General features: G+C 40.8%; 4 protein-coding genes across 5 annotated transcripts in view; 2 read left to right on the forward strand and 2 right to left on the reverse strand.

The window, feature by feature from the left end:
• Positions 1 to 6036, forward strand: part of cUnh7orf57 (chromosome Un C7orf57 homolog) — a 9991-nt gene extending 3955 nt beyond the window's left edge. For both annotated transcript variants that reach the window (XM_079263769.1, XM_079263768.1), the window contains exons 4-8: positions 1580 to 1667; positions 2051 to 2180; positions 3579 to 3643; positions 3731 to 3828; positions 3901 to 6036. In XM_079263769.1, the coding sequence (XP_079119895.1) occupies positions 1580 to 1667; positions 2051 to 2180; positions 3579 to 3643; positions 3731 to 3828; positions 3901 to 3959 (440 nt within the window). In that variant the 3' untranslated portion in view covers positions 3960 to 6036. The remainder of the gene's footprint in view (positions 1 to 1579; positions 1668 to 2050; positions 2181 to 3578; positions 3644 to 3730; positions 3829 to 3900) is intronic.
• Positions 6037 to 9497: 3461 nt separating this feature from the next.
• Positions 9498 to 84453, forward strand: pkp4 (plakophilin 4; the record flags this gene model as incomplete). Its single annotated transcript, XM_079264022.1, has 21 exons — positions 9498 to 9623; positions 39928 to 40040; positions 41815 to 41849; positions 42395 to 42523; positions 47939 to 48093; positions 52541 to 53006; positions 66050 to 66220; positions 66826 to 67024; positions 69195 to 69327; positions 70183 to 70396; positions 74890 to 75073; positions 75819 to 75936; positions 78492 to 78686; positions 80245 to 80418; positions 80668 to 80818; positions 82332 to 82524; positions 82610 to 82694; positions 82834 to 82951; positions 83049 to 83177; positions 83264 to 83337; positions 84196 to 84453. 21 exons carry the CDS (start codon positions 9498 to 9500, stop codon positions 84451 to 84453), a joined length of 3420 nt encoding a protein of 1139 aa, XP_079120148.1.
• Positions 84454 to 87873: 3420 nt separating this feature from the next.
• Positions 87874 to 112694, reverse strand: LOC306774011 (kinesin heavy chain-like; the record flags this gene model as incomplete). Its single annotated transcript, XM_079263979.1, is given in 27 exon segments — positions 87874 to 88117; positions 88243 to 88347; positions 88494 to 88710; positions 88801 to 88905; positions 88975 to 89046; positions 89870 to 89930; positions 90013 to 90114; positions 90478 to 90587; positions 90681 to 90745; positions 91858 to 91975; positions 92052 to 92234; positions 92326 to 92478; positions 92689 to 92895; positions 92996 to 93064; positions 98859 to 99040; positions 100516 to 100664; positions 103831 to 103979; positions 104069 to 104173; positions 104265 to 104389; positions 104500 to 104587; positions 106956 to 107011; positions 107097 to 107145; positions 108390 to 108494; positions 108951 to 109024; positions 109289 to 109376; positions 112565 to 112570; positions 112572 to 112694. Coding segments are annotated over 26 exon segments (2844 nt in total). The 3' UTR covers positions 87874 to 88117; positions 88243 to 88264.
• A 4088-nt stretch (positions 112695 to 116782) lies between these two features.
• mbd5 (methyl-CpG binding domain protein 5) lies at positions 116783 to 138063 on the reverse strand (the record flags this gene model as incomplete). The annotated part of the gene is made up of 9 exons (XM_079263997.1): positions 116783 to 117339; positions 117431 to 117506; positions 117718 to 117791; positions 118102 to 119229; positions 119318 to 119538; positions 126469 to 128853; positions 130072 to 130243; positions 131914 to 132016; positions 137951 to 138063. 9 exons carry the CDS (start codon positions 138061 to 138063, stop codon positions 117277 to 117279), a joined length of 4335 nt encoding a protein of 1444 aa, XP_079120123.1. The 3' UTR covers positions 116783 to 117276.
• Positions 138064 to 144179: the final 6116 nt, after the last annotated feature.

Genomic DNA, 144179 nt, shown 5'->3' on the forward strand with positions numbered 1-144179 from the left:
TTATGACTTGTTTAGATGGCATTTTCAGAAAGCCAGCGACTGCTTCACGAGCCGCAAGTCAAGACTCGGTGAGCCGCATGCAATGAGGAACACGGCAAAAAAAAGCTGGATCTTTGTTTCAAAACCACATTTATAGTTGTATTTAGGTAAAATGTGCCATATCTAAATAAAACTTGTTGAAATTGTTGGATCTATAATGTTATTATATTTGTATTGGTGCGGTAACTTCAGAAAGGATGTGTTTATGAGTTTATTACAACATAATAAACTCTTAAACAGTTAAAACAGTAGTAATAACCATAGTCACAATAATATTCACATAAACAGATCTGGTATCGGCAGATATTCAAGTTTCAGATATCGGTATCGGATCGGAACTCCCAAAAAGTGTATCGTTGCATCCCTAGTTGTCAGAGAGCAACTTTTGTTGGGTTTCCATTCATTTGTTTCATTTGAATAAAGTATGAATGAGGTTAATATGGATGTTTTAATTCTATCTGGCATGCACATTAAGTTTATCTGACATGAAATGTCTTTTAACGTTGTGTTATGGGTTGCACCAGCAGTTGCGTTTTCCCTGATAACACCTTCAGATCACTGGCATCCCTGAGCGCTATCGCTTAATGTCAACAATTCCTCAGCAACAGTAGTTTGCAGCTCTGGGGGGTAAATTGTGATTCATAGCTTAGCCTTTAATTGAATGAAGGTATTTATGTCCCGTCCAGGAGGTTTACAATCCAGCTGTGAAATTAACGTTTATTTAGACTATAATGAGTCATTATTGATCACATTTTCATAACTAAAAAAAAAAAAAATGCCTTCACTACCACATTTCTCTGTTTTAACCTGCAAATTTGAATGATTATGTCATTTTTTGTCAAACGTTCAACCAGTTATGAAGGTTATTGACAGTAATGTCCAATCAGGAGCAGCCTAAGATCAACAAGTGAAAAGAACTTGGTATGTCTGTCTGAAAATAACAATAATAACGCTCGTCTATGGCTGGAATAAGAACATTTTAGGTGCAAAGTGATGCAAAAATGAGCCGAGGCTTGGTCGCTGCTGCTGTGTTTTTGATCTAATCAAACAATCAGAATAAAAGTCCATCATGTTGAGGTTTTACAAGCATTTCTACATGTCAAAACCAGCTGATCAAGAATGGAAAATTATGGCTTTGGAGTTTTAAGCACTAATAATTGCAGATTATTTTCCAATAAAATTGGTTTTGGCCTCTTGTTTTAACCTAAAGTTGTGTTTAGGTCTCGTCATGTAAAAAGTTCAGTGCTGACTTCCATGATTTTCTCCACATAGATGAGGATTTATTTGTCTTAATTGCAGCTGCAGTAGCCTTGCGGGGAGACTGGCAGGGATTTGGGAAGTAACAGCACAAAAGAGGAACATTATGAGTTGGCAATTAAGCTGCTTTAAAGGGAAAAGTCCAAACTCAGAATGTGTCGGAGTAATTATTTGGCCACTGAGCTGAACGGGCTGCGAATTGAGTGGCGCATTGTGTTTTTAATAACAGTGCAACCACATTGCCTGCAGTGTTTTAGTTTCATTATTGTCTCACCTCCTGCAGGCCTGTTGAGTCATGATGCTGACGATGAGGACATGCCAAGGAAACCATACAACCCGCCCAACTGGTTCGGAGGTGATGAGTCTAAGAGGTAACTAACATAAGAAGTCAAACATGATGAAGACTTTGTGTTTGCATGTTGAAGAGTTTGTGTGCGATTAGAAACTCTTGAGTTAGTCTTCCTACACTTGCCTGCCTCTTTTCAGCCTCAAATCTTATTTTCTGAAGGAATTATCAGTGCAAGGGCCTGAAAATTGATGATCAAAAGGAGAATTTTGCATTAAAAATGGTCATCGGTGGAATACTTCGTCTCTTATCAATAAGATATGACACTGATTGATGGTTGAGGAGCTTCTCGAAGAGCAGATGGAGCCTTCAGCCAGATGTTCAGGCAGCAGCCGATATTTTCCCAGAATGTGAGGAGAGGTGAGCAGTGCTTTGACGTGGCGTGTCACCGTGGTTTTGTGCTTACAGCAGGAGCAAAGCAACGTCTCCTGACAGCCAGATGAAGGCGAGCAGGCAGCCTCTGGCTGCTCCGTTTGGCACTGATAACGGTTCGTCCTGGGAAAGAGAGGCTGATAGCTTTTCCCATGGTAAAGATAAGGTGAATGGAACAAACTAGCCACCCCCCAACATTCACGCCATGTTAACTTCCTCCATCTATTATTGTCATTATTTAAATTTTGCCATCATCTTTCCTTCCGTTTTTCTCCTCGTTTTGGTTTGTTCTTCATTTCCGTCAGGTGGTTTGTGTGTGAGTGATACATTTCTGGAGACACAGGGAAAAGAGATTAGGTCTGAAGCATAGATCGTATATGAAAGATGGACGGAGCTTCCGGCGGTAAAACGTGAAGCCTATGCAGAAGTGCATAAAACTGCAGTTCCTCCTTCATCCGCTAGGGGCTGCAAAACAGAGCAAATCCCCATAGACTCCCATGTTAAAAAGATCAACTTCACAGCAGAAATAAACATGTTTACAGCCTGGTTCAAAAATCCATTTTAGCTTTAATAAGTCAGGTTTACCTTCATGACAACTGTGGGGGGGGTGAATTTTTTTCTTACTCCCCCGTTTAAAAGTAATTTAATCTCATAGTTCGGCATATTTAGGGGCGTGTCCTTTTGATTGACAGGTACCCGATCTTCCGATTCAAATCAGAAGAACATAGAACGATCATGGCTTTTAGCTGGTTAACAGCGTGACTTAGCTTTAGCCTGCTTACCTCCGTTAGCTGGTTAGCTCCTGTTATCTCCGGGTTAGCTCTTAGCTACAGAAAGCTTGGAGTTCACTCGATGTCAATCATCCACCATGACACCCACAGCCCCCCCCTCAGCTCCACCTCTTTGCCCATATTTGTATTTTCAAGGCGAGACAACACACATGCCCCTGCCAAGATGGCGATGGTAGGAACCGCCCACCGAGCTTCAATTCAGCTCTTCAGAAACCTACGGGTGACGTCACGGAGGCTCCGTCCATCTCTTTATATACAGTCTATGGTCTGAAGCTTATAAAGTGTTTTATTACCCAAAGATGTGGTTGCAATCATTTATTCCCAGAGGTTTATGTTCAATAATTATAAGACAGATTGTTTTCTTACTTTGTGCTGAGGAGTACGTATCTGAGGTTCCAGATTAAAACAGCCATCTTTTTTTTTTCTTTAAGGAAAAACATTATTTTTCATGTAGTTTTTCTTTAAATAAAAGTGAATGAACTTCTATTGTTTTCTGTTTTGATTTTCAGCTGATTTAATTCACAGCAACGTCTCGCATCATTTTCCATCGCATGACTAATTTCACCTCAAGTTTCCCCTCCCTCACTTCACCTTTTGCTCTGCTTTCCAGAAACCATTTTCCCCACTAGGTGATTGGTCTGTTAATTTTCTCACAGCGCCATCATTCCTCAGCTTCACGCCACGTTTATATTCCTGTCATAACATCTCGGGTTTTAGATTATTTCAAGTCTTCCCAGATAACCATCAGTGCGGATAACTTTTCCATCCTGCAGATGTCTCCGGATGGCACGGCCGGTCAGATGGAGGGTCTGTCACTAACCAACAAATACAAGAGAACGTAAGAAATTTCAGGGATTTTCTATCATTTATCTTCATGGTTGTAAAGTAAATGAACTTGATGGTAAAACTGTTGACACCTCCTCAGGTCTTATGATAAGAAGGCTCCTCCGGTCAGCATGTCCAAGCTGCTCAGCCATGGCTACGTGGAGGAGAAGAAGTCTCCCAACGATGATGACACCTCAAGTATGAAGTTTTACCATCTGCAGCATCTTTAATGGTTCGATCTGGGAGGAAACGATTGCTTTTGTCTTCCAGGTGTGACCTCGGAACAAACGAGCACCGTGATGACGGAGGATGTGGACGATCTGGAGTAGAGCGCTCAGGTTTCTGTCTGGAGGGAGGTGGTGCTTCTAACACTGGTGTCACAAACCCACCAACTCTTGCCCCCCCCCACCCACCCAGGATACGCTCACATCTATCATACATCCACCCACTAGTTTTGGTTTTGTACTCATGTTTATGCAAAGCTCCCGTCTCTATTTATTTGCGCGCATTTCTCTTAGAAGGACAGACTTGTTTATGAGTAGACGTGTTGGTGCTGGCAGTATTTTTGTTTTAAATTTCCGTTTCCTCGATTTGAAAGACGAGTCATGTGTGAGGCGAAAACCAGCGGCGGATTCATTCCCAGTTCGGCTGCCGCTGGTTTCCCTCCTTGGTTGTATGAAAATCGAGTCGGTGAAGTTTTAAAGTGTTTGTGATCATGAATTGTGATGTGAAATATTTGTTTTGACCAAGGGCTCCCGTCTGAAGGGATGTGAGATTTGTCTGCTTTCGATGCGATCGTCCGTTGAGACAGCGCCCCTGCAGCTTTGATCACATGATAAAGTGAGGTTTGTTTAGTTGAAACGGAGCCAGAAATATTTTATTTGTGAGTTTGCTGTTTTGCAAAAAGGTTGCTCTTTTCTCTGATCCCACCCAGAACTTTTACAAATGACGACATGGCGTTGCTTCATTTTTACTCTGCAAGCTGCAGTAATAAGAGTCAAACAGACAAACCGAGTGAATGTCAGAAATTTTAACAGTGCCAAGCCTGCACCTCCGCGTCACATCGCTGTGGTAGACCTTACGCAAGAGCAGGAAGTGCTTCCTTCTGTAGACCAACAGACCTGAGCCGCTTTCACGCATGAACGTCAGAGATTTCAGGAAGAAGTCCGACCGCTTTGATCGCCTGCTTATGATCTGGGTGAGAAGTCGTCGGCGCCGCTCTGGAACGTCTTCAGAACGTTTCCGTATCCTGGTGCGTGTGTGAACACGGCTTATTTCCCGTCTAATTCCCTTTGAAGACTTGAGGCAGACATGTTTTTTTCTGTTTTATTTGTTTTAAAAAGCGAGTCGCGAACATGCCAACCGGTTTTCTTCTTCGTCCGTGCCGTGTTTTCAGCTTGTAGGAGAAGTCCGTGTTAGTGCACAGCCTAGTTGTCCTTAACTTGTTTATGGTTCTTGCTGCAGCATTTTAGCCAAACCTCTTGTTCAGAAGCCTCCTGCACTTCCTGTCTACAAAAATAAGCAGGTTGAAACGATAAAATGGAAGAAAATGTCTCAAGTTGGAGCAAATTGCTCACAGAGTGGCTCCAAACCACAGCAGATTATCCCGTCTCCTTCCTTCCTCTTCTTTCCGAGCATCTATTTGACTGTCAGGACATCAGGAGGGACTTTTATAGATGTGAGTCATCTGAAAGTTGCAGGTTTGGCCTCCAGGAGTAAAATCCTCTTCCCACTGGGACATTTGTCCAGACAGGGAGTTGTTAAAGTGGGAGGACGGCAGCGATGCTGTAATCTTAATAAATCAAACACATTTATTATGTGTATCTCTGAGATGCTGCAGCAGGAAGAGATTCTTATTCATTTAAAACTTCTGAGACGTTCATCGCAGCCGCGGGGTTGAAGATTTTACCAACGCAGTGTATTTACGATGCATAATTTATCCCTGTGTTGTACCTAAAGGTGTCAGGCGTTCTACAGCCGAGCCAACACTGGGGTTTTTTTTTTTTTTTACTTTGCAGAACCTGAAAAGGTGAATGTATCATCTTTTGATTTTTCTTTTGCTCTGATGAAACGGGTTTATTTTTAATGAACTGTTAAATATTCCAGTCAGCAGTCTCTTCTGTCATGTTCCTTCCTGTGAACTGTGCAAGTCGGTTGTGTTATCAGTTTACATACCAGAGTCGAGAACCTTTAGTGGCTTAACTTTGCAAAGTCCTGTCACTTGTTTTGCTTTTCTTTTAATGGTGTTAATGTGGAATACAAATGTACCAGAAGAGACTGAAGAAGGCAGCTGTTGAACAAAAGATCCCTGAAGCGTTTGTGGTGAGGAGAAACCCACCTGACAACACGCTGTGTAACACCCTGCTTATGTTGACGACTGCTCACAGACTCTTGACATTTAAATAAATGGGCATGTGCATGTACCTGTGTGCTGCTGTCTTTCTTTCTTTTTGATGGTAGAAAGAGGAAATCCAGATCATGCAGAAAGATTAAAAATGTGAAACGGATTAAGCAGTTTTAAACAACTCTGTTTGCTGTCCAGAACTAAATCATCACACAGCTGGAGTCTCTGAAGACCAGGGCCGGATTAAAGGTGAGCAGGGCCCTGGGCTCAGAATGTTTCAGGGGCCCCCTTCCCCACCACAACATTGTGAAAATTGTGACTGAAACACTGTGAAACGACATTTCTAACATCTCTCAGCCAGTGGTACCAGTAGCAGTACACTGGACACTGTGGTGTAACTATCTGGTGTTTGCCCCACATGGGCCCCAGGGGCTATATGCCCATAATGCCCATTGGATAATCCGGCCTTGCCTAAGAGACTATCATTTGTTTTTTACGGTTATTTACTGATATTTCAAAAGATCAAGTGTGGCTTTTTGCTCATTTATATTGCATTACGTCATATTTTGACCTTGGAAGCCAGGATTAGCAAGCACAGGGCAGGAGGCTTGGCCTGAAGGGCCACAGGGCACCCTGACATAAGACGGGCCCCTCGGTGCAACATCAAGAATGGACAAAGTCCAGCAAATATAAACTCCTTCAGTTGGGTTAAATCCAAGTGCAAGTGAATGCAGCATGTGTTGCTCTTCTGTATTTTCTTTTGCATCACCGCTACGATCATAATGTTTACAACATCCTAACGACTGTCTGCATTTGTCCAGGCTGTTGAGATGAAGAGGATGTAAAAGTAATAAAACCACCAGATGGGACCACTGTGCGAAGTGAAATGGCCAAAGATGCCCAGGAAACGCCGATTTGCCTTATTTAAGTTGAAGAAAGTGTCTGTGCAGCGGTGATTAAAGACGTACAATACAGTTTCATCCCAAGTAGAACAACTTGATGACTTTTGTTCTAATAAGTTCCGTATTTCCGATATTTTTGTGCTTTAACCTTTGTTTTAAATGAAAAGGTTTCATTTCCCTGAATCTTAAAGCTAATTTCAGACTGAAATCAATCCGAGCACAGAGGTTTCCACTTTGCCTGGATCATGTGAGGTTTTGATCCTGAGGAGCTGGAGCCATGTCGTTCACATTGCTTCTTCTCTGGAGCTTCAACCTGCATCTGAATTTCAGGGTGAACTAATCCACAGACTGATTTCTGGAAGTCGTCCTGAGTCCATGCAGTGATTTCCAGCAGGAATCATGTCTGCTTTTAATGCAGTGCTGTCTGAAGATGTGAAGATCACAAACAGTCCCTTCAGCGTTGATCCCAGCACACAGAGATTTCTCCTGATTCTCTGAATCGTTCAAATACATGATCCATGTAGATTGTTTACAAAGTCCTTGTCATTTTATGTTCATTTTTATTCCACAGTTCTCCAGACTGTTTAGACTCTATCTGTGCAGACTGATGAACTTCTGCTTATCTTTAAATGTGAAAGTCTGAAATGCTCCTTTTACACCCAGTCATGTTATTGATCTTTTGCCAATTTACCTAATTAGTTGTCAAATGAACAGTAAGTTAGTGCAAAGTCCTCCTGCACACCCATCACTGTCTGCATGGTGCGGCCCCACTGAATTGCTCTCATCCAGCACATCGACTCGGACCTTGTCAGGTCAACAGCACCTTCTTCTTCAATCTTATTCATTAGTATTATTATTACCTTTTATTATTAACCTTTTGTTGCTCCTGTTTCACTTTTTACCGCTATCAAGTTCAAAATGAGCTCATATTTTCCAAGAAATGGTAAAATATCTCAGTTTTAACAGCTTATATTTTGTTTAGGCTCTGTTAGGAATAAAATCTGTTTTTTAGGGGGAGATATTTGCGAACAGTTTTATTTAGTGTTGGTTTACATTTTACAATAGGTCCCCTCTTTTGTGGGTTTGTACAGTGGGGTCTCTACAGTAAATAAATTTAAACCCAACAACAACAAAAAAAAAAAGTAAAAACTGTCACATTAATGATTTGACATAATTATATTTTAATCTTTTCTGTTAAGCTTCAGCAATAATCTGGTCAGAAATGTGTTTCCATAAAAGCAACTTAATTAACTTAAACTGTAAAATGTTCCACTGGGAGCTCCATAAAGACCACTCTGGCCTGCAGCGGTTTGTGTGGAGAGAGCAAATGCGCACACACACACACACACACACACACACACACACACTGGCCGCTGCAGGCTGCAACCTCCCTCTCCCGCGTGCGGTTCGCATGGAGCTGCACGACCTCTGCAGCTGCTGCAACAGCACCGCATGCGGCGGAGCGCATCGGCGCCTGATCGATCGCCTGTATCGGAAAATAATCCATAACCGCATGGTGACGTCACGCCGCTGATCGGCGTGAGCGGCTGGGCGGTTTGGTCGGTGGGTGGCTGGATGCTGCGCGAGCGCCAGAGGTGGAAGGTTGCATTTATAACCCATTCTGGATTAAAGGGGAGGGAGAAATAAGATAGACGGGTGAAGGGGGAAAAAAAAATCTCACGAGGAGCGCGAGGACGTGCACGGGATTGTTTGTTTGTGACGTCGGCGGATGGGACATGTAGCTGTCACAGCTTGCAGGAGGAGGATGGATGCGTAACAGGACAGACTGAGCCAGCTGTGGCCTGCTTCTAACAGCAACATCTGGCCGGTGAGTCGCGCTGACAGCCGCTTGGCAGGCGGGCGTGCGCGCGTCTGGACCCGGCTCCAGAGCAGCCTCGCTCCCCGGTCTCTGGTCCGGTGAGTCGGTGTGACCTCGTCCTTGGCTTGCAGGATGAGAGCTGACTGATTGGTGTGTTTGACAGACAGACTGCATGTGGCAAATGATACAGGTTTGTCTGGGATGGAGGAAGGAAAAAAAAAAAAAAAAAAAAAGGATGAACGTGACGTGCTGGTTGATGCATCTCGTGCTGCGTGCATGCATCTACCAGCACACCTGCAAAAGAAACGCATAACCTTCAAGTAAAAACTATTCCAACTAAATATTTATGGAGATATAAGTCGTTGCATGCATCTTTGTAGGGGTTAATCCCGCTCATAACACCACATGAGATTAAAAAGATGTGCAACATAATCTCATTACTGAACCTCTGATGGATCCTTACAGAGAGTGAAGGTGCACATGAAAAGCACCCTTTGAGCCTTAATGGACGTATTGGGTGAGCATGGTGCTGATACCATGAGGTCAGTGTGAATGCCTGTAGGGATGTGAGAGGTTTTTCTTTTAAACAAACAAACAAAAACACAGAAATGCAGGATTATTACAGCAGACACACACACTTGCACTTCGACCCACCCCTGAGGAGATGTGATGATGAGTTTCCAGTTCATTAAGCCTCCTACTTATCTCCATCCTAACCATCTTGTTGTCGTTATGCAGGGTTAGAGAAGAGGGGGGCTTCAGCAGCCAGCCGGGTCTGGATCATAGTGGAGAGGTGGAGGAGATGGAGGAGGGCGACGCAGAAGGGGACGTGTCCATGGCGGTCAGAGAGGGGCCGAGCGGGCGCAGCAACCCGTCGGACTCCAGCACCCCCACTACAACCAACCTCCTGGCTTCAGTCAAGGAGCAGGTAGGCAGCAGGAGATGCTGCAGTCACACCCTGGCCTGTATTTCCAGCAGGCTTGCTCATTTCCTCCCAGACTCGTGCAGTTTTCCTGTTCGCTGCATTCAGCCTCACATCTCCTCATTCTTTCCTGGAGCTTGCGGCAAGTCTTCTCTGAATGCTTCTGCTCCAGGATTTAAGTCAAAGTCATCAAATGTAGGACAAGAATTGTATGAAGGTCTTGACGCACACATTTGTCCTATAAAAAAATAGTTGATGTTCAGTGGTTTTTACGTGTTTTGCGCGTGTTAGTGTTAACTTTACTTCTATGTGGCCATTTTTCATCCTGTTTAGTTTTTCCTTCTACTTATTTTGCAGAGACATTCTGCATCTGATCCACACTTTAGCTTCTCTTTGAGGTCGTTTTGCATTCCTCTGTGGTCATTTTATTCTCTTTATGACCAAATATGTGTCCCTTTGATGTCCCTTTGATGTCATTTTGTATTTGGTTTTGCTTTTTTGTCTTAATAATTTTTCACTGAGGTCATTTTCCATCCTTTTTATGGTATTTCACTCTTTTTTAGGGAATTGTATTACCCACCTTGGTCATTTTGTTTGTCTCTGTGGACATTAAGTATCAGTTTTAGGTCCTTCTCTGTCACTTTTATGTATTTTTTCTTTTTTTTTTTTTTTTGCTGCTTTCTTCTCTTCAAGGCAGTGTTGCATTACATTTAGCCATTTTGTTACTTGACAGACAGTCACTGAAGATAAATCTGAGGTCATTCTGCTTCATTTTGTGCTTGTTTTGTATCTCCTTATGATAATTTTGGTTTATATTATAAGTAATCTCACCTTTTTAAAAGATTAATCAATAAAGTATTCATAATTATGATTAATCTGACCACATAACTGTTTTCCACTTTGCCTCAGGTTATTTAAATTAGATTTAGGATAATAAGCATCTAACTTTGACCTTTGGCCTTGTCCGCCGGCATACAGAGATTTCTCCTGATTGTCTGAATCTTTTGATGATATTGTACTCTGTACGTGGTCAGAGGTTCAGGCTTTAGAATTTCAAATTAATGAACATTTTTGTACAATTTTTCAACAATTTTTGATACAATTTTCACAGAATTGTGAACTTCTCCCTATGTTTACATCTGAGAGGCTCTACTGCTTTGAAATACCTTTCACACATGATGCTAATTAGCCTAGTTAGCTCTCAAAAGCTCCTCCAGGTTTTATTTTATTCTATTTGGGCCAATTACCTTTTCAGATTTTACTCTTTAAACTTTTTAGAGACATTTTAGACATTGGTCCAACTTTTCAGGAATACTTTAAAGTGTCTGTTATCATTTTGAAGGCCAGAGATGTTCGGCTGAATGTGCATACAATTTGATCTGTTTCTGCACTTATAAGGAGATTTTATGTTATCTGGTTCCACTCTTAACAACCGGAAGTTTGAGAGAGAGAGAGAGGCTGCACAGATGAGCAAGATGATAGTATTTGAAACTAATCAATAATAGTTGCTGTGTTGATGTCAGCGTCACATGTATCTGAGCCCATGTCCACACAGGGATGAATTTATGAGACTTTTGTGAAGTTTTCTTTGTGCTTGTATATTTTATGCACGTTGAACCGCCGTCTCAGGAGATCGCTTTCTTTTAAATTTGTTCCAAAGTAAATTAATCTGAAAATACCACCATATTGGGTATGGTTACATGAATTAATAATTCTGAATTAAACAACTCGGAATTAATGTATTCTCCTACGAGTTTACCTGAAAATATTAATTCTGAATGGAGGTTTACATGAAACACATCCTTACTTAACAGACTTAATGTTAACTTACTTAACTTACTTAATGACGTATACCGAAAATAAACAAAATTCCCTCTCAGCTTCTTGTCTTTTCAGTTGTAACTTGTAAAAACTACATAATTAGTACCAGTTTTGCCGCTATTATTAATAAAAATGTGAATTAGCAGCTCAACAGGAGCATACCACTTCACTTTTTGCAGCAACTGAGAAGGAGAAGAAAGATAGACCACCGAACACGGGAGGCAAAACAACGCACGTCATCGGGACAGGACAAGGTAACGAGCATGCTCAGAACGACCGAAACTAACTTAGAGCGGAATTAAAGTTTAGATGACAGAGGAATTAAATAGTTCGGGATTAAAATGCGAATAAACCAGCCGCTTACACCGGAATTAAGTTTAATTCTGAATAGAAATTTGCATTAGGAATGAAGTGTTTACATGGTTGCTTTTTTTTTTTTTTTTTCATCAGTTTAAAGCAGAATTCATTTTTATTTGGAATTAAACAAGAATCAAAACTACCATGTAAATGTTGCAATTGTTTCCATCTTTAAAACCCACAAACATCTTTCCTGACGTGTAGCCCCATTTTCCCACCAACAGCTACAACAATGTCGAATCATTGTGTTGCATCCGTGTTGCAGAAGCTTCTCAGCTATATGTGGTTATTGCAGCAAAATCCTGAAGGACAAGTGAACAAGGAGAACAGCCTTTTAGCACGCGCCACGTCTTTTCCTTTGCCTCTGAAACCTTTCGGTGTCACTGTTACACCGCCACCTGCAGGCCTGGCATATATACTGCAGTGTTTTCAGCCATTTTACACGTTTTTTTTTTTTTTTTTTTTCCCAATTGATTTCTTTCTTTTTAAAAACTAAATGGATTTGGTCATGGTGTGGATGTAGCCTGACTGTACATACAGTATGTTGAAGTGGTCAGAAAGGACCAAGCAGTCCTTAACCTATAAGCATAGCAAAAAGGATACATAGAGATTCTGAGACATTTGGCATCACTATATGGTACGAATTTCCTGTTGAACACAATGTGACTTTTGTCTTCTGCTCCTTAAAGGAAACCAGAAAGCAGAAGTTTACATTATAAACATTTTTTACATATCACATGGTAATAAATTGTAAATATGCCCAAAATATTTAGGTACTTCTTCATTTTTACATTTTATTAATAAGGACAAATATAGACCTCCTATTAAAGAACTGGACTTTTCCTACCATGTTTTCTTGGTGTTTCATGGTGTTCATGGGTTCAAATGGAAAAAGAAAACTTTCACCAGCATGCAAACGCACCCCTCCCCAGCAGTACTACATAATCTTCCTGTTAAAGAGGAGTTTTTTCCTTCCCACTGTCACCTCGTGCATGCTCAGGATGGGGGATTGGATCAAAGTCATGACTCGATGCAATCAGTTGGTTTCTATTATAGGATATGTATGAATTGGCTTGAAATGATGTGTATGTTGATTTGTGTACGTAAAGTGTCCTGTGACAACATTGTTGTGAAGTGGCACCAGATAAATAAAGCTGAACTGAATTTAAATGAATAATCTGGAGTATTTGGTACCACTTTTGCACTAAGTTTCACCTGCTAATGTTCCAGAGACTGTTGTATTTGTGTTCTCGTGTACGTCTCATTCAGAGTATCTCTAAAATATTTCAGGACTTCAACTGTTAAAGCAGCTTTTGACAACAATTTGCTTCCCTTTGTGGTTGTTTAGTTAGTGTTTATATTCTCTTCGTATCCCCTTTGGTTCATTTCTGGTCGCTGTGCTTGAATCTGGCCATTTTGCATCTCTTTAAGGTCGCTTTAGGATGCCAGTCAGATTTCAGGTGGAGGTCTTTCACTAGCTGTTACCCCTGAGGTCACGCCCCTGCTGACAGGATAAATTAAGCCTCTGAGTCCTCTGAATTTACTGAGCTAATAAAGTGGATTAACCCCAAATGAGAGTGGTATGTGATGGATTTCCACGCCAAGCCCCACAAATTTGCACCCAAATTTCACTCATTTTCTGTCAGTTTCTACATCTTTAGTTTCCTTGTCGTTCTTTTTAATAATGAATCATTATTTAATTTAGCTGATTAAATGGTGTAAAGTCAAATAAATACCTGTTTCCTTGTGAAACATATGAACACAAACTTGTTGTACAGTTGATGTCTCCTAAAAACAGTGAATCTCCAAGAAAAACAAAACAACAGAAACCCATGTGAGCACAGACGCCGTCTGCTTTCCCTCCCTGCTGTTATTTTAATGCTGATTTCTATCCCGACAGCATGCCGGTCTCTCTGTTCTCCTCCTCTTAATTATACCTGGACAGTATCCATATTCTCAACTCAGTCCCTGGGTGTGCTATTCTGAACTAGGCCCCACTGCTATTTAAAGGCTTATGATGTCCAAGAAAAAAGACGCAGCTCTTACTTTTAATCTGCGGTTTCTGTGGAGCTGCAGATTGTGCCGAAATCCCAACTGTTATATGGCTGCCTTGATTATGTTGCTTTGGTTTTCAAAGAACAGCTCTGTCACCACTGAGTCATATTTAGCGCATGAATTGCTTTTTATTGACGCGTGGGATTCCACGACTGCTGCGTTGTTTTTTTCTTCCCCATGCGATGGGGTGCAGCTGCATCGTTCACAGTACTGCAACACCTGCGGGTTTCTGCAGGGACAGGAAGCCCTGAGGGACACATTTTACACAAAATAATGCTTTAACCACTCATGTGTCCAAACTTCGGATGCAAAGGTGACACGGTGTAGTAGCAAAGCCTGTCATTGGGTGTAGTTGTGGGTGTGTTACAGTTGATTCTGGTGAGATAGTGAAATACGATCCATTAAGGCGGATGTGGGTAAATGATCCATGAGCAGAAGGGTTAAGTCAAGGGCAGCTCTGTCAGTTCTGATTGACTGTTGGGGAGACCAAGGGATGTCATCTTGATGGGGTTGTTGACGGATTGAGGTTGTGGTCACATTGCGGTGACGTGAGTTATTCAAGGGGCTTTAGGGTCTAAAAGCAGCTTGAAATGTAGTAAGTTTAAATGGCAGGATCAAGTTTTTGTCCTTTTAATAGCCAGAAAAAACATCTGCTTAATGGTTTTTTTGTGATCAGCATCAAGCAAAATGAAACTTATTACACTGTGATGTTGAACGGTGCCGCCAGGTTTAAAGAAGAAAAAGAAGAGGCCACACTGTAGCAAATGCTGTGCTGTTATATCTGCAAACATGGTGTAGTGGACGAAGATAAAGCAGAGTTTGAGCAAAATATTGTCTGCTGTTTGACACAAGAGGCTTCAGATTTAATCCTTTCTTCCAACAAGTATGAAAACCTTACAGACTTCTTCTGTCATCTAACCTCCAAGAAAAATCAATGAAAAAGACTAAAAGAAGTCTTTTTGTCTGTTTCCTTCCAAAACACTCACCGAACACTTTTTTTTAAAACTGCACCTGTTCAATTAATTGGTTAATCAGCCAATAACATGGCAGTAAGAAATGTGGTCAAGAAGACCTGCTGAAGTTTAAACTGAGCATCAGAATGAAGAATAAATGAAGATTTAAGTGAATTTGAGTATGACATGGTTGTTGGTTTGAGTATATCAGAAACTGATGATCTGCTGGGATCTTTACACACAACCATCTGTAGGGTTTACAGAGAATGGTGTGAAGAAGAGAAAATATCCAGAAACAAGGATGTCTTGTTGATGTCAGAAGTTAGAGGAGAATGAACAGAGTGGTTGGAGATGATAGAAAGGCAACAGGAAGTCATACAAGCACAGATTCAAGCCGAGTAATACAGCATGACATAACTGAACCATAGACTGTATATAAAGAGATGGACGTAGCCTCCGTGACGTCACCCGTAGGTTTCTGAAGAGCTGAATTGAAGCTCTGTGGGCGGTTCCTACCATCGCCATCTTCTCAGCGCGTCATCTCGCCCAGAAAATACAAATAAGGGCAAAGAAGTAGAGCTGAGAGGACAGCCGTGAGCGTCATGGTGGATGATTGACATCGAGCGAACTCCGTGCTTTCTGTAGCTAAGAGCTAACCGAGCTAACCCAGAGATAACAGGAGTTAACCAGCTAATGGAGGTAAGCGGGCTAAAGCTAAGTCACGTTGTTAACCGGCTAAAAACCGCAGTTGTTCTACATTCTTCTCGGGTACCTGTCAATCAAAAGGACACGCCCCTAAATATGCTGAACTTCAAGGTTAAATTACTTTTAAACGGGCGAGGTAGAAAAAAATTCCCTCCCCCCACAGTTGTCATGAAGGTAAACCTGACCTATAAACCGAAAATGGATTTTTGTACCAGGCTGTAAACATGTTTATTTCTGCTGTGAAGTTGGTCTTTTTAACATGGGAGTCTATGGGGATTCGCTCTGTTTTGGAGCCCCTAGCGGATGAAGGGGGAACTGCAGTTTTATGCAGGCTTCACTTTTAACCGCCGGAGGTTGCTGCATGATCTGAACACACCCAAAACGTCCAACCTTGAAGCAGGTGAAACAGCAGCTGAAGACCACACCGGGTGGCACACATGTCAGCTAAGAACAGGAAACTGAGGCTACAATTCAGACAGACTCGCAAAACCTGGACAATAGAAGATGGATAAATGTTGCTGGTCTGATGAGCCTCCAGACCAGGTCCACATGGATCCACCCTCCCTTTTATCAGCGGTTCAGGCTGCTGGTAGTGTGATGATGTGGGGGATAATATCTTTACACACATTGGGCCCTTTAGTCCCAACGCTGCATGATTTACCAACCACAGTCTACCTGAGTGTTGCTGCTGACCATGTCCATCCCTTTATGAGCACAGTGTATCTTCTTCTGATGGAAACTTCCAGCAGGATGATGCACCATGTCACAAAGCTCACATCATCTCCACCATGACGATGAGTTCACTGTCCTCCTACGGCCTCCACAGTCACCAGATCTCCATCCAACAGAGCAGCTTTTAGATGTGGTGAAAGAAGGTCCTTTATAATTGCAGTTTACAGACTGGAAGAGACTAATCTCAGCCTTACTGATTGGGTTGATTGAAAGGTTCAAGCTGATAAGAGAACAGTAAGAAATGGATGATTAACATCTCACAAAGTGAAAAGAATAATGAGACGCCCTGTAACATGCTGCATGGCCACTGTAAACCTGGGAGTTGCCAGGAAGCAAACATTTCATCATGTAACTCGTGGTCATTTAACAGGCTATGACAAGAAAATGCAATCAAATTGTATTACTCCTCTTTGTGTTGGAATGCAGGCAACAGTGCTGCTGAAGTGTCAAATCTACTGCCTGCAGTTTCTCCACAGAAATGTCAAATTAGATGTGCTAAATGGAGCACATCAGTTATTGCCTTTCATTGGGTTCAGGGCATGATGCTTTTCCACTTTGCTCTCATTTAGCCCATTAAAAGTGGAAGAGTGATGGATGGGAGCAAGGAAATACCAAATGTGGCAGCTCGGAAACCCAAAACCCACAAAGTGTCGATGCACAGTTTGTTTTTGTCATTTTCTTCTGCAAACATTGTGAGATTGATTTGATGTTCCAACAACAGCCTGCAGCAAAGTTGCTGCAGAATGAAAGATGAGCTGTGTGTGATGCTGTGTGCACAACTCTGAGAAGGAAGGATGGGAAATGAAATGTGTCCTTCATTCCAGATCTGAAGAGTCAGAATAAACAGCTCTATCGTGGCAAAGCACATGCTGGAATAACTAACCTCCAATTGTCCCCAGTCATACTTATAAATTCTTTCTCAGTAGCTGTGGAAAATGAAAATATATGGCTATTTTCTGATGAAACCGCGGCTTATATAACTTACAGATTCAATGTTTTAAAAGACTGAATAAGTCTATGCTGCAATGTATTGTGGGTAATAGCGATGTAAATTATTTGGCAGCCAGAAAAGCTCCTTTCTCTGGAGGCTACAGTGGGATAAATATGATTTCCTTCTCTCTGGTTTGAATATGCGTGCAGCCAGAGGGGTAAAGACAAAACTGGAGATTACTTAAAATGTACATTAAGATTAAAGAGATCAGAGAGGAAGTTGGCATTGGAGGAAGGGCTTTGGCGTCCATGAAACAGCTGCCTTTCACTGCTAACTGTGTCTGTTTGAGCTGAATGTGTTACAGAAAGCAAAGGAGACCAGATTTCATTCTGATCAGCATTAAACCTGATGAGACTGTTTGGTTTTTTATGTGACTGTGGTTTGATTTTATGGCGTTTAAACTTTGATTGTTGAAAACGGCGTTAAATGTAACACTGGAAAAGTGGCAAAGAGGTAATGTTTAAGGTTACCAGATTTCTAGCCCTCAAATTTTACTTCTTACCACAAAGAATGACAGTAAAATGATGATAAAAGCTTTATTAGACTCCCCTGTCTCTTAACAACAATCAGAAAGTACGACATGACCCGTAGTAATAGTTTCCCATCACTGCCTGTGGCATCATTTCTGTGACTACTGGCTGATAAAGATGTGAGATGGAAAAGGAGGATGTACTAGCAACAGCTGTGTCTTTAGGAAACTGTCTTTGCTCATGTTATCAAGGAAAGTTAGAAGGATTAATAGATTTTAAATAAAAATCACTCATTCATTCATTATCCTAACCGCTTAATCCAGTAAAGGGTTGCGGGGAAGCTGGAGTCTTGAGGTGAAAGGTGAAAGGGGTAAATCCTGGACAGCTCGCCAGTCCATCGCAGTTCAATAAAAATAGTAATGTTGAAATTTACAAATTGCGCTTCAGTCATAATTCCCGTCACCGTTCTTGTGTGACAGTCCTTTAATCATCATATAACAGCTATACTGTGAAGTCATGACACATTCTCAGTCCTCATTATGGACTTATTTTCTATAAATGACTGAAACACAAAGACAAAAAACACAGAAGACATAAAACAGTCTGACTTCTGAATCATCCTGATAATTCTGATAATAAGCCCCGTTTCAACACAACACAATGTGTTGTATGGTTCAGGTGGGCACGTTCTGGCACACTGTTTTGTGTGTTTTCATTATAAAAGACTCCCATACAACTGAACCAATGGCACCATTTCTGGGCCTCCTGGTACAGTTAGGACGGAGTTACTGGCGCCACATGATGCAACCCATTGATTATCGGACAGAAATACATCACTGGCCATGGTAAGGGTAAGAAATAAACAAACACAGTGTTGGTGTTCAGTCCATGGTTCAGTCAACGTTGGAAAGATGGAAAGATGCCTGCAAACAACAGTAAGGTCTGGTCAGCTCTGGAACGACAAATTTTCCAGCTTTGGTTGTTTTTGTTTTTTTCCATTGTTGTTTGTAGGATCTCATTTGTTGCCATTGGTCAAGTATGAACTCTGTAAAGCCCACATGCCCTCTAGCGATTTGACCTGCAGTGGCTGGACCAATCCTAAAACATCCAAACCCCACTGGAATCTAAACTGCTCACTGGAAAGTTCCCAGTATAGCACAGTAGTTACGATCTTTATCTCACCAGGAGAGTTTATTAACTTTTTTTTTTTTTTTTATACTTCTGAGCTTACTTCTCTGTTTGTAGTGTGTTCAGCTGTGCAAACCTCAAAAATAACTTATTTTTATTTGTCATATTGGAATATTGTGTGCAGAATTTGGAGGAATGAGATTAATTTAATACAATTTGGAATAAAGGGTTACATAAGATGTGGAAAAAGTGAATCCTATCTGGATGCACTGAATATGTATATAAATGATATGTATAAAAATTATGTATATATATATATATATATATATATATATATATATGTATATATATATATATATATATATATATGTATATATATATATATATATATATATATATATATATATATATATATATATATATATATATAAACAGAGGCAGTAATGTCAAAGATTAGTTGCAATATTTGCTCGAATAACCACAATTAAATTGTTTTTTTCCTATTTTTCCAAAATTGCCTGACTAGAAACTGTAATCAAATTGAATTTCATTTTTTACAGTCAAATAGAGATTTGAAGAAACCATTTATTATGAAAGATTCCTGGCAGCTGGTTGGAAACATCAGCAGTAATACTGGCTCAGCTTACTGACTGATTATGTTTGGTTTGTTTTGCATCAGTAAAAACTTAAAGAACTTACTGATCCAACTTTAAAACATTTCACTAAATAGTTGTTAGCCGTGTCATCAGCCCCCCTTTGCTTTCAGAACTGTCTTCTTTCTCGGTGTGAGAGATTCAGCAAGGTGTTGGAAACATTCCTCACATGGTTGCTGCAGATGTGTTGGTTGCACAGCTGTGATTTTTAATTCATACTCAATTGGTGAGAAAATACCCCCCCACACACCATTACACCACCAACAGGCCCGATTGTTGATCCAAGGCAGGAGGGAACCATGATTTCATGATACTTACTCCAAATTCTGATCCTACCTTCTCAATGTGGAGCTGATATGGAAACTCATCAAACCAGCAACGTTTTTCCATCTTCTGTTGTCCAGTGTTGGTGGGTCTGAGTGAATTGTAGCCTCTGTTTTCTGTTCTTAGCAAGGTTGGACGTGTTGTATGGTCAAGACGATACTCTGCTTGGTGGGAACCAGTGCTTATTTGTCTTCTTGTTGCCTTTTTGTGATCTCCAACCAGTCTGTCCTCTCCCCCTTGACCTCTGACATGAAGATATGTTTACTCCAGACTCACTGGATATATTCATTTTTTAGACCATTCTCTGTAAATCCTTGTGATTGTTGTGTGTGAAAATCCCAGTAGATCAGAAATGTCTGAAATACTCAAACCAGCAACCCTGCCGCTGGTGCTCAGTCTGAACTTCAGGAAGTTTTCTATTCTACAGTCATTTTCCCAAAGCGACTTACATGCACACTCATAGCCCAATGGGCACACATCGGGGGGGGGGGGGGGGGGGCATCTTAGGGTTCGGTGTCTTGCCCAAGGACACTTCGGCAAGCTGCCTGCTCTTCCTCCTGAGCTACAGGAGACCATGTCTACATGTCTGAATATTGCTGCCATAAAGTGACCAGTGAGTGTCTTGTTAAGCGCTGGCAGTGTGTTGCTACAGGTGTATTATGATGTTTAAGGTTTGTTTTTTTTTCTCTACATTTTCCTCTGATTGGTTTTGCTTATTTCTTGGCAAGATACCATTTCTCACTGACATTTTGCTAAAATGTTTTTCCAGGCAATCTTTCATTAAAGGCTTGACCTTGAGGATACATTTGGAGCCATTTAACAGTAGAGTACACATAAAAAAGATGACATAAAATCATTAACAGGAAAATTAATTGTAGCTCGAAATACTAAGAAAAAAAATGTTTCCTCATCTTTAATAAATAGTGACTTTTTCTAACTCTGTTGTCTCTGAAGTGCTGGACAGAACAGGCGCATTACAGAAACCAACCCTAATCACTAGCGTCCTTTTTTCTGCAAACCACAGTAAGAAAGGTGCCAGACACATCGTCTTTGAGTGATGTCACAAATCAAAATCACGTGTCTGTCTGCACCATCTGCATCTCTAAGGACAGTAGGAGCGTGGAGGACCCGACAGAGGAAAGTCTCAGGTGCTCTCTACAATGAGTGTAAAAATACTCACCAGAGGCTCCACCGCTTCTTTCATTTGACATGCAATTTACTCGTCTTCCTTTAAAGTGTTTTTGTAAATAAAAAGCGTGAAAATAACTCAGCTGAAGTCGAGAGAAATGAAAACCTTTTGAGTTTTCCTTTTGTATCTCACACTGAAACAATTAGTCCTGCTTGACTTTGCAAATCCTTACAAGCCAATGTTTCAGCTATTCTATTCTATTCTATTCTATTCTATTCTATTCTATTCTATTCTATTCTATTCTGTTCTATTTGATTCAGCACAGCCTAATCTGTATAGATCCATGTCACAATAAGGTCTGTTTAGCATATTTACAGACATAATCTAATCAATCTATTCAATGACAATTTAGTTATAATCTGGTTTAATTGCATCCATCATGTGAACCTCATTAGTCTAGTTTGTAATACATGTGTTCATGGAACCAATCTTAAGACACCAACAGGAAGAAAAACCTCCAGTTGAACCACGGCCATTTAAGCCAGGGAGACCTGCTGAAGAAATAAGCTAAACACAATAAATATGTGATATATTTATATATGGAGAGTAAAGAGAGGATCATGGGAGATCCCCCAACAGCATCAGACTACAGCAGCAAAACTAAAAGAATGGCTTGGTGTCACCAAGTCGGCTCTAACTCTAAGTTAAATCCAGAAGGAAGGTTTAAGGCCTAGTCTTACAGGCAGAAGGGATGTCTGCCTCCTGAACCCAAACTGGGAGCTGGTTCCACAGAGAGTGGTCTGAAAACCAAAGGTTCAGCCTCTTGTTCTGCTTTTATCAACCAAAAATAAACCTGCAGTCTGAAAGCAAACTGTTCTGTCGGGACAATGTGGAACTATGAGATCTTTAAGGTCCAATGGATCTTTTACTCCACAGTGTCTTTGAGTGACCTGAAGGGCTCTTTTAAATAAAATGAATTATTATTATTGTTCATGGGGAGCTTTAAATGTGAGAAAAATGTTAAATTCTATCACTGATTTAGCAAGAATATAAAACAGAGAAGTGCTGTTAATTCTTGGAGAACCTTTCGAGTCTTTTTACAGCATTTTTGGGAAAACTAATAATCAGGAATAATCAGTGGTTTCATTCATTCATTTTCCAAACCGCTTATTCCAATTCAGGGTCGTGGGGAAGCTGGAGCCTATCCCAGCTGGCTTTGGGTGACAGGCAGGGTACACCCTGGACAGCTCGCCAGTCCATCGCAGGGCCACACACAGAGAGACGAACAACCACTCATGCTCACACTCATTCCTAGGGGCAATTTAGAGTGACCAATTAACCTATCATGCATGTCTTTGGATGGTGGGAGGAAGCCGGAGTACCCGGAGGGAGTACCCGGAGAGAACCCACGCATACACGGGGAGAACATGCAAACTCCACACAGAATGGCCACTGACCAAACCAGCCAAGGATCGAACCAGTGACCTTCTTGCTGTGAGGCCACAGTGCTAACCACTGCTCCACCGTGCAGCCCATCAGTGGTTTCATGGACAAGATTTTCTGCTTCACTCACATGTTGTTCCTCATTTTAGCAATATTATATAGATGAAGAATTAGGTCCTAGAACCTGTTTTATGTGGAAGTCAAAGGACAATTGGTCCAAAATGACTCCAAAGTTCCTCATCCAGAGTTATTAGCTGGTCAGTGTCTTACTGAGCTAACCAGGTCCAAAGACATTAATCACAGTCTGACTGAATTTAGGAAAAACTCATTTATATTTTGTGCAGCTATCAAATATCCCAAAGTCTCACAAGTAACATCAATGTGTTAAACTATTTTTAGCTTGTTTGATGCGAGCTTATGCGAACAGTTTCTTTTTTTGTTTGACTATGAAAGACTGTCAGAGAAATCGAAAGTGTTTTTCTCATCTTATTTGAGCGACGAGGTTTTGGTTTGAGGCTTCCCCCCTGGCAGACAGACTGTTGCACTGCAGGGCAGCTCCCAGAAGCAAATACAGGATCCCGCTGCATGAATGTGAGGCATGGCACTGCTGAGAGAACATGCATGCTCAGCAAAACCAACCATTAGTTAAGGGGGAGGAGGAGGGCTCAATAAAACAACAACTGAGCTCCGTCACCGCTCTCTCTACGCTTGGCTTGATTTCTGTGATTAGAGCCAAAAAAAAAAGCCCCATGCTTTACGTCACAGCAGATTTATAGCAGCAATACGCAGAATGTGGATAAGCGACTGCAGGTTGACCTCTTATGAATCTGTGGCTTAAACCAGCTTGGTCAATACAGTTATGTCACTGCTCGCCGCCGCCCTGCCCCCAGTGGCAGCTTCCAAGCTGGATCTGAAGGCATGTTCTCTGTCATGTGTCAGGAAAGTGACGGCACACGGACCACAGTGCGATGCTTCTGGTTGAATCTGCAGTGGTGTCGCTTGTGATAAAAGATTTCTCTTGATGATCTATGGAATCTCTATAGCCTCCCCCCCCTTTTGATGCTGCACTTCTTTATATTTCCTGGAGTTATTTACTCTCTTCGTAAATCCCGATCCGCCTCCACCTGCCTCATCCACTTAAAGACTCGTCTCTGCCCTCAGAGAAGGAGCACAACTTGTTGCTTGCAATCAAAGCTGGATGCTGGGCGGATAAAGAAACCGAGCATTTTAATCCATCTATAGGTTACATTTGGAGGCGTGGAGAGCAATGGTGATGGAAAAACAAGCACATATGATGCAAAGCGTTGAGGTCCGTTGAGGCTGCAGCAGCTCAGATTTTTTTTCTTTAACTTGCTTGGTTGTTAATGAAAAATGGAGCCTCTACAAAGCTTGAAAGATTCCCCTTTGTTGAATGTTAAGCTGCCTTTTTAGCAGTTTTTACGATAGCCTGCGATGCGCCGCAGCAGAACTAGGCCGAGCATTTCACGGATATTGCAGATGCAGCGTGGATAAACCGAACTGCTGGGCTATGATTAGACATGGCATGAAGAAGGAGTAGGAAGCAGAGGTCTGCGGGTGGTGTCGCTGCATTAGAGACGCCCGGCGACAAGCTGTGGCGAATGATCCGGCAGCCCCCCCAGCTTGTGTGAGGCGTTGCCTGGCACGGCTTCGCATTGGCTTGGCAGGGCCGAGCGTGCTTCCAGACGTCATGAGGTGATGGGCGGAGGGCACGGATGTGGCTCTGTTTGTCCCTGGAGGTGTCGTGTAATGCAGCAAGGCTTAAACAAGGAGGACTGTGTGTTCCTGTCCTGTCTCTTTGCCTCTCTGGAGTGATGTAAGAAGATGCAGGAGCAGAGGAGGGCAGAGTCAGCAGTGATGCTGTGACAACAAGCACCACTGTATAAATGGCCCTGAGAAATGTTACAGTACAGAATACATCAGGCCTGCAAGGAGTTAGCATCTGTAATACCAACGCGGTGCAAAAGTCCTGAGCCACCCCTCATTAAAGGCCATTCTGCTTGTATTCTCGTTTTCAGTGTAATCCTCAAACCTCGAGGGATGAACCAATGTTTTGTCTGATAAATAACAGGAAAGTTAACAAAGAACCAAAACAAATTTGGTTTTTCTTTTGGCTCTGTGTTAAGAGAAGAATTAGTTCACATTTATTTAGTTGCATTTTTAAAAAGTACCAAATTTAACACAATATTAGATAGAATTTCTTTATTTATTTTGTAGAAACAGGCCGATTCCCAAAGAGCTGTGAGCTGAAAAGATGGCAAAACATTTGAGGAAATGTGACAAAATAAAATGTGTATGGTAAATGCAGCAATTTGCAAAAGATGATCATTATCTGAGAGATGTTCTTAAGAAGCAGGACAAAAGACCTGAACCAGGACCTGAGAGAGGCATTTGGACCTGGAGCTGATCCATCTCTTATTGGTTGAAGCCTCATCAGAAATGGTCTCCATTGCTGTCATGAAGCCGTTTCTAAGGAAGGGAAAGAGGGAGAAGAGGTTGAGGTATGCCAAATACGTAAAAAACTGGGATGAAAAGCAGCAGCAACAGGTTTGACTGAGGAATGAATCCCCCACAGAGCCTTGGTCTCATTGCTTAAGCTACGTAGGATCATCCAGACAGAAAATGGCATAAAAGGCAGATAACATCCAGAGGAGAGCTTTGGGTTTAAAGACTGTTTAAAGACTGTTTAAAGACATGACCAAAAAGCTTGGCCAAGAGACTGTTGAACAGACCAAACATTCATTTCCAATCCATGTAGAAGTGTTTCTGCACCATATGCTGTATTTCTCATTATGTTTGCACGTTTCAATAGATTATTATACAAATTTCCGGTTTTCATGCCACGATCAAGAAATGTGATGTGGCTCAAGACTTTTGCACAGTACTGTGACAACTCGGTCCCGTACAAACGTAGGGTGTATATCTTGTCAAGAACATGGTTCATATTTACAGCAGAACTGACTGATTTCTGGCATCTGTTTGAGTGAAAATAAGTCATGTTTTTATGCAGTCTTGCTGGCAGATAGATGTGTAAGGAACATCTTTGCATGGCTTATTCTAATCTGAGCTCAGATTCCTGTGTATCTGTTTCCAAAAACATGGGATGCAATCATTTTAAAATCATTTAAAATGTACTTTTAATCTACAAGAAAACATGCACATTATGTTTATTAATAAATAAAAGCTCATTTTTAATGTGAAGCCAACAGAATGTATCAAAGAGCCGGAAAAGGAGCGAAACAAGCTTAGGAAAGCTTTGCAAAACAAAATCATTCGGTGAGTAACAGGCAAGAGGTTGGTTACATGGTCATGGTGGATAACGTTTCAGCATTTCTCTGTAGTTTAATGCAGCTAAATAGTTCCAAGTCTGTAACTGGAAGCAGCTGCAGTAGAAGAATAAACACTGTATGATAAACTGTCTTCAGTATCAGTTCAGATTCATGCAGCCTCAGCTCAGTGATGATGTATTGACAGTCCCTTGTCTGAATGCATCTGTCGTCTGACTTGATGCTCTTTGAAAGTGTTTGCATCTTTGACTTTGTTTTGATTAGGAAAACGGAGTCGCTGCTGCTGAAATCAGGGCAGCTTAGCTCTGCTTTTGCCATCAGCTGCAGCAGAATACAAAACTTCTTCCGTTTGTGGTGTTTCGGACCATTTGTGAAATGACTGTACACCGTATGATTAAAGAGCCTGTCAAGGCTCCTGCGTCACATGACCACCGCTGACCCAAGGGATTACAACCCCTGTGACGTTTGACGTATTGTACTAGGAGTGAAATGAAAGAATAGAAGTTTTACTAGTTAAATTGTAATTAGAATATTTGAACATTTTAATTGCTCTTTATCTTATTGCTTGTGTTAAACAATTTGATATCTTTTAAATCTCTGAGCAACAAAAACTCAAACCTTGTGCAGATCGGTTAATTTTGTTTTAAGAAACAGAAGAAAACTCAAAGGCCACGTCTAACTTATTTTTTATTTGACATTAATAATCCACAAACAGTATTCAATAAATAGTTCAGAGTTCAATAAATACATTATCTGCATTTTTTTTCTGTTTCTAAAATACGGATTTGCTTCTGTAGTTATACACAGTGTTTCTGTAGAGCAAAAATATACATTTGGGGCAAAGTTGTGCCCCGTCTTATGTTAATAAAAATGACAGTGTTTATTAATAAATTCAACTGCTAATCATTAACTGAGACATGTAGTAAAAGAATCAGCTATTCTTCTATCTGACATTCGCTGCAAATTTAGTTTTCTTTTTTTTTGTTTAGGCATAAACTAAACCTTAAAAAAGTAAGAAAATCCTTGTTTGGAGGGTTATTTCTTTGCTCCTTTATTGTTTCTTGACAATAAATCTGATACAGTTCGTTACGACCCCCGATGGAGTTTGTCCAGGAGTACAAAGGGGTGGCAACCTTAACAAAAGAAAAACCAGGAAGATGCACAAATGAAGGCTTTATTTAGGACCCACTAGTCCTTAAAAAGCATCAAAAGTCCCAAACCAAATACCAAAACAAACCCAACAACAAAAGCATGAACCAAAGCTGGCACCAACCCAGCTATAAACACAAAAATGTTCAAAACAGCTCAACAACCAAACAGTCAAACTCATTCACTGTCAGTGAACGAATGGCAAGCTGTGGCACCAAGGCTCAACCACACACAGCTGCCTTGAACGAAGGTCGCTTTTATTCTGGTGCTCAGCAGAAGGTCCGGCCAATCACGGGTAGGTGGGTGTATCCACCTACCCGTGTAGGAAGAAAGCCAGGTGTATCCAATTCCCCAGGTGACGATGGTTGGAATGATGATCAGCTAGATGAGTGGCCATGGTCCGTAACAAACCAGCGGTAGGCCACTCCGATCCTCGAGGGCCACAGTCCTGCAAGTGTCAGGAGTTTCTCTGCTGCAGCACATCCTGATACCTACCACCCTGAATCAGCGGACTAGTGCAGAGTTTGATCTGCTAATTACCGGCTGAGTTGAGTCAAGTGTGTTGCAGCAGGAAAACTCTGAATACTCGCAGGGTTGCCCACCTCTGCTTTAAATAGAACCAGTTAAGGAAAATGTTTGTGGGATGAGCAGCAGAGTTGACTATGTGGGTCGCACACTTGAAAACCTTGTTAAATCCTCTCTGCTAGTGCCAAACAGCTCATTATATCATCATCTCCTGTTCTGAGCTTCTTGTAGCCATGACGATCAGAAGCCTGATAGGTTTCTGATAGCAGCATCTTTGTGCATTGAACCAGTTCCACCAGTCAGTTGGAATCGTAGGGTTGACATGTAGAAAAGTCTGATTGCTGTACTGATTGGATAGCATGGTGGAGGCAGTGTGATGGTGTGGGACAGCTTCTCCTGCACTGGTAAAAACTGCTTGTCGTCACCAGAGGTGATCTAAGTACAGAGATAGCTCATGAGCCAGCTGCAATCCCATATCTCCACGGTCTGAGAGCAAACCTTAGCCTTTAAGATGACAACACCCTCCCTCTAAGTGGGGTTCAATTAAAGATTTTAGGAGTGGAGAGGAATGACTTTCAAACACTCTTTTTTTTTTTTTTTTTTTTTGTCTTGTCCAGCATTTAAGCAAGCAGACTGATGTTCTGGATGCTGTGTTCTGCTGAGCAAATTTATTTTGCCAAGGGGAACTTTTGTAGATGTAATGATCCCCTTGTATTTCTTGATTCTTATTTTATTTTTCAATTTGTTTTGGATAATAGCTTGTATTACAGAGTTTATGCTGCTGGACCCGACCGGAAAGGACAGGAAAGGGGCAGAAAGAGAACAGAAAAGAGAACATAAAAAAACAAAAACAAAAAAAAAACCAAAAGAAAGAGATCAATGCATACATGTATATGCACATACATACCCACCTACATATATATGTATATACACTCGCACATACATTATATATATACATATATACATACATACATACACATACACATACATACACATGCATACACACACATGTACACATACATGCATACATAAAGATAGATATACATACATACATATACACATACATACACACACATATATATATATATATATATATATATATATATATATATATATATATACATATATACACATATACATACTCATACATACACATACATATACACATACACATACACACACATACACATACACTCACACATATGCATACATATATACATATCCATACACATACATACATACACATACACATAAGTACACACACATACCCACCCACACACATAAATATATACACCCACACAAGCCAACTCTAGATTCGTGGAGAACAAAACCGTTGACAATCATGAGGACCAGAAACTAGCAAGTTAAGTCAAAAAGACAGAAAGAGAGCTACCTGCTGTTAGTGAATAAACTTGCTGGATGACTCAGTGACTGTGACACATGCAGAACATTCATGCAGAACATTCAGAGTGGAACGTGTTTAGAGAAGAGTGATCATGCCAATGTGACCCCGCCCGCCTACAGCTAGAGGAAGGCCAGGAGAACCCAGAGACCCGGGTAACCGACAGTCACCCCCAGGTACAGATCCCAACCCCCCCACTCCAGAGCCAGCCATGCATCTGCCCAGGAGGTGGCGAAGGAGGTGCCCAACCAGAGTCCCCCGCAGTCAGGGGGAACAGGCCCCAGCAGGCCCAGGCCGGCAAGGGCCGATCCCGCCGGGCACCGGCCACCTAGGGCAGACAGAGCGCAGGCCCCAGGGCCCCAAGAGCCCGTGAGCAGCCCCCCGCCCCCGCAGGCAGAGGGCACAGCCCACACCGACGGAGGACCAGGATCCCCAGACCGCCACCCAGCGGCAGCCAGGTCGCACCCCAGCGCACCAGCCGCGCCCCCGGGTACAGGACACCACCCCCCCACCACCAAACCACACACACATATACATGCATAACCCCCCCCCCCCCCCCCCCCCCCAACACGCACTCCCCTCACACATATACATGCATACCCCCCCCCCCCCCAAACACGCACTCCCCTCTCAACCCCCATCCACACAACCCTCTGCAATCCATGCACATCATCCATAACATATACAACCCCACCCCACCTCTACTCACTCACCCATACCAAGTCACACGAACCCCAATCGCCCCCGCCCCCACACACGCTCACCCCCCCCCACACACGCTCACACCCCGCCACCCCATCCCTCTACTTCTACCCAACCACACATGCCCCACCAAACACCCCTCCACCACCCATAGCCCCCCTCCAAACTTCACCCTCACTCACACATCCCATTCCGCATATACACCCCCCCTACACACACACACACACACACACACACACACACACACACCCTCACTCCTCCAACACAGGCACACCCCAATACAACCCACGCGCCAACATACCCCTCCACACACACATCTACTCATCCTCACACATCCCTATCCCCTACCCACCTATATCCCCAACCCTAATCCCCCCCCCAGCCATCCCACCATCCATCTGTAACCCCATACACCCACTCCCACACATCCTCACCTCACCCCTCCATCATGTCCCATGTGAGATACCTCAGAGGGGGCAGAGGACAGGATGGCCCCGATCAGGGCCCCCATAATTACCGCCCACCACTCCCAGCGTCCCCCCCACCACCCCACAGATGCAGCCGACCCAGCACCCCCCCAGGGCCGGCGACAACCCTCCTACAGCCAGGCCAGCCCAGACTTAGGCCTAATGAACGGCACTCTTCCCCCACCCGTACCCCCCCCCCCAGTAAAGCCCCGAGAGCAGGGGCATGAGAAGACCCTATCGTCCCTGCCTCCCCCCCGCTTATGACTGATTGTGAAGTATGTATTAGTTGCAATTAAAACTGAGGGAAGTGCCACGCGGTGTTGGGAGAGGGACCACCTAAGCAGCCCCGCCCACCATACACCGCATGCTCTTCCCCCTAATCATGTGAGTCGTCAGTGTTTTGGTGTTTGGTGTCTAAGTGTAATTAAAACTGGGAGGTGAGCCGAGGCTGGGTGCAGCGATCAAGACCACCTTGATGGCCTTTCTCACCACCCAGCGCCACGTGCACACCTCCCAATACCCTGCCTGTGTGTGATGGGGAGCGGGGAGGAAGAGGGGTTGAGGGATTTAAGTCTGGAGGAAAGTGAGCTTTCCTCCAGAAGGTGAGCCGCCCGCAGCACTGGGCATGCCCCCTACTCCCAGGGCCCCCCAAGGACCAGGACAAGCCGGGGACAGCCATCCCCGTAACCAGAGCCTTCGGCGACTCTAACCAGAGAGTCATCACCAACACAAGAGGGGACCAACCCACCACATGCAGAAGGGGGGCACGAGGACAAAGAGGAGGCGGGGCGGCAGAAGGGGAATCCCAGACCGATTGTCCACCGCCCCCTCACTCACAGAGGACACCCCCACCTGGGGACATGAAGTCCCCCCTTGTCCACACATTGGCACTTCACACTGTCTCAGCACACACCTACAGCCACACACACACACACACTTCCAGACACATTCAGGTCCACCCAGCCACCCGTTCAGCCCACCCTTAAAACCATCCTCCTGACCCCCACGTCACATCCAAATCTCCCCCACTCCCATCCATCATATCTACACTTATCCACCAACCTACCACACACATGCACCACCCACTCCCCCATACATACACCCCTGCCCCCCCCCCCCCCACACACACACAGACAGCACGCCCCCCCTCCCCCCTCCTCCCCCCCCACACACACACCCGTATACATGCACCACCGCCACTCCCCACATACACGCATCACCCCACTCCCCTACACACACGGCACTACCCCCCCCCACAGACACCACGACACCCCCCCCACACACGCATCATCACACTTCCCCACCCACACACATCCACATACCTATGTACCGCCACCAGTCCTCAATGCACACCCCCTACACACATCCCTCCATACACACTCACATCCCATCCACACTATCAAACACCCCCCACTCAACAAGTCCCAGGGTCGCAACCAGGCACCAGAGCACGTACCTGCCCGCCGCCGCAGCGGCAGGTCCAGGTCAGCCCAGCCCCCCCCCCCGGCACAAGCCGACCCCCCACCCCCAAGAGACAGGGGACAACCCCGGGCACCGGAGCCCGGGACCCCGCCCAGCCCACCCCACGGCGGCACAGGCGCCCGTTACGGAGTCACGCCCGCCAACCCATCCCCCGCCAGCGACCTCGCCCCGCCGCTGCGCGGCAACTCCAGCCGCTGGCCCATCCAGGTCCACCGTAGGGCTAGAAACCTAGCCACTCCAGCAATGGAGCAGTCAAAATCCCCCCCCCCCAGGAGCCCACCACAGACCCACAGCCCCCAGAGAACCCCAACCGGCCACCAACCCCGAGCGCAATAAGGTCACATTCTCCCCCCATACTAAGTGATGGAGCTGATCACAGGGGACCAGAGGGAATAAAGTTCAGCTGACTGATCTCTTGAGGAGGCAGACATCATCTCGACACTGATGTGATCTAATAAGAGATTTCTGAACTGCTGGATACACAGACTTTGTTTGCTTTTCCAGTTTAGAAGGATAGTTTTCTTTGCGATACATAAACTGGTGAGGATTAAGTTTGCAGAATTAAATTCTATGTTAATTTCACCCAAGTAACCCAGTAGGCCCAGTTTAGGGTTTGTAGGGATGTTACATTTGAAGCAATTTGACAGATCTTTACATACCTGAAACCAGAATTCCTGGACAGGTGGGCAAGACCACAAAGCATGGTAGTAGCTGTCAGTCGTGTTGCCAGTGCAGTGTGGACAGATGTTTGATTGTGACAGACCCATCCTGAACATCCTGTGTCCTGTATAATGAGTTCTATGCAGAATTTTAAATTGTATTAGTTGCATGTTTGAATTCTTAGTCATTGTAAATGTATTTGAACAGATTTGTGACCATTCATTTTGGTCAAAGTTACTGGATAAGTCTGCTTCCCATTTAGAAGTTGGGAGACATATGGAATCATCTAGCTTTGATAGTAATCTATATATTTTGGATAACAGTTTCGGGGCATTGAGATTTAAGAATTCTGCAGCCCTGATAGGTAGCTGCAAGTTTAATTGATCAGGGGTGTATTTCTTACCTATAATAGATTTAAGTTGGTGGTATTCTAAGAATTTTGTGCTGCTGATTTCATATCGTGAAGTAATTGTATCAAAAGGGAGAAAGTTCCCATTTTCTATTAAATGTTCTAACTGTTTTATTCCTTTATTCTTCCACTGAGGGAAGTTTATCATTTTCCGGTTTTGCTGGATGTCGGGATTGTTCCAAATAGGTGTAAGTTTGCATGGAATAAGCAAGGATTTGGTTAGTTTAAGAAATTCCCACCAGGCCATTAGTGAGGAGCTGATATTAATGCTTTTAAAGCATTTTTGGCGTTTGACAGCTGTGCTGATAAATGGCAGGTCTGAAATTGCCATATCCTCACACATAGCTTCTTCTATATTAAGCCATGGTTCATCTAGATAGCTAGGTTTAAGCCATTTAGAGATGTATTGTAGTCTATTGCTTATAAAGTAATTTTGGAAATTAGGCAAGTCTAAGCCACCGCTATCTTTAGTCTTCTGGAGTGTTTTTAGACTAATCCGTGGTGGTTTGTCTTTCCAGAGAAATCTAGTAACATTAGAGTCCAGCGATTTAAACCAGGTGGAGGGAGGTTTAATGGGGATCATTGAAAACAGATAATTGATTTTAGGTAGAATCATCATTTTTATAGTTGCAACTCTTCCCATTAGTGATATGGGTAAAGATTTCCACCGTGTGAGATCGTCCTCAACTGTTTTTAGTAGAGGGACATAATTTAGCTTTATAAGGTCTGACAGTCTGGGTGAGATGTTTATTCCCAAGTATCTAATATCTCCTGACTGTAAAGCAGTGTCAGGAGTATTATGGAAGGAACAGTTGATGGGTAGAACGGTGGTTTTAGACCAATTAATGGAATATTCAGAAATTGATGAGAATTTATTGATGAGTGCGATTGTCTGAGAGATGGATGATTGTGAATTTTGAAGGAAAAGTAATACATCATCAGCATAAAGACTGGTCTTATGCTCCATATTTCTACAGTTAATGCCTTTAATGTCTTTGTTTTGTCTAATGCTAGCTGCTAAGGGTTCAATAAAGATTGCAAAAAGTGAGGGGGAGAGTGGACAGCCTTGTCTGGTGCCTCTCTGCAATCTGAAGCTGTGAGAAGTTTGATCATTTGTCCTGACGCATGCATTTGGATTGCTATACAGTATCTTTATCCAGTCGATAAACGATGAGCCAAACCCGAATTTTCTTAATGTTGCAAATAAGAATTTCCAGTTCACCCTGTCAAATGCTTTTTCAGCATCTAGAGAGATTATTGTAGTTTCCAGGTTATGTATGGTGGCATAATCAATTAGATTTATTAGTCTGCGCGTATTAGTGGTGGAATGTCGTCCCTTGATAAATCCTGTTTGATCAGGATGTATGATAAGTGGAGTTATTTTTTCTAGTCTTGTAGCAAGCACTTTACTGATTATTTTAAGATCTACGTTCATTAGTGATATTGGACGATAACTAGATGGGAGTTTGGGGTCTTTTCCTGGTTTTAGTATTACTGTAATACTAGCCAAATTCATGTTTTGAGATATTCGACCTTTTTCCTTAATTTCTGAAGCCATTTTATAAAAAGTGGGTGCTAGTATAGACCAAAATTCTTTATAATATTCAACTGGAAAACCGTCTGGTCCTGGAGCTTTATTGCTGGGCATGTGTTTTAAAGCTTCATGTAGTTCCCCTACTGAAATGGGTGCGTCCAAAACCATTTCCTGATCCTGTTGTAACTTTGGAAGATTGAGGTAGCTGAGAAATTCCTCAATGCTGTTGTCTGATGGATCTGTTTCTGAGGAATATAATGTTTTATAGAAATCCCTAAATGTGTCATTTATTCCATCAAGATCATGGAGGATATTTCCTCTTGAATCTTTAACAGAGGAGATGGTTGTTTTCTCCTTGTTTGCTTTTAATTGATTTGCGAGAAATCTTCCAGATTTGTTGCTATGTTCAAAATTCTCTAAGCGAAGTCTTTGTAGCAAAAACTGGGTTTTTTGGTTAATTATTTCATTCAGCTCTAGTTTAGCCTTTCTTATGTGATTCAGCACTTGCTCTTCTGGAGAAGCCTTGTAGGCATCTTCTAGTGATTTTATTTTAAGCTCTAGTTCAGATATTTTTGAACTCTCCTTCTTTTTCTTATGTGATGAAAATGAAATTATTTTCCCTCTCATTACTGCTTTTCCTGCCTCCCAAAGAACACAAGCTGATGTTCCTGGTATGTCATTGTTTTCTATATACAAAGACCACTCCCGTTTGAAGTAACTGATAAAATCAGGATCTTTAAGTAATGATGTATTAAGTCTCCATTTGCTATAAGATGGTTTAGTTTTCTTATTCATTAGGGTAAATGATACTGGTGCGTGATCACTGATAGTGATGGAATGGATTTTAGTTTCTGAGATACTGTTCATCATAGAGCTGTTAGTGAGGAAGTAGTCTATTCTGGAGTATGAGTGGTGGACAGATGAAAAGTAAGTGTACTCTCTAGCAGTGAGGTGTTGTGAGCGCCAGACATCACAAAGACCAAAATCCTCCATATATTGTTTAACAACTCTTGCTGACTGCCAGACCCTGTGTTTCCCTGCTCTGCCCCCCTTGTCCATCCCAGAGTTTAAGGTCATGTTGAGGTCGCCCCCAATGATAAGTGTATTATCAAGGTGATCATATAGTAAGGAGAAGAAGGAATGAAAAAAGGAGGGGTCATCAGTGTTTGGGCCATAAATATTTGCAATGCATAACTTCATGTTTAGGATAGATAATGTCATTATTATGAATCTTCCACCTGGGTCTAAAATTATATTATTAGCAGTAAAATGAATTTTCCTGTTTATCAGAATGGCTACTCCTCTTTGTCTTGAGTTGAAGCAGGCCGAGTACACGTGAGGGAACTGTGCTGTAGAGAGTACGTTAGCTGTTGTTTTTAATAAATGAGTCTCCTGTAGCAGGACAATGTCTGCCTGTAGATCATTCAATCTGCTAAACACCTTCAACCTCTTCTCCCTGGAACCAGCTCCCCGTATATTCCACGTAACAAACCTCAAGGTGGTCATGCTCAAGCTACTGAAGTGTTTCTATAAAAGTATGTGTGTGTTAGTGTGTGTGCAAGCCCACATTAATGCATGCATGCTGCGTGTAGATTGTGTGCGTATATAAATTCATCTGTGTGTACAATGTTCCTATATGTCTGTCCACATGCTTAGAGTGTGTGTGAGAGTTGGGGGTGAGTGTTGATGTGATTAAACGTGCTCTGTGTTGTAGGTGTGTTATGTGCATGACATTTAGTGTCTGTGTCATGTGGATGTACGTGCGTACCCTACCTATTATTGTTGGTATGGCATAATAGAATGAAAGAGCAGCTAGAAAGGAAAGGAGTGAGAAAAGCAAACAACTACAACTACACATAAAAAGAAATAGCACAAACAAAAGAGCAAAAACAAAAGCCCTAAAGGGGGGGGGGGGGGGGGGGGGGGGGGGGGGGGGGGAGGAAAAAAAAGGCCAAAAAACAAAAACAGAACAAAACGAAAGCAACAACAACAGCAAATTTACAAAGACTGGCAGTAAATGTACAGTTCTGAATTACCATAATTAATGTGCTTATAGCAGATTAACATGTAAATTTAACAATAATTAGCTGTATGAGTGATAGATATTACCTGAGGTTAGTAGAGCCAGGGGGTGGTATTTTTGTCACGGTAAAGCTGTCCATTGACGAACAATTTGTCCACCGCGATGACTGCACGGGATCCTTCGTCTCTGAGCTTCTTCCGGATGGGAAACAGGACCCTGCGTCTCTCCAGAATCTCTTTGGGAAACTGATTATTTACACTAAAATCGGTCCCGCGGAGTTCCGGACCTCGATCCCTCACCTGCTCTTTCTGCTTGTAGCTCACGAACTTGGCTACAATCGGTCTGGGTCTGCGGCTGTCCGGTCTTTTCCCACCTAAGCGATGAACTCGGTGAAATGAGATGTTCCTCACCGCGTCTTCGGGTAGCTTCAGCTTGGTTTGGATAAAGGATCTGATTGTTTGCTCTGGATCCTCTTCTTGTTGCTCCGGGATTCCTGCGAAGACCAGGTTGTCCCTCATGCTGCGCGCCTGGAGATCGATCACAGTTTCCTTTATATTTTTATTTTCCTCTGTGAGTCGAGTCATTCCCTCGTTGAGAGAAGTCACCGTCTCCCTGAGGCTGGCGTTCTCTGCGGCCAGAGACTCCACCTGCTTTTGGCTGAATTCCAGCGACTCCCGCAGCGACTGAAACTCCCGGTGGAGAACTTCCAACAGGCCCAGACGAGCGTCGAAGCTGGCGAGATTTTTGTCAATGGACATCAGGATGTCCGAGGTGTCGTCCCCGTTAGAGGACGTCGCTCCGGGTGAGTCTTCTTTCCGGCTTCTCTTGGAGGTTGAAGCGGATCTGGGCGCAGACGGAGTCGGTGTTTGGCTTGGCTTGCCCATGACGATGCGGATGAAACACTCGTCAATAAACTCCGACAAGCTGGTGAGATCCTCCTCGCTTTGCTCCAGAGTTTACCTTGAATAAGACTTTTTAATTATTTTCTTCCAGAAACAGTTTTAAGATTATATTGGCAAGAATATGATGTAGAATGAATATTTGTTTTCACGCGCCTTGACTAAATCTGCCGTCTCGCAAAATTTACGTCACTGTCACATCACTTACCTGCGCCTCTCTCACTTACCCGCGCCTCCCACTCACTCCTGACAAGTTACTTTACTCATTCCTACACGCGACACACTGAAAGTAAAGTGAAGGTTCAGACTTTCAAACACTCTGAACACTTGTGCTGTGAGCGACCAACACAACCACACTGGCTAACTGATGACAAGTACTGGTTGAAGAATGGCTCTAAAAGCAGCGTGTAACCAAGCCGGTTCTTCTACACGCTACTCACGTTTGCTAGATAAGTAGTGTTAAAATACCAACACGACCTTCTTCTTCAGAGCTCAGTCATCCAATCCAACAACCAAGAATCATATAAGATGTTTGACGTTGAAAAAGACTTTTTTCAGTTCAGGACATCTACTCACATCTAGTATTTTAATTGTTTTGCTGGAGAATCTTCCCAATGTTGCCCATAGAATTAATTTATTTTCTATTTCATATATTCCCTCTGGTACGTACGAGGCGTCGCAGTGTCTCAGGAGGGGATCTTCAACCAACACAGCACCTTTCATCTCCATGTTTTTAATGATTCTCGCTGCTGTTCCACTCTGGCTCCTTGGTGATGCAGGAGACTTTCATTTGGAGAACTTCTGCACGAAGCAGCATTAAGTCTCTTTGCATAACAGATGCAAGAATAAAACACAAGTCTTTATGGCTCCTTTCTGGATGGTTTACCAAAACGGCAAAAAAAAATCAATAAAGTTACATAGAACTGAGGAAACACACCACTCAAATCTGATCTAACGTCTAAAGTTGTACTAAAAAAGTTCAACGCTTTGGCTTTTTTCCTCTTTAACATAGATCTTAGCTCCTGTTTGATCCCTCCTCATCCTCTCTGTCAGCATATTGTTGTACGTTTTGCTGCCCTGATGGTTTCAAAATCTTCTCTTCTGAGGTTTGAGCTGGATCATGCTTCTCCATATCTCTGTTGATTGCTTCCTTTCTTCTTTTTTTCCCCGTTCTTATGTTTGAGTGTTAATTTTTTTGATTGACAGATAAAATCTTTGCAATTTGACCCATACTGAGTGAGAACGCTGTGAATGGCCCCCATTAAACAGTTGCAATGAGGCGGCAGAAGTCAAAGGGATTGTTTTATGTAACAGTCTGGCTCAGCTATTACAACTGATGTGAAAAGAAAGTCACCTGCAGAGACTGACTTATGATGTTATGTTTGAAAATGACTGACTAGACAAAACAGAGGAAATAGCTACAGCTAGAAGTAAAATGACTTCCACACTCTGGAGCAGGTCTCATAAATTTCTGAACAGTATCTTCATAAAAAGTTGCCTTTGGGTTGGATTTATTCACCAGTATGGCTGCCGGTACTTATTCTGGTCATTATGTTCACGACAAACACGGTGTATGGACCGGAGTCTATTTGTAACACAGCTGGGTACAATTCCCATATCTCCCAGTCCTCCAAAAGTTTCACAGAGTGTCTCAGCATATTTCTGTCATAGTTTGAAACACATAAACCTCGAACTTTTGAGACAGCAACACCACTCTAACATTAGTCCACTCCACCACTGACAGCTGCCTCTGCTCTCACTCAGACAGACTGTTGTCTCCCTGCAACTGCTCATGTCTCATGAGACTAAAGTGAAAAGTCTCCTACAGAAAAACATCAGCAGATATTCTTACCATTATGATACCATAACAATATGACAGCAGGAAACTGTGGCACAAAATGAGGAAAGTGCTTGGAAGCGCTAATCTTGAGCAAGTTCAGGGAGCTGAAATGCTGATTAACAAAGCGGAGTCCTCTTCTTTTTTTTAAGTCTTCCTTTATTCTTTTATAAACTTTTATCGATGCCACTTTAATAGGTACACCTTGCTAGTACAGGGTTGATCCTGTTTTACCTTGAAAACTGCTTTAATTCCTCCTAGCATATCATCTCCAACTAGAGCTGTCTAATATTATCGCCATACCGATATAATCGCCATACCGATATAATCGCCATACCGATAATATTGCCATACTGATATTATTGCCATACCGATATAATCGCCATACCGATAATATTGCCATACTGATATTATCGCCCGATATCAACATTAAAATGTAATTCCAGAAATTAGCTGTATAGTTTAATTCCATTTTTATGACGCAACATTTACACAACAATCACATATTATGTAGGAAACTCTTCAGCTAAGTCTCTGATAACTCATCATGACAAAACATGAGAGATGTCATGTAAATTTTTTCAAATATTTTTGTTTGTTTGGCACAACTTACTCCAAAAATATTGGTATCTAACATCCATATCTCCCACAAGTCTTCCCATTCTCCTCTGACCTGACATCAATAGAGTACCATTTTTTCCCAGTTTTTTCAGTTCTATTTATTTTTATAAATGGAATAAGTGAAATGAAAATGAGCGTTAATTTCTGGTAGTGATTAGTTTTTTTAATGACCCAGCTGCGAGAAGTCACTAAAAAATCCCTCAGCTTTGTACAGTAGTTAATGTTGTATCCAGAATGATCAAAGTATCAGGAGGTCACATCTAATGCGCCATTCTTAGACCACTGTTGTATTGAAATGTTTATTTCTATCACATTAATAAGCCCAAACACTATAAAACACAGCCCTGGACTTTCTAACAGACTCTCAGCGAGCCCATAGACAGTCATAAATCAAACAAGTCATGCAGATTGAACATGAAATGGGTTTTACTTTTAATTTTAACTGGCATCAAATGCGTCTTAAAGAATAAGCTTAAAGTGCTGCATCATGGTGGATGTTGGGTCGTAATCGCTGCTCTTAATGTTTTGCCACAGGAACTCCAGTTTGAGCGTCTGACTCGGGAGCTGGAGGAGGAGCGGCAGATCGTGGCAAGCCAGCTGGAGAGGTGCATGCTGGAGGCCGAGTCACCAGCGGGAGAAAGTAGCAGGTACATGGTGTTATGGTGTACTTTGTGTTTTATGTTTCACTTTAATTTATGTTTAACAATTGATTTTATCAGATAGATTTACCTGCAATGTTGCTCTAAACTGTTGATGTAAATACAGCAATTTTTTTTTTTTAATGATTTCAGACTTCTTAGCCAAAGAACTTAAGTTTCTGTTTAGGCTCTTTAAAACCTATGTGCTTAGTGTGGCACATGCAAATGAAGGGTTGTTAGATAAAATCATAAATGAGCACCTATAAAGGGTTTTAAAGGAAGTCATGAACACATTTTTGAAAAGTTTGTAGGAGGTTGCCATTCCAGCGACAAAAATAACAAGTGTTGCTAGAATAATTCCCTTTTTTCTACTTCAGTCAGAAAAGAAGGATAAAACACTACATTTTAGGTGACAGAATTAACACTGTTTTCAGGATACATGTTTGAAATCAAGACGTGAACCAGCAGAAAGTGTCATGGGAAGCAAAAACATCAAAATTCCATCATTATGCTACTGGAGCCCCCCATAGCTCAATACTGGGACCCCTTCTCTTTGCATTATTAGCCACCTCGATGAGATCAATCATTGGCTTCTTGGACTGTTTCAATGCAAATTATTCATAAAGGATTTCATAAAGGCTCTTTAATATAGTTATATAGATAACAAACTAACAAATTAGCAAAGAAGTATAAAGAAGCCATTATTATTTAATGGCCACACAGACTTCTGCTGTCTACTGCTCGAATTTTATTGTCTGTTTCTGAGAATGTACATTATCATGATCTCCCCCATCACCACCATGTTTGCTATTGTCTGAAATGCCGTCTAGTGAATGTATTGCCATGCCAACGTAAAGCACACATAGAGTTATGTGAAGTCATAATGTCAACATGAACATTGCCTCTATTTCACCATCAAAAGTTGAAAGAAACTTGGATGCTATAAGTCATGACCAGTTTGTCCTTTTTTAAAATGTTGAATCTATTTTTCTGTCATGAGACTTTTCACTTTATAACGTGAGATAAATCAGTCTGCATCCAACTGAGGATGCCACCCAGCTCCTGGGACACACCACTCTTGTAATGCACCTCTGAGCATGCAAGGTGAAATGACTACAGACTGCCCTGAGCACAAATTTCAGCTTCAGATTCAGCAAATAAATTTGCAGATAAAGCATTTCAAATGTTCATAAATTTCTCCTGACTCGTTCTTTTTATTTGAACTAAAATTAATTTTATTAGACCAGCTGCACATTGAATTGATCTTTTTATGGTATTATAACCATATTATAACTGTTCAGTTTCAAGCCTCTGATGATTCTAAATCTGTCAGGATGTTTTAAGTCTTGAGATTCATCTACAAATAGTTTTGTATTAGATATAATAGCCTTAATATAACTATACCTTTTGTAATAATCTAGAAGATCATTTTTTTTATCCCCCCCTGATAAAAAGTAGTTTAGCTGTTGTCATCAGAAGAATTCATTTGTTTCCATATAAACCAGTGCGTGGGTATGTAACATGTTACATTACCAGCCAGAATTGAATGAACTGTTGTGTTTTATTAATATAAAAAGTAAATTAATTCACTCTGTGCTGTCAGAAGCTTCCGCTTCCTCATATATTGAATACATTTTTGAGGGAAATGTCTTCTTTTTTTTAATATATATTTTAAAACACTGTCCTCCTTCCTCTCTGCTGGACTGTAATGTATTTGACTTTGATTTGATTTACTCTCTGTTCTCTTGTCTCCTCCATTTCCTCCTCTTCTCTGCTGCTGAAGCTCATCTGAGAAGTCATTTGCATGGAGATCTGCAGGTATGCTTTTGTTTCTTTTTGCTGTGATGTTGCATGTGGATTTAAACCGTATGAAAGCAAATATCTTCAGTGATGCTTGGTGAAGGATCTGAATGTTGCCTCTGTTTTTTTTAAAAAATTTTTATTATGACTGTAGCTTTAAAAATCCATACGAATTTGCCACAAAGGAACATTTGTTTTTCCACCTGAGAAAGCCATTATAACCCCCAGAGGGCTGAGAATTGCCGGCTTGCAGCCACAGCCGGTCAAGCAAAACAAAACAATGTTTCCGCCACTAAATATAGGCTTTGATTTGGATCCATTAACTCTTCTGTCCCTGATGCCATCCCCTCAGATTTAAGGCCCATTCCTCACTGTCAACTCTCAAGAAAAACAAAAGCGTTGTTGAAAATAAAAGAGGTTTTCCCTGCAAAAATGATGATTTTGATTTGGCTTCCATGCAAACTTCTCTTTTTTGTGTGTGTGTTTCAGGAAATGTGTGACTTTACCCAAAAAACAGTGTTTGATTAATTATTAGCATGGATTTGCTGCTTGTTGTGTTACAGGAGAGTCCCAAGGTGGAGCCTTGGAGGCATCTGGATGTCCTGGCCGTCACCTGGAGGCAGAGGAAGGACTCTACCTGCCTGACGCAGACCGCGCTTCCCTGCATGACAGTGAGGGTCTGTTACTTTTACACAGCATGTGGCTTCAAGGAATTCAGTGGGAAGCTTTCCAAAAAGCTTTGGCATTGTTGTGAAGTAAACATTTTCTCATGTGAATTCAAAAAGGCAGTTTTTTTTGGCAGTATTGGATGCAGCTCTGAGGGTTTACTTGTCATGTCTTCTTTCAGTCCAGTAAACATGAAACATGGTACACAAACATACTGTATATCACAGATTTCAGCCTTTAGAGTCTGAAGCACCTGAAAAGAGTTTGTTTTTTTTTTCAAAAAAATCACAGCAAAACTTTGTAAAAAGACAGAATTAGCTTAAATGTTGGAATAGTGACTTTGTGCAGACCTCTCCTCATCCTTCTCTGCTGTGCTTCAGTCAATGCTGCAAAAGCCCCTCCCTGTTAAAGATGACTGATGGTCTCCAAATGCAGTAATTAAACCCATTTAGACATGCTGCCTGGATCAGATTGGTTAATAACAAAAGATCTCATGTGCTTTTATTTGGACTAATGTGTTTACATTATGGAAGCAGATGTGCTCGCATGTTTTCTTAACACTGTATTCTTGTGATAACAGGATAATTTCTTGTTTTTCTTGAGATAACCTTTTGGGTTATGTGTATTGTAGGGTTGTGAGGGGGAGATGTTCTGAGTCCATCACAGAACCAACACAGAGAAACAAACATTCAGTCACTCACATTCACGCCTAGTGAGAATTTAGACACTCAAATCAGGATGTCTTTGTACTGTGGGAGGAAGCTGGGAAAAAAACCCACATGTACATGTGTGACCAGACTGGATCTCACTACTTTAGCAGCTAAAATTCCCAGTTTAAAAGGTGGGCCGAGCAGAGAGCATCAGCATCATGAATCGAGGCCAGTAAATTCAACCAGATTTATTTTTACACACGTTAGCTTGATAAAACACCTAAAAGTCAATAGAAGATTGAATGGCGTGTCCATAAAATCCCCAGAAAACAGCTAAAAGGCTAAAACAGTCTTCAGTGTCTCTCCACTCGCTGAGCAGCTTCTTTGTCACCGCCGACCAGGCCAGCCGCCGTGAGGAAACCCTTGTCCTGCACGTAAAAAGGCAGCGACAGTATTCTGACTCCACCTGGCGATATAATGTAACGGTAGATCAACTGTACTCACATAGCTGGGCAGGGTCTATCTCGCCCGTCTGTGGCGTGGCGCGTTTTGCCTCGTTGCGGCTGGAATTGTCTTCCTAGCTACACTGCTGAATCACCTTGTTCCACCCTGCCAGATCACCTTGCTCCAATAACGCCGCCAGGTTTTTTAATTCGGAATTTATAATTCGGAATTAAATAATTCGGAAATAACGCTACGAGTTTACATGACAATAATAATTCCGAATGGACATGAAATACATCCTCCCTTAATTCCTCTGTAGAGAGGCGGATTAGGAAGGGTTCTGATTGGACAGATGGCGTATACTGAAAATAAACTAAGTTGGCTCCCTGCTTCTCGTCTTTTCAGTCGTAACTTATAAAAACTACATAATAAGTACCAGTTTCGCCACTATTTTTATTATAAATGTGAAGTAGCAGTTCAACACGAGCATACTACTTCACTTTCTGCAGCAACAGAGAAGGAGAAGAAAGATAGACCAGCGAACATGGGAGGCAAAACAACACACGTCATCGGGATAGAACAAGGTAACGAGCATGCTCAGAACGACCGGAATTAACTTAGAGCGGAATTAAGGTTTACATGTCAGAGGAATTAAATAGTTCGGAATTAAAATGCGAATAAACCAGCCACTTACATCAGAATTAAGTTTAATTCCGAATAGAAATTAGCGTAAGAAATTAAGTGTTTACATGGTCATTTTTCCATCAGTTTAAAGAGGAATTAACTTTTATTTGGAATTAAACAGGAATCAAAACTCCCATGTAAACGTAGCAATTGTTTCAATGTTTACAACCCATAAACATATTTCCTGAAGTTTAGCCCCATTTTCCCACCAACAGCTACAACAACGTCGAATCATTGTGTTGCATCCGTGTTGCAGAAGCTTCTCAGCTATATGTGGTTATTGCAGCAAAATCCTGGTGGACAAGTGAACAAGGAGAACAGCTTTTTAGCACGCCCCATGTCTTTTCCTTTGCCTCTGAAACCTTTCGGTGTCACCGTTACACCGCCACCTGCAGGCCTGGCATATATGCTGCAGCGTTTTCAGCCATTTTACACGTTTCTTGAATTGATTTCTTTCTTTTTAAAAACTAAATGGATTCTGTCTTTTCAATCAATTCTGAATTGATATTTGCATTAGGAATTAAATGGTCATTTTTCATCAGTTTAAAGCGGAATTCATTTTTATAACAACATGGATAAGAGCTTGGCAATTATTTACTTCTTTACTTTTCTTTCTACTTCTTAAGCACGGATTTCTGCTTTTGTGTGACATACATATGTAAAACTTTTTTTTATTTTCTAATACGGACACTGAATGTGGCCATCAGGACAGAAAACTTGTGTCTCATAGCAGAACACGGCTCATATTCTCTGTATCTTTATTGAATCATTTGTGCAGGAAGCTCCCAGGAAGTTAGCTGGCAGGCAGTCATTGCTTGGCATACACACGAGTGAGCACATTCATTGTTATTTCTCTGAAGCATGTATTTGAGGACTGTAACCTCGTGACAGGGTTTTTGGTTTACAAACATGACTGGATATTATGCACATCCAGTCACAAGATTGTAATAATCTCCCTTGATAAAATACATTTTCATTGTAAATTCTTTTTGACTGAATAATGAAATAACCATGAACACTATTTAATAATTCAGTTTTAATATATCAGCACCTCCAAATCTGAGACCATGGTCCTCAGCCGGAATAGGGTGGATTGCCCTCACTGGGTCGGGAGTGAGGTCCTGCCTCAAGTGGAGGAGTTTCAATATCTCGGGGTCTTGTTCACGAGTGAGGGAAAGATGGAGCGCGAGATCGACAGACGGATCGGTGCGGCATCTGCAGTAATGCAGACTCTGCGCCGGTCTGTCGTGGTGAAGAAGGAGCTGAGCCAGAAGGCGAAGCTCTCGATTTACCAGTCGATCTACGTTCCTACCCTCACCTATGGTCATGAGCTGTGGGTCGTGACCGAAAGAACGAGATCTCGTATACAGGCGGCTGAAATCAGTTTCCTCCGCAGGGTGTCCGGGCTCTCCCTTAGAGATCGGGTGAGGAGCTCGGTCATCTGGGAGGGGCTCAGAGTAGAGCCGCTGCTCCTCCGCATCGAGAGGAACCAGTTGAGGTGGCTCTGGCATCTGGTCAGGATGCCTCCTGGACCTCCCTGGTGAGGTGTTCCAGTCACGTCCCCCTGGGAGGAGACCCCGGGGAAGACCCAGGACACGCTGGAGGGAATATATCTCTCGGCTGGCCTGGGAACATGTCTGGATCTCCCCCGTAGAGTTGGCAAATGTGGCTGGGGAGAGGGAAGTCTGGGCTTCCCTGCTTAGGCTGCTGCCCCCGCGACCCGACCCCGGATAAGTGGCAGAAGATGAAGATGAAGTTGAAGAAGTTTTAATATAATTTTTTTTTTTTTTTCCATATAATCATGTCCTGTATGATCCTAAAAGAGATTAAGTCTTATGATACAAATCAGTTTAGCATTTTGAGAAATGATCTGGGTGTTTTAGTTGACTGAGCTTCCTCTGAGACCCATGCGACTCCAGTCCGCCTGCTGTTGGCAAAACGCCGGGGTCCTCTTTGGAATATTAAACAATTCCAACCCATCTTTTTTTTTTTTTTGGTGGCTTAAAAAGTTAATAATCTTTTCATCTCCTTTTTAGAACTTGCTTCTGCTAAATAGATCAGGATGTGGACTGCGTTCAGCTTCAGAGTTGTACATTTTCTCTGTGATAATGTTGTGCAGAAACCTGTCAATTCAGCATGCACTGTCTCCTGATTAATTACTGCTTTTGTCTCCTGACATCACTGTTTTTCAGCTAGATCAAACTCTCTTCAAACTATATTAGACAGCTCAAAAAAAAAAAAAAAAAAAAAAGCAGAATTATCCCATGCACTCGTACCAGAACTTAGGAGCAAGTAGCTGAAGTAAAATACTTAATTTCTTATAATCAGATTGAGATTAGAAGACATTTGTTAAACACCTTTAACACAGAAACAGTCTTAAAAAAAACAACAATAAGAAAAAGCAATTTCATATTTTACAAGGTATCTCTGCACTTTATCTTAATTTGCTCCTTTTTTCAGACATCTGTCAGGTGTTTCTGGGGAAATGAACTGGAAACATGCATCGGCCACTTTATTAGGTCCACTAGTTCAACTGCCTGTTATGACAAATATCTAACCAGTCAATCCCATGGCAGCTCGATGCATTTAGTAATATAGACATGATTTAGTAAAGAGATTCTCAGCATGGATGGGCAGCCAGCAAATCTGTAGCAACAGTGAGATGCTTCATGTCAATATGGAGCAAAGTCTCCAAAGAAAAAGGAGGTCCAACGCGGTACTTGCAAGGTGTCCCTAATAAAGTGGCCAGTGTCAGTGTGTGTTACAAATAATATACAGAAGTTAGACTTTACTCAAATATTAGAAAATAGAGTCTGTTTATTCTGTAATCAGTCCGTAAATATTATGTATTATAAATATTTTTCAAGCAAGTCTTTACAAAAATTATGTAAAAATATCTTCAGTATAAAACTCAAATGAACCATGGTGTGCAAGTTTTTCCTGACAGTTTTTAACTTGCAAAAACATCAGTTTATCATTATTAATATCAGCTTAAGTCATGTAAAACATGAAGTCTCCTTTGTTTCAGCTGGAAAGGGTCTCTAATTATTCTCATCTGGGAGCCCGGCATTACATCTGCAGCCTGTCACTGTCGGACACGAGGCATCTGCACTGGAGCGTTTGACAGTTTGGGTCCATCAGGCTGCCTAGAAGCTCGTGTTAAACTGCAAAATCTGGTTCAGCTGTGAATTTGTCTTTGTGCATGAGACTTTTCTGTTTTATCTCGGGAAAGTAAAATAGCACAACTGTTTTTTAATAAATGCATAAAGCCCAGCCTTTCTTGCAGACCATTTAACCTCCTTTACTTGAGTTTATTCCAATACAAGTAAACATCTACCATCTGAGCAGTAGTTTGAATTGTTAAAACAAATTTGCCTTTGGCTTATTTATATTCCATTCACTTGGAGTGGTGTGAGAGTGTAAAAATATACCCCACATGCTTCCTCCTCTTCATCCTACAGCAGAAAGTAGGCCAGCAGATTGTTCCAGGAGCAGCATAAAAGCTCAACGCAGATACCCACGTGGACGTATTTATATGCATAATGCCATTTAGCAAGTTGAAAGCCATGTGAGATAATATGCAAATAACTAAACTGCTGTGACTGATGCAGTTTGATCACACCACTAAGCTCTAAGGCCTCTTATCTTTCTTTTTTTTTACAGGCTCAGGAGGTCACTCAGCCCAAATGACCTCGTATTCAGACAGCGGTTACCAGGACAGCAGCGTTAGCTACTATAGCAACCAGAACGTGGTGCGTTCAGAGCCCCGAGCTTCGATATCGCGAAGCCCGAGAGCAGAGGGTCAAGCATCAGGGCAGGTAGGCCTGATCTTCTCTGGGTGGCGTCACTCAAACATCCTTTCCCTCTGTTCCCTCTTATGTTGTTTGTTATAAATAAAGTTTCAGAATTCATTCCATTATGAAGAGACAGTTCATACAAGGGCCAATCATGTATGACACAATGGAAGGGGCAAAATTCAACCTAATTCATCCATCCATCCATCCATCCATCCATCCATCTATCCATCAATCCATCCATCCATCCATCCATCCGTCCATCCATCTATCCATCCATCCTTTTTGGACCTTACTTGGGGTCAGGTTACAGGGTCTGCTGCCAAAGCAGGGAAGCCCAGACTTCTCTCTCCCCAGCCATATTTACAAGCTCATCTGGATTGATCTCAAGGTGTTCCCAATCCCAAGCCAGCTGAAAGATGTAATCCTTCTAGTGTGTCCAGGTGGGGTGGGAATACCTCATTGGTGAGGGGTCCAGGAGGCATACAAACCAGATGCCAGAACCACCTCATCTGGTTCTCCTCGGAGCGGCCCTTCTACTCTTAACTCCTCCTGGATCACAGAGCTTCTTACCTATCTCTAAGGAAGAGTTCAGCCAGCCTGTAAAGAAAAATCACTGAGACTGCATGTATGCATGGTGTTATTCTTTCGGTCACTACCCACAGCTCATGACCGTAGGTTAGGTTAGGAACGTAGATCAACCGGGAAATCAAGTTTTACCTTTTGTCTCAACTCCTTCTTCACCACGACACTCCGATGGAGAGTCCTCATCATTGCAGATGCCACACCAGTCCACCTGTCAATCTCACGCTCCACTCTTCAGGTACTTGTTTACAAAACATGGAGATACTTGAACTTCTCCACTTGGAGCAGGACCTCATGCAAAATTCAGTCTGTACCAGCCATTTATGAGGACGTACTGCTAACCATCAGACCAGCAGTAGAAAATGAGAGCTTGATTATTTATTCGACCTACTTGGTAACTCATGCGTCTAATCAAGTGAGCCACAAGATACAGCTACTTTCTCAGCTGCTATTAAACATTTTGATGCTCAGAAGCTCAATGGTTATGATTGAAGAGTCTACAGTTGTTTGCATCTCCAAGATTCAACTAAGGCCTTCAAATCTGGTGTTCAAAATTAATGATAAAGGCACTTATGTATCCAGGGAGGATAAATTGTTTCCAGGTTTTATTCTTCAAGTCAGTTTTATCTGCTACATCTTTCCATTTGATATATTTGTTGCTTTGTAACATTTCACTAATATTCATTCATATCCCAATCGCTTATGGGAAATTTGAGCTAAGCTGGAGCCTATCCCAGCAGTCTTTGGGCAAAAGGCAGGGTACACCCTGGACAGGTCGCCAGTCCATCGCAGGATATTTCACTGATATTTATTTATACACTTCCAATTCAATGGAAAAGTTGGGATGCTTCGCAAACTGTAAACAAAAACAGAATTTGATGATCTGCAAATCTCATAAATTCTTATTCTATCTCCGGTAGAACATAAGCAACATAAAAGACGCTGAAACTGAGGTCATTTATCATTTTATGGAAAATTTGAGCTAATTTTTAATCTGATGGCAGCAACACATCTGTAAAAAGTAGTTTCATGATGATGAGGCATTGTGTAGCATCTTCTCTTGTTTTTATATTTGTCTGTAAACATCTGGAAAGTGAGGAGGCCAGTTGTTGGAGGTGTAGGAGAGAAACGTTCTGTTTTGGTCTGGTGCAGGATTCTAGCTGTTCTACAGTATTGGACTTTGATGTTTGCTTTCATGATGCTCCAGATGTTTTGTACTGGTGAAAGGTCTGGACTGTAGGCAGACCAGTTCTCCTGTGATGGATGCAGGATGTGGTTCAGCATTGTCTTGCTGAAATCTGCAAAGTCTTCCCTGAAGGAGACGTTGATGGAGCTTCACAGACGTGGAAAGCACTGATGCAACCCCACACCATCAGAGATGCAGACTTTTTAACTGTCCACTAAAAACAGGCTGGATGCTCCCTCCCCTTCTTTAGTCTGCAGGTTACAACCTCCGTGGTTTTCCAAGATAATTTCACGTTTTGATTCATCTGACAATACAGTGGTTTTCCACATTTAAAACGAGCTTCAGTCCAGAGAAGATGGTACGTGGAGATGGTCACATATGGCTTTTTCTTCGTGTGATGGAGCTTTAACTTAGTGGATTTTAGGGTGAACTGTGTTCACAGACAGTGATTTCTGGATGTCTTACTGAGTCAATGCAGTGATTTCTAGAAGAGAATTATGCTTGTTTTTTATGCTGAGTGCCTGAAGAACCCAAGATCACAAGCATCCACTTTGGACCTTCAGCATAGTCCCATGCACATGAAATATCCTCGATTCTCTAAATTTATTAATGATATGATACACTGTAGATGGTGAGATCTTCTACAGACAGTTTGTTTCAGATTGATGAACTTTATCTTTACATCCCTCTTTGAAATATTGCTTTTATACAAAGTTATGTCACTAACCTGTTGCCAGAAGACCAATATTTGTCAGATTGTCCCCCAGTTGTTTTAAATTTGTGCAAATTACTTCTCCAGCCTTTTTTCCTTTGCTCCTGGTCGAACTTATTTGTCATGTGTTGCTGCCATCAAATTCAAAATAAGCTCACACAGTGTTTCTCAGTTCAAGTCCTAAAGTACCGCTGCCGTCCACGTCTGAGATTTTCTCTCTATTTCTATCCTATTCATCCAACTCTTTGCAAGCCTGTTAATGAGCCACTCATTTCAGACACGTGTGTTAAAGTGCGGAAACATCTAAAACATGCAGGCAAGTGGGACTGAGAAACAAGAGCTTATATTTTCCATCAAATGGTAAAATGTGTCAGTTTCAACACCTGGTATGTTCAATAAAATAAAGGTTTATGAGATTTGAAAATCATATTTTTATTTTTCATTTACTAGAAATGTCTGATATTATCGGCCTACCGATATTATTAACCAATATCGGCATTTAAATGCAATATAGGAAATTATCGGTATTGGTTTGCACTTTTTTTTAATGTCACAGCTTTTACACATATTAAACTCTTCAGGTGCAGCTCCTCTAACTCAAAATGACAAAAGATAAGACATGTCTTGTATAGCTTTGTTCGGCACAACTCGCTCCAAAAATATTGGTTTCGGTTGATATTTGTATCGGACAAAATTATTATATCGGATATCAGTAAAAATATTGAACATCCCTATTAACAAATTACTTTTATTATGGACTATTTTATTTCTTCCATCTTCCTAACTGGAGTTCAGAGAGTACGTCTGTCCTTGGAAAGCAGGGAAGAAAATAGTTTTAAAGTCCTTGAAATTAATTATTACTCTAATTAACTTTGAGCTGCAGCTTTGGATGAAAAGCCCTCAGGAGAAAACACTCATTTAAGCAGCTACAATATAATGACAACTGGCCAATAACAATATAGCCTGATCAAAAGCTGCTTCACAGCCACTTTATTAAACCACATCGGGGCAAATCATACTCATGTTCCCCCAATTTTAGCAGGCTCTTCCAACTGGCAGCGTCTGAAATACGTAGTTCTTGGCAGTCATCATCCCCGGAGCGGGAGCAGCGATGAGAAGCTCAATAATTACTGTCAAGAACATCAACCACACTCTTTAAATCAAACCACCTTCTAACTTAATGGCTGCAACATATTTTATCATCTTTCACTGCAGCTGGTAATTACGTCCTCTTTGCATGACAGCAGACGTAGGAATGGCAGAAAGAAAGGGAATTTTTCTCCTGATTTATTTCAAACCCAGCAGCTTCAATAGATACTTACGTGCCTCCACTCTCAGTTTTCCCTCTCAGGTGTCCTCCAGTCATAAAAGCATCACAGATCAAAATCTAGTCGCCGGGTCTGCAGGACAGGAAGAGGGGGAAAAAAAAGTTTCACCATAAATTCATGAATAAAAATGTTTTATGTTCATTATTTAGGTATTTATTCAGGCATGTTGATTAATTAATTATGTATAATATACTTGTGGAAAGCAGATCAATCCCAAGAATCAGGCAGATGTTAATTAGAAATGACTAAAATGTCACTAAAATGTTATTTAGAAATTAAGTTAGGAGGACCACTGAGATCATTTTATTATTTTATTTAACTTTTAATAATATCGTAGCACAAAGTAAGTGGAATACGTGTGCATGCAGTGGACCTTTAAGGGTAGAGGTTTACCTTTGTTTCTGAGTGCTTGTAATCATTTTGGGGTTTTTCTGCATCATAAGCGAAGCTTTCAAGCATATTACGGCACATTATGTAGATTTTAAATCCAGCACAAGCACAGTTTAATGGCATTACCACAAACATAATGACCTGGAAATATCAAAGGGCATTTTTAGTAAGGAGTCATAAAAATAGATGTCTCATTATCAGACTAATTAAATGCAACATTTCCACTATCTGGAAGAGTAAGCCGATTTGTTTTTTTTTTTTCCTGCTCAGGCATCCAGCCGGGTGTTACGAAGGATGGCTTCCCTCCCCTCCAGGAGCCAGTCTCCTGGTTGTGGTACTGCTGGCACAGTCTCTCCCTCCCGCGTCTCCCTGCGAACATCTCAAGGCAGCACGTACGACTCGCCCATCCTGTCTGAGCCCAAACCACTGGCCGCTGTCTTCCCCGGTACCACCATGCCACCCTCCTGCCCATCACCAACCTCCCCGACTGATGTCACCCAGGGTCTGGGAAGTGCAGGGGGTGTGATTGGTGGAGGAGGCGGGGGAAGGCTGGGCTCCACCCTGTCCTTGATCGAGGGAAGGGGTTTGACCGGGTCGCCGCTTCGTTCAGGGATGACGGCAGTGCCGCAGCACTACGGCTCAACGCTGCCCAGGCAGAGCCAGCCGCTGGCCTACGGCGCCGACCCGTATGGCCTGTACCAGAGGAGCGCTCTGCCCAGGCCCGACAGCCTCATAGGTCAGTCTGACATCCATCTTTTTCATTAGAACAAAACAACTTCTGACACATAAAATGTTTAATCTTGTCCCACTGAATTCAGGCATCAGCCAAAAATGATGAAAAGGTGGATTTTTGCACAAAGCTGAGCTCTAATTATCCATATTTCAGAGTATGTCCTCCTCCCCTTCATCATGTGATGGGTCCAGACATTTCACAATAGCTATAAAACATCCCAGAGTTTCTTAAACACTGCCTGCTTCTCTTTCTGTAAAAAGGCTAAATTTTTATATTCCTACTGTCCATAACCTTACATGTTAGGGCTGCGACCATATGCTTTTGTCCCGATCATAGACTGTATATAAAGAGATGGACGGAGTCCCCGTGACGTCACCCATAGATTTCTGAAGAGCTGAATTGAAGCTCAGTAGGCAGTTCCTACTGTCGCCATCTTGGCAGCGTCATGCGCATCGTCTCAACTTGAAAATACAAATACGGGCAAAGAGGTGGAGCTGAGAGGGGGGCCGTGAACGTCATGGTGGATGATTGACATCGAGCGAACTCCAAGCTTTCTGTAGCTAAAAGCTAACCGAACTAACCCCGAGATAATGGGAGCTATGCTAACGGAGGTAAGCGGGCTAAAGCTAAGTCAAGTTGTTAACTGGCTAAAAACCGCGGTTGTTCTACGTTCTTCTGACTTGAAGCCAGAGATCGGTACCTGTCAATCAAAAGGACACGCCCCTAAATTTGCCAAACTTTGAGATTAAATTACTTTTAAACGGGTGAGTTAGAAAAAAATTCACTCAGTTGTGATGAAGGTAAACCTGACCTATTAAACCTAAAATGGATTTATGAACCAGGCTGTAAACATGTTTATTTCTGCTGTGAAGTTGGTCTTTTTAACATGGGAGTCTATGGGGATTTGCTCTGTTTTGGAGCCCCTAGTGGATGAAGGGGGAACTGCAGTTTTTTGCACTTCTACATGGGCTTCACTTTTAACCACGGGAGGTTGCCGCTTGGTCCCGATTCTTAAGATTCTTCAATATTAATGATTTTTGTAGATTAAAACAAAAACAATGATAAAACTTCTCTTTGCTAGTCATTTTTCTTGATTCCAGTTAGGAGAAAACAACGTAGTAGCCAGACCATCATTCTGCTGCTAGAATGCCCAAGAAGACAAGTAAAAAGATCAATAAAATCAATAAAAATGACAAAAAAATTTTTTTTTAATAGTGGATTAATTTTATTTAATTGAAAAACAAAACAAAAAAAGATTTTAAAATTGTGAAACAAAAAAAATCCTGATTTTCAATTTTTCGATTCGATTTTCCCACCTCTATTACACGTGGTACTTCAGTCTTTTTCCAAATTACTGTAATCCCTCTTTGTCATATTTCTTCCTCAGTTATCTCCTCAAATGTTATATACACTCCTCTGTCTCTTTGTCAGGCGCATCGTAGGTTTTACCCCAGAACTGACCCCATTCTTGTTGTCATCGATTCTACAAGGCGTTGAAACATGGAGCTTCTTCAGACCAGGCGACATTTTGTACCCAATTCTGATACTACACTCTCTAAAGTGGCTCAAAAGGTCATCACTGGGGTTGTACCCTCAACCATACTGCTGATGTTTGTAGCTCATAAAGATCAGGCAGCCAGCAGATGTCTTCACACAGCTCAATCTGCCTTCAACTGATAAACAAGAAAAATCTTGTATTTAAAAAAAATATAAATATCTTGATTAAATATCTTGTATTTGCATCCTAAGAATTAAATGAATGAATGAATTAATCTTTATTATCCCACCAGGGGAAATTTGTCATAGGCACATATTCAGCTGCAGACCCCATACATTAACACATTAGTATAAACAAGACAAGAAATAACAATAAAACAGTAAAATCGATTTAAAAAAAAGATTGCACCATCTGCATTGAACTATGGACTATATGTAAGAGATAAAACTCCAATAGTCTACACAGAAAAGCTGCATAGAATTAGTTTAAATGCAGTTTTTAATAGTTCAGACATGTCATTTTCAAGCTAGTCGCGTAGTCAAACCTTCACAGCTGCATTATGTATCTACAAGAGAACATCTAAGCAGGCACTGCAAAAACTGAAATCTAAGTTAAAAATCTTAAACTGAGTACACACATGCTTATTTTTTTTAAAGGTAAGATAATTCTTAGTTTTTATGCCAGAGAATTCCTCTTGTTTTAAGAGTATTTTTTTACTTATTTTGGGAAGTCTTGACAAGTCAAATTTTCTTGTTCTGTTGGCAGATAATTTATCTTATTTTAAGCAACATTTACCTAATTTTTGTATATTTTTTTTCCTGTTTTTTAAGGCTGAGTTTTTGCAGTGTGACCGGTTTTCATGTGGAGCTGTGGATCTGTACTGCTCGCTGAAATGGAGGTGCATGCATTGTGCGAGGTGCAGCCTTTCTTTCTGCCCTCTTTCTTTTCAAAGGGCCAGTATCAGGGGTGGAGAGGTCAGCTCCTATCCTCAGGCCACAATCTGAGCTGAGGAACCTTCAGAAAATTCCTGCGTAGCTGCTGCGTTTGAACGCTTGCTGGTGCAGTGGATGATGTTGCGGCACAGCGTGTGTTTCTCAGCAAACCTCCTGGCTGTAAATAAACACGACGACGCTCTGCTGGTGTCGACTCCACTTCCTCTGTTGATTTAATAAGCTTCTCATTGTCCAGGGAAAGTTGACTGAGCGGAGCTGATTTAATACGAAGCACACACTTCCAGTCTGCTCCGCGGATTTTTCTGCATCGCTGTGAGAATTGTTAACTAAAGCTGCGTGTTGAACAAAATAACTCAGGCAAAGTGCAAGCTCGGCAGGTGATCTTATCTCGCATCCCGGCTCAGGGAGCTCATTTCATGCCGTTTTTAGCTGCATTATCTTTTACAGCGCTGACAGATTATTCCGCCGGGTTTGATAAAGTTTTATTTGATGCATGTCAATATGAAAAGTGAGGAATGTCGCGTTTGAGAGGAAGGATTTCCCCTTGTACCGGGTACGTATTGTGAGTAGAGGCTTAATTTTTAATCTTGTTGTGATTGATGTGCAGCCGGAGAAAAACAAGGCAGGAAGAGATCCCAGTGGTGCATGGAGAAACACACATTCACAACGTGAGTACGGTGCAGCAGATCACAGAGCCTCCTCTTCAAGTCCTCTCTCATGCCCTGCTTAGCAAACTGATGGCTGAGGGGGGAAACAAGGCAAGGATCGGTTGATTCTGTGGAAGCTGGAGGGTTGACGGTTTGGAGACAATGAACCAAAGCTCTACTATCAAGCTGTGGTATCATAGTTCTTATGGTGCTTTTCTGTTGCTATCCTCATGGGCCAGTGTTTTGCAGATTTTAGATGTTTCCCTGCTGGTTGCTACACCTGGTTCACATGAATTGATTCTGCACAAACATCTTTGTAACAGAAGAAAAAACACTGAAAACCTCCAGGACACTGGCTCAAGAGGTCTGGAGCTGGTGATCCCTGGCATCTCTGTGAATTTGTAATATCTGCTGGAAGATACAACAACTGAGTCCAAACAAACTTAATAAACATGTTTTCATTATTCCTGCTCACAGTCTGCGATCCATCCACAAATATCCAGGATCTGTGTTGAAAATTCTCCACCAGACTTTGAAAGGATTTCATGGAACAGAGAAGTGTGTGAGAGTGCACCCACAGGCAGCGAAGCTTCGATGCATGTCCAGTAATCCAGGAAGTGTTGCAGCACGCTGTGTATCGAGGCTTTTGCAGTTTCAGAGGAGTGACATTATTGATTACATCCCAATCCTTGCTGCCCAGATGTACCACATGAGAGATTTCAAAGTAGTTTTAGGAGCCAAGAAGGGATTTTGAGGGCTGGAGGTACCGTATGTCACTGTGCTGGTTGCAGGATCCACTGTCCTCTGCCTGTTTAAAACGATGCTGTTTTCCAGAAAACATTAATATTACTAACCATGACATTATGATATTACACTGCTCAAAAATAAAAAAAAAAGGGAACATTTAAACACCATATCTTAGATTAAGTTTAGTGAAATTTCTCTGTTGAAAATCTTTATTACAAAGTGGAATGTGTTGAGAACAAAACAACGTAAGAATAATAAATGGAAATCAAAAAATGGTGAACTCGTGGAGGTCTGGAGTCTGGCTTCTATAGCTGCTTTTCCATTACGTTTTTCTTTTTTGCAGAATATAAGCGGTATTTGTAAGTTTTGACCAACAACAATTGCATTTTGCGGTCGTTTCCATTGAACATTGTTTAGCTCATTAGCCTCAAATCTCGTAAAATCTCGTTACTCTCGCAAGACTTTATTCTTTTTTTTTTTTTTCTTTTTTTTAATTTACTTGCGGTTTATGCAAAGTAGGCATGTAGCGTTATTTTGGGGTTTACTACTTGAATTTGCTACGGATTTTCAATGCTTTTCTCACACATTTTCTTTTCTAAAGCTCTGCTTCACCGTTGATTGTTCTGCACCGCGACATCTTTGCCAGAAAGGAACCATGACCCTCTACCTCATGTCCGGGGACATGTAAATGCAAAACAAGTGTTTCTATTACACTTACACTGCGTCTGAAAAACCACCTCATAAGAGCGTAAAAACTTTTTAGTGATATTTGAGACTTCGTTTGAAATGTAGATGTTTCCATTTCTGTTTTTTTTTTTTATTGCCATATTTAGTTTTTTGCGCTCCCAACACCATGGGGACATTCTCATGTTAAAACCATGGATGTTCTGCTGAGTCATCTCCTCCCAGACCTGGATCAGAGCATCAGTCAAACCCTGCGCAGTCTGTGGTGGTGTGTAGCAGCGCTGGACAGAACAAGACATGATGTGATCAATTGGATTTACAGTCGACAGCATCAGTGATTTTATCATGCAGGAGCTGCTGGCGTTCCAGCCACATGAAGCTGAAGCAACCCTGGTTCCACTGCAGCAACAAATGGTCTGACAAGAGGTCTGAGGGTCTCATCCTGGTACCTCAGTCAGGATACCTCAGGCTAGTAGTTGAAGATCTGTGTGACCCTCCAGGGATATGCCCCCCCAGACCATTTCTGACCCACTGCCAAACTGGTCATGCTGGAGGATGTTGCAGACTCTCATGTCTGTTAAATGCTCAATGTGAACCTCTCAGCCATGAAGCACACATGGCACCAATGGCGAACCTGTCAGTCTCTTGCAAAAGTCAACCAAGCTGCACAGTGGTGGGCTGTGAATACTGGTTGCCTCTGTACATGCATACTTAATGGAGTCTGTTTCTGACAGTTTGGGCAGAAAAATGCATTAGTGACCTGCAAGTCAAATTGTAGAAGGCTCTGGCACCGCTTTTCCAGCAAAGGAGCAGATAGCGGTCCTGCTGCTGGGTTGTTGTCCTCCTACGGCTGCCTCCACGTCTCCTCGTCTACCGGCCTGTTTCCTGGTATCACCACAAATCTTCTTCTCAAGGCGTGCATCGATGTTCCACTGCACTACCCAAGTAACTTCTGCGGATTTCGGACCTCACCTCATGTTACCTCTTGTAGTGAAGGGACTGCAAAATTCCTTCCTGGCGTTGTCTTGCTTATTGCTTCTCATTTCCACCCTCTGTCTGGTTTATTTACAACAGCATGTGGAACTGATTCACAATCAATGTTACGTCTTAAATGGACTGATTTCCATCCCTGAAGAGGAACAGACTGTGATCACTATTAGGTGTTCCCTTTATTTTTTTTTTAGCAGTCCATATAATACTGAACCACAACATAATTTTGTTCAAATGTATGCTTTAAACAGGGGTGCAAGGGTAGATGCCCTTTTCAAGAACACCTGAATTAAATAAATGTTTGTTACCAGGCCTCTGCAGGCTGAATGACATCTGGATGAGGGAAATATGCTATTTGATTCAGGAGTGCTGGAGAAGGGATGTTTTTAAAAGTTGCAGGATAGCAGATGTTTCAAAGTTGGGCTCCTCTGGTTTGAACATTTCACAGAATAAACACTGTTCATAACAAAACCCTTATCCTTGAAAGTGACTAAAATATCCATCTATCCTATTAAATACTGCAGAGGAGTCAATCTCCGGTCCTCCAGGGCCACGATCCTGCAAGTTGTCCATGCGTTATTATGCATATATAGTTATTTTGCATTTATAGTTATTATACATATATAGTTATTGTGGACATATAGCTGTTATGCATATATAGTTTATTATGCTAGATAGTTGTTATACATATATAGTTATGGACATATAGTTGTTATGCATATATAGTTTATTATGTATTTATAGTTGTTATGCATTTATAGTTATTATGCTAGATAGTTGTTATACATATATAGTTATGGACATATAGTTGTTATGCATATATAGTTTATTATGTATTTATAGTTGTTATGCATTTATAGTTATTATGCTAGATAGTTGTTATACATATATAGTTATGGACATATAGTTGTTATGCATTTATAGTTATGTACTTATAGTTTTTGTGCATATATAGTTTAGTGTGCATTTATAGTTATTCTGCACATATAGTTATTATGCATAAATAGTTATGCATTTATAGTTGTTATGCATATATAGTTATTATGGACATATAGCTGTTATGCATATATAGTTTATATGCACTTATAGTTGTTATTCATATGTAGTTCTTGTGCATATATAGTTATTATGCATTTATAGTTATTATGGACATATAACTATTATGCATATATAGTTATTATGCATATCTTTATATGCTGTTAGATCCGTTTAATTTGAGTCTGGTGTGTTGAAGCAGAAATGCATTGAAAATCTGCAGGACAGCAGAGACAGGAGACCAACTTTAGTTCCTCTGATATATGGTAATAGTCATTATATACTTACTAGAAAATACACCTAATTAATATAAGCTAAAATCACTAACTAATGCAGTGACATGCAACGAAGTGTATATTTGTTTTCTTTACACCTAAAGTACTCAGCGCTACATATATGACTCAGCTTGTGATGTAATTCATGGTGATGTCATCGGACGGAGGAACCTCTCAGACCTGGAGCGATAACATAAACCAGAACTTATTGGAACAATTTACCATAAAAATGAGCTCTTTTTTATGTATAACTTCTAACACATCTCTACAAGGTCTGGTTTTACCAAGAACTCCCAGGAATTCACTCAGAATTTTACAAAATTACGATTTATTTCTTCCTTTTTTACTAGTTGTTACTCATTTGGGATGAAGTAAAAGTAAAATTAAATTTAGAAAGTAAGTAAGTAAGTAAACTTTACTTGTATAGCACTTTTCAAAGTCACAAAGTGCTTCACAACAATAAAACTTACAACATACAGAGAAACACAACAATATAAGAACAGCAGCACCACTGAGTCTACTTGGATCTAAAGACAGGAATATTTTATTTCTCCACTCAGGAGAAATTATCAGGTTATTTAAGTAAAGATCTGCAGCCTTTCTGCTTCAGCGTGAGTTAATCTGTGATCCTGTGAACGTTCACAGAGTGGGATTACTTACACCTGGCTTTCTTCTGAACCTGGTTAAGCATTAAGGAAACCAGTCAAGTCAGGATGGTCTGACAAGGCTTGGTCAAGCCAGACGACTTAATTCCACTTTAGTGAAACAAGCTCCTGTTCTTGCTTGTTCTTTAAGCAAAGGTTTATTTTAAGGCAAATCAGAAAAAAGGTGCATTCCCATGGGTTCATGCTTCACATTGGGCACAGCTGTGGTCCCGAGCGACTGCTCACTTTCTGACTGACACCTGGAGCTCCAGGTGACTTCAGTTGAGCTGATGAGCAGGTAGTGCAGACAGCTGGCAGGACTGCAGGACTCCAGTCACGATGCAGCCTGTGAAGGTATGAAAGCTGTCTTTTCTCCTTTTTAATGTTTTAACATGTTGATTGGTGAAAAAACAGAAGAAGCCTCCCATTTCTGACATATGAGGCACTGAATGATTGACCTGTTTGCATAAGAAATGCACTTTATTCTTTCATTAATTGCTCCATTTGTTGTTTCCTTGGCAACAACGTCTGACTTAGAAGTGGGAAAAAATGTTTAATCAGAGGTGAAAAATCACCTTTACATCAAAGATGTGGTTCTAAGCAGGATTTTGACATTTAGACGTGAGTTTATTTGCTATTAAACCTGCTCCGATGATGAAGAGGAGGAGCTGGGTGACATCCCCAGAGATGCAACCTTTTGACTTTGTGCCCCTCTGATTGGTTAAGACGACTGCGGCTGGCTGAGAAACTTGAGAAGGGATTATTTCTGTGCTGCTGCCGGGAGCTTCTCTGAGCCTGGCTTACAAACGCCTTTGAGGTGTCTTTGGGCCAGATTTCCCACCAAACCGAAACGTACACGCTGTAGCTTTGAAGTGGGAGCGTTTGACTTTGTCACCTGGGTCTCGGTGATGTTGAAAGACTTTCTCCTGCAATCTCAGCCAGATTCATCACTCCTGCTCCTCATCATTAAATGGCCATCGACAGCTCTTCCCTTTTAGCTGGAGGAGCAGCGCTAGTGATGCTGCGGCGGCGCAGATTCACTCCACCATCCTGCCCTCCGCCACTAAACTAAGCTGCTCCCACTGACCCATATAGGGGTGTTTGGATCACAAAGCCTGGTAGGGCATCAGTGTGTGATTATCAGCTGACAACAATCCAAAGCTTTTATGATGCTGCTCTTTTTTTTTTTTTTTTTTTTTTTAAATTCAACCATTCATGCGTGATTCTGGCTGTTTACACGGCAGCTACTTAAATCTTTAGTGCATCTGTGGAAACAAGGTGGGATTTATTGTGGTTTTTCAAGAGGCAGATGGTGAACTTAAAAAAAAAAAAAAAAAAAAAGCTTGCTGTTCTTTAGGTGGGCATTTTCATCCTGCAGCGCCGCTGAGTGGCCCAATATGTCACCTAAAACTTAATTTTCTGTTATCCTACAGATCCAGCATAATCCCAGATTACATGAGGGTGATGAGCAATAGATGGATGTACGAGATTAAGTAGTGACACCTGGAGACCTGCCAGCATATAAAGCTGCTAGATGAGCATTTTATTTGTGGAAATTTTTAACAAATTTGCAGAATGTGGTCTAGGTTTTGGATGAACTGGTAAACGGTGATGCGAACAAATCCTCCTCCTTTATCTGGAACAGAGTTGGCAAATAAAGGGCATCACTAAGTGCAATCTCAACATCTAAATTTGTTCTTTATTTACCCAAATACCAAAGATTCCACGTGTTTAGTTAATTGAGGGCACATTTTAAGGCAGTGGGTATGAACATGGTGGGTGAGTTTCTAGACATTCAGATGTCCATGTTAGACAAGTTTATCTGGTGTGTTTTTCCAGTATTTGGTCCAGAATGATGTCGAGAGTCAATCCCCTTTCACACCCCAGAACATGGGTCTAGATCAGGTGTTAAACTCCAGTCCTCGAGGGCCGGTATCCAGCAGGTATTTGTTTCCCTCCACCAACACACCTGATTCAAATGAAATGGCTCCAACATCTTCCAGTCAACGTATTTGTTCATTTCTGTCAGGTGTGATAGAGCATGGAGACAACAAAAACTGGGCTGGAGTTTCACACCAGGCTGCTGTTAGCTTCAGGGTTCGGTAGACACAGTCGCAAACTGCGCCTGACAAACATTTAAATGTGTAGGCAGGTTAGTTTCCTGCTTAATCTAACACAGTCCAGTTTGAGATACCTGTAAAAGCTAAATTATTCAATAGCGGTATCCAAATTGTTTAATTTTATATTTTATCACAATAAGCGTATGTTGACATTTTTCGCTCAAAATAGACGTGAAAATCGTTTAAGCCTCTTTATCAGGGTCATCTCTCCTGTGAGCAAGTTAATGAACTTTGAGAGCAAAGCATCAATTCACAAATTCTTTTGAACATACGTGGACCATTGGCATAGTGTAGTAACATGAAAAGGCAGCGTAGTGATCTGCCTTTTAATGTAGATCATTTTTATGGAACGAATGTGTGAAGAGACTTTGTGGTGGTGATATGAGAGGGAAAAGCAGCGCTGTGCCTTCAGTAGAGGCTTTGACTGAAATGCAGTGAGTTACTTGTGCAGCTTCTTTGCCTGGCCAGGAGGAGGTGCTACTGAGTCATTTTTATTGATCAATGAAAAGCACTAAATGTTATCAGTTTAAAATCGAAAGGTACAACTGGCTGTAGCAATTCTTGGATTTCATACTAGTACTATTGGTAATTATTGTCCAGTCTTGATCACTGATGTTCGGTGATCCATCATAAATAAATTCCTCCAACTGTTTTACTTGAAAATGGTTCCTCCTCTTTTTTCTTAGAAAAGAAGTAATAATCTAGCCCTTCACCTGGACATTGGAGGTCATTTTGATGATTGGGTGATAACTACTTGATTACTAAAAGATAAGAAACTATGGGAGCTGCTTAAGGGTAGAAAGTGGGATTGAGCTAAATTTGAAATCTAAAAGGGATACCCCAGAGCACAATGCTGGGACACTTGCATTTTAAATTATTTTTCCTCATTACGCCCTGCTCATCAACAGCTAATTCAGCACCCAACCTGACCTGTTAGCTCTCTCCAGCCAGCAGAAGACAATCTCATAATTCTTGTCTTTCCCTGTCTTAATCTTGCATTTCTTTGCTGAATCAGCAATGTTGCGTGTTCAAAACAACCAGTTCCTTATTATAGCGTGAAGTGAAACTTTGCAGCAACGTCATGTGGCATCCTACATGTAAATGTTGTACAGTGCAGTTTGTCAGCTTCAGGACGCTATACTACAAGGCAGTGGCTCCAGAAATGCTCAGGATAGATGGCGCTGTGTCACTGAACAAGTCCAGAAGGCAGAGTTTTAAGGTCACAAAGTTACACAATGAGTCTTTAAACACCTGTTCTACTCGAAGGATAAAAAATTTGAACACTGTAAATGGAAATGTAGGATTTACAAATCTTTAAACTCATATTTTACATGGATGAATTTAAACATGGAAATTTTAGTTTCATATTTAAAAAAAGTATTAGCTTAGTTTGAATCTGATGGCAGCAACCTGCATAAAAAAGTAGCTCCAGTTTGTGTATGTGTGTATGTATTATATATTTAACTTTTATTTAAAGTGTCTATGTTGAAAGTAAGGAGACTGGTTGCCTAAGTTGGAGAGAGGAACGTTGTCCCATCCTGGTCAGATGCAAGATTTGAGATGCTCTAGTTGCTAGATTTTTCTTGTGATGGATGCAGGATGACGTTCAGCATTGTCTTGCTGAAATCTGCAAGGTTTTCCCTGAAGGAGCCGTTGTCTGGATGGGAGTAGATGTTGCTCTAAAACCTCCATGTACTTTTCAGCGGTGATGGAGCTATGATGATGGTGGTGATGGAGCTTTGACCTGCATTTGTGGATCTCAGGGGGGAACTGTGTTCAGTGATTTCTGATTCAGCAGAGAACACCGGACTGCTGATTTTGTTTAAATGGTTCTTTATCAAGTTTTTGCTCTAGAAAGCTTTTTAATAACCCATGAATTTAGTTCAGGTGGGTTGTGGGAATGAAACATCTAAAACCTGCAGGCCAGTGGCCCTGGAAGACTAGAGTCTGTGAGTAGTTAATTATGGCTTTTTAAATCGCAGTTGCGTTAGAGGACATTTCACACCTTTCCACAGTATTTATTTGCAGTTTGCCATCATCGCACCAGTGAGGCTCTGCTCATATGAAATGAAACCTAGTAAATTTACTGACCTGTTAACTAATCTGTCAAATGATCCACTAGTTGTTCTTGTACCAGTTACTCACCCAGCTTTCTGTTGCTGCTGTTGCACCTTGTTTTAGTTGTTTGCAATGAGCAAATGTTTGTGTAAAATGTCTCTCAGCATTGGGAGTAAAATGTGGCTTTGATATTTGCTGCTAATTGTCTTTCAGATTCTTATTTACATTTAATGTCCCAGCTCTTTCTGAACTGGGGTTATGCCAGGATTTCTTAGTTTACCAGTAGAGGCTTTTCAACTGGTTGATGCTGCTCCTCACATGCAAGTAGCTTTGAATTAGAGGTGAAAATATTGACGTCATAAACCAAAACTCTGCAGTCTGCCAGCATAAAGTGTTAGCTAAAACATGATTTCACATTTCTGCACCTCTGCTCCATGCAGATGCCACAGGAGGGTTTTCTGTTTTTATAAGATGTGTGAAAACAGTTTAAATTAATATTTACTTGCCATCATCGTACTTTTTTTTTTCTTTTTTTTTTCCCCTGAATGTTTTTAACTTTAAAAAGTAGCACAATCTGAATTATGCAGGAAGTCCATCTTTAATGGTCTGGTGTATGGGGGCAAAAGGTTGGCTTGCCATAGAGCTTTCATGAGGTTAAACTAGTGCTGCTTTTTTACATAATTAATCTCATAAATAAATTACAGTTGGTAGCTGCTGTAATGCTAGAAGACTTGGCTTCAAGCCTCTTGAAGCCTTGTTGTTCAGGCTTATCTTAGTGTTGTTTCTCTGAAGGTCATAGTTTTTGAGTTGTTAAAGAGCCTGAGAGGAAAACCCAAAGTTTCAAACTGTGTAGCGTCGAGCCCAGATTTTTCATTTTTCTCCCTGTGCTTTTAATCTTTTTTTCTACTCTGTAATTTATGTCGATGAAGACAAGTTGAACCGTAGAAGCAAATGGTTCCTTCATCACCAGCTTTATGTGCAAATCTTTTTTTGCCCTCAAGCCTCTTTATAATTGGAGCGCTCTGAGCTGATCGGCAGAGAGATTGGGAGGACTGGAAAAGCCTCTGTCCTGCTTGTTTTAGTTGGCTGCAGTAAATTCTGAATGATCCGAGTTTTGGTTTACAAGCATAGCATCTGTTTGCATTGCACGCAATTTTGACACAGTCTGGATTTGCACAACTTCACACAGAGCTGATGAGTTTAATGATAAAATACAAGGTTGTGTATTTTGTGTGAAGTTTTTTGTTTTTAATCCATTTTTGTTTAATTTATGGGAAGACATGCCTATGTACCCTTCAGTGCTTAAAGAAAGCTGGAAAACTTCCTACAGTTTGATGGAGAAAATCCTTTTTGTGTTGCATAAATAAAGTTTGGTGCTGATTTGTGCACCTGCAGGGCTCCACAGCTCATACGCCGGTCACGGGGCGCAGATAGATCCAGAGCTGAGGGCGGCCTTGTCTCCAGACTGCCACATGACGCCTGTTTTCGATGAACGCTCATTCCAAAGCCCGCTGTACCACAGCCCCACCCATGACCCCCAGGGCTCCCTCTACAGGGCCAATGCAGGTACTGCATGTATACAACATCCCATTGTAACTATAGTGAATTGACAACATTTGCTTGTTTGGTTATTTTATCTTAGAAATGTGTCTTTGAACCTATTTTTTTTTTCCTGTTTTTAAGCGTCTAATGGGTTTAAAATCAGTTGCTATACTGGTGTGGACTAAAATTAAGAGGTTTTGGCTGCAGTCTTTTAAAGACAACCGCATGGGTTTAGCTGCCATCAGAGAGTCCCCCCTCAGAAACCCCCTGTCCCCAGGTCAAGGCTGTGTTCAGTTCTGCATCTCTTCTGAAGATAATTTCAGAGAAAAACCCAGCGTAGAAACTGTTATCATTATCCCTCCCTGAGGTCGGCTCTTAATTAGGCTGAAAGCTTTCATGTCCGTTGCTCTTCCTAATTGAAGTCTTTGCAGAATGATTTAAAGCTCTGCAGAGGTTTAGCGTAAAGGAGTCGGGAGTCGTTCAGATTACTTCAGCCATGATTTAAACTCGTTTTTTGGGGGGGATTATTTTGTAGATTGATTTTAAAAAGTAAAAGGCCATTATCTTCTGGAAGTGCATGATGTTTCTCCCTCACCAACATGCGTATTGACCTCACGCTGCATCCACAGGTATGGGAACCCTTCCTCGGACCACAAGCCATTGCGGCACACTGCCGTACCAAAGAAGCAGCTATGGGCTGAGCTCTGCAGCTGTGTACGTTGACCCCATCAGGGTGTCTGAGCCCATCTACTCCCACAGGCACTCTGCACTGGTCGACCGAGTCATCACCCGAACCCCGTCAATCGAGAGCATCCATAAGGACCCAAGGTAGGAACAGACCGCTCACACATGCTTGCTTTGCTGCATGCATGTTGGAGAACTTGGTTAGATTTAAGCAGTGTGTTTTGTTGGGCTCTGTCGCACCATCTGCTGCAGCACTGTGTGCTTCATCTGACTGAAAATAGTCTAAATGACTTTGGCTGGTATATTTGGCGACGTTGTGTTGGTTTTTCTCACTGACGAGGTCTCAAAACGGAAAAGCATGCTCTGTAGCAGTGGTTACCAACCCGGGCTCTCCGAAGCTTTGCCTGTTCACAGAAATGTGATGTTTAAATTAAGATTGTCCACACAAGATGAGTTGTGGTGTATTTACTTATTTCATCATCATTTGGGTGTTTCTTTCACATGGAAGCAGTGTTTTGGGAGCCCATCAACACTAACTTTGCAGCTTATCATAAAGGAGACATGCCTGAGTCAGGTGAAGTTTTGATAATTACCAACATAAAGCCTAACTTTGGGTTTTATCAGAAGAAATAAGTCTGCTAGAAAACATCATTTCTCCTGAGAAGCAGCTAATGAAAGCATAAAACCAAACATGGTTTCATCGCCAGAGCTTTTTGGTAGATTCATAAAGGTGGTCCTTGGAACAAACATGTTGGGAACCACTACACTTCAGTTCTGTGGTGTGTTTTATTCACTGTTTTTAACTTAAATTGGTCACTGGCCACTTTATCATGTCCACCTCACCAGTACAAAGCTGAACCCTCTTTACTTCAGAACTGTGTTTAATGATGGATGGATGGATTTGATTAGTTTACACTTGTTGTTTTCAGAGATGCTGTTCGACATGTCTTGGTTGGAACCAGTACTGTTGGCTTTATATCATCTCCAACCAGTCTGTCCATCTTCCTCTGACATCAACAAGACATTCTGGTCCAGACAACCGCTGCTCGTTTGACCATCTCTGTAAACCCTGTGCGTGAATCCCAGTAGATCAGCAGTTGCTGACCGACAACCATGCTATGTTCAAATATCACTTCAATCTTTTTATTTCCTTCCTCATTCTGATGCTCAGTTTGAACTACAGGAAGTCTTCTTCACCATGTCGACGTGACTAAATGTGTTGAGTTGCTGCCGTGTGATTGGCTGGTTAAAGATTTAACAAGCAGTTAAACATTTGATGTATTGTGTAAATATATTTTTCATGTCTAAGTGGTTTCACCAGCCAAAGAGTGATTGATAAATCAGTAATATGAAATCCTGTTTGAGTTGGAACGCTGTGATAAATGTTATCCAACCTGTTTGGGTACCCGTACTCATACTATCATGCATGTTGATATTGTAATGGCAGTGACTTCTTGGCATATTGTGCTGCTCTAATCTGGAACATTTATTGGGGTTAATGATTGCAGTTTCCCAAACATCCCAGTGTAAGTGGAAATGAGGTTATACCATCTATGGACTGTATGTAAGACGTAAAACTCTTCAGCATTTCAGTTTATACAGAAAAGCTGCATAAAATAAGCTTAAATTCACATTTTAATGCAACTGCTTCATGTTTAGGTCTCATTTAGATCAGTCGTTTGATATTTCAGACATTTCATTGTCAAGCTAGCTGCATAATCAAACCTTCACAGCTGCATTGGATACCTATAACAGAACATATAAACGTGACCAGTTTTTATTCTATGCAGCCTGTCTTCCTGACATCCTTATCTTGGTTTAATACTGCGCAGAACTATGTTGGGAATGAATGCAGAAAGAATACTTTGTGGGGAAAACCGGCCTGCCTTTGTCCTTTTCATAAATATTTCATATTTTTTTCCCCCTAGTTGAAAGAACAAAGATCTGTAGTACAGGCACATGTCAGAAACTTAGAATAGTATGGAAAAGTTCAGTATTTTTTTTTGTCACTCATTTCAGAATGTGAAACCCAGATATTATATAGATTCATTAAACATTGAAACATTTCAAACATTTCTTGAAATTTTGATGACTGCAGCTTATAGATAATAAAAAAAAACAAAAAACAAAATGCAGTGTCTCAGAAAATTTAATTACATAAGATCAATGGAAACACATGAGTGACAAAAAAAATTGAACTTTTACTGAGATGAACCTGTATTAAGAGAGAGCTTTTTTTTATGCATCTAAACCATTTAAATAAATCAAGCAGATGCTATAAAAGCAGTAAAAACCGTGCTTTGTTTCTGTTCAGGGAGTTTGCATGGCGAGACCCAGAGCTGCCAGAAGTCATCCACATGCTGCAGCATCACTTCCCCTCCGTCCAGGCCAACGCCGCTGCCTACCTGCAGCACCTGTGCTACGGAGACAACCGGGTCAAGGTGGAGGTAAGATGGCAGGACCTGCTGAGCAGCTGTCTGGATGAAAATAATGAGAGGAGACAGCTGTGACTGACTCGTTTAGGTGGAGAGAAGCTGCTGCTTTTGTTCCATCCAACATGACAATACTGATGGTTATATGTTGGATTTATTTTATTTTTTTTCCCTACGAATTGGCACATTTAAAATGTGCTGTTTCTCTCTTTGCATCCCTGCTCTGAGAGGAATCTCAGCTCTTCCAGGATTTTAAGTGACTTTTCTCTGAGGTGCAGGCGGCCAGACGCTGTGCTAAAGCGCCATCTGCTCTAACAAAACTTAAACTCGCCATGATGCCAAATGTGGAAGTGTTCAGACGCAGTGAGATGCTGCACGCTCCCTTTTTGCTCTGCTTCCCCTGCAGCAGCCGACGCCAACCCAACGGCGCCGCTTCACGTGCGAGCCGTTTCGGTGCCTTTTGGTTTGTGTGTTGATGAGCTTTTAATTGGCCTTTTGGAAGCAGCCTGGACGCGCGCCTGCTCGTTTTGCCACAAACTAATGCGTGCAGCTTGAATCTGAAGACCTACGGGAGTCTGCTGATCCTGCTGAGACGAATTTATTTTGACAAGACACAAGTTTTCTGGGCTTTCATGTCTCCAAGATTTTGTCAGCAATTTGTCTGAAATGGTTTTAAATTCTTATCTTTTTTTTTTTTTTTTTTTTTTTTTTTTTTGTCCCCAAATTAAGCTGTAAAAGTTCAGATTTAAGGTGCTGCGACTCAGTTTGACCTGAAAAACAAACCACTGAAGGTGAACGTTAAAAAGAAGTCTGTCTATAAAAAGAATTAATTATCTAAAGGGATGCAGTAACTAGTTCCTCGATCCACAGGTGTGTCACCTGGGCGGGATCCAGCACCTGGTGGACCTGCTGGACCATAAGGTGGCCGAGGTTCAGAAGAGTGCCTGCGGGGCCCTGAGGAACCTGGTGTACGGCAAGGCCACTGACAGCAACAAGGTGGCGCTGAGGAACTGTGGTGGCGTCCCTGCTCTCCTGCGGCTCCTCAGGAAAACGACTGACAATGAAGTTCGTGAGCTGGTTACTGGTATGTTGTTCATTTTATTGGTTTGCTTTGAATTCCAATTTTTAAGGTTTAAATATTTGTTCTGGGATTACAAGCAAAGCTTAATAAACACTTGGTTTAAAAACTGGGGAGGGGGGGTGAACCTAACCTGGTGAAAGTTAATGGCATGGTTCACCAGCTTGTTGTCTGATCTGGGGTGGTAAGCCAAGAGCTCCCTTCACATAGAGGTTTTTCCCAATATCCCCATGAATTAAAGTAATACCTGCAGAAAAGTTGGGTTTTTGTTGTGTTTTTTTTCCCCCCATCTGTTTTTTTTTTTTTCCTCTGGATGTCCACCTCAGCTGTTTCAACTTGAACTTTGATCTTTCAGCAAACTGAAAAAGAGAAAACTGTAATAAAAAAAAGAAGAAAAAAAAGAAAATTAAATAAACTAAAATGAACAGATTATGTATTAAATTTAAGTAGTAAAAAAAACCGTCATAGTGAGCTAACTTATTCAGTAAAACGTCTAGATTCATAGTTATTTATTTCTAAAATACATGGATAAGAGGAAGTGGACCACCGAATTTGTCTGGAAAAGTTATGAAATGTGTTGTTTTCCACAGTTCTTGTCCTTTTTTAAAGGAAACAATTTCTAAGAATCTGAAGCAACATTTTATCTTTTGGGTGGTCAGCATCTCCCAGTTAATCCTCCAGTCTTTTAACCATCATACTGGACAAAGCTCCTTCAGCCTTCTTTACTCAAATGATGTTTAATCATCAATTAATCATTAATTTGTCTGAGAATTGCTTTTATCTTTGTCTCCATGTCTGGAAAAACTGCAATTGAACATAATGTTTTATTACTGCTGGGGAAAAAAAAGACCAAATTAACATAATGCACCCATGTGTTTTATTACTTTAATATATATAATTTAAAAAAATCCAAATGGCAGATTTCATGTAAACATGGGACCAGAACAGTTTTATGTATTTGCTTAAGGCTTTGTGGTGTTTTGGCTTATCATTCACATGGATCCAGCATTTTTTCTTTTTTTTTTTTTTTTAAAAGAGGACCTTGGCTTCCCTGATTTCTGTTTGGGGTTGGATTTTTTTTTCAGTTTTTTTTTTTTTTTTTTTTTCCCCCAGCTGTAAACACACATAAGCTGTTTGCCCTGTTTTTATGGTGACTTTTAATTAATGCTGCTTTAAATTTCAGTTGCCTGTAAAGGAAAATAAATTTCTATGGGGAACTGACTTGACATCATAATCAGAAAACATCAACTGTAAATATTTCCATGTATGTCAAATTAATATTTGGTTTACTCATGGATGACTTTTTTTCTTTAAAAACCCAGTCAATGTCACCATAAGATGCTTTTAAGCATTTAAATTTGATTTTAAACCTGAATTCACTGAGACCACCACATTTTGGAGATTAATGGCCTATAAAGGTGAACATTTGGTATCTTTTACCTTTTTTTTTTTTTGTTACTGTAAATTCAGATGATGGCTCTTCTAATGGCAACATTTATGCACTAAAATCCGGCTGCGAAGTGTGTGGGCGTTTGCCTGCTAGTGGTGTCTGTTGGCCGGCCGACCAGCTCTCTGGCTGAGCGTCAGTCTGTGTCGCCGTCTGACTGGCTGGCAGTGCATTAATCCATGTATCGGCTCTGCTGTGGGAGGTGAGAGCGGCAGAGGCTTAAACATTCAGCACACAGTGTTGACAGAGCAGATCTCGGCACATTCGTTGAGACAGATGCTAAGATAATGTGCTTTGGAAACAGGACGGCGTTGACGGCTCTGCAGCCTCTCCACACACACTGTTGAACACGAGTGGATATGAAGCTTCTAGAGTCGGAGCAGGAGAAATGCTCCAGAGCTGCTGTATGACTGCAGAATGTGCCGATTCTTTGTGCAAATATAAACAATCAGGTTTATCTGCAACTACAGAGTGTGCTTACCTTTTTGTTTGTAATCTCAGCTGACGTCGGTCAAAGCCAGCTAATATTTTACAGCAAACATGAATGAGTTTTCTATGATCTCGACACATTTAGCTAAAGGGAATTTTGCCCATTCTGCACAACGGAGCTGCTACAGCTTCTTCAGGTTGGATGAGATCTGCTGGTGTCCAGAAATCTTTATCCTGAAGCAGTTCTTGGGAAGGATCGGGGTCCTGGCTTTGACTCAGCCAGCAGCTCAATTTAAACATTTGCTCTTGAACCACCTACGTTGCTGAAGGTGAAGACTGAATCCTGTTTTTTCCCACAAATTTCTCTGGATTTGACTCCATTCAGCCCAGATGAAAAATGTCCCCACAGCATGATGCTGCCGCCACCATGTTTCACCGTGGAATTGGAGCTCTTAGTAGTAAAAGAAGAAATCTTTTATTGGATGACCAAGTTGCCACAAGTTAGTTTTGGGTGGCCAATCGATAGATATTACCATTTACAATGTCCATGAGGGGGAACTTTGGTTACAATTGGTGCGAGAATTAAGTTTTGAGCCATTCCGGATGTCACCTGTATGCAGAAGTTAACAAATATCCTACATTAGGGGTGTCCAGCTCTGGTCCTCGGGGCCACAATCCTGCATGTTTTCCATGCATCCCTGCTCCAACACACCTGAATCAAATTCATCATTGTGCAGAATTCCATTTGGCTATTGGATGCATTTTAATGGAAGCTGCGAGTGTTGGAATAGGTATACACGGAAAACCCTGTAATACTGCGGCCCTAGAGGACCAACTTTGGACATCCCTGTCCTATAGGATAACAATATGAAAAGGAGCTAAATGGTATCACAAACAGTTGCGTCTTGCAGGGGAAAATGGCTTTTATATTGGCTCTGATTTTAAGGCTAACGGAGGGTAACCCACCAAACCCTCAAGCTCATGTCTGAACATATGTTCTGGTTCTGCTGGTTGGTGACATAATGTTGGCTCTAATGAATACATGCATCTGCAACTTTTACAACACCTTCTGTTATTAATTCAGAAAACATTTATATTTAATGGTAAACTCAAATCTTATGCCTTTTTTTTTTTAAATTTTTTTTTATCAAATGCATAAGAAATCCAAAGTGCTTTCTCATTCTTTATGCCAATTTCCACCTCAGAAGATATTGGGCTCTTTGAGTACCAGCTTCACATCTGACAGGATGTAGTAGAAACGTCTGACCCTTTTCCATCAGGCACGCTTCAGACAGACAGGTTTGGTCCAGTTAAATCTCACTGCAAACCCTTGTTTATCATCGGCTCTGACATTTAGACTTAACTCAGCAAAGTCCTCTTAACCCTGAGGGGTCTGACTGTTGTGGTTGCTTGAATAATTTTGATTTGTCTTCATACACCAGGGGAAAAAAAAAAAAAAGTTTATCATAGTCATGCTTGGCTTTTTTCTTAAACTTTGACTTTATCATCTGAGGATTTTCAACCTATTTTATTAACATGTTGGGCCAAAAAATACATGAATAGTCATTTCTGAATTGGGGAAAAAAAAATACTGTTTATAAAACACAAAATGAGAAGGCACCACTTTTGTTCCATTATTAATAAATGAAGAGTATCTGAACAGAAGCGGCACCTTTTACGCCAATACATGCGTTTAGATCATAAAACTCATGCAGTCGTGTATCTCCAGTTTTATTTGTTCTAGCTGTGTTAAACACTGGCAGAGTTTTAGATCTGAACTTTCCAGTGAGCCTGACATCAACTCCAGATTACCTACTGGTGGCCTTTAACTCCACAAATGTCACATGATCCCATCATGCTGTCTCTGCCGTCCTACACACACAGTACTAGCAGTAACACCAAACGGCTTTGGGGAAATACCAGATCACTTAAAAATCATGTGAAAATCAACTGTTCCTTATCAATCCTGATGCTGCAGCGAACAGCCCTGATACCTGATCAATGGATGTTGGCTTCAGACCACTTCATCCTTCTTTTTCCTTCTTCTGTCATGAAGCTTTCATCAGTCTGACAAGTATGTAGAGTGTGAAGTCAGAGACTCTCTTTAGATCTGTGATCACGATCGGCTCACATGACCTCTTCACAGCGCCATAAAAAGCCTCGGCCACCTGCAGCGCTTCGCAGGAACGTTCTGACACCCTTTCACAGTGTTGAAGGACGGTGGAAAACCAGAGAAATTGATCTGCAATTAACAAAAAAAAAAATCTCTGCGCGTAATTTTGGTTTATCAGAAAATGCTTCGTGGGACCAGGGAGCACAAGCACCACCAGTGGTCTGCGTACCAGTTTAAGAACCTTGGATCTAAAGCACACATGTCAAACCCCCTTATCCTCCTGGTTTTAGTTGTTTCGCTGCTCCAACACTCCTGGTTGAAATGAATTGTGAAGTTGACTAGACTTGCATCCATTTGACTGGAATCAGGTGTGTTGGAGCAGAGAAACAAGGACCAGACACCCCTGACTGGAGGGGACTTTCTCCAGACTTGGACTGGTTTGAGCATAAAGACATGAATGTAAACCCAGACTAGACGCACCCAGAGTGAAGATCTTGTCGGTTTTTTCAGGTGTGCTGTGGAACCTCTCCTCCTGTGACGCAGTGAAGATGACCATCATCCGTGACGCCCTAACAACACTGACCAACACGGTGGTCATCCCCCACTCCGGCTGGAGCAGCGTTTCTCATCGCGACGAGCACAAAGTCAAGTTCCAGTCGTCCCTGCTGCTGCGCAACACCACCGGCTGCCTGAGGTGGGCATCGATTCAAACGCGCCCCTCGCTGAACCTTTGCTTTGAAATGGTCTAAAGCGAATTTCACAGTCGCTGTTCTTCATCAGGTTCACACAGTTCTTGCCTGCGGAGTTGAAAACACTGAGTTACCAGCCGTGCTGTTTGCTCATTACATCGATTTATTGTTTATATGTACGGATGACTTTTTGATTTATTGTCTATGATGCATATTTTTTCTACGTTTCATCCTAATGATTCTATAAAACCGCCACTTATCACCGGTATCCATAAGGATCTCTATAACTCAGATTTTACACAGCAGTAATATTTTTATCACCTGCAGGCTTCGGTGGAGCAGTCATGGCTCATTATAAGGTGCAACTTTAGGTTTTAAGTTTTTACAGGAAGCAAAAACCATTAAACCAAACACAACTTGAATCCAGACTTTCTTCAGAACAAAATGATCGGACAGTGAGGAGAAACACACACTTCTTGGTGTTTGTCTGAAGACTGAGCTGCATGCGAACCAAACATGCACCGAAGCCTCCAGCATTTCTCCTCCCTCACTGACACAAAGCTGTAGATTGACGGTATAGAAATGCATTGTGGGAATATTGTACTGTTGTGCAGTCTCCTCACGCGATCTCCTATTGGAGGATCAGCTGCCTCCTTTTACTGTATCCGGGCAGGTTTTAAGCCACCCTGTGGGGGAATCCACACACTGCACGTCCACGTGAAGGAATGTGTGTGTCTGTTTGTGTGTAAGGAACCTGAGCTCCGCGGGGGAGGAGGCGAGAAGTCAGCTGCGCTGCTGTGAAGGTCTGGTCGACTCGCTGCTGCACGTCCTCAAAGCCTGCGTCAACACCTCCGACTATGACAGCAAGGTGCTGCACAAACGCACTCGTCCACAAATGTGGTGTTTTTGTCTGCATGGGAGAGTTATTCTAGATGAGCCTGACCCCAACACAGCTCTGAACCATAACACGTAGCAGAAAACCAGTAACAGACCTGCTGAGATGGAGGGACATGCTTAAATGTGGGATTTACCAACTACAGCTGCAAACTAATTAGGATGAGATTGTTGCTTTTAAAGCAGAATTAAGTCAACGTGCAGAAACGAGCAGCTTTGTGGTGAAAGACGTCAGCACAACTTGTCTCCAGGGTTCTAACTTTTTTTTATTTATCATCAAATTTTATTTTATATTATTTGGTTCTTTTGGTTCATTTTTGTTCCATGTAATGTGTCTGGTAGTTTCCTAAAGTTACCAGCCAATCAGAATCTCCAAGACAAATGACTTTTTTATGAGAATGAATCAGATAAGTGCAACTAAATGCATTCAATCATTCATGTTTTTTCTTTTTCCAGAAAGGAACAAAGTTTTCAAACCACAATCACTTTTTTTTTTTTTTTTTTTTTTTTTCCGCTTAATTTTTCATTTAGCTGCTCATTTAGCCGTGCTTTGTTTGGGCCAGTGGCGTATCCAGTCAGAAGACATTAATGACGATCATTAACTTGGATCAGAATTGGTTTTTAGAAACAAAGTCTTAAACTGTTTCAAGCTCTTTCCAGTGTCAAAATTAAAACTATTTAAAGGCTCATTTTAGCATAATTTCTAATAACTTAAATATTTTTTCGTGCATTATAAAGACCAATTTTGCCATCAAAGCATTTAAATGCACTGCAACTGTAGTGTTGAATATTAGAAAAGATGTGAAATTCTTGTTTGTAAAACCACCAAAGTCCTCTATCTTGCAGAGAAAAGAGTCTTGGACTTTATTGTCCCCAAAAGAAACTTTCTCCACAGACCGAGCCCTGGGACTCTCATCGCCACGTAGGCAGTAATGCAGCAACACAAGCAGCCCATTGCATCCTCAGCAGGGCCTGTTGGAACAGCAATGACTGCAGGTTTTTTCAGAAACAAGCCTTCCTGCACTGGAATGTCTGATATTCATGTCCTGGGAGCAATGGGGAGACGTATTCATGTAACCAAACCATGTTGGTTTGTCCTCATTCAGTCATTTTTGCAGGAGTGCTGGTTATGTGTTCAAGTTTTTAGTCCACTGTTTTAACAGAGAGCTTGTAATAAACGGGAAGGATTGGATCATGTGATGCAGCGACAAGAGGCTGCAACTATGACTGAACACACAAATGATGAAAACCAGTTAAACTGGATTGTCCCGTGTCCACCTCCATTTCACACACTGGTCCGCCACATTTATGATGCTGGCTCTGAGCAAATGCATCTGGGATATTTCTCTCCTCTCTTTTAGGAGGCAATATTCACGTTGCAAAGCTGAAAAAGTTCCATATTAGTTGGTTTGGAAGCAGACAAGCTGTTCCAAACCAGCAAACTCAGGACTTTTTTTTTTTTTTTTTTTTTTTAAACTTAAAGAAAAGATGCTGCCTTAGCAGAAAGTCGGATCAAACGACCTCTGTTCGCTGGTCTCTGTAGTCTGTAGGACAGTCAGCACAGACAGTTTAAGTTGAGCTGAACGGCGTGACGCAGCAGTACATGGATGTGGTGCCAGCCTGGGGGTCATTAACCTCAGACCCACTAGACCCAAATGCTTAAACATCCAACTAACCATAAACCAGCTGTTACAAATTTATCTTCACTTTTCCTCTGATAGTTTTCCTGAGCTGTTATCACAGACTGATAGACGACTACTTTAATTCCCATGTCGGTAAATCTGGAATCAGAATTGATGCTGGTTGAGGTGACCAGTCATTTGGTAGAAGCGCACCATGCACGCTAAAGTAAACCTGCACTAATAGATGTATGATGCTTAAGAGAATAGAGAAATTCCTCGTATGTTATTTGTTGTACAATAAACTTTAAGCAGCTTCTGACTTGTTTCGGCCTTTACACTGAACACTGCTCCGTGTGCCACACAGTGTGCTAAACCACTGAGAAGCAATAAAGGAGGTCTTAATCTTTAAAAGCCTGCAAAGTCTTATTTTAGCATTAATTATTGTTGCAATTTTTTTATAGATCTCTATTATTGTGCATAAATTTGCATAGATATTTATTCAAATATCTGGAATAATTGAAATTTTCTTCCTGGAAGCAGAGCCTGGACTTTTCCCCAAGGACTTTCTTATAACAATATTTGGATTCACTCCATTTGACCCAACAGAACCATGTAAATAAGTTTTCAGGTTCAGAGTGATGTCGATGCAACACAACTGGGAAACCAGATAAATTAGTTTCTGGCTTGGTTATCAAAGTTTATCATAATTTTTAGAACTGCTTAAAGAGAAGTTGGGAGGATCAGAGTTTTCTTTTAGTGTCATATTCAGATTTTAAATGTTCCTTTTTATCAAAATCAGTCACGTAAACGCTTATATTTTCCTCTCACACACCATTTTTCCTCCACTTTGTTAGTATTGATGTTCATTCTCTGTTAAAATGGTTTGATTTGAAAATGCGTCTCTCAGATTGTGGAGAACAGCGTCTGCACCCTGAGGAACCTTTCATATCGGCTGGAGGTGGAGATGCCCTCCTCCCGTCACCTTGGCAACCAAGAGCTGGACACCCTGCTGGGCTTTTCCTCTCCGGCCAAGGAGCTAGATTACCTCTGCTGGGGCAAGAGGAGGCGCAGCAGGAAGAGGAGCGGCTGGCCTGAGGGCAAGGTACGCAGAGGAGAGGGATGTGCAAAGAGGTGATGAAGTCTGTTTCAGGTTGGTGGTCCAACAGCAGTCTGCTGTCCAAACCATCTAAAACGTATCATCGTAGCTATTTATTTATTTATTTATTTATTTATTTATTTATTTATTTTCCCTTTTATAAAAAGCTTTGGGATCTCAAATTTAAGAACCATCATGAAAGGTCACGTTAAAAAGGAAAGTAAATTAGCATGAATTAGCATTGATTAGCTATCAGGCGGTGGGTCAGGGGCTCAGTCCAAGAGGCTTTAGTTTTCACAAGACTTTTAATGATGCAGACAGATCAAAGAGCCAAAACAAAGAGAGATGAGAGAAAAAAAAAGCCACAACGCTAAAAATGAAACCTTAATATAAAAAAACAAGATAATATGCAATGTAACCCAACAGCGAGAAGAGACGCACCGGAGTCCAAAATGATTCGATACGAGCAAAAAAAAAAACCAGGAAAATCAACAAAATGCACTGAAAATTGTGACGAACGCATGGCACCTAGAAGAAAGGCATTGAACATGTGACAACAGTTCTGTACAAGTCAAATGTACATTTTTGTGCTTAGGAGACGTGTGGATTTTGAAGATTTTTTTTTTTTATTTTTCTTTGTGTTAATGTGTGAAAAAACCAACATAAGTTCTTATGTGAAACCTGTGGAATTACACTTGAAACCCTAGAAGTTTGGTTTGGTCACATTTCAACATGTAATCATATGAATCTGATTCTATATGTGTGCTATAGGTGCTACATGTGCTTCCCCATCGGGATTTCACATGTTTCTCCCATGAAAATTCTCCAAAACCATGTAGAAAACATCTGACGCGTGCGCCACATGTCTGCCATGTTTCACGTGTGTAACGAAGGTTTTGTTTGTAAAGCAAATGAAAACATAGAAATAAGACAATGTGACGCACAAGGGGCAGATGCAAAGCAATGGAAATAAGGCCACAAATTCACACCAAACAAACCAAAATAGAGGAGATGCTAAAGATATTTAAAAAAATAAATAAATAAATAAAAAAACAACAACTTTAGAGGCGTGCAGAGATTCAAAGATTGAATTGGACTCCATAGAACAAGTATAAAAGGCAAAATGATGAAACTAAAACGAGAAACAAAATATGCAAAATAATTGGAAATGATGCAAACTTACACACCCTCAGGGTGTAAGAGACAAATAGATAGGACAAGTTAAATGTGAAAGAAAATAGCAGAAATGGAGAACAGACTAAATTTTCCTTTTTTTTTTCTTTTTTTTCTTTTTTTTTCTTTTTTTTATAATACACAAGAAAGATGGAGCGATTTAAGTGACAAAGATGCAACACAACTTACGCTGGGTGAAAAAATGAACCCATAAAGCCGTCAAAATGAGTCACAAAGATGAGCAGAATGACCTAAATTTTTTGTAAACATACCGTTCAGTATCTGCTGGATTTCACCGTTTGCTGCCTATGAATGAATGAATGAATGAATGAATCTAATTTGTTCAGACCTCTTCTCAGACCTCTTGTTCTGTTGCTGCTGATTGGTGCAGTGGGATGGCGTAGGACCGATACCGGGTTTCTCCCAGTCTCTGAGAGGAGCAGAGCTGCTGTGGCACCCGATGGTGGTGAAGCCGTACCTCAACCTGCTGGCTGAAAGCTCCAACCCCGCCACGCTGGAGGGCGCCGCCGGCTCCCTGCAGAACCTGTCCGCCGGAAACTGGAAGGTAAGACTCCTAAACAGAGCATTTATCTCAGCAAAAGATTAAAGTCTCTCTGTTTATGCATTTAAATACAGATGAAAATGTCTCTAACCCCTGTCCATGAAAAGCACATGTTTTATGATAACCTGAGCACTTTGAACTTTAAAATCTCCTAAATTTGGAGCTAAATCTAAATGAAAAGGAATATTTGCAGTTTAATTACAAATACTTTTTATAAAAGCTCTTAAAACTTGTGTGCGTGTGCACGTGCAGTTCTCAGCCTACATCCGTGCAGCGGTGCGTAAGGAGAAAGGTCTGCCCATCCTGGTGGAGCTGCTAAGGATGGACAACGACCGGGTCGTCTGCTCTGTTGCCACGGCCCTCCGAAACATGGCGCTAGATGGCCGCAACAAGGAGCTGATAGGTAGAAACACACACACACACACACCATTTAAACCTCTGTCTATGAAACTGTGAAACATCATCTTCACACTTCAGGCAGGAACATCAACAGATTGTTTTTGCATCGCTTCACTCATTTAATCGCTGCAATGTCGCCCCCTGGTGGTGAAATAATGCAACACTCCAGATTTTTCCTATTTCTGGACTAAGATGTCTCAGGTGACTTCACAAGCTGATCATTAAGTCAAACGACAAAAAAAAAGATGGCTGAACAATGTGTGGCAAATTGTAAATCATTAAAAACTTTCTGCGGTTGAGGCATGAAAGAGAAATGGCAGGAAAATTAGTTGATAAAATTACAATCTGCTTGCAAAGGGATAAATCTCTCAGGGAGTGTGTGAGAATGGTTGTCTCTGTGTTGGCCCTGCGATGGACTAGGGACCTGTCCAGGGTGTGCCCTGCTTCCCACTTCTGGTGTAGGCTGCAGCTTTCCGTGACCATGAGTTGGACTGAGCAGAAAATAACATGAATGAATATCTTCCTGCTGGTTGTCATGACGTCTGCACGAAGAATCCTAGGAGCTTTGTGTCCTAAAGTAACATAATTGAACAAGGTTTACTTGAATGTTAAATTAAAGCCCCTACCTGGTATTTTTTCAATCCATGTTTGTGTCAAAAGCAGTGATTTATAAAACGGTGATTTTATACTTATTTATTCTGCATCACCAACTGAGACTGGTTCCCATGGCAACATGATACATAACCAGTTACTGTAGCTGAAAAGCTTATTTGGTGAAAGATGTAGAAACAGCAGGTTTGGATTTTTTTTTCTTATGCAAGTTGAAACATACTAAAGGTTTTGTAATGACTTAATAAATGAGATGGTATCTATGACAAACTGTCCAGACCCGGATCAGCTGAGTTAATTTTTCTGTCAGGGATTTATTCAAGGTAAATTATGCGTTTTAATTTTTCTTACAGATTCAGATTTGTAATATTCTGCATAAAAGCTCCAAATGTTTTATTTTTCATCATGCATCAAAGACAAGAAGCACTTTTTTTTTTGTTTTAGATGATTAAATCTGAATCTCTAAACTGCACACAGCAAGTGATGAGTTGCTGTAAAAAAATTCAGCACCACCAGTTTTTTTTTTCCCCCCTTGGGCCAGGGGGTTAGCAGAAACTAGTTTAAGCAGATTAGACTTAATCTGAGTGAAATACATCTTCTCATGACCATACATAGATTCTCAACTCATTTCTGAAACACTGCATTGTTGATCCAACACACACTTCTGCTCACAAGACTTTTGTGATTTAAATTTAGAGACTAAAATGTAAATATTTAAGATCCCAAACTCGCAACATAAACTGCTTGTTTAGCATCAGTTACCATGGTGATGGTAATTGACTCAGTAGTGACGTCACACCTCCACATGATGGCAGCTGCAATCATTTCTGAAAATTTAAACAACTCAGCAGAGTCCTTAACTTTTCAAAGAAAGTTGGGAATTTAAGCAAGTGTGTGTGTTGTTGCAGGAAAGTACGCCATGCGGGACCTAGTGAACCGTCTGCCCGGCAGCAGTCCCTCGGTGCTGTCAGACGACACAGTGGCGTCGGTCTGCTGCACGCTCCATGAGGTCACCAGTCGCAACATGGAGAACGCCAAAGCTTTAGCTGACAGCGGAGGCATCGAGAAGCTGGTGGACATCAGTAAAGGACGAGGGAAAGGGTAGGAAATCTGTCCTGTGGCTTTTACCAGGCTGCAGACTCGCTGCTGGGGTAAACATACGTGTGTGTGTGTGTGTGTGTTACAGGTACTCTATGAAAGTTGTGAAGGCAGCAGCTCAGGTGTTGAACACACTGTGGCAGTACAGAGAGCTGAGGAGCCTCTACAAGCAGGTCGGCATGAACACACCTGGATAATCTAAACAGTTCATTTATGTCTCCAGTTGCTGAAAAAGACAAAAATTCAACTGAATTTTCACCGTAAAACTTCCTTTTCTTCCTGCGTATTTCTATTTTCCTTCACTTTGTACAGGACGGGTGGAACTACACCCACTTCGTCACCCCCGTCTCCACTCTGGAGCGAGACCGCTACCGTTCCCAGCCGACCCTGCCAACCAGCCCGCTGCAGATGTCTCCCGTCATCCAATCAGGTGTGAAACCAAACCCACATCTGCAAAACGACCCTTTTTCTTTCCCTTTTTTCCCCCCAATAGGTTCACGATTTTCCCGTCTTGTTTTAACCTCCAGGCGGCAGTGCGACGTCCTCCCCCGCGATGCTCGGGATAAGAAGACATAGCTCTAACTACCAGAGAGCCCAGTCATCTATGCAACTCAACACATATTATGGAGACAGTTTACACAAACGGCAGTACACAGGTTTGTTTTATGGCGTACCTCAGGGATCTGTACACGTTCTCCTGCTATTTCAAACTACTAACTCTGTTCTGAATGCTTTACATCAGGGTCAGAGAAGAAAACCCCGTATTTTATTGGGACTTACTCCTCCCAGTCAGGAGAGGATCTGCGGAGGTCACAGGTAAGTTGAGGAAAAATTAAAGCATTTTTCCAAAAATTTCATAATTACAAGTAAACAGATTGTTAGTGGGGAAAAATGGCTTCACCATGACTCTTGACTGAGTAATTACCTTATTCTGGAAGGTAATTCCAGTGATTTTTATTTATTTATTTTTAATGAAGATTTGACGTATATTTGTATAAATTATTTCCACAAAAAGACAAAAAAAACACACATTGGACTTAGTCATCAGACTGGTGCAGAGCTTGACATTAAACTCTACACCAGTCTGCTACTGGGTCGTTGATTTGAGTCAGATGTGTCACAGCTGGGAAACGCTGGAGTTGCTCCTCCCAGTCCTACAGAGACCTGAACTGGTCTCATACCTCTGGCTCCCACTGAAACCCCCCGAGGGACACAGTCCCCGGGTCTAATTATCAGCGCCGTCATCCCTCCTCATGCATGCTCTTACGAAGCAGCTTTGGAGAACAAAGACTGGTCTGGTGAACCCGTTCACCCTCCAAGACCCGGCTGTGTGTAGAACTGGTTCACTGGTCCAAGACCAGGATGAAAACCAGAATGCTCCATCTAAATCCAATCTTTCTACCCAACAGGCTTCTTTCCAGCACCCCTGAAAAGACCATGTCAAGTCTGTTTTGTTTCATTTGAGTTTCTCCTTTTTTCTTGAGCGTTCAGAAAGAAATGAATCCACATCTGTGAGAAATTTTACCAAAAATAATTGAGAAAAAAACCCTCAAAACTTCCACAGATGTTCAGCTGAACGCTTGCATGGCTACTGTGGGGTTGTTGCAGCAACTTTATGGGGATTATTTGACCTCTTCAACAGCGCTGAGTTGACACTTTCTCTCTCTCCTCCAGCACCCAGAGCCATTCTACGACGAGCCCGACAGGAAGAACTACAACAGCTACAGAATGTACCTGTCGTCCCCTCAAGGCTACAGCGAGGATCACTATGAGGACGAGCCCTTCCACCTGACCCCGTCCTCCCCCGACGGCTACGCCACCCAGTCGCTCCGGTTCAAAGCCAACACCAACTATGTGGACTTTTACTCCACCACACGGAGGCCTTCAAACAGGGCGAATAATTTCACCGGCTCCCCCGACTCCTGGGTGTAGACGCATCGTGGCGGCTCCACCGTCACGGCTGCGGGTGTCAGTGGGCGTGGGGAGTGCATGTGTGGGTGTGTTGTGCTGTGTGGCTGCGTGAGAGGATGCATGTGAGTGTGTGTGTGTGAGCATCTGTGTTAAAACTGTGCTGAACAACCGGGGCTCGTTTTGTCTGTGCAGCTTTTCACCAAGTCGGAAGAAGTTTTAAAAACTCCTGAAATGCATAAAAAAAAAAAAAAAACCCTGAGTTTTACTTTCAGTCCAGAGTTTTGCTCTTGGTTTAGTCCGGAAATGTTTCAGATTGATTCAGAGCGACTCAGACTCAACATGAGGGAGTTAGCAGCTGTAAGGACGGAGGTTTGGTTGATGTTGGTCTGGAACGAGAGTTGAGCTTATTTTCATAAAGTTTCTAAATGTTTTGATAAGTTTGTTGGTTTTAATATTATTGTATCATTAAAGTGGGACTAAATCTAAGTATTAAAATGAATAAATAGAGGTAAAGAAATGAGGTAAAGAAATAAAAAAAAGACATGGATAAACTTCATAAATGTAGTTTTCAGTGAGGAGTTATTTAATGTTTGTGTTGCAGGGTTTTAATTCTCAAAGATGCATCTTTATTCCAGCTTTTTTTTTTTTTTTTTACAAATAATTAAGCTTGTTACCGGACTTGAGATACGTGAGCCCACATTTCCTCTTAACACTGGGTTAGTGGGTATATCATAACTCACACGGAATTTAAAACCACTTGTCACTCATTTAACTTTAATCTTCACATGGAGAACACACTCTTGTCACACACTGGTGAAAATATCTCGACTGTGGGATCAAGTGTCTCGTTCGTGGACCTTTCAGTTTGATCTTGGTGCTAATGTTTGATAATCACAACCCATCTTTAGCAAACACTTCCTTCACCCTGCAGAAGCCTCTTTTTCTCTTTTTTAAAGGAAAGAAATAAGTTGTTGGAAATGCAAAGCACATTTAAAGTGGATATAATTTCTTTAAAGAAAGTGATTTTAAACATGAAGTCATTTAAAGCTTCCTCTCCTCCACATCAGACCTGGCAACCTCCCTGCTGCATGTAAACTCCAACCAGCTTAGTCAAAAGCTGCTTTTAGGGACAAAACTGGCCCCAACTTGCTGTTTACTGGAGTGTGTGTTCATGATTTCATTTTCCTCTGCAGTGTAAAAAAAAAAAGAAAAAAAATGTGCGGTGTACTTGCTTTATAACATAAATGTCATCCGCCAGCATCTTAAACATGAGACGGAAGGGACTCGAAGCTGAGGAGACGCTGGAGAAACATTTTTCCACACAAGTTGGAAGAAAAAGTTTCTTAAAGATGAGCATCGTCTCACATGGGAACCTTCAGAGACTCAGAACTCTGGTTACGACTAACGCTTCACGTTGACTAAAAGTGCAGTATATCATAAAATATGTGGGGAAAATACTGGTGGGAGAAAAACATGAAAAAAAAAAAGATTTGTACAGATACAATGGTTTCACTGTCCTGTTCCATTGTTGTATTCATTATGTAGAACTTTATATGTGATTGTGTGGAGAAGATTTTTCTATAATTTAATTTTTATTAATTTGTGACCTGAACAAAATACCCCATCTGTCTGTTCTGTCCAAACTGATGATGTGCAATGTTACAGAGGGAAAATATATGTATAGGGATTAAAGATTATATGATGAGACAACCTGCAGCGTTTTGGGGTTTTTTTTTTTTTAAAGGCAGAGTAAGATTTTAAGGTGATTCTTTCCACCACCAGGTGGCAAACACTAAGTCGTGAGCAAAACCACAAACTGCTACCTCCACAAACAACCACAGGTTGGCAGTAATGAGCAAAACTCACCCCTCCTCCTTGCCAGCTCCAATGAAGGCAGGAATCACTTGTGAGCTGTAGCTCAGAGCCGCTCTGCAATAAATAGGCTTATACTCCCCCTACTGGTGGAAAAAAGTACTTTTTTTTTTTTACTGGTCAGAAAACATTCAGGAAGGGTCTTTGTCATTAAACTTGTAATTTAATAACGCATCAAATATGGACAGACTCTAATTATGATTGTAGTTTTTTTTAGTTCATTTTGAAAATATTGAAAATCTTACATACTCTACCTTTAAAAAAGACTTAAAGAAAACGTTTTAAATTTAAAAAGAGACTTTTAGAAAACATTTTCTCATGTCCGTGCCTGGATTGTAAAACATGATTATAATTTAACTTTAAAGTTGGAGTTTTTAACTAGTTGAGGTGTGCTGCAGCGGAAAACCTGCAGGACAACGAACAAGGATTAAGGAACCCTGGTTTTTATTTCCTGATTATTCCAATGCAGATGTCTTTTCTAGATTAATTCCAACTTGTATTTAAGTTTGTCTTATCTGCATGATTACAGCTCTTACTGTTTTTTCATTATATAAAGGCTAAATGATGTCTTCAGTAGGTCACAAGCACTAGTAGGCGGAGCTTCTCAAATTTCCTTATTTCACTTTTATCTGTCTCTGATGATCTAAAAGAAAATAAGTTACAAGATGCCTGAAAGGTTGGGTTTTAATATGCTTGACAAAAAAATAAAAGGTTAAATAACTTTATTAGCATGACTAACAACCAAAACAAGCAACAAAGAAACTCAAAATGTACATCATAATGAGGCATCATGTCAGCAAACCTGCTCCCTGAGCATGCCGAACATACAAGCTGTAGTCCATGCACTTACATTCACTTACTCGTCATTTTAAAGGTCTGTTAGTCCCCAAAAAGTTAATACTGTACACTCAAAAACATGCTCATCTGGCAGCATAAAGGACAGCAGCACAGACATCTGATATCTGGAGTTCCACTGATTACAATCTGTGTTTAAAGGAGGGAAATCTTCACAGTCTGATGAAAAATAAAGCAAATGCATTTAGTTTTAAATATATTTAAATGGCACAAAATGTAGAAGTCTGGATTTTTTATTACCCTGTCAGAGGGGATAAAACTTAAACATTATTTTGTACTTTGGCAAGGAGACGTTTTTCTGATCCTAAGCCGCAAATCCTGATATCCTACGGATCCTAAAAGTATTTCATTTTAAAAAGAGACCTGTAGCTCTACTCATGTAGTCTAAGGAGCATCTGATTGGCTGGTCAGCGTCCCTCAGGGGCTACATATCTCACTCTCAACACCCAGAATCACTAAAATAATGAACCTGGACACAGTTCTGAATGCCTCATAGTGCTTGTTTTTCATGATCGTATCCTGTAGACTGAACAGATGCAACTCAGGGCAGTGGAAGATAAAATACAAACCATATAGGGCTGCTTTTTGCTATTTTTAATATCTGAACTATGTGTGTAAACGATTAATGGCTTTCCTTCTAAACATGGACGTCACCTGCTTTCACTTCAATGCAAGTCTTAGTTAATAAAGGTTTTCAGGAGGAGACTCAGGAGCTCATTCGTTAGCTTTTGTCGCAGAACTACGAACATCAGGAGAATCACAGATCATCAGATTTACAGTGTTGGAAATGAGGTTGCCGATGTAAACAAAATAAAAAAACGTTGGTTTTATCATTATTTACACGGTGGATATGTGTCGCTTCGCTGAGAATGACGGTCTGTTGTGAAGTCCTCTGTAAGGAGGGGCGGGGCTTGTGGGTCCAGGTGAGTCAGTGGGCATGCAGCGAGTTGGTTATGGTCTGCAGACACAAAACATGGTTTTAATGAGACATAAACACATTATGCAAGTTTTTTTCTGCAGGTTTTGCTTATAAAAGGAGTTTTTCTCCTGCATGTGCATGGACAGAAGATCTGCAGGACTCACAGAGTTAGTTCACGTTGCGGTCTTAGTTGTGCGAGTAGACGCCGGCTCTGACGGAGGTGCAGATGGGCGACGACAGCGGATGGTGTCCCGGCCTGATGGGCTTTGCTGAGGCGGGAGATATCATGAGTCATTCAACAAATATAAAAGCATATCGATCAGATGGACTGGATTTATTGAACTTCTTCCTTGTTAGGATGACTCTGTTCATCCATCAGAGCAGATAAAAACACACCTACATCAGAAAAACTCACCTATCTGTGCTGAGTATCCCCTCCTGGCCATTTTCTTGGCGCGGACGGCCTCTTTGATACGATCCACCTCCTGCTGGTAGCGCTTGCGGTCCCTCATGGCGCTCTCCTTGGCCTCCTTCAAGGCGTTCTCCAGAGCTTTGACTCGCTCCGCCGTGGCTCGAAGACGCTTTTCCAGCTTGGGCAGCTCACAGCGAAGGTCTGCGTTGTCACGGACGAGCTGCGGGATGCGGGAAGAGAAACGTAGGACCTCATGGCCTCTTATCGTCTCGTCACCATGTTTACACAGCTAGGTGCAGGTTAACTTTACCTGTTTGTGGACTTTGGTGAGCTGCTCCAAGTTGTTCTCCAGGAAGGAGATCTTCTGCTTCTGGGCGACGTTGCCGAGCCCTTCTTCACAGTCAAGCTCAGTGCTCTTAAAACACAACACGGGTTCAGAAAGCGACGAAGCAGAATGAACATTTGTTTCTATTCACAGACGTACCTTCTTGACTCGAGTGGTGAGGTCTTGAATGAAGAGTCTGCGCAGGTTGTGGAGAGTCTGCAGCTCCTTGGCCTTGAAGAAGCAGAAAATCAGAATGAGGAAAAACTTTTATTGCCATTGTCTCTGAACAATTCACAGACTAGGAGCTTGTTTTGGTGATAAGGTGAATAAAAACACTGAATCATAATATAAAATTAGAAATACAGCTATTTTACATCTAGTTTACAAATAAGGTAAGGCAGGCAGGGAAATGAAAATATATACAAACTTTTTTTTTTGACTGAAGAGTGAGGACAGATGTTTTTACACATCAGTCAAATCCAGATGAAGGGAGGTGGGTAGCTCATATTTAATTTTGTGTTAATGTAGAGATGTTTACTGTTGGCTTTTTCGCTGATATCTGATATACCGATTCTGTCTAGCTCTTAATTTCCAATACTGATATCAACCGATACTGATATTTTTAGAGTAAGTTGTGTCAAACAAGCAAAAATATCTGGAAAACTATGAATGATATCTTTTATATTTTGCCATTTTAAGTTAAAGGACACCTACCTGAAGAGTTTGATATGTAATATGTGCATTTTTTTTTGTAAGTTATGTCATTAAAAAAGTTTTTTTTTAAAAACTGATAGATGATTTCTGATATTGCATATCGGCCGATACTATCAGTATCAAATTAAATCAAATCAAAGATACTTTATTCATCCCAGAGGGGAAATTCAGAATTTTTTTTTTTTAAATCAAATCAATCAATATGCTGATAACACCGGTATGCCAATAATATTGGACATTTCTGTGTCACTGCCAGCGTTATTCCTAAGAAGAAATGCTTTAACAGGCCTGGATGGTAAAAGTCTGAGCCTTTCTCGCTGCCATACTTCCTAAAACTCACCACAGTCTCCTCCAGACCCTTCAGGTCTTCTTTGGCCTGCTCCCTTTGTTCATTCTGCAGCCTGGAGACGGAAAACAAACATCATTTAATGAAACAGATGAATGAAACCAGCTCAGCAGCAGTAAGATGTAGATGTTTCCTACGTGAGCTTCTGCAGCTTTGCATCTTTCTCCTGCTCCTCTGCCTTCAGTTTGTCGTAGTCCGACATGAGTCTCTCCTGCTCCAGTAAAAGTCCCTGGTTTAGACTGGAGAAACATTTCTGCATTAAAACATGAATAATGATCACGTCGATGTATATTTCCCCTGGATGTGGATGAAGTGTGAATAAATGGCGCCTGTCAGGAAACCTTTGAGGTGTCGCTGTCAGCTTTGAAAGGTGAAAGCTGACTTTGAAGCTGGACTTGTGCATGTCCTCTGACCTGTTTCTCATCAACTCCTCCTCTTTGAAGATTTACAGACGTTCAAGAAACCATTTAAAGTGAATGTATGGCTGGTGGAAGCCCAGAGGAAAGACAGGATTTCATCACTATTCATACAACTGTACATGCTGCACCTGGTCTGAGCTCAGGATTTATGTCTCAGATTTCTATCTGTGTTTGTTTCCTCACTCTGTGAGCTCATCCAGCATCCTGTGCTTGTCTTCGATCTCGTCTCTGAGGCGACTGAGCTGCTTCTGGTGAGCCTCCCTGTGGCTCTCCAGCTGCTCCTCCAGCGTTTTCTGAAGACAGACACATGAATATACATTACAGACGCAACATGGCTGAAATACCAAAAAGGAAAGGTTTCCTACTTTTAGTTTGAGATTTTTCACCTTGACGTCATCATCCAGCCCGTTGATGTCCTCCTTCTCGTCTCCCGACACCTCATGCCTTTTCTCTGGCGACAAATTAATTCATACGTTTTACAATCACCAGTTGCACCACTTCAAAGCTCCATCGGCACAAAATGTTTCCTGTTTATCTTTTTTTTTTTTTTTTAAGTGTCTTGTCCAGCATTTAGGCCAGCAGTCTGACTGCTGTGTTCTGCTGAGCAAATTTACTTTGTCAAGGGAAGCTTTATAGATATAATGATCCCCTTGACTTTCTGAAATTTTATTTTATTTCTGTTTATTTTGCGTTATTGTTTGCATTGTAGAGTTTGCACTGCTGGATCGGAGAGGACAGCAGAAAGACAGAAAGAGATAAAGAGAGAGGGATAAAAAAAACCTAAAAAAGAAAAAAAATCAAAGAAAAAAAAAGAACAACAAAAAGAACAACCTACATATATATATATATATATATATATATATATATATATATATATATATATATATATATATATATATATATATATATATATACATACCTATGTATATATATATATATATATATACATATATATATATATATATATATATATATATATATATATATATATATATATATATATATATATATATATATATACATATATATATATACATATATATATATATATATATATATATATATATATATATATATATATATATATACATATATATATATACATATATATATATATATATATATATATATATATATATATATATACATATATATATATATATATATATATATATATATGTATATATATATATATATATATATATATATATATATATATATATATATATATATATATATATATATATATATATATATATATATATATGTATGTATGTGTATATATATATATATATATATATATATATATATATATGTATATATATATATATATATATATATATATATATATATATATATATACATATATATATATATATATATATATATACATACACATTCAAGCCAACTTTAGAGTCATAGTAACTAAACTATGAGAAACACACAGAGAAAACCAGCTGCTGATGGTGAACCTGCGTTTATCTCTAACGGCTCAGCATGCATATGTTGCATCAGTTTATGGAGTTCTGCAGGGTTTGTATGTGTGTGTGTGTGTTTAACAACCGTGAGCCTGCAGCTTGGCGAGCTCTTCGGTCAGAGCGTCCTGACTCTCCTCCAGCTGCCTCTTCTTCTGCTCCATGTTCTGCATGTAGTCCGTCAGAGTCTTAATCTTGGCCTGATGCTGCTCACATAACATATCATGTAGTTTAGTCTCAGATAATGTCAAGAACAAATAAGATCCTTTGGAAGATGGTTACCTGGGAGATGAGCAGCTGACAGGACGCCAGCTCCTTCTCATTGGCCTGGATCTTGCGGCTGGCGTCTGCCTGGGTGCTCTCCAGCTGCTTGCTGCGATTCACCAGAGACTTAACCTCAGACTTCATCTTGCTGATGTAGAGACGAGCGATGGTGAACTCCTCCTCCACTGCCGAGCCGTTCCCCTTCACCTCTGAGGACTGACGGTTCGGGATGAGAAGGTTAGAAAGATCTTACTCGACGAATGAGAAGAAATCACAAGTGCTTTGTGCTCACTGCGGCGGTCTTGATGTCGCCGGTGCCAATGATGGCACCGATGTCGCTGAGGTCACGCAGCAGCAGGTTGAGGACCTCGGCAGCACGCTTCCTCTGTATGCCGTTCAGCTCCTGCAGCTGACTCAGGTCTCGCTGCACCACCGACAGCAGCGCCTGCCTCGAACACACACAATAAACATCCATCTTTTAGCGCATTTTAGGACCAGAAGCACAATAAACTTCATTTTTATATGAAATGCATCCTGCATGAAATATCAGGATGCATTTCTGCTGGTAGTGAATAAACCTGCATGAAATATCCTTAAAGAGGAATCTTATCTTATAGAACTTTATTTCAGAAAGGCTTTGGAGACCTCAACTCACCGTCTTGTGCTGCAGCTCCTCGGTCAGCTGCAGGTTGGCCTGATCTCGCTCCTCCACCTCTTGGCTCTTCTGGTCGTAGTTGACAGCCAGCTCCTCCAGGGCCTGCAGCACCTCCTTCACCTCCTCCTTCGCCAGCTCGTTCTCCGTCTGCAGGCGGCACAGCTCCTCCTTTATCTTCTCATAGTCACGCCGCGTCGAAGCAAGCAGCTGTAACCACAGTTTGACCATGTTCAAGAGCAGACAGGGAGAAAAAATCTGCATAATAACTCAATCTGAACTAACTTAAGAAAAGAAGTGGGAGGCTAACCTCTTCCTGGTCCATCATCTGCTCCTTAAGTTTCTCTGCAAGCTGGCTGTGCTGGTTGATTTCATCATCCTGTAGAAACAGAATAAACACAGAAATAGCAACAACAGTCTTCCAGATTTGAAGGAACAAATCAGAGTTTTATCATAAAAGGAACATGCTAAAAGCTACAACTCATGCTAATCACAGTCTGACCACATTTTCACTCCAATTTAAATTCACTGTAAGTTTTGCTTTAAAAACAACCGTATAGATTATCTGATGCACAAATGTTTGTTCAACAAAGCAAATAATTGTCTAGTTCAACATGTCATCCCTGAAAGTCCCAGACATGCAGTCAGCTCAGCAGGTTTTGCTTTTGTAAAGATAAGATCATTGTAATGAGTACGATGGGAGGAAGAGCCTCCAGCTATCAGGCTCCTCTCTTATGGATCCAGCTCCCACCATGGGTTGAGGAGGCAGACCTCCTCTCTACCTTTAAGATCGAGCTGAAAACCTTCATTTTTAACAAGTCTTATAGTTAGAGGATGAGCATCTCCTGAGTTGGAGTCTGCATGAACGGAGCCCAACTCTCCACATTATGCTCTAATGGTTAGGAGTGGTCCAGCCATCCATTAGTTATGCAGTCTTGGGGACGTCCCATGATGCACTTCCTTTTCATTTCTCTGCTCCTTTTCCTCATGTATAAATATTTGACATGATTAAGATATTTCTCCTCTTTTTGCAGGTCTTCTTGTATAAAGGCTGCGGTGTGTGTTGGTTTATCTTTCCTGTCCTCTCCACCTCAACCAGTCGAGGCATATGGCTGACCTCTCTCAGCCGGTTCTGCTGGAGGTTTTGTCTTCCTGTTAAAAAGAAGTTTTCCTTTTCACTGTCACTTCATTCATGCTCAGGATGGGGGATTGGATGGAAGACAAGATTCCCTGCAATCTGTTGGTTTCTGTCCTAGCTGTTTATGATGAATTAGCTTAAACGGATGTGTCTGTAAAGTGCCCTGAGATGACAAAGTCGTGAAGTGGCACTGTATAAATAAAGCTGAATTGAATTGAACTGAAATGGCAGATTCATATCCAGCAGAGGATGTCTGACATTTAACCAAAGTGCTCAGTAGATGCAAAAACACAGTAACAGTTTTTAAGCTTCAATTAAATTCAACCAGGTCTTAAAGGACATGAGGTTTCCCCAGAGATTCAGCTGTGATTAAATTTTAAGCTTGAGCTTTGTAGTATTTTATATTTAGATTTTTTACACAAGCATGGCAACCCTGTAATGTTTCTACTTTATTTTGAGTTGCAGCCACAATATTGTCATTATGCAGTCTCTATGAAAGCCTAAATCAAACTTTTCAAACAAATTTTGTTATAAAGATCTGTAGTTATCAGGTGAATGTCAGCATCACGTTATAATGTACTAAGTTTCACTTTCTTACAATAAAACATCACGTTATAATGTGTTAAGTTTCACTTTCTTTCAATAAAACATCATGTTATAATGTGTTAAGTTTCACGTTCTTACAATAAAACATTGCGTTATAATGTGTTAAGTTTCACGTTCTTACAATAAAACATTGCGTTATAATGTGTTAAGTTTCACGTTCTTCCAATAAAACATTGCGTTGTGTTAAGTTTCACGTTCTTACAATTAAACATCACGTTATAATGTGTTAAGTTTCACGTTCTTACAATTAAACATCACGTTATAATGTGTTAAGTTTCACGTTGTTACAATAAACATCACGTTATAATGTGTTAAGTTTCACGTTCTCACAATAAACATCACGTTATAATGTGTTAAGTTTCACGTTCTCACAATAAACATCACGTTATAATGTGTTAAGTTTCACGTTCTTACAATTAAACATCACGTTATAATGTGTTAAGTTTCACGTTGTTACAATAAACATCACGTTATAATGTGTTAAGTTTCACGTTCTCACAATAAACATCACGTTATAATGTGTTAAGTTTCACGTTCTTCCAATAAAACATCACGTTATAATATGTTAAGTTTCATGTTCTCACAATAAACATCACGTTATAATGTGTTAAGTTTCACGTTCTTCCAATAAAACATCACGTTATAATGTGTTAAGTTTCACGTTCTCACAATAAAACATCGCGTTATAATGTGTTAAGTTTCACGTTCTTCCAATAAAACATCACGTTATAATGTGTTAAGTTTCACGTTCTCACAATAAACATCACATTATAATGTGTTAAGTTTCACGTTCTTCCAATAAAACATCACGGTATAATGTGTTAAGTTTCACGTTCTCACAATAAAACATCACGTTATAATGTGTTAAGTTTCACGTTCTTCCAATAAAACATCACGTTATAATGTGTTAAGTTTCACGTTCTCACAATAAAACATCACGTTATAATGTGTTAAGTTTCACGTTCTTCCAATAAAACATCACGTTATAATGTGTTAAGTTTCACGTTCTCACAATAAACATCACATTATAATGTGTTAAGTTTCACGTTCTTACAATAAAACATCACGTTATAATGTGTTAAGTTTCACGTTCTCACAATAAAACATCACGTTATAATGTGTTAAGTTTCACGTTCTTCCAATAAAACATCACGGTATAATGTGTTAAGTTTCACGTTCTCACAATAAACATCACATTATAATGTGTTAAGTTTCACGTTCTTACAATAAAACATCACGTTATAATGTGTTAAGTTTCACGTTCTCACAATAAAACATCACGTTATAATGTGTTAAGTTTCACGTTCTTCCAATAAAACATCACGGTATAATGTGTTAAGTTTCACGTTCTTCCAATAAAACATCACGGTATAATGTGTTAAGTTTCACGTTCTCACAATAAAACATCACGTTATAATGTGTTAAGTTTCACGTTCTTCCAATAAAACATCACGGTATAATGTGTTAAGTTTCACGTTCTCACAATAAACATCACGTTATAATGTGTTAAGTTTCACGTTCTCACAATAAAACATTGCGTTATAATGTGTTAAGTTTCACGTTCTCACAATAAACATCACGTTATAATGTGTTAAGTTTCACGTTCTTCCAATAAAACATCACGTTTTAATGTGTTAAGTTTCACGTTCTTCCAATAAAACATCACGTTTTAATGTGTTAAGTTTCACGTTCTCACAATAAAACATTGCGTTATAATGTGTTAAGTTTCACTTTCTCACAATAAATATCACGTTATAATGTGTTAAGTTTCACGTTCTTTCAATAAAACATCACGTTTTAATGTGTTAAGTTTCACGTTCTTCCAATAAAACATCACGTTTTAATGTGTTAAGTTTCACGTTCTTCCAATAAAACATTGTGTTATAATCTGTTAAGTTTCACGTTCTTTCAATAAAACATCGCGCTATAATGTGTTAAGTTTCACATTCTTACAATAAAACATCACGTTATAATGTGCTAAGTTTCATGTTCTTAGAATAAGAAATAACATTATGTGTTAGAGCCATGTAAAAGTCATGTGTATTTTATATGTTTTTGTACATAACATTATAATCGAACAATATTTTATTGTTATATGTAATGTATTATTTATCCTGCTGTGGAAAATTTTGCAAGGTTTTGTATAGTTTTAATAATGTTTTTGTCTTTATATGTTATCGTTAAATTTACTATTTTAGGCTCCTTTTAACGTCCTGCATTCGGACCATGAAGAAAGAGTCCTCTGCGGAGTGCGCATGTTCAGTGGTTTTGTAAATGGAGCAGGATGAGGAGCTACAGTTTTCTGACCGTAAATAGAGGAAAATATTTTTGTTTATATTTTGTTTGTTAAAGTAGTTGCAGTAGTTTTGTGGACGCAACATGTAAGTTTTTCTTTTTTATTGCTTGTAAAATAAACAGAGATCATTTTTGTATCCGTTTGTTTTGTTTTTGTCACGAAACCTCACGTCCTGCAAGAGTGGCCAGAACAGGTTCTATTTTGTTTAAGTTACGTTGCCACAACATTATGTGTTAAGTTTCACATTCTTGAAATAAAAAATAACGTTATAATGTGTTAAAGTCCTTTTTTTTTATTTGGGTGACAGTTTGATACTTCTGTAATGTTAAATACAATAAAAACTAAACAGCAATAAGCAGAATGTCACCATGGTAACTTAAACCAAACAAAGGAAAACAAAAACAAAAAATAAGAAGCTATAACTGTCCTATTGTTAGTAAAAACATAAATATTAAACTTGGATCCGTGCATTACACAGTTTACACGGTGCATTAAACAGTGTAATGCACAGATTTAAGTTGTTTAATCTTCTTACGCATTTTTTTTTTTTTTTACAAATGTTTATTTTTTATCTTTTAAGAAACTTGCTAAATATGCTGAAGAATAGGGACTATTTTACGTTAGCATTGATGTACTTTTTATGCTAAACAATCATTGTCAAAGCCAGCTGATCTGAACCAGTTGACTAATGCGTTGCTATGGTGACGCCTGCAACGGAGTGATATAACAGTGATTTAACTTGCCGAACTACGTGTGCATATAAAGGAAAATAATGCAGAGTTTTCATGAGAATTCCCACCGTGCGACTATGACATAATATAAACTCGGTGAGGGACTTCAACACGTTAATTACAATTATTTAATTACAGAAAAATTAACACATAAAAAATTTAATGCATTTAATCGCAGAATCTTTGTCAAAACACAATTAACTGGTTCACCAATTACACTGATGCACACGGTACCGCCGCTATGGCATTACATTTAGCCATGTTTCAGACCCTTCAGTGAGTCTATTTATAGACCAATCGAACATTAATAAGTCTAGTGTCTTTTTCTGGTGGTATTGAGGACTTTTGGTGAGTGTGGAGAGTAGAGCAACGAAAAAGTGCCCATAATGGAGGTCTGTAGCCAGACCCCACTCCAGGCTGCAGATTTAAAAAAGCTATTTATACTAGTATGAAGACAGGTCTGTAAGTGGCTAAAGTACACAATAATCCTAAACAGGACCTGGTCTGATTTAGTCGAGATGCCAAACAGTTACACAATAAGAGCCTTATCTGCATTTTTACAACTTGAATAAAGGTTTCACGAAAATTGTGTTAATTAATCTACATGCTTGGAAGAATACTTTTGTGCACATTTGAACATCTTAAGTCTTGGTGTTATGATAAGACCCTGGTCTAATGCAGTTAAAAGTTACACACAAAAGCAGTGGAATTGCCCTTTATGTAAATCACAAATTAGAAGCTGACTTTAGTCGTCTCTGAATGTTTCTTCCATCCACGTTCATCTCCTGTGTTTCCCACTACGATTACATTAGAGACTTTCCTGTTACCTTTCCTTTAGAGATCCTTGACATGTCTACTTTGGACTGGTTACTGCTGGAGGTCACTGGCTGGTTAAACCAAAAATCATCTCCAAAAATCTCAAAGTTCTGATCCTCTCACACTGCACACACAAACTTGTGTCATATCTTCCCTTTTCTGCCTGTCACACACATAAAATTACGTTTTTGGTTCTTAGAAATGAGTATTATTGAAGCTAAAGCCAAGGAACAGGCGTGTTTTGGTTGCCTTGTCAGACTGTGCACCATCCTCTCCGTTGCCATGACAACAGATGATGCCAGCAAGCTATCGCAGGTGCTGACCAAAAAAAAAAAAAAAAAAAGACTTTATACGGCAGCATATAAGTGTTTAATTACTCTGAGAGTGTGTTGAAGAACAAAGGTATCAGACTGTGCCAGGCGTCTCAACATGGAGCCAGCCGCCAACATGAGACCCCATCATACTTCTAGCTGTGGGACAACCCTGATGATGAAGTAAAAGAGAGTTTTCTACATTGAATTAAGCTACTTGGTTCCCATATTTAGAGGAAGGCAAACATGCGCAACAGCATCCTCCTCAGCCTCACCTTGTCATCCAGCTGTTTGTACAGGTTACTGATGTCCTCCTCGTATTTACTCCTCTCTTCGCCGGACACGGAGACCCCTCCTCCAGCCGGCAGCAGGTTGTCGATGATGGGAGTGTTGTCGTACGGCTCGACGCTCCTCTGATCCTTAGAGTTCAGCTGCTCCTCCTCAGGAACGTTCTCCCCTGTAAAACACACTCATCGTGTAGATCTATCACTCGTTTATTTTTCAAATAAGCACTTAGTGAATCTATAAAACAGTTCGGTGTTATAAAACACACATCATGTGCAGCTTCAAAGCGGTTTAAGTGATCACTGTCTTTTCTAATAGAGGCCTGGTTCAACTGGGATTACAGTGAAGAAAAAATGAAAAGATGAGGAAGAAAACTGAGTGAAGAACTGGAGAGTTGCTTCTCATGCCAGAAACACTGCATCAGCATAACGTGTGTGTGTGTGTGTGTGTGTAGACATTTACATATATGAAGCCCAGGATTAGGAGGCTGCAGCTTCGCTGATTTGATGTTGAGAATGGGGGGGATGTTATCAGCTCCCTCAGGGGAATTCAACATGAAAAACCCACAATAGCCTCATAGAGTAAGAGGCGGGGTTTCAGCGGTTACTATGCAACAGAGATGGAGGAAAGGGCGAGGATGTTGTGAAGGAGACTGCAGTCTAGTGAAATGTAGGTTCAGAAAAAGCAGGGTGATGACCCTCTCATTGTCATGTGACTGTTGCACAGTGGACCCAGTTCCAGGTGTTAGACGCTGGAGTCATGTCTCAGTTCTTACATCTAGAATTCCTTGTTGAGACTTTTTGTACTGGTTTGTTGCTCATCCTCTCTTGGTTTTCTGCTTCTTTATGAAACTGGGAGACACTATTGATCCGGTCTATTTTAAATTCCTGCTGAGCTGGCGGCTCCTTTGCCGAGGCATCCTCGGCTCATCGTGCATCTGTGTGGGTTCAACATGATGCAGTGCAGCACTGGACTTAATATGATGGCAATTCCCAGCAGGCTAGGGATCTTTTCCAGTCCCAGAGAACATCACCATGATGGATTTCATTCAACGGGACCTGGAAACCTCCTCTGTGACAATGCAGCTCTCTTCTGATTGGTTAGCAGCTTTACACACACCAATAAACATAAATATTTTTCTGACATTTTTTTTGATTGTTCCTCCAAAAGTCAGATTTCTCTTTAGACAGTTTAGTTCAAAAGTCTTTTGTGACTGAAACAAAGTCACGTTTTTATCATCCAGAGTGACTTTTCTTTCTATCCTCCCACCAATGTGATTTGATCTAATTTGATCTAATTGTAATAAAAAAATAAAAGACGGTCTTTTCTCTGAGAGTGCTGCTTTATTTTGCATTCCTGTCTGATATTATGAGCTTACTTTTATTCAGAAACAGATGCAACGCTTCTTCTGTCATCTGTAACTCTGGTTGATCAGACAAAGTCTTCCTCGTGGTAAACAACAAGCTCTGAGCTGAAATGACTCAGTTCTCCAGGAACTGCTCCTACTATACTTTACTTTGGCTGTAAACTGAAGGAACAATCTGCATGAAGTGGTGAAAGTGGTACAATATGACCTTGGCGGGTGTAAATGGGGGATTCTGGACCAACTAACCACCAAATGGGGGAGTCTAAGCTGTTTCATCTCACCGTTCCTCCAGCGGTTCAGCTCAGCCTCCAGCTTCTGGATGGTGTTCTTCAGGTTCTTGTTCTTGTCCTTCTCCTTTTCATATTTCTTCTTCCACTCCTCGGCCGTCAGCTCCAGGTTGACGGACACCGTGTTCTTGATGGTCTTGGCTCTTAACAATCGCAGACAGGAAACGTGTTTGTTTGCAAGCAGCCCACCAGCTTCCTGTATCTGGTTAAACTTCATCTGTTTAAATGACAGCTTCCAGCACCAGAGCTCATTACACATGTAAGTGGATTAAGATAATTAAATATGAAGATAAAGCCAATATGTTACTTTCACTTTCCTGTCTGCTGTGCATAAGCAGAGAAAAAACCTTCTGCAATGCTGTATTTCCATCACATTAATCATTCTCTGGTCGTCTCTGCCTTCATGTGAAAAGTTAGTTGAACAGTAAAGACAGATTTAGATATTCGATTTTTCCCTTTAAAACAATGTTTGGCTCCATGATTATCCAAATGTTCCTGTGAAAAATACTTTGAACTCAAGCACCATTGATAAATGCGTCATACAATCTGGAAAATGTAAACATTAAAGAACCCACAAAAGAAATTATGGACTAAGTGACTAAACAAGACGCCAGCACAGTGAGGCTCTATAAATAGTACTGAACCCAGTGGCACAGTGGGAAACTCTGAGCCATCTGCTTGTTAGTCTGCAGGACTTACGTCATTCAGAGTCCTAACAGGCACATATTTACCCTCTAAAACAACTTTAAATACTGATCCACAAAGCAGAAACACACTCTGCATTTGATTAAAACCAGTAGCAGTACCAGAGCTTTAACCCTTTAACTTTCACACTAAAAAAAGGCCAAAAATATATATTTCTCCGTGTTTTTCTGTTTGTTTTGGACAAGAATAAACTGAATAAATGTTTTCATCAAATGGTTAAGATGTTAAAAACAAAAAAGAAGTTAATAAAACCAGTTGGTAGAGATGCTCAGGCAGGTTCGTTTCTACAATTATATAAAGAAACTCATCAAAGTCACTGTAAATTTACCTCTACTAAATGGTAAATCAGCACCTTAAAGGGTTAGACGTCACCTCTCTGCTGTTATGTTCCACCACTTTGGTCTTCCAGGATCACAGTCCTGCAGGTTTTCAAGGTATCCCTGCTTCAACTCACTTGACTCAAAAGAACCAACAGCCTATGAAGAAAATGACTCATTCATTCGAGTCAGGATGCAATGAAAACCTGCAGGACTGTGCCCAAGCTGGACCCCCCTGCCTTCAGAGTCACAGTTTTATCCTACTTATGCAATTATGTTAATAAACACAAAGCACTTTCTTTAATTCAATAGTGATGGATGGAAACACTGAAATATTCACACTCATAATTATTTAACAGTTTCTTCATGCAAATATCTAATCAGCCAATCACATGGCAGCAAACCACTGCATTTAGTAATATAGACATAGTCAAGACAACCTGCTGAAGTCGAGCATCATTGTGAGGAAGACAGACGTTTAATGTGCCATTGTTCTTGGTTTGAGGACGTCAAAAACTGCTGATTACTGGGATTTTCACACACAACCATCTCTAGAGTTGGAACCAGCAGATGACCACACCTAACGCCACTCCTACCAGCCAAGAACAGGAAACTGAGGCTACAATTCACACAGACTCACCAGAACTGGACAACAGAAGATGGAGAAACGTTGCTGGTCTGATGAGTCTCCATTTCAGCACCACATTTACCAATTGGATCAGAAATTGGTAGATAGAACAAAACAAACATGGCTCCATCCTGCTTTATGTCAATGGTTCAGTCTGCTGGTGGTGTAATGATGTCATTAATATTTATATTACATGGTTTAACCACCACAGTCTACCTGAGTATGGTTTCTGACTGTGTCCATTCCTTTATGAGCTCAGTGTAGCGTCTTCTGTGGTTCCTTCCAGCAGAATAATTCATCATGTCACAACATGATGATAAGTTCACCGATCTACACCAGATCTACATGCAACAGAGTCGCTTTGCAATGTTGCGGAACGGGAGATTCTCACTCTGGATCTGCAGCAACTGTGGGATGCTTCATGTCAATATGAAGCCAACTCTCTGAGAAATGTTTCCATCACCTTGTTGCATCTATGACATGAAGAATGAAGGCAGTTTTTAAGGCGAAAGAGAATCCAACCTGGTGCTGGTAAGGCAGATCTAATAAAGTAGCCAATGAGAGGAGGAAAATGTTTGGACTGCAATTAATTAAATAACCTGATCTCTCAAATCCCTCTGAACTGCTGATCCCACCTGTTCTGCCCATTCATACGACTGCAGCACAGATATCACAGATCATGATGTGTTGTTACCATAGACTGTATATAAAGAGATGGGCGGAGCCTCCGTGACGTCACCCATAGGTTTCTGAAGAGCTGAACTGAAGCTTGGTGGGCGGTTCCTACCATCGCCATCTTGGCAGAGGCATGGGTGTCTTCCCACCCGGAAAATACAAATATGGGCAAAGAGGTGGAGCTGAGAGGGAGGCTGTGAGCGTCATGGTGGATGATTGACATCGAGCGAACTCCGAGCTTTCTGTAGCTAAAAGCTAACCGAGCTAACCGAGATCACAGGAGCTAACCAGCTAACGGAGGTGAGCAGGCTAAAGCTAAGTCACGTTGTTAACCGGCTAAAAACCACAGTTGTTCTATGTTCTTCTTACTTGAAGCGGGAGATCGGATACCTGTCAATCAAAAGGACGCGTCCCTAAATATGCCAAACTTTGAGATTAAATTACTTTTAAACGAGCGAGTTGGAAAAAAATTCACTCCCCCCCACAGTTGTCATAAAGGTAAAACTGACCTATTAAACCTAAAATGGACTTTTTAACCAGTCTGTAAACATGTTTATTTCTGCTGTGAAGTTGGCCTTTTTAACATGGGAGTCTCTGGAGATTTGCTCTGTTTTGCAGCCCCTAGTGGATGAAAGGGGAACTGCAGTTTTATGCACTTCACATAGGCTTCACTTTTAACCGCCGGAGGCTCCGTCTATCTTTCTTTTACAGTCTGTGGTTGTTACAGATACGTTGCTAGCACTGTCGTTATGCAGGCAAAGGTTGGCCTGAAATCCCTCGCTTTTCATTTCTCTTTCTTATTTACTGAGCAGAGAAATACCAGAAGATGTATTTTCTCTTAGCTGGATGACAGATCAAAGCTGTTCATCACACTCCTTCCTTTGTGAGGATGCAGTTTTCATCTAATAATAAAAAAAATAAAAGAAGTGAGGACATTTCAGTCAAAACCAGGACAGAAAGTATCATGTATGTGTTCAAAGGTACCTCTGTCCAAACATCAGCGTGGACTTCGTCTCGGCCTCGTTGTAGACGGACGGCGAGCAGCAGATGATGATGGTGGTGCGACAGTTTCCTCCCAGAGAATCCTGCAGGATCCGAGTCATCTTGCTGTCCCGGTATGGCACGTGAGTTTTCTGAAAAATAAGCATCCCTGCCATCACTTCTCCAACATTTCAGCCCGTGCGTGCTGACATGCGAGTAGACAAAAGCATGTGCAGCTCACCGTTCCTTCAGCCAGAGCTGAGATGACATTCCCCAGCGCTGACAGAGATTTGTTGATGTTCTTCGCCTCGTCTAGCACCGCTCCCTCTGCTCCAGTTTTGCTGACCTGATAAAACAAACAAAAAACGACTCACAGATTAAATAAATCACAATGCTCAGCTGCTTCCAAAGCCATAAACTAAACCTTTCAGACCAACCTTCTCGCTGCCAGCCAGGTCCACCAGGTAGAGTTTCCCAGACAGTTTCTTCTCCGTCTCCATGTTTTCCTGCTTGATGTTGATGAGGAAGATGCTGTGACTGCGAGAGCTGTGCTCATTCATGTCTGGTAAATAACAAACACCCTCGTTACTTCACTACAGCTATCGTTCATCCAAAGAAAGAAACAAAAAAAAGGTGCAATTAATGTACAAGAGAACACATATGGATACTTACTAGTCACCGCTACGTGCCGGTTGGCTTTGCCCTCATCAATGACATCCATCACCTCCTCTGGACTGGACACAAAACGCTCAGTGCAGCCCTGAGGCACATTTTAATAAAGTATTTTAGTATTTTATTTAGTTTTTTTTAAGCCATCTGTCATAAATATTTAAATATTTGTATGAAAAAAATGCCAACAACAGTGTAAAAGTGGCCTAAATGGAAACTTTCACCATCAGGAGTTTGAAACTTAATCGCTGCAAAAACTGAAATCTAAGTAAGATTAAAAATCTTAAATTGAGTACACATATGCTTTTTTTTTTTTTTTTTTTTTTAAATTTTTTTTAAAGGTAAGATAATTCTTAGTTTTTATGCCAGAGAATTCGTCTTGTTTTAAGAGTTTTTTTTACTTGTTTTGGGAAGTCTTGACAAGCCACATTTTCCTGTTCTGTTGGCAGATAATTTATCTTATTTTGAGCAACATTTACCTAATTTTTGTGTATTTTTTTCTTGTTTTTTAAGGCTGAGTTTTTGCAGTGATGGCGTATACATCTTCTTGACATTGTAAGTAATTTTCTGTTTTTATACTGATCTCTTCAACTTCCCGTAGGAGGTCATATTTTGGGGTTTCGCCGGTCTTTATGTTGCTAACACTTAAAACAGCGATTATTAAGCTTTAGAGACGGTTTAGGATGTGTCAATAGCAGTTTCTCTCTGTTTACGTGCTGCTGTTGTGATGCAGCTGACCGGGCATCTTGTTTCCATCTTATTGACTTTCTGCTGCAGGTGGGCGGAGCCTCAGCTGCATCGACCAATCAGGAGTCAGGTGTATCTGGATGGAGGCTGCAGGAGTTCCCTGCCACACTGTTGTCTCCGTCCTGCCAGATGTTGTGCTCTGGCAGAACCCTGAGGGAAACCATTGAGCATTGAGCAGTCCACTGCAGTCTGCTTCTTTATACTCCATTTACTGGAGTTATTTCATGTCTGTATCTTTCATGTCACATCTTGATCTTTTATTTTTCTTTCTCCGCTTCATGTGTAATAAAACAATTAAAAGCTTTACTTGAGCTGAAGCTCTACTGGAGAATAAAATGTTTTACTAAATACTTAAATGGAAACTGGCAATAAGTGGCCGTACAACTCTGACCTACAAGTGTGTTTTTATTATTTTAAGTCACTCTGGTTAGGAAATCCTCCACTTCAGGCTCCTCTGGATGCTATCAGGGAGCCTTATCCAGAAATATTACATTTGAGATTAAAAAAAAAAAAAAGTATCATGTTATCATGGGAGTAAATTCTTTATAGGTTTTAAAACTTTGCATTACAGCTGGAAAGCAATTTCAACTAAATGGATCAAACTACAGAGGTGGTGTCATCTCATTTATATTTTTAATGTAGATAAAATCACCTTCTTTTAGAAGCTTCAAGAAGCCAAATTAAAGAACCTGAGAGAGGTGAAAAATATGAATAGCACCAATCAACCCTTGTTTAATAAAGTCTTTTTCCATTAACCCTCCCGGTCTGTTCCTACGGTGTTCTCGTGTTGTAACATTTACACAAAGTGGAAAATGAGATCAGCTGGTAGAGCCTCATAATGAAAGAAGAAACAACTGTCACCACGGAGACCGTACTTTTTTTTTCCTCCAATGAAACTCTAAAATGTCGTTAAAATGATCCAAAGTGAATGAACTGTATTAAAAGACTGTGATCTTAGAAAAAGATTGTCACTTTAATGCCACATTTAAGAGGACACTTATGGTTATTTGTGCAGCTGGCCCAGCTTAAAAATCTACATTTCCATGGCAACAAAAGCTATGTTTACACTCTAAGTCCGATTATTTGCTGAAATCAATTTTTTTTTGAGTTGCTGTTCGTATTATTTAAGTTGGACGCCCATCAGGCTCCAATGTGAAGAGTCTACGGCGCTGAATTGACCTGCATGTACAGAAAACGACGTAATGTCCCACACAAGACGCTGTTTACACGTCCTGCCTCCTCTGGTGTGGATTTGTCACGTCTTCCTCACTTCAATGACGTAAAAATCAGATTCGTGTTTAGTCATAAAATATCAGGTTTGAGTAACATAAATGCAAAAAAGTTGAACTTGTGAAACTTTTGCCTGAAGTGTGAACAAAGTGAAAGAACGATGCTTAATCGGATACATCCAGTGTGATAAATAAATGCTTCTTCATTTGATCTGAAACACTGGGATATTTCCATCGCTGAAACTGATCCTATAATCTGTCAAAAACCACAATGAAGTCACATTAATACACTTTCCATGTGATCTTCTCTGCTGCTGCTTTCCAGTCAGCAAAGGGTCCCGCTCAGGAATAAGGATGGATTAAACGTAAAACTCTTCTCCTGCTTCTCTTTGCAAGCAATCACTTATGTTTCTATCAAATACCAGCTGAGCTGCGTAGGCTTTTTTAGCCGTTATCACCCACAGCATCCTGCAGATTACCAACCTTAACGTAGGGGACTCTGTTTTTGTCTTCGTGCACAGCGAGGTTCGTCTTGGACACTTGGGACAGAATAAAAACAGACATGCTGGTTTCACAAAGTGTCGTTCAGGAAAACATCACGTAGAAGGAAACATCCTGACTTACCGTCCAGCAGGTCTCTGATCTTGTCCAAATAGATTTCAAAATATGAAACCTGCACAGAGAGAACGTCACTTTACATATTACAGTTTTTGTGTTTTTCTCAAATATTTTCAGCGCATCAAACCATTTTTCTGCTGCCATGATGCCGATCAATACTCGTAAATAGAGAAAAATACAAACAAATAAACACATTTTATTTATTAGATAGATAGACAGACAGATAGATATAGATATAGAAAGCTAGAGAGATAGATAGAAAGCTAGAGAGACAGATAGATAGATAGATAGATAGATAGATAGATAGATAGATAGATAGATAGATAGATAGATAGATAGATAGATAGATAGATAGATAGATAGATAGATAAATAGATAGATAGATAGATAGATAGATAGATAGATAGATAGGACTTTATTCATCCCTAAAAGGGAAATTCAAATTGTCTGGTGACTCAATAAAACACTAAAAACACTCACTCTTCCACTTCTCACAAGAGTGTTTTCAAAATAAATAATAAATAATAAATAAATAATTGATCAGACAGACATAGGTTAAAATCTCATTAAAAACACAATAAAAACAACAAGAGTCACTCTCCCTTGTAGATGCATTTACATGTGGGGGTACAATTCAGGAGGTTTTTGTTTGGTCACAAATCAGAAGAAAAATCTAATTTAACATATAAAAAAGTTTGTAAAAAAAAAAAATAAATAAACAACTCAATTAGAGATCATTGAAAATGGCTTTTTATGAAATTACAAATTAATTATAACATTTTTTTTAAAGAAGAAGGAAACATAAATATTAAGGCTAAACTTAACACAAAAGTAAGGCACGTTTAAACCTTTGGAAAGTGTTTATGTCCCGTTTAAATGAAGCCAAATTAGTGAAGAAAATAAAAATGTGGGACGAGCAGCAGAGTTGTGAACGTGGGTTGCATCTGCTGCTAACTCTTGTTTGGTGTTATTTATTGTTCTGGATGACACGTTGACAATTAAACAATGAATTACTTCAGCAAACAGGCGCCTTGGTGTCATGTGGAAGAGCCTCTCACCGCTGCAACATCCTGGCACCTCCTTTGTGGGAGAAGATGTGCTCTGGTTTCCATAGGCACAACCCACAAACCCAACTCTGCTGCTCATCCCACAAGTACAACTTCCTTACAAATTCACCTCCATTTAGAAATAAAACTGAATCCCCAACATGTTTATTTGTTGCCTATAAACATTATTACAACAAATAAAACCAATGGAATCATTGCAAAGATCCAGCAGACAACGTCATTATTTATTTACCTTGATGTGAAACTCAAGGTTCTCATCCATGGAGTAGATGTGGTCGAAGATGTCGTGAGCGATGCGAGGGATGATTCCCATCAGCTGGGGGTTGTGGAGTTTGCCCTGAACACATCACGCAAAGAGGTTTCCATCCTCTGTTTCCAAATCTCAAACAACAGCGACTTTTTAAGGCAACTGAGGATGAATTTAATGATTATCTGAAGTCAAACAAAGAAGTGAAACTTGATGGCAGAGGTCAGAGGGAGATGTTGAGTTTCTGTCTTTGTGGATTAGTCTACCAGATCAAATCATTCACACTGATGACAAATGAAATGAAAATCTGCTTCTAGTGTAACTGAAGAAATGTACGTTTCATTCAGTCTGTAAAAGCCCCAGAAACGGACTTCAGTCGCTTTGTCATAGTTCAAGTATAAACCAGCATCAGTGTGTTATACTCAATCTTTAATCCTTCCAATGATTAAAGTTTAGAGTATAAAAAAAAAAAAGAAAAATCTCTGTTCATATTGACAAAAGGATTTGGATTTAGACTTATAATATGGATGCTGAATAATCTCATACCTCCATGGTGTGTGTCTTTCCAGACGACGTCTGTCCATAAGCGAATATGGTCCCATTGTAACCGCCCAACACATCTGGAATCCCAGAAAGACATAGAAGATAACTCAGTCATTTCTTAATAACTTAAAATATAACTCAAAGGCTTTCTGTTGTAATTTTAACAGGATGAAGGGAATAAAACTGAATAAGAAACAAATCATCACTCAAAGGACGGCTGCTACTGGTAGGCCTACTGCTAATGACCAGCAAATCCAGTAAAAAGTCTTTTCCACCCCATGATTGCTGAAGATAAAACAAGATAAAGCAAAGTTTTAAATCTGTGAGCAGATATCACTCACCTTTAACTATCTGTTTGGCACACTGGTCGTACACCTGCTCCTGCGACGTGTTTGGAGGCAGCACACGGTCGAACGCGTACGGTTTACCCTGTTCCAGCAGAAACAGCATCAAACATCAGCGACAAACTAAAGGTTCAAACAAGATGTTTTACATGTCATACACACTTTTAGTCTAAAGCCTTTCCTGATGCGCAGTAGTTTACGTTGTTTTCCATTCTGTTGTTCACTTTTATTTGTGTTTCGCTGTACAGATGATGTTGTGTATTTTTGTGCAGCTCGTTGGCCAACAGTTTTCTGTTTTTAGATAGGCTTTATAAATAAAGTTGCCTTGCTTTTAAGTGTTAAAACAGCTGGCAGAATGATCCTGTAAGGACATGCTTTGTTTTGTTTGTTTTCTGTTTTTATTTCAGTATTTATTGTATGTAAAAGTGCTTTAAAGGGCAATTTTATTCAATGTTGAGAGGTGGTTTAAAAAACATGTCTTACGTCCATTGTATATAAAAGATGGGCGGAGCCTCCGTGACGTCACCCGTAGGTTTCTGAAGAGCTGAATTGAAAGTTCGGTAGGCGGTTCCTACTAGCGCCATCTTGGAAGGGGCATGTGTGTTGTCTTGCTCGGAAAATACAAATATGGGCAAAGAGGTGGAGCTGAGAGGGGGGTCGTGAGCGTCATGGTGGATGATTGACATCAGCAAACTCCGAGTTTTCTGTAGCTAAGAGCTAACCAAGCTAACCACGAGATAACAGGAGCTAACCAGCTAACGGAGGTAAGCGGGCTAAAGCTAAGTCACGTTGTTAACCGGCTAAAAATCGCGCTTGCTCTACGTTCTTCTGACTTGAAGCGGGAGACTGGGTACCTGTCAATCAAAAGGACACGCCCCCCTAAACATGCCAAACTTCGAGATTAAATTACTTTTAAACGGGCAAGTTAGAAAAAAATTCACTCCCCCCACAGTTATCATGAAGGTAAACCTGACCTATTAAACGTAAAATGGATTTTTGAACCAGGCTGTAAACATGTTTATTTCTGCCGTGAAGTTGGTCTTTTTAACATGGGAGTCTATGGGGATTTGCTCTGTTTTGGAGCCCCTAGTGGATGAAGGGGGAACTGCAGTTTTAAGCACTTCGCATAGGCTTCACTTTTAACCGCCGGAGGCTCCGTCCATCTTTCTTATGTTTACATCACAAAACATCCTACGACATGCAACGGTGGCATTACCAGTTTAACTCTCCTGAACAGTGTGCTGGTGGTCTAGACAGAAATTAATCCACTTTTAAATGGATATTATGCCTAAAAGTAGCAGATTCGTTTCATCAAATGTTTTCATCTGTCCTAATATTTATGGCTTGATGAAGACAAACGCAGCAATGATGAAATATCAACCCCAAAGCTTCAATTCAGTATTTCTAAAAAATATCTATAAGTGATTTATTGTGATTTAACTCCAACTTAAAAACATGTAATAACAGCACATTAATTTGGAGGAAGGTCAAATTTTACAATTCATTATTTTAGCAATTAAGCAGTTAAAACAGTATTAAATCCAGGATGTGTGGATTTCCAGGACACCAACAGAAGCATCCTGGCTTTAATTTAATAGTAATAATATGCAGCATTTATTAAACACGACTGCATGCTGCAAGCATAGGTTTCATTGTGTGTAGAGACAAAACCGTAAACTGTCATCCAGCCTCGTTTAGTAAAGATAAATAGAGGAAATTTGTTCTTTCAGTGCTCTCAGTCAGCTCATCCATCTTTCCTCTCGCGCCCAGTTCAACCCTGAAGTCGTTCTGTCAGGGGAAAATCCTCATTCCAGTAAAAGCCAGCGCTCAGCACTTGTAGGCAGCTGCAGCAGCAATTTGCGGCCTCCGAGCAGCAAGAATAAAGCAGAGGAACTACTGACACAAACAGTATCTGTGTGTGCTACAGCAGTTAGACGACACGAGGCCGTTTGTCTGGAAGAGGAGAAATAATGCAACAGTGTGGATAAGGTGACTGATCTGCATGTTTTTCTCTCTGTGGGACACATTTTCTAATCTGGTTACAAGCCTGACTGGCAGGAGTTTGCTTTTTCAAGGATTTGTTTTTGAATAAATGACATATAACAGAGTAATTTGGTGATTATTAAAGAAGGAAATAAATGATCTGTTTGCATAAATAAACAAACTTCAACTCAAAGTCAACAAGGACAAAAATAAAACAAAATTTTTTAACAAAATTTAGATTTAGCTGACATAAAATAGTTTGGTAACACTGTTAAAGCCAGATGTTTGTGCTTAAAAAAGGCAGCTGCATGTTAATCGTCTAAACAATCGACCACACATTTAGGTTATCTTTGCTCTTCTGGGAAACTAAAGAAGCAGAAAACAACCAAGCAGAAGCAAATCCCAGGCCGGGCAGTGCAGACACAAATCAGCCCACATGTAATGTATTTAATTTAACGCCAAGTACTTTCATGTACTGTATGAGGGTTTTTCTGTCTCTGTTAGCATTTTTATAATGATGAGGCAGCATAAACAACCCCTCAAAGCTCTTGTAAGTCTGCTCCCCTAAATCATAATCTAAACACTTTTTTTTAAAACTATTAAATGATATGACATTTACATTTCATGTAATTATTTTACTACTTGTCTCAGTATTTAAGTTTTAAATGGTTTTAAATTGTGTACATATCTGGTCTGTTTCTGGTCTTGCTGTGGTAAATATATCTTTAAAGGTGGAGTATGTAAGATTTTCAATATTTTCAAAATAAATTAACTAATAAAATAACTACAATCATAATTAGAAAGTTTTTTTTTAACATGTAGGTTCCAGTCTGTCCATATCTAATGTGTTATTAAATTACAAGTTTAATTAATGACAAATGACAAAAAGCACTTTTTTTTTTTTTTTTTTTTTACTGGTAGGCAAATATTTAAGAAGGGTCTTTGTCATTAATTAAACTTGTAATTTAATAACACATCAAATATGGACAGACTGGAACCTACATGTTTAAAAAAAACAAAAAAAAAAAACTATGTAATTATGATTGTAGTTATTTTTTAGTTAATTTTTTTTTTTTTTTTTTTTTTTTAAATATTGAAAATCTTACATAGTCCACCTTTAAACCTTTAACGTGCTGGTTTACTGTCTGGACAATAAGTCTGCAAGCTTTTCATATTCCTACTGTAATAAAAACACAAATCTTCTGGCTGATGGCGCAGTTGGCATCCTGCCTGTGGAGACTTTTCCTCCACAGAGACCAGCAGCATCAGCTTGACAACAAGCAGACAGACTTGCCGTTATGACCACGGTGTCCTCGTCCTTGAATTTGGGGATGTACTTGTCTCCTCTGGTGATTTCGGCCTCGTTCAGGGGCCTGAAGCGGCACATGACTCTCACCCCGCACTCCGCTGCATCCACCATGGCTGCTCTCTGCGCTGTTTACAACATAGAAATGCTACAACAAACAAATAATAAACGAAGAGGTGGGGGGAAAAAAGGGTGAGGAACCAGCCAGGAGGGTGCTGATGGTTATCCTGCGTCCAAATCTGTTTATAATTATAGGCTAATTAACTGGGAAATCGTTTCTCCTTGGATCAAGACACCAGGATTCCCAGTTTCCACGCAGGTTGAGCTTCCAGCTTCATCCAGTGCGCAAAGCGTCCTTTATGCAAACCCACTATGCAGGAGTTTCCTGCTCTGCGCCATGGCCAAAACCCGCAGAGGAGCTCACACCGCGGGCTGCGTTCCTTCTCCTCCTGCTGCTGCTGCTGTACCGCACGTTGGCGTGGTGGTGCGGGGACACTGAGCGCTGCTGCGTGGACTGCAGAGGAAGAGTCATGGGAGGATACGCACTGACAGCCGCATCGTCCTCACCGGTAATGAGGGCGCGCTCCCGCCTGGTGCCGCGGCGCGTGTCTGTGCGCAGCATCAGCGCCGCGACGCACGTGTTTCACCCGCACGGTCACGCCGATCGCTGAACCTTTACTTCATTTTTATTTTTATTTTTTTTTAAAACCTTCCTTAACTACTTCAAAACCACGTTTTCCTTCCATAAAACAACATTTTAATAAATAAAAATATTCTTGATTCTTAATTTTAGTTTTTTTTTTTTTACAAAACAGACATTCCTATAAAACATGGTGAGTATTTGAGCATATATTTGATATTTTTATGCTGTTCTTATCCTAATTCTACATAACCTTATTCCTTTTATAAATTCAACATGAATTAATAATAATAATAACTATATGACCACTATGCTGGACATGTGAAACCAACCTAATGTTACACACACTTGGCTAAAATGATCATTTTACCAGTTCAAAGTAAATTTAAACAAAACTGAAATGAATTTATAAAATCATTTAAATAAACACTTTTTTTAAAAGTGTTTTTAAAATGCAAATCTGCGAATATTTTACATTTTAACTGTGGAAACCATTACAGAGTTTGAGTTTAATCATCACGTGATCACATTGAGGCACAAGAACTGGATTTTTACTAGATATGGTCGTTTCACAACATGTAGAAATAACAGAAAATTGTCACCTTAACCCACGTTTCCTCGTTTTTAATACTTAAAAATAAACCTGGAATGAAAATGTGATTTAAAATTAATGTTTTCAATATTTTTACTGCTTTTTATTTCCATCTAGTCGTATGTTCCTTTTATCATTGAATTCTCCAGTTTCAAGCCATTGCAGGACACATTTCTGCCCACTAGAGGGCAGTGTGCAACAACAAACATGTTCCCACATCTGAGTTTTTCTGGATTATTAATAAACTTTTTATAGTATAAAACTAAACCGTGCAAATAAACCGTAATAGGAGCATCAATAATTTATTACAAAACAACATTATTCAAGTAAGAGTGAACATGTTTTTAATATCTTAAACATCTGTGCAACATTATTCAAAATGTTACATCACTGCATGACCTGTAATGTTTCACAATATTTACAAAGAAATGCTGCTTACATCAAACCATTAAAAAAAAGTCCAAACAATCTCAAAATAATGGACTGACAAACTATCCCTAGCCCACATTAATGCAAAAAATGAAAAATAAGAGCAATCAAGTGCACATCATACTTCACGCAAGTCTATTTTTCTCAAGTATATATTATCAAGAAAATATATACTTAATTACAAGCTGAAGAAACAAAATACTGACAACAAAAGGATGGAAGTCAAAGAAGAGAAAATAAAAGTTCACTTGGAAAAAATTAAATTTACACTCACACCCCAACACACACAATCACAGGCAGAAGGAAGGAAAAAATAGACCGCCTCAAAACAAAAAAATGCTTTGAACTCTTGACCACGAAAAGCATGAAACTGATAGATGAAATCCATAACACATGGGTTCCCGACAAGACCAGGTTCCTGCATGTCATTGCACACAAATAAGAGAAAAAAAAGTGAAAATAACGGGGCAGAAGAGCAGAATGAACTTTACCAAAAGAGCTCATGTGTTCTCGAAACCAAACATCCCATTTAAAAATACCATTTCAAAATTAAATGCTGGAAGTTTGTTGCCACAGTTTACAGCAAAAACAAACTCTTAAAATCTCCCAATTACACAGAAAAAAAGGAATTTAAAAACAGTTTTTTTTTAGCACAAATTTCTCTAAATCTAAAGATTTAGAAAGAAAGAGTTGCTAAAATGAGTTCTGCTGAATGTGTTTGGTGATGGGTTGTAAAGCTTGTCTGCATGTCATAAAAATGGTTATTAGTGTTTTAACATCTTACCTTCTAGAAAAAGGTCAAATTTAGTCATGTATTATTTGGCTTTAAGGTTATAAAGCTGTTTGCACTTGAACATTTACCACAGCTGGAGTCCCAGAGAGAAGATTACAACACTGAGTGAAATCTCTTGCTCTTATGACACTTGCTTGGGATTTTCAGGAGGTTTAAGATGAGGATCAGATGTTTCTTCAAGCATAAAAACCCTAAAGGAACTCTAGCATTTTGTGCAGCAATAAAAGAAAAAAACGTGACAGATTCTTTGAGCACATTAAAGAAAAAAAAAAACAGGCACAAATGATAGAAAAGATGTGTAAAGAACAGGGATGAAACAATCAGAGACGCAGTGTTTCTAAGCAGTTGATCTTTGCCATTGATCAGTTTATTGCACTTGATAATTCGGTAGTGATTTCACTTTGCTGTTGGTTGTTTTGATCTGGATGAGCAGCTGTTTGCGTGCGTTGCACACATGTTGACCCAGAGTTCCCAGTACTGTCGCTGATTTTCAGTTGGTAGTGTTAAAACTACGTTTACGACCCCCCCCAAAATCTGCTTTTACGGAGGCGTAGATGTCCATAAATAGTATGGTTTTTATCCAAGAAATCCATGACACAATCTGTAACACAAGCAATCTGAAAGCCTTGCTGTGAAAAGAAAAAAAATTAAACAAAAAAGTGTTATCTGCAACGCTCATTTCTTAAATAAAACGGGAATATGATATTTGTAATCACTTCTGGATACAAGATCTATTCACCTGTTAAAAACCAAACTGAAAAAACATACATATACACATATAAGGCTTGAGTTATCAACTCATGGTAGTATTATTGCCATCTAGCATATTTGTAAAGCTTAAAATAAATATGGAGTACTGTACATAAATAATTTACATCAACAAGCAAGACAAACAAAAGGCCCCTAAATGCAAGAAATGCTTTAATGGAGTTAGTGTTTTCTTTTCATGATCTAGACTCCGACTCTGAGGTTTGTTACTCTACCTAAAGCTATCGTTGTGAAAAAGATGACGAGTCACAGAGGGAGGAAAAGAGAAAAAAAAAAAAGAAAAAAAAAAAAGTCACTTTAAAAACAAGCATAAGAACAGAATCACAGCAACCAAATTTCAAACATTGACAATACAGCCTGCAATGTGTGGTTCAACAGGGAAAATCCACCTTAAAACACCTTAACCCACCTTAAATCCAAGTTAAAACAGGAGCCGTGTGAGGCGTTACTAATCAGAAGAGGTTCAGACGGTGTGCTGCTGAACGAATGTGTTGGGTCGGAGTCGTCTTCGTCACTAAAAATGAAAACCGAAGGTGGATTTTTCCTTAAAACCGTTGAACACATAACTCCACAACTTCAGCCAGCCGACCAGACTGCTTCTTAAAACCAAGTCGACGGGGTTTTCGTGTCGTGCTGGCGGCTGGTGGAGTGCAGGAAAGATTGAACCGGCGGACACTTTACTGCTGGTAAAGTTCATTCTGTTTGATATCTTTTTATCCCCAAGTACAAATGAACACTTGACTGGCGCGAAGTGACTAATGTAATGGAGAATTCAAATACTCATGCCTGTTCCCATACAAAAAAAACTAAACAGAGGAAAAGAAAAAAATAGCACGACTTAAAGTTCGTCATATAAAAGCTTTAGGCTGTATTCTTATTTATCCTATGCAAGCGGCTGTATGCAGCCGCACTTCTGAATAGAAACCAAGACATTGGTACGCTTCTTCTGCTTTGTTTTTGTACAATAAAAGATAAAATGTGCATTAGGTACGCTTGTACATGACATTGTACAGTATTTACATACAATTCTTAATAGCATGAAATTACAGGATTATCTATATACATATTGAAAATGTATCAGAAATATTTGGACTGTCTATTTTCTTAAATATGTAAGGTAATGCTTGTAGCTTTTTTTTTTTTTTTGTTTATTTTACTATCTTATACTAGAAAAAAATAGTTAATTCAGTGAGCTGTAGACAAATTGAAACAGTTTCTGATGTTTTTGTTTCCTTTTTTGTTGTTTTTTTGTTGGTTTTTTTGTGTCTTTTTTTTCTCTACAGTTAAAACTGTATTGGTGATTGGAATTTCCAGCACCTTCTGTGGTCAGTCGAAGTCAAGTTGATATTATGGAACATCCATGTACCACTGAAAGTCCATGTGAAGCACCTGTTAGAAGCTCAGATCGCATCAAGGCTGAATGGAAGAAGTCTCCAAAGGCTTTGTGGACGTTCTTGGGCCAACACATTCAATGTTATCTTGATATCTTCCTCCTCTTGGGTTTGGGGAGCTTCACTTGACGATCCATTGACGGGATCTGATGATGGGAGGAACAGTTATGATGGCAACTGGACAGAAACTTTTGTTCTTCTTATTTAATTAATAAAGTTAAAAAAAAAACAACTCACCGTGCCCGACATCTTATCGAGCTCGCTCATGGCCTCATGGATAGCAGCTTCCAAGTGATTATTCAGTTTCCCTGGTCTGTTGGGCAATTTTTACATTTTATGTTATTCACATTTTGCCAGGCAGGCAGGACACCATTTTTAACCACAAGGTGTCAACGCTACATTGGACAAACAGCAACAAAGAACATCGAAACAAGTCAATCAAGTAAATGGAAACATCACATGGAAGCATCACATCTGAACATATAATGTACCACTATCATCATGTAGTGTGCAGAGTTTCTTACTTCAGGCCTCTTTTCGCGGCTCGGTCAAGTGCCTCCAAGTCATGAGTTAGTGTTTTTAGCTTCTCTGGCTCCACCTGCAGGGAGATGAGGAAACATCTAAGTGCCTTCAGGCCTCTTTGGTACTCAAAGTATTGCTAAATTTGGACAAATGTGCATCAAATGTTCATCCAAATTCATATTTTTAATTAAATCCGTCAGATACAAGTTACTATATCATCATAGTTTACTGCAAAGTTACCTTTAAATGGAAAATAGTTTAATGTATCCAGTAAGATCAACAGTCAGAGACAAACAGTGTTTGTCACTGCAGTTTTATTCACACTGGAAGTTCAAATTGGCTGCTAAAATGTTGACAGGTGGTCACACACTATACAGGCGCCTCACCTTGGCCTGCTCTCGCAGCTGCATAGCAGCGCTGTGCACTTGTTCGTCCCCAGCCAGCTTGGCAGGCCAGGGTGGGAAGCCCTTCAGCTGGCCCCAGACCAGCTCTCCCATATTGAAGGTCCTGGATCGGTAGTGAAGCAGCTCTGACGAGGGAGAGTCTGGCTGCCGCAGGTCCTCCTCGCTGCTCAGGCTCTTTGTGTCTGAAGGGCTGGGTGCCATACCGTTGAAGTGGCCATTGTAGTGGCCATAGTCTTTGGCTGTTGCCAGAGGTCCCTCAAGGCTAGTGGAGGAACTGGGTGACTGGTCGTCCCCAGTCAGTTCCTGCCGTGGAGGGCCCAGGACGTCTCCGTAACCCCGAGTATTAAAGTGTGGGGTGGTGCCATTGATGTGGGCACAGCGTTCCACCGTCTGCTCCAGACGTTCCTTGTAGTTTGCAGGAGTCCGGCTGCAGTTGTTGAACTGGTAACCATCCTCGAGAAAGGCCTTATCGTGGCCCATGGCCATGCTGTGGTCATTAGACCCCTCAATGGGACAAGGTGGGGCAGGGGCCAGACTAGCGGGTCTCTCCATGCAGGGACTACTTCTTACTTGTGTAGAGCACTCCAGAAACTCCTCGCCTCCCCAGGCGTTGTTGTTGCTGTGAGTGTCGAAGCCTCCCCCATGTTGTGTATCACCATCCCACTGCCCTCTTGGAGTTCCCCGGCCAGGGGAACGAAAGTACTCATTGGCTTCAGAGCCATCTGGAGTGCTCTTCCCTGGATCCATAGTCTTCTGACTGCGTCCCAGCCTCACCTGCCTGGGTCTTGCTTGCTGGGTTAACGCCTCTCCCTCCTGGCGCCCATGCAGGACTGCACTAACTGCTTGCGGGAGGTTGACAGGTTCCCCTATGGAGGCAGTGAAGGCACTCATGGCACTGAGGGCAGGCACCGGACTTGCTTGTGTGGTCCCGCTTACTGTGGTGGTGATGGTAACATGCATGCCCTTGCTGGCAGCGTCTACCACAGCTCTGTAGATGGCATCCACCACCTCTGGGCCTCCACCCCTGTCAGAACTTGGTGTACCTGCTGGAAGTCCCTCGTTTTGAGGCTGTTGCTCCTCCCCAAACTGTGAATGTGGCAACATTCCCTGCTGTGGACACAATATCAAGATAAAAATATGATTAACTTTTTTTTTTCCCCTTGAAGAAACTTTCTGAAATGAAGCTCAATCACTCCACCTGGTAGTTCTGATAGAGGCAGGCCATGGAGCCGGCATTGGCACTGTTGCCATCTGTGTAGGGCATGCTGTCTGAGAAGTGCTGCTGTCCCTGGTAGGCCGAGTGTGAGGACAATCCCTGCTGCATTCCCTGGTGGATCTGCTGCTGGTACACCTGACCTCCACCTGCATTGATGTGTGGCTGCATGGCGCCCAAACTGCAACCCAAAGATGAGGGGTTTCCTGCAAAAACAAATGAGGCATACAATTGTAGAAATATCCCCATGTTTCACCTCATGCAAACAACTGAAGCTGAGAGGAGACAGAAGATTTAAAAAAAAAAAAAAAAGGTCATTCAGGTAGACACCCTGTGGAATTACCATAATTTAATTAATTAATAACATAAATAAATCAATATGGGGAAATCCCAAATTATCAAGAATAAAATAAATTCCCATCTAGGTATCTAATAGGGCTGCTCGATGATGACAAAAATCATAATCTTGATTATTTTGACTGAAATTGAGATATCGATTATTTAACAATTATCCAGTATCTATAAACAACGCTGCGCATCGTGGTGTTCTTGACTCCGTGTTTGGCATTATAACCGTCTAATGGACGGTTCTGAGTTTTTTATTCCGCTTTTACCGCTTATATAGGAACTATTTTATGTTGGCCTCGATGTACGTTTTATGCTAAACAACCGCTGTCAGGCTGCAGTGCGTTTCTCTCGTTCACCTGTTAAAAGACAGCTGATCTGAACCAGCTGATTAACACGTTTCTATGGTAACGCCCCGTGACGGAGGGATATTACAGTGTTAAACTTGCCGAACTATGTATAGGAAAATAATGCAGCCAGTTCTTACCGACAATGGTATAAACTATGTTTAGGTGAACTTCCACAACCTACTGCAGTTATTCTACATTGACCTGCAGCCGGAGCCGAATGAGACTGGCCGCCTGGGAGTGCTTTAGGACGGGAGAGGCTCCCGCTGCTCCTTCCTTACAGTAACTGCAGAACAATATGTGCCTTCAAGTCAGTCGCCAAAACACCAGAAAAGTCTCTAATAACTCCAGTAAAAGTCACTAGATTTGTCGCTTTTAACAAAAAAGTCACCAGATTGAGCGAGAAAGTCGCCAAGTTGGCAACAGTGTCTGAATGAAAGCAAAGCGGCTGTGGGAGGAGTTTACAGCACAGCGCTGCAATGCCAGAGACGCTCGATTAGCAGCTGAAGACTTCAGGAGAGGAAACTGCAAAGAGAAAAATAATCGCACCCTTTTATTTTTATGATCGTTGAAAACCCAGATCGTAGTTGAGATTAAAATCTGATTAATCACCCAGTCCTAGTATCTGCTTGTTGATTATCCTTTTATTTAAAATGACTGGAGCATAACTGGAGCACACAAGATCTATATTTTAATTGCACTTAAATTCAAGATTCAGCAACAGATGGCCAAAATAAACTGACTACCTAAAACTCTTGTAGAAATTTTACAAAAGTATTTCTCAGTTCAGCACTGTTCATACTTTTTCAAACCGTTCACAACAAAAATCAACAAGTAGGAGCCGTTAAGAAAACATTTCTTACAATAAAGGAAAAAAGTTGCACATTAACAATCTGTTGCGCCCTAAACTAACAGATGGACAAGCTGCCAGATGAACAGTACAGCCAGACTTGTTAGCAAAGCATCCAAGGACAGAACAGGAACAAAGTGCATCAAGGCCACAGATGTATCAATGAATGAAGAGACAGCCCAGTAGCAATGTTACGCAGACAAAGCTGAGGCAAACACAAAATCTCAGAGGCCTAACGTTGTGTTTTGTGGGTGTGTGCATGGATGAGCGGCGACTGGAGCAGCTGGTGCGATGCTACGTAGCTGAAGGGCAGCTGTGTGTGTTCTCCATTTTTTTCTCCCTCTCCTCTTTTCTTTCTAGTCCCCCCCCCCCCTTTCCCTCTTCAACGCTAAGAGCCACGACTCGGCCAACCCCCTCCCCCTTCCTCCCCACATCCTCCGCTACTGCTATGATATAGTGACGGCTGTTGCCGGGGGAGGTTGCCATGGGAACCGAGTGATGATTGGTGGTGCTGTCCGCTGCCAGGAAGCTTGTAAGGGGAGTTGGGTGGGTGGGTGGATGAGGGGAGGGGAGGGGGTTACGAGGGTCAGGTGGAGCGATTTTAGACTGCTGGGGGATGGGGGCGGCAGTCAGCTGGGTGGCAGGGGGTCCGGGGGGGGTTTACAATGAACTTTGGAGTATGTGTTGATGGCAAGAGTCTAAGAGAGTGTGTGTGTGTGTGTGTGTGTGTGTGTGTGTGTGTGTGTGTGTGTGTGTGTGTGTGTAAGAAAGAATTGGAGGTTTCAAAGCTCTCTAGCTGTATAGAAACAGATGGTTAAAAGCTAAAGCTAAGATGTACTGACTAGTAAGGGTGTGGAAATCGGAAAATCAAATCTAAAAATCAAATATTGGGATTTTTTGCTTCACAATTTTAAAATAGATTTTTTTTTGTTAAAAAAATCGATTTTTTTTCCCCAAATAAAAATATATTTTTTAAATTTTTTGTCATACTTATTGTTTTTATTGATCTTTTCACTTGTCTTCTTGGGCATTATAGCAGCAGAATGATGATCTGGCTACTGAGTTGTTTTTTTCTGATTCAAATCAAGAAAAATGATGAGCAAAAACAGTTATGTAAAAAATTTTTGTCATTAATTTACAAAAATCACCAATTTCAATGAATTGTGAGAATCGAAATTTAAATCTAATCGGCACTCAAAAAAATTGGAATTGAATTGGGACAAAACCATATTGTCACAGCCCTACTGACTAGTCCACAGACTTCTTGCTGCTCTCAAGATCTTCAACACATAACGCAAAGAATAGGAAACATTTTCCAAACATGACATCTGCTGCTTAGCAACAAAATGTTGTTTCATCTTATGAGCATCTGAATGGATCTGTCTTTTTGCTATCACAGACATCTATGTGGGGTCACCTGCTATAAGACCACTGGTTTCTGAACATCTTTAGCGCTGCAGTACAGCATTGTTTGCATCATCTGCTCTACTAAAGAGGTACACATGTGAGCACAATTCTGTTGACTGTAGAGGGGAGCTAGCGATGACACAAGGGTTATAAACTACAGCTTTTAGAAAATCCATTTTTAGCTATTTTTGAAGGAAAAAGTTACAAAAATGACAAAAATGGGCCTTATTTTAAAAAAAAAAAAAAAGAAAAGAAAAAAAGAGGAGGTTACAATGACGAGATTGGCGGTGCGCCAGGACATTTCTGTTCTCACACGCACCATCTCTGGGCTGCATGTGTGAAAATGGATAATATGACCAGCAAGATATCTTCATGATTGTGAGGATTACAAAGCAGACTGCAAGGCATTTTACCTGATAAGCAGCTAAAGCAATTATCGATGACTTTCAACAGGACACATGGGATTGTCTGACCGTAAGTAGGTCAAAACAGGGGTGTTAATGGTGAATATGTTAATGTATGAGAAGCCACAAACATTCAAAAAGCAGTAAAATGATAGTATTATTGTATATTACCAGGTTTTGCTAACTAATAAAAACAGACATTTGGTTAGCTATAACAATACTGACAAACCACTTATGATTTATTCATATGTATATACATTCACTGGCTACCTTATCATTAATCAACCAATCATATGGCAGCAACAAATGCATTTACTGATAGCCATGGCTTGCTGAATTTCAAATGGAGGTAAGATTGAGGAAAAAGGGGGATTAAAGACTGTGAACATGGCATGGTTGTTGGTCTGAGTATTTCAGAAACTGTTGATCTAATGGGGTTTTCACATACAACCATCTCAAGGGTTTACAAAAAAAAAAAGGTCTTCCAGTGAGCAGCAGTTGTCTGAACCAAAATGTCTTGGCAATGTGAGAGGTCAGGGGAGGATGGACAGACTGGCTGAAAATAGTAGAAAGGTAACAGGAAGTCCAATAAGTACTGATTCCAACCTAGTTATTCAGAATACCATTGCTTAGGACACTTGTGCAATTCAATTCAGCTCTACATTCAGATGGCAAGACTTTGGTGGAATCAACAAGAAAGCAGTCTTGTATCAGAGTGGTGCTGGCATAGTGGCATGGGGGACATTTTCTTGGTGTACCGTGGGCCTCTATGTACCAAGTGAGCATCATTTAGGGTTCATTCACAACAGAATTGTCTGCTAGACTTGGGAATATTATGTATCCCACTCCCCGCATGAGTCGACACTGGATCAACAATTACAGGAGGAGAAGACGAGGAACACAAAAAAGAAAATTGGCTTATCTATTGGCTAATGCAGAACAACTTCTGTTTCCACCACTTAACAGCAAAACATGGGGCTGCATCAGATCCCAGGGTTCATGGGCTCGTATTTTTATCAGAACTTTTACAAAGTTTTAGCACTTGTGACTAGAGCCGTCTCTCTTCCATCATAATGCATGTTTTGTTGTGTTTACCCACAACCTCATGTGGTGAACCTACAATTCACTTTGCTTTGTCGTCCACTTCCTGCATCCATTTGAAATGGGCCGAGATTCTTGTTTGTAGGTGAACCTAGTCCGCTTCAAGATCCAAATCAAAATTGTTTGAACATTCACAATTTCCTTAACAAAGCATACTTTCAGAGCAAGCAGCAGGCTAAGATTCAAATCAAAAAGGCTAGTGTGAGGGTCCCCAGAGGTGCCAATAAAGTAAAAGTCCTGCCATGCTTTTGGAACTACCTGTGCATTTAGACAGGTGTTATTACTAACAGACTCATCTACCTTTCAGGCGAGATGAGCTAATTAAATTCAGGTGGGTTAGTGACTGGTTGGAACAGCTATTGGGCAGGACTTTTACTTTATGGCACCTGATTATACACTTCTGCTACTGACCATTTCCGTCCCTTTATGAGAACAGTGTAGCATCTTCTGATGGATACTTCCAGTAGGATGATCCACCATGTTACAAAGCTCACATCATCTCCAACATGACAATGAGTTCACTGTCCTCCAATGGTTTCTACAATCATCATATCTACATCCAACAGAGAAGCTCTGGGATGTGGTGGAACTGGAGATTCTCATCATGATGTGCAGCAACTGTGTGATGCTTCTTGTCAATATGGAGCAAAATCTCCGAGGAATGTTTCCAAAACGTTAAATCTGTGATACCAAGAATCAAGGCAGTTCTGAAAGCAAAAGAGGGTCCAACCCGGGACTAGCAAGGTGGACCTCATAAAGTGGCTGATGATTTTGGAGTTTATCAGTCAACAGAAACTCAAGGTAGAGCATGGATGCAAAGCAGCCCAAAGCATTTTAACTGGCTTTATTTGCATTTTAAAAGGTAAAGTTAAAGTCATATTTGTCTTCTGAAAAAAAGTGACAAATCTATTTCATCCCACTGAAAACAGATTGAATATATTGATCGACTATTAACTGTACATAAGCTAATTGATAAATTTGTATGAGGTGACCATAAGGACATCAAAATTGCAATATGATTTTCTTTCTTCCCACTGGTGACAAACACCATGTTCTACCTCCAAGCCTCCACATGACCACCTGAATTTCAATGACTTGTTGTGGGAAAAATACAGAATAACAGGGGACTTGTTGATAAGAACAGGTGGCCTGCAGCAGACCTTGCTGATACCTCCATTATAAACCATATGAGGACACACGGATGCTAAATGAATACATAAACAGTGTCCAGTCTTACAGCAGGCTGGGAAAAGGGTAAAAGAAAAACAAGATCTAGGTCTTTTCAGTGGGAGCAGCAATGTTCATGCAGGCACACACAAATACATACAGTCACACACCAAGTCATTCATATACACTCAAATAAACAGAAGCACACACACTATAATGCACAAGTAGCAACAGACATGCACCAACACACACACAGGCCTAAAACCCTCATCAAAGGCTTCACTCTGGTCTCTATTCAGGGTCTATCGTTACTATAGCGACCAGCTTGCTGCGAGAAGCTCTTTAAAGCTCCCTATCTGGGGCTGCCTCCCTTAAAGCGTGATGCAGATCCCATTTCCATCTTCTTACACCATTGACTCATGCTAGAATACAAATAAAACAAAGAGAAACACTGGCTGACTGACAATTAGCCAAGCTTTCAGAGATGAGGGGCCTGGTCGTTAGCTACTGATACTAGGGAAGCACGACTGTCGCAGGTTGGGGCCTATCGCCTAAATCCTTTGGTTTTAGTTCACTCATAACCATAGAAACCACATCCTTATCGCAGCAGTGGCTTATGACAAGGTGGGGGTGAAGACAAGCGCATGTTTACAGCACAGGACATCATCTGGACCCTGCAGCTAGTCAGAACCATGTTTATATCCCAGTTATATCCCATCTTTCCTTTTAGGCAATCATTTTACTTTATTTCATTTGATGAAGAGTTAAAGATTATCATCATAATGTCTCCTATATGACCTTTTCCACCATAACATAAGTCAACATGACTGCAGTCTGTCACCAGATTTATATAAGCCTTTAAACCTGAACGTCCAATATTCTGTTTCTCCAAATTGAAACTAGGGGTGGGACAATCCAATTGAAAAATCACATATCGGGACTTTTTGCTTCACAATTTTAAAATCGATTTTTTTTTTTTTTTTTGTTAAAAATTCGATTTTTTTTTGTTTAAAAAATTTTTTTTCCCAAAAGAATAAGAATCCATTATAAACTTTTTTGTCATTTTTATTGTTTTTATTGATCTTTTTACTTGTCTTGGGTATTATAGCAGCAGAATGATTGTTTGGCTACTGCCTTGTATTTCCTAATTGAAATTAAGAAAAATGACTTGCAAAAAAATTTTTGCACTATTTTTTTTGTTTTAAATCTACAAAAATCAGCAATATGGAAGACTTGTGAGAATTGCAACCTAAATCGAATCGGCACCCAAAAAATTGGAATCGAATCAAATCGGAACAAAAGCATATCGTCACAGCCCTAATTGAAACCAATACATTTTGCCAAATTAATTGCATTAACCACATTTGCGCTTAATTGTTAAAATAATTACACATGTAATGGAAATCAGCACTGTGAAATTCATTATCCTGACAGCTGTGGTCATTAAATAATTTCTGATTCCAGATTTTCTTAACTTCCTCCTCTTTATGATGTATTCTAGCGCAGATGACTCACCTGTATCAGACATGGTCTGGTTACAGCTTCCATCGCCACCTCCATGTGGTACCACCATGTTAGTCCGCCCCATACTATGAAGTTGTGATGGGTGGGGGCCAGGATGTGACAGGGGCGGGGGGTTAGTGTTGGGGCGTACCAGCGGTATACCATTAGGTCCCACTGGCCCACCGCCTGGCCCCATAGGCCCACAGTTACTCATAGTGGAGACCTGCATCGGAGCCATCATATCAGGGAACTGGCCTGGACGAGAGACCAGATGGCTCCCAGAGGTGTCCATATTCTGGCAGTTCTGCATGGCATCTGGTGGACCTCGCAGCCTCTGCTGGACTAGAACATTCTGCTGAGGGCCACCAGTGACCATCCCTGTGCTGTCGTTGTAGTGAAGCTGTGCTGCTCCTTGAGTGCCAGACCCCGGGCCAGGGGTAAGACCTGGACGATGGCCATTTCCAGACATGTTGTGGGAACTCTGGCAACTCATGGACTGGAGAAGCTGAGCCATGGAGGTATTTGGGTGTAGGTTTCCAATTCGGCCCACTTTTCGTAGCTGCTCGGTCGCACTGGGTCCCAGGATGTGTGGTCCCCCCATGCCTGGTTTGTTAAGCATGCTGTAGACCATGTTACCACCGTCGTGGTTGACAGTGCTGCCAGATGACTGCTTCCGTTTGCGTGTGGGATCTCTCTGCTGGGCCATGAGTTTATCTCTAAGAGCTGCCCGACCACTCTGAGCATCAGGAGTGTTGAGCAGCATTGTGGAGTTTGGCGGCAGCATGGGGTTTAAAGTGCTGTGTCCTTCCCTGCTTCGAGGGCCACTCATCGAGCCAGGGTGCCCACCACCCCCTCCATTGCCTCCGCCACCTGCCCCTATGCCTGCCATACCAACACCACTGCCAGTTATGCCAGCAGTGCTGCCAGCAGTGCTGAGTTTGTTTTGATTTGCTAGCTGTGCTTTGGCTGCAGCTGAGAGGAGGTTGCTGGCAGGGAAGGAAGCGGCATTCTGTTGGTTGAGGATCTGGTTTAGGGGCATTCCAAGGAGTCCAGGGTGGCCCTTCTGGGAAGCACTAGGGGTTGCCAGAGAGGACGACGATGAGGCCGAGGAAGTGGGTGAATACATGGGGTTGCTGTGCTGATGGGCGCCAACTGAGTTTCCCATCCCAGGCAGCAGCTGGGAGTCTTTGTACTGGTGGAGTGGGTCAGTTTTGTTGGTGGAGGGGCTTGAGGGCATGGCTGGCCTGGGAGACCCCATAGCTGACCGGGGGGAACGAGGGGGGACCTTCATGGTGCCACATGGGGCTTGGTGCCCGGAGGGCATTGCAAAGTTTCCATGGTCTGAGGAGGTGGAGGATGAACGCGAGCGATGAGGTGACGCCTCAATCCTTCCGTGTGCAGGCCCAGTCATGTGGACAGGGGACGTGACAGGGGAGGGAGACATGGAGGAAGCTGGACCACCCTGCTGAGTCCTTTGCACATGCCCACCATGACCCACAGGCCCAGGCTTCACTGTGGGTAAAGGTAAATTGCTTGGCAAGGGAACAATGGCGGGAGGGGGTATGTTTACATTCATCATTGGTACCTGAGAGTGGATGTTAGGATGGAAGTTTGACGGGTTGGGGGCATTGGCAAGGGGCTGGCTGACTGGTTTGCTGGGGATAGGGTCTAAAATGCCTAAGGGGTCCTTTTCAGAGGTCAATTGCCTTTTCTGAAGAGCACAGGGTGGTGGTATGGATGGAGGGTGTGGTACAGGATGCACAGGGGGCTGCGTTTTATGGTGAAATGCTGCACGGGGTATATCCATACCAGGGGGAAAGTTCCCCCTTGGCATGGTCATGTTCATTACAGGGCTTTTGGCAGTGGCGGTAGGGGAGAGGGGTGTGCTAGTCCTTCCTGTCATTGCACAGGATGGTTGGCCTGCAAGAGAGCCGTGGAGCATTACATTGGGTGGGGAAAGAGGTGTCCTTGTATTCCCATGGATGGCAGCTGAGCCAGGGCTACCAGCTCCTGGAAAACCACAAGGATTGGTCCTTGGAAAGCCCTCAGGGCTACCCAGAGTGTCTGCATTGGGAGACTGAGAGCCATCTCCATATAATTTAGCACTGGAGGGAGGTGGGCTTAACATGCCGCCATACCCAGCCCGATAAGGGGATTTAGGGCCAGGCTCCCCACTGCCTAGCCTCTGTCCCCTGGAGTATCCAGAGTAGAGCTCTGGATGCAGAGCTCCACACACTTCCTGGGGTGGATATAACCTCTGCTGTTGTTGTCCAGCTGCCATCATCATCTTGAACGTGTTCTTGCAGTCAGGGCCAACGGCATTGTGCGGGCCATCGTGAGGTTTAGTCCTTATTGCTCGCTGAGTTGTGGAATGCACACCAACCACTGACGACGTACCTGAAGGCAGACAAAAGAGCTGTGTCAATCAATACAAACACCTTAGAAAAATATTCAGCAGCACATGATAGTAACTCATCTACATGCCACTGTAGCTGTAATCCATAAAATGTCTTCATAGGGAAAGAAACATTTAAATATCCAACAATTGTTAAGCTTCCCGCTCCATAAGATTCTTAAAACAAAGGATAAAAAAAACACCACTGCAAAAAATATGGAATCGCTGCTTGGTAGATAAATATTTTTGGTTTGTTCCTTCTTTTCAGCTCAGGAAGAACAAAAAAAAAAATCTATGAAACAACTGAATTGTTGGGAAAAAATTACACATCATATATAAATTTTTCATATCTAAAGAAAATAGCTATACAAGTCCAAGTTTGTCAATAAGTCTGCATTTAAAGGAAGAATGTTTGTAGAGTGCTTTTAGCTTTTGCTTGTCAGAAAACATGGCTCCAACAACAGAGCCCTTATTAAAAAAAATTGGAAGCATTTCAAATTAAAATAAAGAAAAATTTTAAGAAAATCCTCAAGAGGGTGTCCTGCATTGGACAAGGAGATGATGTCTGAAGTTCGTGAGACAGGGTAGTTGTCTGAACTCCTATATTTCTGACGCTAGTCTCATTCCATTTGTCAAAAGGGAGCTTGGTGACCTCATTTTCAGGACACAGAGCAAAGACTGAAACCTTTGCCTGAGTAATGACAAAACTCAAACCCATTGTCAGCAAACAGTCTGGATCTCAAGCAAAGTTTAATTTTTTGTTGGACATTAAAAATAAGAAAAACTTCATGGCAAGGCGACATCTTTCAAAACTCCTCTCTCAACTGCTTTCCAATAAGGTTGGTGAGGTTGGAGCCTGACTGATAAATATTGTTTTTCAGAAGTGAGTTTTTGTCCCAAAGAACAGAAGCAGTAATAAAAGCACCAGGGGCAGCAACTTCATACAAACTGATTTTCATTAATTCATCCATTTCTTTCCATTTCTATTTAATCTGCATAAAGATGGTACTTTTTTTATGTTCAGCTGTTCAATAACATAATTTGCGTAACATGTTTTGATTAAACTTTTCCAAAATGAAAAAAATAGGAATAATTATTTTTAAACAGTCGTGTTAGGGAACCCCGATTTGATCTACTGGTTGCTCAATGTACAGAGGTTTATACAAGCTACTTTTCCCATTTGACTAGTTTGTAACGACTGCATTTCAGTGTTGTCCTACCTCCTCCTGGACTGGTCAGTGTCAGAGGTGGGTGTGTCTCCATGCTCTTGTGCAGCGTGGCCACAGCTAAAAGCTTCCTCTTGTGAATGCAGAGTTTGGTCACATCTTCATCTGCCTTCACATCTTCAGCTGTCCTCTGCTTGACAGCTGCCCCAGGGTCGAAGTTGAACACCTTAAAAAAAAATTAAGTTCCATAACTTCACACCAACTTCATTCATTTAATTTGGAAAAGAAATATTGTGATTTTATGAAAACACATACACATACCTGCTGACAAGATGCATTAAAAGAAAAATATGAACAATTTATTTAAAAACAAAAAAAACAAAAAACATTATTTCTGGAGTTGCTGCAATCAATTAAAGATGGCCTATAATAACCTGTGATCAAAAAATTGAAAGATAATGGTAAGCATTTTACCACAACATACAACAAATCAGAGGGGCCATCAAGGTGCTGAAGGCTCAGAAAAAGGATGGTTAGGTTGCTTACAGTTCCATGTAACCATCCTTGAATATTATGTGATTTACAGCCAAGTCTACCAACCGAGTATATTATATGCATGTATTGGGGCCATCTTAACAGCAGAGATTACCTGGGTTTACATCTGCATATAATCTACTAACCAACAAACATGATTTTTTCCCCAATGAAATATTACATCAGCAGGGTAAATGTGTGATCCATCAGATATGGAGTGCAGTGACTAATTCAGCATCAAAATGGAAAGAAACAAAATACAGCAGGCACCTCACAGCGACATGATTTGCAGTGTAGTCCTTCAGGGATCGGTGAGATGGTTTGCTAATTTATGTCAAGCATCCTGGGTGTGTGGAGTGAAGCAGTGAATCGTGTGCAGAAGTAGCTTTAAAGATCTTTCTCTGGATATTTTTCATACAACTTTGTCAACAAAACTTGTCACTTAGGGATTCACCTTCATGAAAATAAATTCCCCTTTGCGCACTGCACCATACTTCAAGGCAAGCAAAACTACAAGCTCTGAAGCTGCTTCAAGCCGACGTTGGTGACATTTTAATGCCTGAGTGACAATTTCGAACAAACCAGAAGTGTCGCATTGACAACAACTTGTCAAATACAAGCATATTCCTTCATACTGGCTTCAATTATTTAAAAAAAATGTAATGTGTTCTATCTTATCAGAGCTTTTGTTATTAAGAACCTTTGCCATTTTCTCAGTGACACCCCCCTATTAATGGCTAATTCAACATCCATCCTTTACCCTACCAGTACTGTTACGTCTCTCCAGCCAGTAACAGACAGTCTTATCTCAACTCTGATCTGGTCTCATCTCTTGTGCCATCCCATTTGTCTATTCCCCGCTTCCTCCGATGTTGTTTTCTTGTGTTTCTTTGCTGAATCAGCCATGCTGCACGTTAAAAGCAGCTAGCGTGTTTATAGCCGTTTACTAGTTAGTGTATGACAGGGTGTGTAAACATTGAAGTTGAGCAAAACTCTGCTGCAATGCCAAGTAGAGTCCTGGATGAAAATTTGTACAGTGCAGTTTCACTGGCTCGAGATGCTCCACAGTGCAAAATTTTAAGGTCAGAAGGTTACATAATGCACCTTTATTGTCAAAAGTCCAAGCAGAAAGGAGACACATTGCTTCATACTGTAAAGAGAAATATTCAGCTGAACATAAAAACGATTCTCAAATAATTAAAAACATCCTGCAAGTTCAGCACCATCTATTTCTAACACATTAGATGCTCTAAACTTCTGTTTTAATTTTTGATTAGCACATCTTCTGGAGCTCGTTTTGTTGCAGGTGCAAGATCTTTGCGTGACCACTGTGATGTAAATGGATGAGGACAAAAACATTACCTTGTGGAGGATGAGCGGGCACTCCAGGCCACATTTGCAGGTTCCATCTGTCAGCAGGTAGCTCTTCACCTGCTCCAAGCTGGACAGCACCGAGCCACTGGGACTGCACACAGAACAAAAAACCCAACAATGTGAGGCCAAAGCTTTTCCACAGCTCACTCTGCACAGTCCAAACGTGTTGTTTGATGGATTCAGAATAAAAGTGATAATGTTGTAAACCAGATTTTAAAGGTTAATTCCTCCCACTACAGCGGTTTTATATTCAGAGTTAGAAAGGGGAACCATTAAATGCTAAAATGCTTCAATACGCTTGTTTTTATTGATGCAAGTTAACAGCTGCTTTGATCAGCTTTTTCCAGACATGTTACCTTGGAATTAAATTAAACTTCCACTGCACATGCCATAAATTCACACTACATACTGTAGAAAAATATGCAACCACCACACTTAGACAATGTGCAGTGGGGCTTAATTTTTCTTTTCCAAAATAGAGGTGTGAAAAAATATATAGAATTATGATTCCCAATCAATTATCCACATAAGTTTTCAATTGGACTGGTATCTAAAATGCATTTATTGCACAGGTAGTGACTCTACAGTCTCCTCTGGTCCTTTACATGACACCAACCCTGACCCGAACCCTCATCAATGATGGAGAAAATGTTATTTGTTTCCTTCAGGCAGCATCTTTCTACGTTTCATTTAAGTTCCAGCATCATCTGCTTGTTCAGTGCAGATTGGTGATTCAACAATGAATATCATTTTCATCCAATCAGCCACAGTCCATGACTGCTTCTCTTCAGCACTGTAACCTGCTTTTCTTCTGTTTAGGTGTTAGTGATGGTTTATTTTTGGCTTCCCTCCCCAGTAAATCCCATTTCTTTCAGCCAGTTTATTGCAGTTCTCTTACAAATACTGACTCCTATTTCTGCTCATGTGTTTGGTGTCTATTTTCCATTTCAGGTATGCTGCTCTGAGCGTTTTGTCCTGTTGTTTTCTGGTCTGTGTTTCTGTTTTACAAACATCCCATGTTATTAACGTTTACTCCACATTTAAAATACACATGACTGGAACAACAGACACCTTGAAATCCCCAGATGAATGAATTATATAATCCTTTCCAATGTTACCAATAACAGCATTGCTGTTGGGGACATATTTCCTGTCAATAGACCTTCAACAGGTCTTTAAGGTCGACAAGCACCTATTTTACCAGCAGAGATTATTAGCATACTTATGTGTGTGTACATGTTTCAAATTTCTCACTTATGAATTATAAAATTATTCTATTATTTTCTTCTGTACAACCTTGAAGTTAATGTATTTTTTAGGGCATCTTTGTTTTATATACGTGTTAAAAAAACTGGGGGTTTTTTTGTTCCGACAAAATAAAAGAGGTAAATGAAGATCCTTAAAGAGTTGAAACTCAAAATATTTTTAGCAGTCGTTTTAAAATGTATCATTTTGTAGAACAAATGGAAACTCTATTCCTTAACTTGACTCATGACTGTAAAAGTGGATTTAAACGTGATGTTAGCGCTGGGTGATTGATCGGATTTTAATCTCAATTACGATCTGGGTTTTCAACGATCGTAAAAATAAAAGGGTGCGATTATTTTACTCTTAGCAGTTTCCTCTCCTGCTGTCTTCAGCTGCTAATCGAGCGTCTCTGGCATTGCAGCGCTGTGCTGTAAACTCCTCCCACAGCCGCTTTGCTTTCATTCAGACACTGTTGCCAACTTGGCGACTTTCTCGCTAAATCTGGTGACTTTTTTGTTAAAAGCGACTAGCGACAAATCTAGCAACTTTTACTGGAGTTATTAGAGATGTTTCTGGTGTTTTGGCGACTGACTTGAAGGCACATATTGTTCTGCAGTTACTGTAAGGAAGGAGCAGCGGGAGCCTCTCCCGTCCTAAAGCACTCCCAGGCGGCCAGTCTCAGTCGGCTCCGGCTGCAGGTCAATATAGAATAACTGCAGTAGGTTGTGGAAGTTCACCTAAACATAGTTTATACCATTGTCAGTGAGAACTGGCTGCATTATTTTCCTATACATAGTTCGGCAAGTTTAACACTGTAATATCCCTCCGTTACGGGGCGTTACCATAGCAACGCGTTAACCTGCTGGTTCAGATCAGCTGTCTTTTAACAGGTGAACGAGAGAAACGCGCTGCAGCCTGACAGCGGTTGTTTAGCATGAAACGTCCATCGAGGCCAACATAAAATAGTTCCTATATAAGCGGCAAAAGTGGATTAAACAATTTGGAACTGTGCATTAGACGGTTATAATGCCAAACACGGAGTCAAGAACACCTCGATGCGCAGCGTTGTTTATAGATACTGGATAATTGTGTTAAATAATCAATATCTCAATGTCAGTCAAAATAATCGTGATTATAATTTTTGTCATAATCAAGCAGCCCTATGTAATGTAAAAGTAAACAACAGGACTCAAGAGGTCATGGCATGTTTAAACCCCTTTGTGGAAAAGACAGAAGGGAACAGCAGCATGTACTCCTGGTGGATCCGATTGAACATATTCAGTAGCCCATTAAAAAAAAAACACCCAGTGAGTGAATTATCAGCCATTGTGGCTCAGAAGACATCTATCATGAGGATCCACAGTTGCTTATCCCTGAAGATACTTAGTATGAATGTGAAACAACATCAGCAAATATAAGTGTGCTGTGACAGTATCAGGCCATGGTCACAGAAGAAGACAGGATTCTTTCCAACACCCAAAATAAACCCTGCACCAGCCGACTGCTTTCATTCATTGTGGCTGGTAAATACACATGCCAGAGGACACCAACTTCCAGCCTACACGACAAGGTGATGGTTCAAGAATCCAACTCATTAATCCGAACCAGTGGCACCATCTGATTGGATTCTGTTCATGATTCACTGGTTCCTTTAAGGAATTATTTGGCTTGATTTTACAATTTGTGTAAACATATGAGCTGCAGTCACCTTGTGTCAACAAAGTGCTCACTGCAGCGCTACCAGCAACATCTTATAGCACGGTTATTTGCTGCTACTGAATGTAAACTGCACCGCAGCATCAACACAGCAGTAAAAAAGAAACAAACGTGACTCAAAACAGCAAGCTGCGTCATCATAAAGCCACCGTGTTTCTGTTCATCTCCTGCAGAGCCAATCAATTAGACAGACTCTGGCCATGTGCTGAACTGAACTGTTGGACGCTCTTTGATTTAAACCACCGAAATGAAACCCTGACGTTCGGCTTTGATATGAAACGGTGAACAGCATAGCAGTTTAAACAATCCCTGCATATTCCTACACTGCAACAAAGCAGAGAATAAGAACACAACATTAGGGTAAAAGAAAGGAACAAGAGATCTGCACCTGGAACTGCAGATCAGGACATCGATTTACCGATATTTTTGAGACAGTCTGACTCCATTATTGGGTCTTGCTTATCCCGAAAGACAACAGTTTGATTTATTCCTGCCATGTTGAAGAACATATTAGAAGTCTAAATATGTGACCTTTCAACCAATCACCTGCTTATCACTGTGTACTAATGAGATTACCACCATCTTCTTCCATGCGCCAGTGAATGCAATTAGTCCAGAATAGACATGATTTTTGGCTCAATAAATGTGTGACTGGGAGATTAGTCCACAATGTCCCGAAGTTTAATGTGTGCTTCAAATTTATGTTTTATATTCAACACTGGAGTCTTCTGGATTTGGATTTTAACTGCAAAGACAATGGGACAACTTCCGAATCATTTTATAGAGTAAATGATTAAAATTATTCCACCACAGCAGAATTACAAAAATTACCGTTTCTACCATAGACGTATATGAAAGATGGACGAAGCCTCAAGCGGTTAAAAGTGAAGCCTATGCGGAAGTGGATAAAACTGCAGTTCCCCCTTCATCCACTAGGGGCTGCAAAACAGAGCAAATACCCATAGACTCCCAACTTCACAGCAGAAATAAACATGTTTACAGCAGAAATAAACATGTTTACAGACTGGTTAAAAAGTCCATTTTAGGTTTAATAGGTCAGTTTTACCTTTATGACAACTGTGGGGGGAGTGAATTTTTATCCAACTCGCTCGTTTAAAAGTAATTTAATCTCGAAGTTTGGCATATTTAGGGACGCGTCCTTTTGATTGACAGGTATCCGATCTCCCGCTTCAACTCAGAAGAACGTAGAACAACTGCGGTTTTTAGCCGTGTAACAACGTGACTTAGCTTTGGCCCGCTTACCTCCGTTAGCTGGTTAGCTCCTGTTATATCTGGGTTAGCTCGGTTAGCTTTTAGCTACAGAAAGCTTGAAGTTCGCTAGATGTCAATCATCCACCATGACACTCACAGCCCCCCTCTCAGCTCCACCTCTTTGCCCATATTTGTATTTTCCAGGCGAGGTAACACACATGCTCCTTCCAAGATGGCGATGGTAGGAACCACCTACAGAGCTTCAATTCAGCTCTTCAGAAACCTACGGGTGATGTCACGGAGGCAACATCCATCTTTCTATATACAGTCTATGGTTTGTACAGCTGAATTTTTGTTCACTAGCCTTATCAATGGATCTGAAAATTGAGTGAAATATGTAGCTGATGTCACTTCGAAACAGCAAATGACTAGTTCACTTAACCTGCTTTGACTGTAACTAACATTACAGTTAGCCAGCTAGTGTCACTAAGCTGTAGGGGCAGCTAACTTTTGCTAATTTTCGCCAAAAAAGTAGCCAATGCTGTTGCGCTAAAGTCATAGTTGGAGACGGTAACCTCAGCACCAAATTCTATGGAGGATGTAGGATGTATAAACCTAAGATCAGCATCCTCTACATTTTCCGGTAAAACTGAAAAAGGATGGAGGATACGCCAGTCAAACAACACTTGCTAATTTAGCTTTGATTAAGGTACTATGACAATAGAAGCAGCTGAAAGATGAAGATAACCACAGATATTTCAGTCCAATCAGCCCAAGACCTGGTTCCACAAAGTACTATGGAGAAATATGATCAAAACACCTGATTCTATGAATTCTGAGCATTAAACCATCTAATTAGCATTGAAAGGGACATAAACAACACACTGGTTTCAAAGAGCGTGTGCTGCAGTCTGAAATACAAGTTCAGGTTTTTCTTTTCAAAAAGACATCTTTACAAAGTATAATGAGTCACATGACGGCTTTCATACTGATGGCAACAACTTACAGGCAAAAACATAAGAGGCTAAATTTTACTTGATTTCAACACAGCTGGCAGCTTCGTCATTCATGCTGTGTGTGGCCGACTTCCACAGTTCGGACAAAAAACAAAAATAAATTAGCTTTATTATCTCTGACCCTCATGTTTATAAAACTGTGGTTCAACACAGCCAGCAAGATAGAGTGTAATACAATGCTGCTGTCCTCCAGGAGGTAGGGGTAGGGGAGCTACTAGACATAACTTTAGTTCTGTTTGCTGTAGCCCTCACTGCACATTGTAAACATGAAACCGCTTGCAATGGGAAAAGGTTTTCTCTGCTCCTGTTTCTTGCTTGAAATGCAAAAATCTGAACCATTACTACAGATATAACAAATTATACCTTAATTCATGCGCTTTCAGTTCAGTTACATTCAGTGGGCTGAGAAGTTTTTTAACAGAAAAAAACAACATTTACAGCTTGGTTGGAAAATCACTATAGCTTTAATTAAAGCTTTTTAATATGTGTTTCAATTATTTTTTACAATTAATAATTAGATTAAGAGGAATTTGAGCTGGAAACAGTTGATCAGCACTATTTTATATGGTGATGAATAAATGAAAATAAAGCCACTAATCCCAAAATGACTAAATGTTTTTCAATCTGTGAAGAAAAAGTGCCAGTTATTAAGTCAGATAATGAAAAATGAAGCTAATTTTAATGTTAAAAAGCATACTTTTGGAAGGGAATTATATATTGAGCCAAGTTATGGTTACTTTTGGAAAAAAGTTACTTATTGCTTACATAAGGTTATATGGTGTTTTGCAGACATGTTTAGGCTCCAACCTCTTGAGTCAATGAGGTCTTCTTACCTTACATACACGACGACACCACTGTGCTCCGCCTTGCGCTGCCAGCCAATGGGGACCTGGACAGGGTTAGCCTGCCTCTCATCTCCCGCCTCACAGTCCTTTCCGCCATTCATTGCTCCACTGGTTTTACACTCGACACCACAGAGGTATATGTATCAGACATCAACCAGTGCTTTTGCAATGGGCATCATGATCTGTCGTCCAAAGCCGTGATGGAGGTTGTGGTTGGAAGATTGAAGAAGAAGGGAAGGACCTCAAGGTTAGGATTCAACGTGGGACTCTGCTCTCTGGTGGAGCGAAAGGGGTGGTGGGTATGCAGGGTGAGGCGAGCTCACAGCAGACCCTACCCTTTGAGCTGCTTCATGGCTACAGTACTGAATAACACGTGGACTTCCATCACTGCATCTTATTATTCAGAGCCATCTGAATCAGAAAGATGCTAGCTGAAGGGGAGGGGATCAGGGGAGAATATCCACTTTGTTTTTAAGGTGAAGTCCGTTATTTTTAATTTTTCACAGTTAGTCTTTCACTGGCCCAAAATAAAACTCGTCCCTCAGTCACATACATTGAGTCTGCTCAACATATTGGCTCCCAAACACAGTTGGGTGTCGATATTCCCATGGTTCCTGTGAGGGAAAAGGAGAAAAGAAAAGTCACAATGATGCAATTTTGTTTCAAAAAGAGTAAAAATCCATCAATCAGGTTTCTGTAAAAATTCAACAGTAACAAAATACAAAATAACATTTTCATTGGCTGTAAAAGCCATAATTTGGAGACTTCTTGTACACTCCAATGCCACTGATTCATCACATAGAATGGGTATTATTATCCCCCAAGTTTTGGTCCATGATAAAAATGAAAGAATTTAATTTAATAAATATCTTAGAGAGAAAATGTAAAGCATTAATATTCATCCTGCCTGACTAAATTCTGTGTGAATGCACTCAGGATGAATTAAGGAGGCATTTTATTCCAATCAATCAGACCACATTTTGAGATATTCAAAGTTACATTTATCCAACAAAATCACTTCAAGAATGTTTACATGCAAGGAGAAAGAGAAAAGATTAAGCACAGCTGCTGGCGATACATAAAGATGCAGGCGGCTGCCTGCTGCAGCGCCTGGTGAAAATAATCACTCCATGAATCTGCAGATGTAAAAGCTGCATTTAAGCATTGATACATGCAGTAATTAATATATAACTAGATACTAAATTTCAGTGCCAATTGGTATCTGAGAATCTTTTTTTTCTTTTTTTTTACAAGTCTACAGGAAAAAAAACAACAATGATTATCCTACCCCACCAACAAAAATAAAAAATTAAATAATGAACTGCTTTCTGTTCTCTGATTTGTGCACAGAAATATGATAAACACGAGAGATAGGAAAATTGAATTGAAATTTTGAAAATCTGGATTTGTTTTTTGCTTCACAGTTTTAAAGATCGATATATTTTTTTTTTTACCCCCCAAAAAAAAAAAAAAGACTTTTTTTTTCTTCAAATAAATAAATATAATCCATTCTAAATTTTTTGTCATTTTTATTGATCTATTTACTCATCTTCTTTGGCATTAAAGCAACAGAATGATGGTCTGCCTAGTGTTTTGTTTTGTCCTGATTGAAATCAAGAAAAATGACTAGCAAAAAAAGTTTTATATATTCATCTATCCATCCATCTTCTGCCGCTTATCCGGGGTCAGGTCGCGGGGGCAGCAGCCTGAGCAGGGAAGCCCAGACTTCCCTCTCCCCAGCCACATTTGCCAACTCTTTGGGGGGATCCCAAGGCGTTCCCAGGCCAGCTGAGAGATATAATCCCTCCAGCGTGTGCTGGGTCTTCCCCGGGGTCTCCTCCCAGAGGGAGGTGTCTAGAACACCTCACCAGATGCCCGAGCCACCTCAACTGGTTCCTCTCGAGGCGGAGGAGCAGCGGCTCTACTCTGAGCCCCTCCCGGATGACCAAGCTCCTCAGCCTATCTCTAGACAGGAAAGCCCGGCCACCCGGCGGAGGAAATCAGCACCAGCAAAAGCTTTTGGTGCACCCCAAATTTTACACCATTGCAGCTGACAATTTTTTCTCTTTTGACCATAAAACAGAGACTTTGTGTAATAAGACATTGACGGCATGTAATAGCTGCTCTGTGTCGTTCTGAGTTCCACTCTGATGCTCCACACACGATTAGATTAGTGGACAAAGACTGAGCAACTGGAAAACAAGTCAACCAGCTGAAAATGAAAAAGCTGAAAAACTCTGCCAGGAAGCTGAAAACGAAACAGTCGCAGTCCAGCAAGAAGCAACGGGGGGGGGGGGGGGTTGTCCTGCTCTGGTGTTAGCAGAGAACACCTTTCTGCAAACTGTTGACATTTAACCTAAAAATAAATCAATAAATAAATCACCTCATAAATCAATATACATTAATACACATCGATCTCATTCTGCCTGAAAATATTTGTAGTTTTTCCCCTTTTTTACAGCATGAAATTCAAATTCTGGTGGATGTCCATCAAACCTGGGAAGTCAGTATGAATTTGATCAGAGCGTGATGGAGATCCTTGCAAAGCAACCTCTTAGCTTGTAGTGCTGCTGACTCATAACAGGCTGATGGCAGAGCTCGCCGACTGTGGAACAGTAAAAATGAGACAGCAGCTAAATGCGAGCCGTTTATCAGGTAATACGAGGCAAACAGCAGTGATCTCAGGACAGGTCTGTGGTATCCTATCAGTGAAACCAGCACATCATTAAAAACAAAAATCCCACAGAACCATGTTTAGTAGACACAGAGGTATTACTGTTGTTCAAGTTGAAGTAAAAATAAATTATCTTTCAAACAAGTGCAAGGGCAAACTCCATAATCACAATGATGAAAATTTCATATTCCGACATAGCTCATTTTATTTCCCCTTAACGATATACAAAACGATATAAAATGTTTGTGTAATTTGGTAATTTTTTAGTGAATTATCCTGCTCTGAAACCCGTCTGCTACAGTCTTCCTCCGTGTTTGTTTTTATATTGCAGCGTGCATGCCGTAAAGCGCATCTTGGCATAAAATACTGCAGTAAAGCACCTTATGGTGACGTAAACGATAGAGCCTCATATGAAATGATAGACATTTTCTATCATTCAAACAAGATATATATTATCATAGTGGTCACTTGCAGATGTGTACCAAACAGAGCAGTGCAACCTGACATTGTGGGGGTTGTGCCAAGCAAATAATTTAGATGTTACCAGTGGAAAAAACGAAGAAACAAAAGATGCTCCAATGTATGTAATGGTTGCACAAACCACCACCATCTGTCTCTCTTTCTGAGAATGAACATTATCATTATCTGCTCCACAGTCACCAGATTTGCTGTTTTTCTAAACTGATGTTAAAATTCAGAGGTGAACTCTGCACTGGATGTATTACCTAACAACCATGCAAACAGCAAGGATGCATGCAAATATGAGGATAGTGTATGAAACAGACGTATGTAAAAGGGGTAAAAATGAAGCTTAAAAAGCAAGATAGTAGAATGCAGATTTTCCATAAAAAGCATGGGAATAAAGGAAGACCCATTGCTTCCAAAGAATGTGAGAATTTGTCAGAAGATATTAGACACTGTGCAAGTCTCCATTCCAACCAAAGGTCTTTACTTAGCACACATCGTTTCATGACTGAGCCACCTGTTTGGTAGATTAAAAAGTGGATCAGTGAAAAGGTTTGGATGCATTAATCCAATTTAAAGCATTCTCTCATTTTACACAGTGATGCAACTTATCAATCTACCTCTCTGAAACTTCTTGTCCACCAAACCAACATTAAGTACCAAAGCCAACAAAAGGGTTATTACTGAGTCCAATCACACCAGTATGAGAACAAACAAAACAACATTAATACACAAAGACTACCTTCAAATGCTTACAGAATAAAAATGAGCAAACATCTTGACTGTGGAAGAAAACATCTGATTTCAGTTCATTTACAGATATTTATCCAACAAAATTTTTATTGATTAAAGATTTTCAGCTAACTTTTTTTTTTTAATAAAACACTGAGACAAATTAAAATCAGATATCTGCGAACAATCAGAAAATTCTAACAATATGATATGAAACGTCAACATGCACTTCTCAAATACAAGAATCAAAAGATTGTTGTCATTTACCGGTCAATGTTTCCTCCAGGTTTACAGCAAGAAAGGCTGTGAAAATAATAATAATAACAACTCGGACCCTAGTAATAATTCCCCCAGGGACAAATAATGTCAATTCTTTAAGGTTACATTCACATCAGTTTTTTTTATTCAAATGCTAGTCCACTTGCTTGGAAAGTCTGCTTCGGTTGGGGAGCAAAACGGAGTACATCATTTCCTGCATTTGGCCAAGTATTGCATTGTGGGTAAATACAAAGCAAATGTGTTGAATCTTCTACCTCGTCTGTTGTTCATGCTGCGCCAATTGTTGCAGTGTATTTCTGCAGTATACTTGAATAAGACGAAATAAAAAAAACCAAAACCGCAATAATTTTGTCTCCATGTTTTGCTAGCAACAGTGTTTTCTTCTTCACACGGGTCTTGTTCTCCCTTTTTGCTAAATACTGGTGCAGCGCCACTTTTGGTGGGAATGGAGAAATATTATTGTAATGCTTTGGCTCGTTGGACAAAGTGTAGCTTGAATGTGATCTCGGCCCGCATGGATACACCACACTTCAGCAGAGCCGAGTCCCCAATCGGACAAAGTCTATTGGTGGACTATCACTCCTGATGAAGGCTGTTTCATTCAGTAGAGCAACTCTCAAAATATTCCTTGAAACCACTGACCAAAAGTAAAGAAGGAAATCTGGCCAGAACCAAAAAGGCTTGTTGGCTGCAAGCAAACAAAGAAGCAATACCAAATTTATGTTGTCTTGCGGTTTCTGTTTTTACTTTGGTAAAGTAAAAACAGGTACACCAAGCCAACCGTACCAGGGTCCAATTTTACTGTTTTGTTTTGTTTTTTTTTTAACTGAAAAGGTACACTTAAAATTCTTCCATTTAAAAAAAAAAAAAAAAAAAACAATCAACAGTGCCCCTTATGATCGGGTGTGCCTTATGTAGAAATTAATTCTGGTTGTACTTACTGAGCTCAATCCAATCTTATGTATTACATGGCGCACAATCTGTCAAAATGTTTTTGTGCGGCTTTGGTAGGCTACAAAGCCAACATTGCAATACGTTGCCGACCCGGCTATTCCGTGTGGTGACACAAGAGGGAGTCAGTGCACTGGAGATGTGAGTGGTGCTAGCCGGGGGAAGAAACAAAGAAACTTGTTGGGAGTCGAATTGTATGTGTAAGAGTGGAGGCTAAGTTAAAGATGAAACAAAAAATGGTCTGTTATAATGACACAATCCGAAGAATTTCTGACTGAACTGTTCATCGCTGTAAATCTCATTATTCATACTGTACTGTTTGCAGCCTCTGTGCCGGTTAAAGAAATAAAGCAGTTATAGAGAGACCTGGTGTGTGCTTTATTGCTAGCCCGCTAAGGAAGCCGTCTTGGACAGATGCAAGTTACCAAAATACGTAAGCCAAACTTTTTATGCCAAATAACGGTTATCAAGTTACAGCATGTTTCTCTCATTCACCAGTCATAAGCCCGCTGATCTGAACCAAACATTAATGTGTTGCTATTAGGACTGCAACGATTTGTCGACAATGTCGACAAAAATTCATCTACGCGAAATTTCATTGTCGACGCGTTGCGTTATATACGCCCATAATGGCTTTGCTAAAAAATAAAATGCTGCACCAGGCAAATTATTGCCATTTATACGGATATTGTGCCTTACAATCCGGTGTGCTTTACGATCCAAAGAAATACAGTAAGTGAACCAAGCAACGCAGTTTCAAGTGAACCAGAGAACACTTTTTTGATACGCACCAGGGTGAGAATAAGCCTGTCACGGTAACAAATTGTGCCATGCGATTGTCTTAGAAAAGATTGCGATAGACGATAATATTGCACTAATCGATTATTGTTGTCATTTTTTAGACTATTTTCAACTTAAATAACAATAATGCCATAATTATGCAAACTACTACTATACACACTATAATTTCTAAAGAACATTTAGCTCGATGTGCAGACTAGTTTATGCTCATCCACTCCCCAGTCTGCTAAAACAGATCAGGATTTCTCCTAGAGTTTTGGCAACGTGGTAATCTGGAACATATGGTCTCTAAACATCATGTAACACAATTACATA

This window comes from Telmatherina bonti (genome assembly GCF_933228915.1).
Source record: "Telmatherina bonti genome assembly, chromosome: 24".
Lineage (NCBI taxonomy): Eukaryota > Metazoa > Chordata > Actinopteri > Atheriniformes > Telmatherinidae > Telmatherina > Telmatherina bonti.